Source organism: Myotis myotis, unplaced genomic scaffold (genome assembly GCF_014108235.1).
Source record: "Myotis myotis isolate mMyoMyo1 unplaced genomic scaffold, mMyoMyo1.p scaffold_m19_p_2, whole genome shotgun sequence".
NCBI lineage: Eukaryota > Metazoa > Chordata > Mammalia > Chiroptera > Vespertilionidae > Myotis > Myotis myotis.
Genome location: NW_023416324.1, coordinates 69,812,275 through 69,934,170, shown reverse-complemented (window position 1 = coordinate 69,934,170; position 121,896 = coordinate 69,812,275). Strand labels below are relative to the sequence as shown.

Below are 121,896 nucleotides of genomic sequence, written 5' to 3'. Positions count from 1 at the left end.
AATTAGATGCTATAAAGTCTAGTTGAAATATATATATATATATATATATATATATATATATATATATGCCTTAAGTACATTTAAATATCATAATTAAGTGTCTAGGCCACTTAGAGTAAACATGACTGTGTTTTTCCACAAAGAAATATTTTTATTTCATAGGGTCTACCTGGAAGGTACCTGCACCATTTTCAAGGCTGACTTAAACCTTTAAATACAGCGATTAAACTTGTTCTTGTGGTAATGTGTATATATAGGCTGCCTGGAGTTCTAAATATGAATTAAATAGAATGGCATATTTTGGATGCTTCAAAGCAAATCTCATAAAGTCCTTGTATGAAATGTATTCTGAGTTCTTTCTAGCTATTCCCTGAAAGAGACTGGAAACATCAAGGCCAGGCACTCCAAAAGCTGCCTGAAGTATAGCAGCCAACTCCGGTTGTGTTATGAAACCATCGTCATCAAGATCAAAAAGCTTAAAGGACATTCGCAGAATCTCGTCCGTGTTGGCAGGATTGCACAGGACAGTCAGCCCTATCACGTACTCTCTGAAGTCTATGCTGCCGTCGTTATTCCTGTCAAAGAGGGCAAACAGTTGTCTGAAGGGCTCTGAAATTGGGAGTTTTAAATAACTTGCAAATTCTTCAATTCCTATCTTCCCTCCTTTTGAGGCAACTGCGATTGCAGCATATTCATCCAAATGCTGATGAATACTATCCCAATCTAACTTCAACTTCCGGCTGATCTTTGTAAATTCCACCAAACCAGCTTCCATGGGTAGTTGAAGGTTGCCCGCGCTGATCATTAGTTTGCAGTCTTCGTACGTGTGGTCTGTCACGGGCACCCCCAGAGCATTGGCCATGTTGACCCGCACTGCATTGGCAAAAAGGATGGGGTCTTTTTTTTCCTGGACACTCGGGACGTACACAGGCATAAACTCCACTTCTACCCTGGTGAAGAGCTGGCTCAGGGTCAGCATACACACCTGGAAGGCTGTCAAGCCCTGCCAGGTCCAGGTCACCGTGTCCAGGCTATTTGGGTACCTGAGCAGCACTGGCTGCACAGGAACCCCTGGGGAGAAGGCCCCGAGCTTAAAAGTGATCAGACACGTGCGATTGGTACACACTCCCTCTGGGAAAATCATGACCTGTGGCCACGCCCCTTTGGAGGTCACTCGCTTCTGGATTTCATCCCGGGTAGTCTTCCTGGAGTTGGGGTCCTCTCGAGTCACAAGCACCGGCTGCGTTAACAACAGGAATTTCCCAGCCACTGGTATCCGTGCGTTTTCACTCGCAGAGACCACGGAGGGCAACCCCGCCACCACACAGGCGATGGCGTCGAAGAAAGTGGAGTGCGGTGCGGTCACCAAGAGGGGGGCCTCCTTTCGGGTTGCCTTTTTCCCTTTCACTTTCACCAGGAAGCCGGAGGCAAGGAAACACGTCTGAAACAAGAACTTGAGGGGGAGTTGCACCAGTTTTCTTCTCCAACTCTTGGCGGGCTTGCCTCCGCGAGCAGAGCGGCCTATGGTGCACAGCATGGTCACGGGCCAGAGGAAGACGAAGAGGATGGCCAGGCAGGACACCCGCACCACCACCAGCAGGGTCCCCAGGAGGAGGATGGAGGCCCAGCGCCACGCGTTGATGTGCGTGCGCTGCACGAAGGGGTTGGCCACCGCTGGCGGGTACAAGGACTTGCTCCTCAAGAGACGGCCGGCAGACTCCCACCCGTCCGCCTCCCGGTCCAAGGAGGAGGGCTGAGACATGGGGCTGACTCTTCAGGGGTCATAGGAGGCCCCGTCCACCCCCTAGTCCGAGGAGGAGCGCTGAGACATGGGGCCGACTTTTCGGTGGCCTTAGGAGGCCACCAGCTGGGACCTGGGTCGGTCCCCAGAGCGCACGCCTTCCCCCTCCTGCTCTTTCTGCTCACGCAGCATTAGAACCTAGAGGCAATTGTGTGTTAATAGGATATGATGTATTACCTTTGAAATCCGAAAAATTTTAAATGGTAAATGATGTAGTGGGAGGATTAGAGTCATATCAGCGGGATAATATTCTTTGCTTTTTTAAAAAATATATCTATTTTATTGATTTTTTACAGAGAGGAAGGGAGAGGGATAGAGAGCTAGAAACATCAATCAGCTGCCTTCTGCACAGCCTCTACTGGGGATGTGCCCACAACCAAGGTCCATGCCCTTGACTGGAACCGAACCTGGGACCCTTCAGTCCGCAGGCCGACGCTCTATCCACTGAGCCAAACCAGTCAGGGCTATTCTTTGCTTTTTGTAAACATCTTCATATATATATGTATATATTTAATAAATTATTTTCATATAACAATTGCTGACGTTTATATTAAGCACATAGTATATAGCTACTAGGGCTATATGAATTTAAATATATGAATCTTAATGACAATTTTTACTGTGAGATGCTTTGGCAACTGGTAAGTCAAATTCATTTTCTCTCCCTACAATTGATTTCTACAGAAACAGTACGATCTCTTTATGTTCAAGAGGTTTAACTGGTGGCACCCTTGAGCCTTTATCTTTTACAAACACTCTTCCACATCCATTGAAAATTAGACTATATCCATTATCAGAGGCCAGAATTAGCCATGGAACGTTTGATTCATACTCTTAATATTATTCCACATGAACCAATCAGCATTTCAGACAGACATAAGTAACAATGGCAAACCTTAAGATTACCTTTGTCAGTAACAAGTTTTCATTAAAATAAGTCAGGATTACTTCATTGCGCCAACCACAGTCAACATGCTCCTGTCTCCTCCCTTTATTGCTGTCTTTTGGGAATGATCAATGGGAAGCATAATCGAAGCTGGTGTGAACCAGGCTCTCTCTATACTTTGCAGCATTTGTAACGCTGGCAGCGCTATATCAAATATTCCTGTGTTCACTAATTGCTAAGTTGAATTCCTTTTCTTAGAATTAGAAGTCGAACTGAAGTTTTCTGAGATATGTTTCTATTTCTTGGAGCATACCAGGTTTGCTCCATGACCCTTCAATCTGCAGGCCAATGCTTTAACCACTGAGCCAAACCGGCTAGGGCAATATGACTCATCTTTCCTGTACATATGTGGACACCAGAGCCTGTTAAACAGAATGTGATCTGTGCAAAGATTATGGGTTTTACAACCAGATGGATCTAGTTCAGATCCTGGTTTCAACACTGTGGTCTTTGGCCAACCTCATTTTGACATCTGTAAATTGTTGATACTCCCTACCTGGAAATGTTGTTATGAGGCACAAGTATAATATATAGAGAAGAGTGGTTTTTTAAAAATTATTTTTTAAAATTTCTTTATTGATTAAGTTATTACATTACCCCCACACCCCCACTCATGCCCTCACCCCCCTGTTGTCAGTGTCCGTTGGTTAGGCCTATATGCTTGCATATAAGTCCTTTGGTTGATCTCTCCCCCTTACCCTCACCCTCCCCTACCTTCCCTTTGAGGTTTGGCGGTCTGATCGATGCTTCTCTGTCTCTGGATCTGTTTTTGTTTATCAGTTTATGTTGTTCATTAAATTCCATAAATGAGTGAGATCATGTGATATTAATCTTTCTCCAGCTGGCTTATTTCACTTAGCATAGTGCTCTCCAGTTCCATCCACGCTGTTGCAAATGGTAAGAACTTCTTTTTTACCACAATAGTATTCCATTGTGTAGATGTACCACAGTTTTTTAATCCACTTATCTGCTAATGGGCACTTAGGCTGTTTCCAAATCTTAGCTATGGTGAATTGTGCTGCTATGAACATAGAGGTGCATATATCCTTTCTGATTGGTGTTTCTGGTTTCTTGGGATATATTCCTAGAAGTGGGATCACTGGGTCAAATGGGAGTTCCATTTTTAGTTTTTTGAGGAAACTCCATACTGTTCTCCAAGAGTGGGCTTTTATTAGTAAATACAAGTTGTTAGGATACAATGATGAGAATTCTTCGGGACATTCCTCTGTCTTCTGTCACTATGAGAACGATGCTTAGGGAGGGAAACATTCCTTTCACCAAGGGAACACAAATGCAGTCTCTAAGGAGCCATGGCTTGGCAACATCAGTGGTTGTCTCCGTTGCCACGAAGAGCAACCCAAGAGAATGAGTAGTCCTAGCAGTGTGGCAGATATTTATTTATTAAGCAAGTATCTGAGTTCCTACAATGAGCCAGTCCCTTTTTCTAGATGCTGGATGTGTCAGTTAATAAAACAATAAAATGTCTCTGCCCTGGGGAGCTTAGATTTTAGTGCACTGAGGAAGATAGCATTCAATTCTTGTTGCCTGGAGAGGGGCAAATGGACACTTGGATACTTTTTCTAAATCCTTCACCAATTTAGCTAGAGAATTAAGGCAAATAATTTAATGGATATGCTTTCCTACTTTGCAATGTTTCATATATATATGTGTATATGAGAATCTTCATAGCATCTCTTGTAAACACCACTTTACGGCCTGTTTTAGGAGTGTATACTAGTATTCATCTAGTCATATTTGCCTTCAGACTAATAAATATACTATAAATAGAAGAAACTTGATAATAAAATTTTTTAATGGTTAAAAAATAGTTAAAAGAACTTTTGAACAAAATGAAAATTTATACCATTGCAGGTTTGTCTTTTAATATGGCTAATCTTTTTATTTATTTATTTGTTGTTGTTAATCCTCACCTGAGGACATTTTTTCCATTAATTTTTTTTTAGAAAGAAAATGGAAGGAATGGGAAGAGACAGAGAGAGAGAGAAACACTGATGCAAGAGAGAAACATCAACTGGTTGCCTCCCGCAGGTGCCCAAGCCAGGACTGGGGATCGAACCTGCAACCGAGATATGTAGACTTCACTGGAATCAAACCCAGGACCCTTCAGTCCGGAGGTTGATGCTCTAACTACTGAGCAAAACTGGCTAGGGCAATATGACTGAATATATATATCTATATATATCTATATCTATATCTCTATCTATCTATCTATCTATCTATCTATCTATCTATCTATCTATAAAGCACCATATGTTAACAGGGTAAAGAATGCAAGCAACTTGCTCTAGCTGGTTTCGCTCAGTGGATAGAGCATCTGCCTGTGGACTGAAGGGTCCTGGGTTCAATTCCAGTCAAGGGCACGTGCCCGGGTTGCAGGAGGCAGCCGATCAATGATTCTCTCTCATCATTGATATTTCTATCTCTCTCTCCCTCTCCCTTCCTCCCTGAAATCAATAAAAATATATTTTAAAAAAAGAAAAGGAATGCGAGAAACCAAAACTGAGCCACTTTCCCCAACTTTCTTTTTGTACAAGTGTGTGCATGTTAAGGCAGGTGATTTTCTGTGTAAAGCACAATAGAGGAAAATCAACATTATGTTACAAGTTCACACACATTCTCAGATTTTTTTCAGTAATATTTGTCAGGATATTTATTTATGATAAAGCATGTGAAAACAATGTTTTCCTAGTGAATCTCACAGAAGTTGATGAACAATTTAAGAAATATATTTAGAGATTTTATTACAGACCTCTCATAGCAGAATATAGAAAAGTCAATCTTTTTTTCTTGCTTCTTCTTTTAGAAATGTCCATATCAATGTGTTCACTATGTCAGGTTGTTCTTGCTGAAGCCAATGACTGGCTTCTGACAAAATAGTTAGCCTGAAATAGTTTTTAACATAAATCTTTGTGACTTCAGCCATTTCAACCTCCATAAATGCGTCTTTCTCTCCCCACAGTAGTAGTGTTGGAGTGGTCACCATGTGATGTTTGAGAGGCAGGCAGCTATAAAAACAAAACATGTGGGCTTGAGACTCATTTTAAAAGTTAATATAACTTTTTTTCATAATGTTCCTTTAGGCCACACATTCTTAAAGGGGGCTAATATCGCCACCAAAGGGGTGAAAATTGGTTCTTGGAAGAGTGAAAAAACATCTTACTCTACACATAAACTACAGATATACATGTAGTACATGAGCAGATATTAAAATTTCATGGGGTGGGGGCAATTAGGGAAAAATGTCTTCAAAGTCTCCTTAGGAAGGTGATGATGAAAAAAAATGGTTGAGAAACCCTGCTTTAGGCAATCTATACAATAAAGTATTTAAAAGGCTATTTAAGAAATACCCCAATAAAATTTTTAATTGGATGAGGCTAGCAAAATTTATAATGATACCTATAAATTATATACAAAATTCATTATTATGAGGAATAATTTGCTTTAAAAAGATACCAAAATTTCTGAATGGTGTGATGAAAGCTTTAAATAGTGCTTTTGTTTAAGTATATTTTAAATTGTTTGATAGATAAGCTAAAGCATTTTATGTGAAAATTGGAACTAGAAAGTCAGAAAATATAGGGTGTCTCCAAAAAAAGGCACTTTGAATAATTAAAGGCAGTGTTTATTAAAATACATTTCATTTTCAAAATTGAGCTATCAGCCCTTAAAGTGTGTATACATTTTTTGGGGACACCCTGTATATATGGACTTAGCCTTCATACTACATGACACTATATTTATGTGGCAAGAAGAATTTTTAAAAACAAAGTTTTATTGCATAGTTTCTTAAATACAGAAAAGTATAAAGAATAAACTCATGCACGATTCCATCATTAAAAGATAATCTTTGATCATTTTCTATGCATATATTTAAACCCATACTATAAACACAAGGCAATAAATATATACAGTATACATATTCAAATTTCATATTAAACTATAACTTAAGATCATTCTCATTTCATAAAGTTTTTCAAAAGTAATTGTAAAAGATACTATTTAATGGCATAATAACCCATAAATGACTTGACTATTTTCTTATAATTGAATATTTAGATCATAGCATCACTTTAAACATCCCCTTATTTTAAGTGATGATATTGTGAGCATTTTGTGCACAAATCTTTGTTGACATTTCAGATCATTTCTTTGGGTAGCCCTGAAAGAGGAATTCCTTAGGTAAAGAGTAAAAATACTTTTAAAGTTTTTGATACCTTCTGCGACACTGTTTTTCAGAAAGGTGTCATGGTATTAATTACACTCCTGCAGAGAAGAATGAGAAAGAACATCTAGCTACACACTCTCCAGCACTGACATATATTTTCACTACTTATCCAAAAGTTTGACTTGTGGTTACTTGGGGCTGGTAGATGCTGCTGGAATGTGCAGGATATAACATATGCCCACCAAGGACTTACCTTTTAACTCCCATGCAAGTGGCCTTCATTTGGTTGTAATGCTCCTAAAAATTCTTTGTGAATGGCTAACTAATAGAAAAATATATTCTATACTTAATTATTAATACATGAATTGCTATACAAACTTGCATGCCACTTAAATTCTAGAGCTCATAAAATATTCAAAGGTGAACCATTTTTTAATCTGCATATCTGAGCATGTTATAATTCAGTCAGTAAGCGAGGGGGAGTCTTAAAAAGCTATTAGTCAAAAAACAAAGAGAAACATAAATTCTTCACCAGATCGAATTAAAATTAAAAGGGAGGAGTTTCCAGAAAACTAAAAGAAACACATATTCTCTGGTCCTGAGAATTCAAAATGCTAAATTTCACATGAAATATAAGTTACATGTAAAACAAAGTAGGTATAGCTTGGTGACTGCAGTTAATAATATTATATTGCCTATTTGAAAGTGGCTAAGAGAGTAGATCTTAAACGTTCTCATCACAAGAAAACTAAATTTTATAATGATAAGTGGTGATAAAAAGTACTTATTGTGGTAATCATTTTGCAATATATAGAAATATCAAATCATTTTGTTGTATACCAAAAACTAATATAATGTTACATGTCACTTGAACCACAATAAAAATAAGTAATAAAATAAAACAAAGCAAAACATTAAATTTTTTTTAACAGAGTAGGTTTTAGTATGTTAAGCTAAAGAATTTATTGGGAAACACGATAAAAATTCCCGATTAAAAGTGATTCGAGTAAGTATAGAAACAATTTGAAAGACCTACAAATTGTAACAAGTAGTAACAATTATTGCTCCACACTGTTAATCATTTAACCTATAAAAACGTATTTAACATACTTATTCCAAGTCAATATCTGAATTTAACATGTTACTCCTCCAAAGTCTGAATAATCAGATGATTTGTAAGTATTAAGGCGGCAATTTTCCAGAGTTTTATATACTCTATCATTACTTTTGTATGTGAAAATATTTCATTACTTTGATTTAAAAAGATAATGTAGAAAATAATAACACTCACTACTCAGCTCAAGAAATAAAACATTGCCCTGGTCGGCATGGCTCAGTATTTGGGGCATTAGCCAGAGCACCGAAGGGTCATAAAGTTGATTCCCAGTCAAAGGCTGCCTCCGGCATATGCGTATGCAGGAGATAACTAATTGATGTGTCTCTCTCACATTGACATCTCTCTTCTTACCCCTCTCTCTCTCTTTCTCTCCCTCCCTTCCACTCTTTCTAAAACTCAATGGAAAAATTATCCTTGAGTGAGGATAACCAAAAAATCCTATATAATAAAAGCCTAATATGCTAAGTGTCTGGTCATCCGTTCAACCAATCAAAGCACAATATGCTAATGATATGCTAAGGCTGCTCAACCGCTCGCTATGACATGCACTGACAACCAGGGGGCAGACAGTCAATCGATTGAACAGTCACTATCATGTGCACTGACCACCAGGGGGCAGATGCACCAACTGGTTGGTTAGCTTGCTGCTGGAGTCCGGCTGATCAGGACTGAGTGAGACAGGCCGGACATGCCTTGGAGCCCTCCCATGGTCCCTCTCCAGCTGGCCAACCTCCTGCATCCCTCCCCGGCCCCGATCGTGCACTGGTGGGGTCCCTTGGCCTGGCCTGCGCCCTCTCGCAATCCGGGACCCCTCAGGGGATGTCGGAGAGTTGTTTTCAGCCTGATCCTGCAGGCCAGGCCAAGGGACCCCACTGGTGCATGAATTTGTGCACTGGGCCTCTAGTAATAAATAAAACACTGAAAATATAATTAGATCTTTCTGCTTACCTCTCCTTGATATTATTTCTTCACCTCACCCTAACGCAATGATTTTCAAAGTGTGGTCATGCCAATACCATCAGCATCAACTGTGAACTTGTCAGAAATGCCAATTTTTTTTTTTTTTTTTTTTTTTTACTATTTTTGATTTCAGAGAGGAAGGGAAAGGGAGAACATCAATGATGAGAATCATTGATCAGCTGCCTCCTGCATGCCCTCTACTAGGGACTGAGTCTGAAACCCTGGGCATGTGCCTTGACCAGGAATAGAGCCATGACCTCCTGATTCATAGGTCAACACTCAACTACTGAGCCACACTGACCGGCAGAAATGCCAGTTCTTGGGCCCCATCCCAGGTTGACTGAATCAGAAACTCTAAGAGTGGGTTTGAGCCATCCATGTTTTAATAAGCCCTCAAGGTGATTCTGATATAAACTAGACTAAGGAACCGCTGCCTTAGGAGTAAGGACTAGGTTGAATTTGGTTCTTACAATCCCCATGAATATTTTTAAACTCATATGTGTTAGGATAACTCTACCCCATTCCTCTGGTTCCTTAAGGAGAGATTTTACTTAACCCCTCCTGGATCTTTGCCCACTCTTGATTGGTGAGTGACAGTTGTTGGTTCTGGGTTTTGGGCTAGGTGGACCCATTCAAATAATAGGTCCTGAAGGTAAGAGATTTAATGTGCTCTGCAAACTTTCCTAAAGGCAAACTGCTCTAAAGTCTACACTGACAGTAGGGAGTTAGCAAGACCATTTCTGTTCTCATATAAAGTCATAGCATTCAAGCTATCCTTTGTTAGTAATGAAGGTGATATTTTGTTTTTCATCTACTGACTTGTGATTAATTTCTCAACTAGTTCAGATATTAGGCAGGAAAAGGGGGTCTTCTTGTCAGATCCCCCCAAATACAGTATATGTATTTCTGTAAACAATATATAGAGAGGTGTTTGGCATTTTAAAAACTTTATTAAATAGCATATTGCACATATCTTTCCACAACTTGCTTTTGTGCCTTAACATTATATTTTTAAGATTTATCCATTGATGATACATGCAGCTCTTCATTTTCACTCTTGTGTAAAATTCCATCATATGACTATACCACAACTGATCCATTCGCCCGTTAATGGACATTAAAAATTTTCCAATTATTTTGATAATTCAAATAATATTGAACTCATTCTTGTACATGTCCACTTGTGCACATGTGGAAGGGTTTCCTTACAGTACATCCCAGAAACAGAATGCTTCCTCAGAGAGTAGCAAGTCTTCAACTTTACTCGATATTGTCAAGTTGTTTTCCAAACTGATCAAATGCTTCACAAGCAGCATGTGAGAATTCTCTTCGCTCCACATCATTGCCAACTCTTGTTCTCAAAAGTTTAATTTTGTTTTTCAATCAAATGAGTGTGAAATACTCTTCATTTACTCGGTGTGGCAGAGACTGCTTCCCCAAACTTCTCCCCTTCCACTCCAGTGATAAAACCCCAATTTTTAGCTGTACAAAAGGCCACCCAGAGTAAAGACTGATTACATTCCTCAGGCTTCTTGCAGCGAGGATATTATGAGAAATAATGTGTGTAACTTCAGAGTTGTGCCCATTCCCCATCCCTGCCCACCCACTGCCACTTCTCTTTTCCCAGTTTATTTATTTATTTATTTTTTTAAAATATATTTTATTGATTTTTTACAGAGAGGAAGGGAGAGAGATAGAGTTAGAAACATCGATGAGAGAGAAACATCGATCAGCTGCCTCCTGCACATCTCCTACTGGGGATGTGCCCGCAACCCAGGTACATGCCCTTGACCGGAATCGAACCTGGGACCTTTCAGTCCGCAGGCCGACGCTCTATCCGCTGAGCCAAACCGGTTTCGGCTCTTTTCCCAGTTTATACTGACTAAAATGCAGATGTGGTGGAAAACCACGTTGGACCACACAAAGAAGGGCAACACTGTAGGAACAGCAGAAAAACAAGAAAGAAAGTGGGCAGATCTCTGACAAAAGAGTAACATAACTTTGATGATTTCATGGGACACAGCCACTATACCAGTCTAGACTTTCTCTGTGAGAGAAATAAATTCTCTTTTTATGTTACTTTAGATCTTTGTCACAAGCAGTAAAACTATGTTCTATATCTGACTGCTAGTAAGGTTGACCATCTTTCATGGTACTGACCAGTAGATTCCTCTTCTGTGAATTGACTTTTATCCTTTACCCATTTTTGGATTGGGCTTCCTTTCTCTTACTGATTTGGAGACGTCCTTTATAAACTTTAGATATTATTAATTCTGGTTTAATTATGTATTGGAAATAACTTCTCCCTCTCTGAGGCTGCTTCATCATTTTATGATATATTTTTATATATAGACTAGAGGCCCAGTGCACAAAAATTTGAGCACTTGGGGGTAGGAGGGTCCCTCAGCCCAGCCTGTGCCCTCTCGTAGTCTGGGACCCCCTTGGGGGTGACCACTTGCTGGCTTAGGCCTGCTCTCTGGGGGATTGGGCCTAAGCTGGCAATCAGACATCCCGCTGGCAGCCCGGCAACCCTCGGGGGATGCCCACTTGCCAGCAGGGAGCAGACCTAAGCTGCAGTCGGACATCCTTAGCGCTGCTGAGGAGGCGGGAGAGGCTCCCACCACCACTGCTGTACTGGCAGCCATCAGCCTGGCTTGTGGCTGAGCAGAGCTCCTTGCTCTGAGAGCACACTGACCACCAGAGGGCAGCTCCTGCATTGAGCGTCTGCCCCGTAGTGGTCAGTGTGTGTCATAGTGACCAGTCATTCCCAGTCTTTCTGCTGTTAGGGTCAGTTTGCATATTACCCTTTTATTATATAGGATAGAGGTCTGGTGCACGGGTGGGGGCCGGCTGGTTTGCCCTGAAGGGTGATCTGAATCAGGGTGGGGGTCCCGCTTGGGTGCCTGGCCAGCCTGGATGACGGGCTGATGGCTGTTTGCAGGTGGTCATACCCCCTTCAGGGTGGGAATCCCCACTGGGGTGCCTGGCCAGTCTGGGTGAGGGGCTGAGGGCCGTTTACAGGCTGGTGGGAGACTGAAGCTCCCAGCCTCTTTTTTTTTTTTATTCTGGGATTTATTTACCTTCTATAGCTGTCACTGGAGCTGAGAGCCGTCTCCAGCTCTGAGGCTGTGGCTGGCTGGAAGCAGATATCTGAGTTTGTTTAGCTTCTATAATTGAAACTCTGTTGCTATCACTGGCCGCTCTAAGCTCTGAGCCCACTGGCGGCTGAAAGCAGGTTTCTGGGTTTGTTTAGCTTCTATAATTGCAACATTGTTGCATCTGGAGCTCAGAGCTGGGCTGTGGCAGACGGGGAACCTTGGCTTCCTCCACCACTGGAGCAAGCAAGCCTCATATTTGCTTCAGCTGTGTGGCTGCCAGCCACCATCTTGGTTGGCAGTTAATTTGCATATCTCGCTGATTAGCCAATGGGAAGGGTAGCGAAGTTACGGTTAATTACCATGTTTCTCTATTATTAGATAGGATATTTTTAATTTTAATATTATCTAATTCACCAGTCTCCTTAATTTGAGATATTTGTGTCTTGTTAAAGAAATCTTGCCCTGGCCCTAACCGGTTTAGCTCAGTGGATAGAGCATCAGCCTGTGGACCGAAGGGTCCCAGGTTCGATTCCAGTCAAGGGCATGTACTTTGGTTGCAGGCACATCTCCAGTAGGGAGTGTGCAGGAGGCAGCTGATCGATGTTCCTCTCTCATCGATGTTTCTAACTCTCTATCCCTCCCCTCTTCCTTTCTCTCTATAAAAAATCAATAAAATATATTTTAAAAAAAACAACGAAATCTTGCCCTGGCTGGTTTGACTCAGTGGATAGGGCGTCAGCCTGCGGACTGAAGGATCCTGGGTTTGATTCCGGTCAAGGACACATCCCCAGTAGGGGGCATGCAGGAGGCAGCTAGTCAATGATTCTCTCTCATCATTTATGTTTCTAACTCCCTCTTCCTTCCTCTCTGAAATCAATTAAATTATATTTTAAAAAAATATCTTTCCCACCTAAGGTCATTAACGTTTTCTCTGATATTATCTTTTAGACATTCACAAGTTTTGCTTATCATATTCAGTTTTTTTGTGTGTTCCTAAGGTTTTTTTATTTGTTTGGTAAATGATATGGATCTAATTTCATTTTATGGATATCTGTATGAATATCCAATTATTTCAACAAAAGGTATTGACTCTTTTTACTACTGGTTTAAAATTCTCTCTGTTATACCAAGTCCCATAAATGTGGCTCCATTTTTGAGCTTTCTTTTCTTTGTTCCATTGGTCCAGTGGTCGGCAAACTCATTAGTCAACAGAGCAAATATCAACAGTACAACGATTGAAATTTCTTTTGAGAGCCAAATTTTTTAAACTTAAACTAGATAGGTAGGTACATTGTTATTAACTTAATTAGGGTACTCCTAAGCTGGCCTTTGCTAAAAAAGTCCTCAATCTGATTAAGGTACATTCGCTGAGGTCGACCCCTTCCAACTCTCCCATCCACACTCGTCTTGTATACTTGTTTCGTCTATCTCCGTTCCATTTCGTCTATCTCCTCTTCTGCGCATGGGCCACGAAGTTTCAATTGCACTGTACGTGCTCACCCGGACGTGGTATTTTGTGCAAGAGCCACACTCAAGGGGCCAAAGAGCCGCATGTGGCTCTCGAGCCGCAGTTTGCCGACCACTGCATTAGTCAGTTTGTCTATCCAGAGCCTACACAATATTGGATTTACTTTATAGCCTCATTATGTCTTAATATCTAATAGGGTTAGTTATCCTCCTATTTTCTTTGAAATTATCTTGAACATTTTTAGCTTATGCTTTCCGATACAATCAGCTTGTCAAGTTTCATGAAAGACTTTCTTAAGATTTTGATTGAAATTGCATTAAATTTATAGATTAATTTTGGGGAAATAAATAACTTTATGATATTGAAGTTTTTCACTCATGAACTAACAAACCAGGGCTAATTTTTAGTAGTTTACACCAGCAAGTCTGTATCAATTGTTAAAATATTAAAATATTTTTCTCTGCTGGTTAGTAAAATACCCATTTTCCTGAGCCTGCCTTCTTTACTGCTTCCAATAAATGTTGATAATTCATAAAGGTCATCTTTTGCTAGAGACATTACTAAGTATATAATATTTTTGTTGCTATGTAGGGTATCTATTTTAAAAATACATTTTCTAACTGTCTTTGGTTTATAAGATACTTTTTTTTTTATTAAACTTTTAACATGTATCAACTTTGCTGAACCATTTTTGTTCTAATAATTTTTCTGTATATTCTGATTGTTTTTCTAGATATATAACCACATTATCCACGAATTGCCATGGTTTTGTTTCTTCCTTTCCCAAGACGTACACTTTTTCAGATTTTTTTCTTATCCTATGTGCTGGGAAGTCAGTGGTGAATAGAAGCAGCTATAGCAGCCAAGTTTATCGTTAGTCTTTATTTATTTTTTTAAATATATTTTATTGATTTTTTACAGAGAGGAAGGGAGAGGAAGAGAGAGTTAGAAACATCGATGAGAGAGAAACATCGATCAGCTGCCTCCTGCACGCCCCCCCCCACTGGGGATGTGCCTGCAACCAAGGTACATGCCCTTGACCGGAATCAAACCTGGAACCTTTCAGTCCGCAGGCTGACGCTCTATCCACTGAGCCAAACCGGTTAGGGCCGTTAGACTTTATTTTTAAAGGGAATGCTTTTAGTGTTTCATCACAAAATGTATTTGCTATGGATCACTGGCACACAGAAGTTCCCTTCTGCATTCTTGTCATAATGGAACCATAATATGATTAACAGAAAGAGACTAACAGACACAGAGAGTATCATGTTTAATGGCAAAGGAAAAGAAAACTTACAGTTGGTTTTATAAGGCAGGAGATGACATGTTATTCTCTCAGAAAGAGGTAGGACTTCTCAGACCCCCCAAAGTTTCCCATGGGAATACAGCAATGGGCAGTACCATAAAGTATTTCTCCCTTTTATGGAGATTTTAAAATCTCCATTTTGTCCTCTTGTACTTGACTCCTGGAATATCTTTGTATGTGCCAACCAACTCTTCAAGTGCAAATAAACAGTGCAAAACACCTCCAATACTTCATTTTTTTCTTAGAAAATTGAGTAAAGCTAAGGTCAATTCCCAGAAATATGCCTTCAGGAGATTCAAGCTTACCTGACCTGTCTGAGCTCTACTCTTATAGCTTCTCTTTCTAGATTACTAAGAGCTGTTGCATGAATGTGTGTTGTATTTCATTAAATGTTTTTACTTAATTTATTCAGGTGATCATATTTTCCACTCCTGCATTAAATCTGTTAATATGGTGAATTAAATTAACCCTTTAATTTGTGAATGTGAATTAAATTAATGGATATTTGATGCTAAATTTGGTTTAATTTTTAATGCATGCTGGGTTCAGTTTGATAACATTTTATTTTGAATTTATGGATCTATGTTTGTAATTTAATTTGACCTATAATTGTCCTATCTTAAACAATCCTTGTCTTGTTTTGGTTTGAAAGTTATACCAGTCTGACAAAATGAGCTGAAGCATACACTTTCTTTTTACAATGTCTGAAAGAGTTCTTTTAAGAGTGGAATTTTCTGTGGTAGAACTTACCAGTAAAACCATCCAGGCCTATATGTGTGGCTGTGTATTTGTGTATGTGTGTGTTTTGTAGATAAATTTCTTTAAATCAAGAAACCAGTTTCTTTCATGGCTACATCTATTCAGGTTTTCTAATTCTTCTTGAGTCAGTTTTGGGTGTTATTTTTTTTAACTTCCCATTTTGTCAAAGTTCTCAAATTTGTTAACCCTAATTTATATTTTAATGTCTATTAAGTTTGTAGTTACGGCTAGCTTCTACCTCCTAATATTGTTTATTTGTAACATCTTTTTTTGTGTGTGTGTGACCCAGCTTGCCAAAAATTTATCTCTGTTAATGGTCTTTAAAGAATCTGCTTGCCCTAACCAGTTTGGCTCAGTGGAAAGAGCGTCAGCCTGCGGACTCAAGGGTCCCAGGTTCGATTCCGGTCAAGGGCATGTACCTTGGTTGCGGGCACATCCCCAGTAGGGAGTGTACAGGAGGCAGCTGATCGATGTTTCTCTCTCATCGATGTTTCTAACTCTCTATCCTTCTCCCTTCCTCTCTGTAAAAAATCAATAAAATATATTTTTAAAAAAAGAATCTGCTTTTTCTTTTATTTTCTCTACTGTATCTTTATTTTTAATTGTACTAATTTCCACTTTTTATCAAATTTAAAGCACTTTCCTTCTGATTTATTTTTGTTTATATGTTGCTTCTCTAACTTCTTGAGCTGAACTCTTAGCTGACTAATTTTCAGTCTTCTTTTCTAATGTAAACAAGAAAAGCCACAAATATGTTTCTTCCTAGATATTTTAAAACTACATTCTGCATGTTTTGATGTTATCATTTTCTAAGTTTTTAATGAGTTTTAAAGGTACTTTTATTAATTTCAGAGAGTGAAGGGGAGGGAAAAGAGATAGAAACATCAGTGAGAGAATCATTAATGGGCTGCCTACTCTATGCCCCCTACTGGGAATCAAGAGTGACCTCCTGGTTCATAGGTCGACGCTCAAACACTGAGCACACCGGCTGGGCTTTAATGATTTTCTTAATTTTGAAATGTCTTTTAAATTTTTGAATATATGGCCCTGGCTGGGTTTTCTCAGTGGATGGAGCATCAGCCTGCAGACTGCAGACTGCAAGGTCCAGGGCTCGATTCCCAGTCAGGGTACATGCCCAGGTTGTGGGCTCTATCACCAGGATGGGGGCCTGCAGGAGGCAGCCAGTCAATGATTCTCTCTCATCATTGATGTTTCTCTCTCTCCCTCTTTCTTCCACTCTAAAATCAATAAAATTATATATATTTTTAAATTTTCTGAATATGTTTAATTTTCTAAAAGTTTGTTATTTTCTAACTGCATTGTGTTCAGAGGACATAGTATGTGTGATTTGATCCTTTGGTATGGGTTAAGACTTGCTTTGTAGTCCAGTATTTAATCAATGTTTGTAAACATTCATTTGTGCTTAAATATATTGTGTATTTTCTAATTGTTGGGTGCAGGACTTTAGAATTGTTCACAGTTCAAAGATCTGACTGGATTGTTCAATTTTCTATATCCTTATAACCATTTTTTTTTTTCTGTTTGATTGATCAACTTCTGAGAGAGGTAGATTAAAATCTCCAATAGTAATTGTGGGTTTTCATTTTTCCCTGTAAGTTTGTCAGTTTTTGCTTTATTATATGATGCTTTGTTATAAGTTTACATGTATTCACTTTTTTTGCAGCCTAGGTCCTGTCGGTAGTCTGATTCCTAGTTCATTTTAGTTCTTTGGCTTCAAATTTTGAAAAGTCCTTTGACAAGACTATAGCCCTAGGGAGCCTTGGTGTGATAAACGGAGGAGACTTTCATGCCTGAGTATGCTGTCCTGTAGGCATTACATCTCGCAGAGCCCTGTTTTTATGATGTGCTCGATCTTGATTACCCTACACAAAGAATGGTCAGAGGGAGTCAGCTGACCTTTGAAAAAATCTGGTGTGACCTTCATCCAGTTAGATTCAACTTAGAACAACCTAGTAAAATTGTCTTCGCTTTTATATAAAAGTGTGAGTTTCTACCTTCACAGGCTTGCTTCCCCCACCCTCTCTCTACACTAATTAACAGGATTCTTCAGTGCTTACTCTAGGGAATGCAGGTCCTTCTAATGAACAAATAGTTAGTAAGAGAACCTCAGCAAGATGAAAATAATTTCCCTTCTTCTTGATAGCTGCTTAAAACATACTGTTTTGTATCACAAAGCTATCTCTGGTGAAGAGATAAATTGAGAACATTTTAAAACTATCATTCCTGTCCCCTGTCCAAAATTTAGACTGCATGAAAATGTATCATTCTACTTTCTCTTATAGTTATCTTTACAAATATTATTTCTAAAAAAACAAACAAAAAAACCCCCCATGGACTTCTGACAATGTTGCTATATCCTGTAAAATGGAACCAGTAGCCTCTGGAATGTCTGTCTGCCTTTCTAATCATTGCCTTGGTTGATAAATTATTACCTACAAGTACCTTTTAAATTAACATCTCTATTTGCCAAAGTTATATCTACTAGTATATCTACATGCAAGTCTTGTTAGTAAAAAAAGGTTTGGATTTACCCCTTCTCCTCTCATTCATATAATCTCATGACTCCCCTTGGATTCCACATTCAAAGAGCTTGAGAGATTTTGTTTTATTTATTTTTATTTTATATTTTTAATCTCTATTGTTGAAAGTATTATATATTTCCCCCATTGACCCCTTCTAGCCTGCCCCTGTCACCCCCCCCCCCCTTCTGCCTTCACCACCCTATTGTTTGTGGCTGTGGGTTATGCATATATGCATACAAGTTCTTTGGTTGATCACTTCCCACCCTCCCCACCTTCCCTCTGAGATTCTGCAATCTGTTCTATGCTTCTATGTCTCTGAGTCTGTTTTGTTCATCAATTTATTTTGTTCACTAGATTCCACATATGAGTGACATTATACAATATTGTCATTCTTTGATGAGAAATTTTATTTAAAATAACATCTACTATAACTTTTCCCCATACACTTACTTTCAACCTTTGTGTGTCTTTTTGTTTTAATTTTGACTAAATCCAATTGACATTTTGTTTTTTTAACTGGCAAGTTGGATATGTTAATACTAGAGGCTCAGTGCACGCAAATTTGTGCACTTGGGGTGGGGGGTGGGGGTCCCTCAGCCTGGCCTGTGCCCCTCTTGCAGTCCAGGACCCATCGGGGGATGTCCACCTGCTAGCCTAGGCCTGATCCCCTGGGGAGTGGGCCTAAGCTGGCAGACAGACATTCCTCTGGCAGCCTGGGAGCTCTCTGGGGATGTCCGACAGTCAGACATCCTTAGTGCTCCTTAGCGTTGCCATGGAGGTGGGAGAGGCTACCACCACCACCACCACCACCACCACCACCACTGCTGCACAGCCGTCAGTCCAGCCTGTGGCTGAGCAGAGCTCCCTCTGTGAGAATGCACTGACCACCAGCGGGCAGCTCCTACGTTGAGCATCTGTCCCATGGTGGTCAGCGCATGTCATAGCGACTGGTCATTCCTGGTTGTTCTGCCATTAGGGTCAATTTGCATATTACCCTTTTATTATATAGGATTTCTTGAGCATACTGAAATATTGAAATTGTTGTCAATTTGCGCTTTCTATTTACCCTGCTTTGCTTCCTTTTTCTCCTGTCTTGCCTTTTTAAAAAATTATAGTTTTCTAGCCCTAATGGCATTGCTCAATGATTAGAGCATTGGCCAGCACACCAGAGGGTCATGGGTTCAATTCCCAGTCAAGGGCCCATACCTGGGTTGTAGGTCCAATCCCCAGCTCTGTCAGGGTGCATTTGGGAGGCAACCAATCCATGTGTCTCTGTCACATGATGTTTCTCTCTCTCTCCTCCCCACCCCTCCATTCTACTCTCTCTAAAAATAAATGGGGGGAAAATGATAGTTTTCTTGTCCCCCTCTACTAATTTGAAAATAACACATTCTATTTCTATTATTTTATTTTTCTAGAAAAAGTTCTTAGCATATATATTATATATGAATGATTTCTAATTATCTATCATCTACCTATAATTCTATCCTCCGTGTCAAATATAAACTGTCTTTTCTATTTTCACTTCTTTATCTCTCTAAGCTACATTTTGGTTCTTTTTCAGCTCTTTCTGGTCTGTCTTAATATTACCTTATTCTTTTCTCACATTTTTTATTCTTTTATGTATTTAATGATTCGAACTTGCTTTTTAATCTGTCCTAGTATTTGAAATATTAGGAGTTCTGCCACATTAGATTCTAACTCATTAATGGTGGATTGGTATTTGTGGATTATGAACTCATCTTCAGGGACTTAATCTGTGGGAACAGTGTGAGTCTGAGTTGAGATGTATCCTCCTGAGAAACTTTTTGTTTGTTTCTGCCAGCCTTCCTAGGGAATATTATAACCTAAGACCACATGAAAAAGTATTTTTTCCTAAGAATTCCAATACTATGGAATGAGCATAAATTCAAGCCCCTAAACCTTTTCAAGGCAGGCTATAGTCCCCAATTCTCAATGGAAATTCTTTTTCTCCTATCTAGAGTCCAAACCCAAACAGACAAGCCCCCACCTTACCTTTTACTCTATACTTTCTCCTTGATAATACCTTCTGAAATGAAAGCTTCAGTTATCTCTGTCAGCAGCTCCAAGATTTTACATATCTTCATCCCAGATTCCCTCCTGAGCCCCAGACCCTAGTATCCAACTACCTATTTGAATATCTAAGACATCAACTCAAATTCAACAGTTTAAGATCAATAAAATTCATGACCTTCCCCTCAAAAGTAGTTCTCTTCTAGTGTCTTCTATTTCAGTGAATGGCCTGATTACTCATATAGTTGTTCATTCCACAAATCCAGGAGCCATCCTTGCCAGCTCCTCATCTCCCCACCCAAACTGTCATATGCCCCTGTCAATTTCACCAAATATCTCTTAAATCTACCCACTCTCCCAATCTCCACTGTTTTCAGAGTACTTCAAGCTACTGGTTCCCCACATTCATTCCTCTAATACACTCTCCACAAAGAGTGAATTTATCCAAATACAATTGGATTGTTTCTCTTTTTCTGCTTGAAACTCTTATTCACTGGCTTCACATTCATGGCTATCAAGTCCTTAATATGGTCTACTTGGCTTTGGGTGACCAATGCTGCCTACCTCAAAGACTCAGTCTCATTCCATTCTCTTCTCACTCCCACTTTCTATACTCCAGCCACATTGGCTCTCATTGTTACTTAGAACCACAACCCTCCATCTTCCCACACAGTTTTGGTACAAGCTGTTTCCTTTTTCTGGGAGGCTAATCCTCCTACCCTGAACTTGGTCTAGTCAGTACTTAACTCATCTTTTATTTATTTGTTCAAGCATCATTTCTTCAGTTCTCATCACTGTCTTTCAAAGTCTTTATGTTAGTTTATAACCATATATTCATTACTGTGAATATTTGCTTGATGGCTGTTTTCCCTACTTGGCTATAGGTTTTGTCAAATCAGGGACCTTATCTAGTTCTGTTCATTACTATACTCTGAGTTCTGGCATAGTCACAATATTCAGAGTGCTTAATAAATATTTCTTGAGTGAATAAATAATCATTAAAAATATAACTAAAATATACATCTATTCAAACAATCTAAAGGGAGAGATGAAGTGAATAGAGTTATGGATAAAACTAGTGACAACTATAGTGGGATCCATTATACTATTCTCTTTACTTTTCCAGGTTTTTGAAATTGTCCATAAAAAAAGATTATTCAACTTACTAAGTCATAATACTGTATTTGAATTTGATAAGTGGTGAACTTAATATTAAAAATAGATTATCAGCTCTTTAGGGAATGAAAATATTATTCAACCAAAAATATTATACTGACCTGAAGATATTTCGGTAATGGTTAATTGGGCCACTTAATGCTCCAGGCTGGGAAAAAACATAAATATAAGCTTCAAGGTCTTCCGTGGTTAATTGACATCCTTTTCCTCTAATGCCAGTGTGATGACTGGTAAACAGATGTTTCAAAGCCTAATTTAAGTGGAAAGAGAATAATTAAAACTTTTCTGTTACCTAATAATAAACTATGTTACCACTTGTGTAAAAAGGGGGAGACAAATATATAAATATTTGCTTATATTTTTAAAAAGAAAGAATAAAAAGATGAAACAAAAACTAATTAAAATGGTTTTCTATGTGAGCAGGAGGAAATAGAGATGTAAGTGAGACCTCTCTGAACATACCTTGTTTTAGAGTTTTGACTTGAAACCATATAAATATTTTATATCAAATGTTTTATATAAGTTAAGTAAAAACACTTGGATAAATGACTGATTCCAGATCTGGGGCAGACAATAAAAGAAACCTAGATCATTAAGAAAGCAAACTACCGCTGACTAAAGTGCTTCTGTCAAAAGGACACAGGAGCTGCCCTGGCCGGTGTGGCTCAGTATGTTGAGTGTTGTCCCATGCACCAAAAGGCTGCTGGATTGATTCCCAGTCAGGGCCCAAGTTTGTGTGCTTGATCTCCACTAGGGAGTGTGCAGGAGGCAGCTGATCAATGATTCTCTCTCATCATTGATGTTTCTAGCTCTCTCTCCCTCTCCCTTCCTCTCTGAAGTTAATAAAAATCAATTTAAAAAAAAAGAAAATTCTTCTTTATAGAAGAATTCCAGTTAATAAAAGCAGAAAGACTAATTGAATTAGAAAATCACCATTTTGCAAACCCTAATGAAATAATGGACCTAGGCAATGATGATCAAGTTATACTAAAATTATTTGGTGAAAAATTGCTTGGAAATTTTGGATAGGCTGACAACTTGTGAGCCCAGTGGTCAGTGTAAGCATTATTAAAACAGACAGCTAGACATTATGTACTTCCCTGATGTGATAACATTAGGAAATACACAACTATGCTTGCCAAATTAAATGTATAATCAAGCCTCTAGATCAGTCACATCTACAGATTAGGAAAAACAAGGGTTAGTAGAATAGGTTAAATAATACCATAATGAAGAAGTCAGCCAAATTAAAAATGTAGATCATTTCCTCAGGACAAATGACTAAATTTCTTTAATAATCATAAAAAAAATGTTGCCTGGCTGGTATGGCTCAATGGTTGAGCATCGACCTATGAATCAGGACGTCACAGTTTAATTCCTGATTAGGGCACAGGCTCAGGTTCCAGTCTTAATCTCCAGTATGAAGTGTGCTGGAGGCAGCCAATCAACAATTCCCTCTCATCATTGATGTTTTTATCTCTTTCTCTCCCTTCCTCTCTCTGAAATAAACTTTTTAAAAAAGTGTTTTAATTGTGTTAAACAACAGAAACCCAATGTGGACACCCTGGGAGGTTGGCATAGGGAAGCATAAGGCTCTGCCTCATGATGTGCAATTCTTTTCCACGACACTGGAGATAAGCCTGTCCCTTGAGTTTGTACCTACATATTCCTATGGCTTCTCAGAGTCCTACAGGTAATGACTGAGGAGACAAATCATTCAGGAAACATAAACATCTGGTATACTAAAATTTAAATCTTAAGTAACATCTTAAACAGTCTAATCTTCTGGGGGAAGGGTGGGGGGGGGGCGGTTATTTTGTTTAAAAAAAAAAACCCACAAAAACAAATAAGGAACTGCTATAATTTTAAAAGACATCACAACCAAATGCAATGTTTGGATCTTGTTTAGTTTCTGATCCAAACAAATGAAGTTGAGATAGTAAGGAAATTTAAATGGGTATTAAATGATATGACAAAATTGTTCATTTTGGTAGGTTTGTAAATGGCCTTGGGGTTATGTGGAAAAGACAAGTCATTATTATCAGAGATATATGCAGAAGTATTTTTCAGGTAAAATAATATTGTCTTTTTTTTTTTTAACCTCCCTAAATATCTACTACTATGTTGGACATACAAGAAGCATTCAATGCCCTTCTAAGAAATAGCTACTACATAGGACTCCTGGTGTCAGGGTACATGGTACACCAATAACTGCATGCTTATTGTGGTTCAGGGTTTTATTTATCTCCAAGGGCTTCCACTTATTCTGTCAAACTCTCTCACCTGGCATTTATATTCCCTCATCTCCCCCATGGGTTGTTCTCTAAAAAGAGGTATTTCTATAGGCTCTAGGCTCTCAAAAAACAAACAAACAAACAAAAAAACTGAACAGCAGCTAGGCACTCAAATATATAAACAGATTTTTAAAATAAGTAAGCTTATAAATGAAGCCTTAGAAGCATTTATTAAGTTTTAATATTTTGTCTATTTTTCTTTCTTAAGGATGGACTTTAACTTAAAATATTTTTTTGTTTTTGCATAGGAGGAAATGCCTAACACAGTGCCCACAATATAACAGATGTTCAATAAATGGTTATTTGAAACAAAGCAAAACAACACAAGCAGGACCAGTTCTTTTCTTTTTTTAATGCTTCAGTCTATCTTTATTTTTAACTTCCTAATTTTGTCATCTTCTTAGGGCACCAGTCTTTTTTTTTTTTTAATTGAGGTATAATTGTCTTATAACAGTAGTATTAGTTTCAGGTGTTCAACATAATGATTTGCTATTGTATACATTGCAAAATGACCACTGCAATTAGCACTGGTTAACATCTATCACTACATATGACTTACCTTGAAATCATTTATTGAGAACATAAATTCTGGGAACCATGGTATTTGGAAGAAGTAATAATAGCTGGATTTGAACAGCTGGGCAGGGTGTCGTAAAATATATTCTGAAATTAAAATGTCATATTAGACCTAATCCAAAAAATATAAATTAGTTACTAAAGAAAGAACTTATTTTTTAAGGCAATTTTACCTTTGAGATGATCCCATAAAAGCATCCAGAAATAAGGGTTTCTGTGTAATTTCTCTTTGGAGCAATTTCTATGTTCTTATATTTTATTATGGATATTTCTGGTATTTAGAAAAATGTATAGCACTTTAAATAAAGAAAGAACTTCCACTTTATGAAGTCTTGACTCAGAAAGGAACAGGAAACCCAAACACCACTGCCATTCTTTTAAGGTCATTATCAGTGACCTAGCACTTTTCCTAGGGATGCAGAGGGAGATCATTTCCTACTGTTTAAAAGATTTTCCTTATTGGTTGATTTGAATGCCTTATCCATTTGACCTCAACAGAAAAGAAAGTGTTTCCTATAAATTTACTCATGAATCCAGAAAATTCATTCATTCAATGAATATTTGAATATCTACTCTATTTGAGGGGATTTAGCAGTGAACAAGACGAAAGATGGCCAAAAAAACCGGTTTGGCTCAGTGGATAGAGCGTCGGCCTGCGGACTGAAAGGTTCCAGGTTCGATTCCGGTCAAGGGCATGTACCTGGGTTGCGGGCACGTCCCCAGTAGGAGATGTGCAGGAGGCAGCTGATCGATGTTTCTCTCTCATCGATGTTTCTAACTCTCTATCTCTCTCCCTTCCTCTCTGTAAAAAATCAATAAAATATATTTAAAAAAAAAAAAAAGACGAAAGATGTTCTCATTAACTTATACAATAAATAAGTAACGAATACTTAAAAGAACATTTTGATAGCAATAATACCATACAGAAAACAAAACAAGGTAATTTGATTAAGAATGATGGTTGGGTGGTGTAAAGGGACTAGTATATAGTAGAGCAGCGGTTCTCAACCTGTGGGTCGCGACCCCTTTGGGGGTCGAACGACCCTTTCACAGGGGTCGCCTAAGACCATCGGAAAACACACATATAATTACATATTGTTTTTGTGATTAATCACTATGCTTTAATTATGTTCAATTTGTAATCATGAAAATACATCCTGCATATCAGATATTTACATTATGATTCATAATAGTAGCAAAATTACAGTTATGAAGTAGCAACGAAAATAATTTTATGGTTGGGGGTCACCACAACATGAGGAACTGTATTAAAGGGTCGCGGCATTAGGAAGGTTGAGAACCACTAAGTAGAGGTTGCCAGAATAGGCTTCTCTGGGCTGAGTCCTGAATGGTACAAAGGAATCAGTCATGCAGAGATCTAGAAAGAGCATCCAGAAACAGAACATAGATCCTGCCTTTCTCAATTACAAATCTGTGTGAGACCAGATTTCTTCATATACTTCAATTCAAACAACATATTGAAACAGATTGAATGCAGAAGCAGATCTGAGAATACAGCTGCCTTTTAGTAAGCCAAAAATTAAAGAGGTTTGCAAATATGTAAAACAATGACCCTATTCTCACTAAAATTTTGTTTTGAAAGATGTAGTTAGTTTTCATTAAAATGTTTTTTATGTTAACATGTACTGGAGTTATTGTTTTTTAGATAATTTCACACATACATTTTTCAAAGTCTCATTTTAAATTTCCAGTACAGTGAACATTGATAGATATAACCCATCTAAACAAAAGCTCAATGGGTCTTTAATAACTTTTAAGATATAAAGGAATCCTGAGACCAAAATTTGAGAACTGCTGCTTTAAAAAATGTCATTGAAAAATGACTATCAGCCATTCCTGATAGTCAAAGCTGTCAGGCAAGAGGAGAACTTATTTCTAGGCTGTCAAGATCCATTCCCATCAAAGCAGTGTTATTGCATCTCCCCCTTTATCCCTCCCCAAGTTAGCAGTAAAATAATTTCTAAAAATAAAATTATGCAAGCAAACACGAAGCTACAGTTTCTTAGACTCTAAATATTAAATATTTAAAGCACATTGTCATGTACTAATATCATATTTTAGCCATTTAATTTTAAAAAATTGTTGATTTAAAAAAGAAAAAAATTATGTTAATCAAATTTTGCTGTTTTTAATCCAAAGTGTCAGTGGCAATAGTGAATTGTCATGTTGGCAATTCATAATGGAAATTTAAGCTCACCTGTAAATACATTTGGATGAGGGAAGTTAATAACAATAAGCTTCATCACCATTTCAGGATAACAGATGGCAATTAGCCAAGCAATCATGCCCCCCCAGTCGTGGCCAATAAGAACACATTTGCTATAACCTGTAATCAAGAAATACATGTTGATGTCATTGAAAAGAAACAGGTGGCTCATCATTAACTCACATAAAATAGGTTCACTTTTGAAACTAATCTTTCCACTATTCTACCCTAATTATTCATCCACTTTGTGCAGGTACTGAGTTTGGTATTTTCAAAACCTGTAGGTATGTCCGAATCATCTAGGTAACTTTTTAGAAAATTCAGGTGCTGCCCTAGCTGGTTTGGCTCAATGGGTAGAGTATCAGCCTGTGGGCTGAAGGGTCCCAGGTTCGATTCCAGCCAAGGGCACATGCCTGGGTTGCGGGCTCGAACCCCAGTAGGGGGCGTGCAGGAGGCAGCCAATCAATGATTCTCTGTCATCATTGATGTTTCTATCTCTCTCTCCCTTCCTCTCTAAAATCAATAAAATATATTTAAAAAAACACAACAAAAATGCTTGCATTTAAAAAAAAAAAAGAAAAGAAAAAAGAAAATTCAGGTGCCCAAGCTCCACTCTAGACTTAAAAATTCAGAATCTCTCCCAGGAATATAAATATATTTTAATCTGAAATAGTTTGGACACCATGATTAAGACTACATATAATTAGGTCATAAACAAGATTGAGTTATTTTTGAATGTTGGAGAATATCTAATTACAGTAAAAACCTAAATGTCCCACCTATGTCCAACTGGTAAATCTTTATTTCAAAGAAGCATCTATTTTCTCCCTAATTTCCCAAATGCAATGTTACAATGCAAAACAGTAAAACCTCACTAATTTGGGACTGTGAAGTCAAATTGAATTAGTGGAAAGTCTTAATTATAGTACTAAGCACATACAAGTTTCATTTCATGTAATCATTACGGTTATTTGAATTAGGTTAAAATACTGATTAGTAGTAATTCCTACAGAATTTCATTTGTATGGATGGATAAGGTTAATTTTTAATTTATTCCTACAGTACTTCAAATTAATTTTTTCAAGTAAGTATTTTTCATCATCACCTCACCACATACTAACACGCACGCACACACACACACAGAGAAACATCTTGTTTATATTATTGATTTGCCTAGAAAATTGCATATTTTCAAACTTAAGCCAGGTCTAAAACATGAATGAGATCTGGCTGTTGGAAATCTGTGTCTCTGAGCCTATTTTATTGTAATCAGACTAAATGGTAACACTGCATTTATACCCCCAGACTCATCCACCGTTTTCTCCTCCAAAAATACTGGCTGGGCCCTGGCCGGCTTGGCTCAGTGGACAGAGCGTCGGCCTGCGGACTGAAGGGTCCTGGGTTCGATTCCGGCCAAGGGCACATGCCCAGTTTGCAGGCTCGATCCCTAGTAGGAGGCGTGCAGGGGGCAGCCGATCAATGATTCTCTCTCTCATTGATGTTTCTTTCTCTCTCTCCTTCTCTCTTCCTCTCTGAAATCAATAAAAATATAGACAAAATAAAATAAAATGAAATTATTGGCCTGACCTATGGTCTCATTTGATTATTGTAGAAAGGGACTTTGATTTGATTTCATGGGTTTCTCACTTTATTGTCACCATTAACATGCTGATGGTAACAGGTGGGTTTTAGTCAAAAGGGATGCAATGGATTAGATTGATGTTAAAAAAAAATTTACTCTTCCCTGGTCCCCACTGCCATGGAAGGAGTGTACCTTGCTGCCCCGTTGATGTTAGGCTGGACTGTGCGATTTGCTTTGTTCCTGCGACAGGTGTATGACTTGACTGTGGGCTCAGCCACATGACTTGCTTTGGCCAATGGGCTGATAGCAGTGACCTGAAATATGTGTGTGCAGCTGAGCTCACCCTCTTACCGTTTCTGCCACTGCTAGGAAAAGAGCTTCCCCAGGTAGCCTCCCCTTTAGCTTGGGCTCCCGCCCAACTCACAGTGAGAAGCCATCCCAGCTGGACCTACATGTCAGCCTGAGGAAAAAACCCAGAGGTGTCCAGCCTACAGTTGATCTTCAGATTCATGAGCACAGGAACAAATGCGTATGGCAGTATGTCATTGAGTTTGGGGTGGTTGTTACACAAGAGTGCTGTGACACTAACCTATCAATACAAGTAAGATAATGCAAGTGCTTCCACATCTTGTAACATTTTTAAATGAATGTTTAAGTGTGGGTTCTGAAGACCAATTTTTTTAGTATAAGACTCAAATTGCCAACAATTAGTCCTGAAAATAATAAATAGTAACTTAACATTAGGTCTGTTTTTAAGAACAAATTTTGAAAGTAATTTTTGGCTAGTGGACTGAATAATTATTCCGGATGTGTTATGTTAAATTCCCTGTATAAGCATTTTGATCTGGAACCCCAAACCTTAGTAACAGGATACTAAGAAAAGAGCTTCCCCAGGTAGCAATCCTGTCAGATAACAACCCAGGTAGGTGAAAAAGGCATCCTCCCAAGGATTTAGGTTATCATGTCACAATTTCTTGAACCGTAGTCCTTTAAAAAGAATTAACACTATTTTTTTAAGTAACCCACCTAAGGAGTCTAAAATATCCTTTATATCTGTAATTAGACAGTCCAGTTTATAATTCTCTCGATGAATGGGAGCGTCTGTTTCTCCATAGCCTCTCAAATCCAGCGCCACAACTCGGTATTCACTTTTAAACTCTCTCATCTGGTAACGCCAAGAATACCTGAAAGATATAAGGAACATTAAATATACCACAGTGACTAATACAAATACGTACTAACATTATAGATTTTCTAAGTGGAAAACTATAAGAAACTCCTTATCTTGAGAAAGGCTGTAGAGCTCTGTATAAGCAGGAAAGAAGAGACCTGTCTGAGAAGGGAACACTGACATTCTTTATTAAAATTATTTTATTTTTTCACCAGCTCCCGTGGGGTGTAACAATGGGCCAGTATTTACAGGAACTACAAAATACCAGATATTAAAAGCAATGTAGTCATATCTGCACTTAAGAAATCAATTTTCTAAGCTTTCCTTAAATAGTATGTGCCACTATCAGGGAATATATATCTATAAATAATTCTGTTATTGCAGAACCATTTGATTCTCTAAAAAAGTGTATGAGATGGAAATTTATTTGCCTAACAAGTAGATTTTACTCATCTTATTCCACTGTCAGAGAGGGCTCAGTGTTTTTTAGTAACAACAGTTTACTTATGAATGAAAAAGTCTGAAGATTACAGATAGATTATGACTTAAAGAATCCAATAAAACGACTGGTTAAAATAAGCCTCTTCTTGCTAAAACACAATTCTTCTGTGGAGAAGATCCACACCATGAATACAAGCAAGCATGATATTAAAAACATTTAACAAGCCCTGACTGGTTTGGCTCAGTGAATAGAGTGTCGGCCTGTGGACTGAGGGGTCCCGGGTTCGATTCCTGTCAAGGGCATGTGCCTTGGTTGCAGGCCCGTCCCCAGTGGGGAGTGTGCAGGAGGCTGCTGATGGATGTTTCTCTCTCATCAATGCTTCTAACTCTCTATCTCTCTCCCTTCCTCTCTGTAAAAAACAAACAAACAAACAAACAAACAAAAAACCATTTAACAATCAAAATGGCACCGGCGCCGACCAATTAAAATGGCCATATTGCCATAGCCACGTCCCGAGGCCTCTGTTGGGCAGGTATTCCCTTTGTACTAGATCATGGAATGACAGAATTGATTTAAATACAGAGATGCATGAGATTTTGTTCTTCCAATAAGCAAAACCATTTTTTAAAATATATTTTATTGATTTTTTTTACAGAGAGGAAGGAAGAGGGATAGAGAGAAACATTGATCAGCTGCCTCCTGCACACCCCCTACTGGAGATGTGCCCACAACCAAGGTACATGCCCTTGACCGTAATCAAACCTAGGACCCTTCGAACCTGGGACCCTTCAGTCCGCAGGCCTATGCTCTTTCCACTGAGTCAAACCGGTTAGGGCCAAAATCATTTTGGATAACAACAACAAAAAAAGACACAAATTTTTCAAAGTAATTTACTATGTTATGGAACTCAGAATATGCATTAATAATTTGCATGCACATCTGTTCATGAAAACACAGTGTAAAATTATCTGACACAAGTCAAATGGGAGATTATTATCTGAAAAGATTTTTGGAGTACAAGAGGCAAGTGAGATTATAAACCAATAGTGAGAAAGGGACTGCAATGTGATATGATACAAAGCAGTAAGATCAATGAAGCAAATCAACCACTTTACATCAACAGATATTATCAGGAAGGGTATCAGACACATATTTGGAATTAGGAATCGATACAGAATCTTTGATTTATGATTTATGAAAATCTACAAAATCATTACCAATTAAGATGGATTTGAAAATGTTAATAAAAGTGTCTTTCTTAGCTAGGCCATAGTAATTGTTAATCTTTTCTTTTAAATATATTTTTATTGATTTCAGAGAGGAAGGGAGGGAGGGAGAGAGAGAGAGAGACAGAAACATCAATGATGAGAGAGAATCATTGATCGGCTGCCTCCTGCAAGTCCCATAATGGGGATCGAGCCAGCAACCTGGGCATGTGCCCTGGGAATTGAACCCATGAGCTTCTGTTTCATAGGTTGACACTCAACCACTGAGCCGTACCAGCTGGGCAATATTGTTAATCTTGCCTCTGGGTTGTAACAAACAAATGAAGCACTTTGTTTCCTTAAGATAATCTGTCAACACATATGATATTATTTTCTCATTAGCTTTACTTAAAATTTTAAATTATTTTTTATGTCTTTGTACCTCATCAATAAAGTTCTGCAGATTTAAGCTCTTAAATATTTAATCAATCACTTTTCCTGCCCATCCTTGCTAACATTATCTTAACTCTGGCCTCCACTGATGCAACAACCTACTGATGGATCTGTGTCCACATCGTTCCCTTCCATTCTTTCTTCTATGAAACCAATGTGCTGTAGCAAAACCACATACTCTCTCATGTAACTTCCCCACTTAAAATATTTTCTTGACACCTTACTACTCATAATGTGAAGCTCAAACTCCGTCTGGCAGACAAAACCTCCAAGATTTGACTATTACCAAATTTTCCAGCCTGATTACTTTATACCCTGTTGTCTGCTATATAATAAAAAGAGCTAGCATCTACATCATTCTCACCAAGGGCCCCGCACCTTTGGGTATACGGACTACACTCCAACCAACTGAGCCACACGGGCCAAGGCCCAATCTGCACATCTTACTCCCTTCACCGTTTTACCCAGCCACCCCCCCCATCCCCATAAAATGTGCATTAGTTTAATATATTAAGTATCTGTGTCTTCATTCAGAATTCACTTAATTAGAGGTTTCAAGGTAGAAATTTGATTCAAAATAATGTGTATAATCTCACAATATTTTACATTTAAAATTATATTAGATACTATGCAAACATAATACCTGCATTATCATATTAATAATTAAAATAGCCTTACAAATAAATTTAACCATTGCCATTATCAGTGAATGGAGTCAAACAATATCTTAAACATTTCTAAGAAATAGCACAACTGTTATTTTAATAAATTGCAAGAGAATAATTTTTAAATGTAATCTTCCTAGACTTCATAAATAGATGGCATAATTGATTTACACTTTAAACTGAAGAAGAAATCACATCAGTGATTCATATGATTAAAACAAAAACAACCCCTTTGATACAAGAATGAGACATATTACAAAACCAGTAACTCCTGGAAATATTGTAAATAAACAAAATAGCCAAAACCGGTTTGGCTCAGTGGATAGAGCGTCAGCCTGAGGACTGAAAGGTCCCAGGTTCGATTCCGGTCAAGGGCATGTACCAGGGTTGCGGGCACATCCCCAGTAGGAGATGTGCAGGAGGCAGCTGATCGATGTTTCTAACTCTCTATCTCTCTCCCTTCCTCTCTGTAAAAAATCAATAAAATATATTTTAAAAATAAATAAACAAAATAAACTATTTTCACCCACATTTTTTCCCCCCCTGGTAGCTTTTGGTAACAGCAGAGAGCTCTTTTTAAAAAACCTCTTTCCTAGTTATTACTCTTAATGTAAGGAGGGTTTCTGGTTTCCCAGCTAGCCATTTTCAGATGTAGACTATCCTTTCCCCTTCACAACAGAGGAAAGGCAGCCGTCATCAGCCTCTGTGCTCAGCTGTCCGTATGAAGAGCCTCATTTGCCTATGCACTTGAATAATGACAAATGCATTCCATACAGCTGGTGATGAAGACGACTCAAAGAAATTGCTGGCATCAACTCAGGATATTTTTTAAAATGATGAGGGAAGTAAGTGACTGAGCCAGAATCACTGCCCATGTTACTTTATACAGATTTGACTAATGCTTCAGACTTACATTTTATTGTGAGTCGATCATGTCAGGCACTCCACCAGCAGAACCTACATACACATGTTGATTTGCATGGGCTATTTACCACCCAATTGCCTCCAGATGAAAGAAAATAAAAATTTAACATGAAATTAACTTATGTTTGTTTATGCAGGTAAAGCCAGAGTGGAGAAAAATCTTTATGTGGGGAAAATCTTCTCAGGAAAAGGCATCCATAGACTTTTTGCTTTGGAAGAATGGTTTTTTGCCCTCCTCCATGCTTTTCTTCAACGCCTAGTGCACTAGCATCCTCAATGCATTTATTAATAAAGTCCCTGTATGTATGACACTCTGATAAGCAAAGTATTTAATGCTAAAAAAAAAAAAGTTAATTTGTAAGTTTACCAGAATTCTGGAAATCCATGAAGTAGCAGCATAAGTGGTTTGCCTCTTTCTCCAGCAGCAACATAATGAAATCTTAATCCAGATTCCTGCAGTAGAAAACATGAAGTTTCAGTGATGATTTGTGTTGTTAAAGCAGTATAGTATTTCCATTTCATTAAAAAAAAACAACTCACTTGCATTGTATTTAATATCAAGAAATAAAAATTCCATAGCCAGCCCTAACCGGTTTGGCTCAGTGGATAGAGCATCAGCCTGCAGACGGAAGGGTCCTGGGTTCGATTCCGGTCAAGGGCATGTACCTTGATTGCGGGCACATCCCCAGTAGGGAGTGTGCAGGAGGCAGCTGATCGATGTTTCTCTCATCGATGTTTCTAACTCTCTATCTCTCTCCCTTCCTCTCTGTAAAAAATCAATAAAATATATATATATATATTTTAAAAATTCCATAGCCAGTTTGGCTCAGTGGATAGAGCGTTGGCCTGCAGATTGAAGGGTCCCAGGTTCAATTCCGGTCAAGGGCATGTACCTTGGTTGCAAGTTGGATCCCAGGCCCTGGTTGGGGTGTGTGCAGCAGGCAACCAATCGATGTGTCCCTCTCACATCAATGTCTTTCTCTCTTGCTCTGTGTCTCCCGCTCCCATTCACTCTCTCTAAAAATCAGTGGGAAAATATTCTCAGGTCAGGATTAACAACACAAAACACCTTAAAAAAAAAAAGAATAAAATAAGTATTATTAATTTTCAAAGAGAAAAAAACTTTATGATTTATCAGTAGGATGAATTGACAGATTTACTTTGTCAACATTCCCTTTATAGCACCTTCCCTTCTTCTACTTACAAAGTCAATTGAAATATTATGAGCTTCTGAAACAATGTCACAATTTGTGACTTTCATTTTACTGCTGTGTCACATCTCATCTCATTCAAATTCTATAGGACCTGTAAATAATTCTGATTTGAATTTATATTCCTGCCATGTTTACCCCCTAGTCAAGTACTTTTCTCAGTTTGCCTGTCAAGAGCTATGCCATCAGTTATGTAATTCACACCTTCTTTTCTTATTTTTAGTTCTCTCCTTCCCACATTTTTATTTTAAGATGAGAGTTGCATGCTGCTTGCTCCTCATGTCATATCTGTGTATTTGTAATAGCAGAATACTCTGAATGCTCAAGGCTTCACTCTGCATGTGGGAGACAAGACCGCCCAGGGAAATAAAAAGCATGGGAATGAGACAGGAATACAGTGAATACAAAGCAAGCTGAAGAGAGAAAAGTGGAGAAAAAAAGCAAGGAAGAGAAACAAAAACTCATAAAGAAGTGAGGAAAGAAAGCAAGAGCCGAAAGCTGGGCACAGACTCTGGGTTTTATATCAGGTTACCCAAGTACGTGGGTTTTCAGATGTGAAACAATCTTAAAAGGCATCTAACCCAACCCCACCATTTTTGCAGATTTAGAAACTGAGGTCCAAAGATGTTAACACATATCATGACATGGTTAGGAGGAAGGCTCTGACAGGAACCTACCAGGACAATGTTCTCCCACTCCTTGGTCTGTGTCTCTGGGGAAACGCTTTAGATGGCCAGTGAGAAGAAAGGCATTCTGAGGCATTTCAGATGAGTTTACACTACTTTTTCTCCTCATGTGGAATGAAGGGAGTAAATCTGACTTTGCCCTCAACTGCAGAATGCCTTCCTAGGTCAGTAACTTCTTTTATTGGTGGTGCGTCTTGGAAGATACCATAATACTGTGGGCACTTGATTGGATTTAGTGAACAAATTACTGCACTTACCATGTGCCAGACACTGGTCTTTATTTATTTATTTATTTATTTTTTTAATCTTCACCCGAGGATATTTTCCCATTGATTTTTAGAGAGAGGGAAAGACAGAAACATCGATGTGAGAGACACATTAATTGGTTGCCTCTTGTTTGGGCCCTGGTCCTCTACCAGGGCCTGGTCAGGGAAGGAGCCTGCAACCAAGGTACATGCCCTTGACCGGGGTGGAACCTGGGACCCTTTGTTCCACAGCTGATGCTCTAGCCACTGAGCCAAACCAGCTAGGGCCAGACACTGGTCTTTTTGGTGGTTGTTGTTTCACAAATCTGAACTCTTTAATTATCATATCATGGGCTGAAGAAAGGTAAGAAAGGCATATCCCTTGGTCTTCTGGACTACAGCTGCTGGACAATCTAGCTCCTAATAGGAACCCTCCACTTGGTGACATAAATGTCCCCTCATTTGAAGCTAGTTTTGAAAGGCCTGTGAGTCAAACTGTAAGGTGCATCACCAAGGACACCACCTGGAGCCTCAGGAAATGGAACATCAGTGGCTGTGAGGGGCCCTGGGACAAGCGCGGACATTATGAGTCTGCATGCACGGTGGGCGCTTGCTTTTTATTCCACTCCTTTGGTCTCTAAGTTCATTAGTTGGCTTCCTTCTCTACAAACATGCACCATTTATTTATGATTTCATGCTGCTTAGGTCATCTGTGAATGTTCCATTCTGCTGATCTGAATAAACTCTTGATTTCCAATGACTTATTCTATTTACTCTTTTATTCTATCATCTGGGCAAGGACAGGCTCCTGAGACATGAGGGCGCCACCTGGAACAATTTCCTACAGCCGATCTGAGCTCTAAAGGGCAAAAAGGTGACGGGAGACAGCTTCCCCTTCCCACTTAACGTAGTCTCTCTCCTCCTCCTCTCTCTCCCGCTCCCTCCCTACCCCCCCCCCCCAACACACACACGCAAAAAACAGGGAATGTAAACACACGCAGTCCGACCCCTCTACGACCACACCTCGCCCCTCTTGCCTCCCTTTGGCACCTTGGTCGTCCCCGCCGCGCGCCCTGCGAGCCCCGAGACACTAGGGGACGCCGGGCCGGGGGTCAGGGAAGCAGCAGCCCCGAGCCCTCTGCTCTCCCGCATGCCACGTTCCCTCCCGACCCCGCCGGCCTTCACCTTGAGCCGCACGTAGCAGTGGGTACCCAGGGAGGGGTCGTTCAAGCACCGGGGCGGGTGCTCCCGCGCGCCCCGCCGGAAGGTCTGCGCGGGTCCCTGGCCGATGCTCCACAAAAGTTTGAGCAGGTAGATGGAGGCGCAGAGCCCGCAGTAGCCGTAGACCAGGGACCAGAAGAGCAGGGACCGGATCGTGAACATCAGGCGGGGCAGGCAATCCCGCAGCCTCGCCATCGCGCGGCGGGCGGCGGGGCCCTCCGTCCTAGGAGGCACCGGAGCGGCAGCGCGCACACCAGCCGCAGAGAAGCAGCGAGGCAGCGAGCGCCGCGGCGTCAGGCCCGCCCGCCCGCCCGTCCGCCCCGATCGCCGGCTCCGCGCGCACCTCCCCGAGGGCCCTGCAGCCGCGCCCGCCGACGTCCCGTGTCATAGCCTCGGGCTCCGCACTCCCGGTGCGCGCTCCGGCCCAGCGCTGAGAGGTCCGCCCAGAACAAGGCGCGGCTGCATTGCTAAACTGTGGGGAAGTGGTGGGACTCCCAGTCCTCCCAGGCACCGCGGAGGGAAGAGCCTCTCTTATTTTGACCAGTGTTCACATTTTCTCCCTGCCCACTTGGCTGTTGGAATTTCATTAGGCCTTTATCTGGACCATAGAATTAGGATCCAGACAGGGGCAGTAACTGGTTTTCATACTACTCAGCAGACATTATGACTTGATTCATTCCTAACACTTTTCTGAAGGTGCTGCTATTCTCCGAATAGTTCAGTCGATATGTACAGTCATGTCTGGAAACCCCTAGTTCAGTGGTTCTCAACCTTCCTAATGCCGCGACCCTTTAATACAGCTCCTCGTGTTGTGGTGACCCCCAACCACAAAATTATTTTCGTTGCTACTTCATAACTGTAATGTTGCTACTGTTATGAATCGTAATGTGAATATCTGATATGCAGGATGTATTTTCATTGTTCGCGACCAACAGGTTGAGAACCGCTGCTAGTCTGTTCTCTGTCCCTATAAGTTTTTCCTTTACAAGAATATTGTATAAATAGAACCATCTAGTATGTAACCTTTTGCTTTTGGCTTCTTACACTTAGCATAATGCGTCTGACACTCAACCGTGCTGTTATTGTTCCTTTTTTTATTGCTCAGTAGTGTTTCATTGAATGTACCGTATTGTTTATCCATTCCCCAGTTAAGGGACAGTTGCATTTCTTCCGGTTTTGGTGGCTATGAGTAAAGCCACTATAAGCATTCATGTAAAGTGGTTGTGTGTGTGTGTGTGAACATACATTTTCATTTAATTTGGTTAAATACTTATTAGAGTGGGATTGCTGGGCTAGGTGGCAAGGGTGCATTCAACTTTATGAGAAACTGACAAACTACAATTTTGAGTTTACATGGGCAGTGTGTGAGAGTGATGGTTAGGTCAGATTCCTGCAAGCACGGGGATTATAAAACAAAAAATCTTTTGAATTTTAGCCATACCAAGAAGTGTGTAGTGGTATCATTGAAATTTTAATTTGCATTTCCCTAATGATCAATGTTGAACATCTGTAGCACTTGTGTGCCACTCGAATACATTCTTCTTTGACCGTGTTTGTTACTGGTGGTAGGAAGTGCAGAGGGCAGAAGGTGTCCTAATTCAGCCTCACAGGCAGGCACTATGTCATTGGACATCAGGGCGGGACCTTCTTAATGATCCTTCCCCACCCCCAGTACCGCTGATAGTCTGCACCCCAGATGCATTGCCTTCCCCTGGCAGCAGTGGCTCTTCATCAGTGCCTTAAAGGTGATAGGGTTTGCTGTTCTCCTCCCAGAAACTTGAGGTGTGTATTCTTTCGTTGTTGTTGTTAATCCTCACCCGAGGATCTTTTCCCATTGATTTTTAGGGAGAGTGCAAGAGAGGGGAAAGACAGAAACATCACGTGAGAGAAACACATGGATTGGTTGCCCCTGCACCAGCCCGGATGCACGGGGGAGGAGCCTGCAACCGAGGTAGTGCAGGAATCACCTGGGACTGCTCTATCCACTGAGCCAAAGTGGCAAAGGCGAGGTTTGTATTCTTTAGGGAAGATAGGGCAGAAAGATTTGGGGGTGGGGGATGGGCTTTTTGCTTTTCTTATATCTGCTGCCATTGTCTTTTGGGCCTGCATCCAAAGGATGGCTTCCTCAGAACCCTCATCCTGCACCCCAAATCTCCCTTGTGAAGTACTGACGCCTGGATGCAGTCTATGGAGAAGAGCCTGAAAGTGTTTACAGATTTCTCTTGTGTTCCCAGGGGTTCTACATTCTCAGCTACTCAGCCTTTAGCAATTTGACACAACTTTTAGATGATTTTAAAAATATATATATTTTATTGATTTTTTTTTACAGAGAGGAAGGGAGAGGGATAGAGAGTTAGAAACATTGATGAGAGAGAAACATGGATCAGCTGCCTCCTGCACACCCCCCACCGGGTATGTGCCCGCAACCAAGGTACATGCCCTTGACCGGAATCGAACCTGGGACCTTTCAGTCCGCAGGCCAACGCTCTATCCACTGAGCCAAACCAGTTAGGGCTTTTAGATGATTTTTGTTACCAGATTATATAGAATTTGACATATCTGCTCAGGTAAGCCAGTACTTATGTCCTGCCTGTACTTTGATGTTTTTGTCTTTGCTTAGATTTCAGGTTATTTTGGTTACCCTGCAATCTCAGCCCTCAGATTATTATTTTTAAAGGAAGGCCTACACTTGCATGAATTTTGTGCATCGGGCCTCTAGTTAATAAATAATACAAGAGATATAAAAGCCTAAGCAACCGTCTGACTGTCTGGTAGCCATGACATACAATGACCATGAGGGGGCAGACGCTCAATGCAGAATCGAACCCGGGACCCTTCAGTCTGCAGGCTGACGCTCTATCCACTGAGCCAAACCAGCTAGGGCTAAGAAATGTTTTCATATATATATTTGCCATATGTATATCCTCTTTGGTAAAATTTTTGGGGTTTTGCCTATTTTTTAGTTTTATTACTATTGAGTTTTTAAAAAGTAATTTATTGATTTTAGAGAGATTAAGGCGGGGGGGGAATTGATTTTGTTGTTCCACTTATTTATGCACTCAACTTTTACAAATTGTTAAGGTACAACTCACCCTTCAAAGTGTAATTCAGTGATTTTTAACAGTCAATTATGGGAATTTGTTTCTTTATCTTCATATATTCTGAATATTAACATTTTGTGTTATAGTCTCTAATTGTCACTTGTCAATTTTTTTTTAAATTTTTTTTTATTTATTGCTTAAAGTATTACAAAGGGTATTACATATGTGTCCATTTTATACCCCCGCCCTAGACAGTCCCCTAGCCTCCCCTATCCCCCAGTGTCTTATGTCCATTGGTTATGCTTATATGCGACTTGTCAATTTTTTAATCCTATATAATAAAGAGGTAATATGCAAATTGACTGTCATGCCCTCGCACAAGATGGCCACCCCCATGTGGTCACAAGATGGCCGGCAGGGGAGGGCAGTTGTGGGCGATCAGGTCGGAGGGGAGGGCAGTTGGGGGGACCCTAACTGCCCTCCCCTGCGGGTCAGGTGCCCCCAACTGCCCTCCCCTGTCAGCCCGGTCACCCCTAACTGCCCTCCTATGCCAGCCTGGTTCCCCCCAAATGCCCTCCCCTGCAGGCCCAGTAGCCTCCAACTGCCCTCCCTTGCAGGCCTGGTCACCTCCAACTGACCTCCTTTGCAGGCCTGGTCACCCCCAACTGCCCCCCATGCAGGCCTGGTCCCCCCAAATGCCCTCCCCTGCAGGCATGGTCCCCCCCAACTGCCCTCCCTCCCCTGCAAGCCCAGTTGCCCCAAACTGCCCTCCCCTGCGGGCATGGTCTCCCCCCAACTGCCCTCCCCTGCCAGCCTGGTCACCCCTAACTGCCCTTCCCTGCTGGCCTGATCACCCACAACTGCCCTCCCCTGCCGGCCATCTTGTGACCACATGGGGGCGGCCATCTTACACAAGTGAGATGGTCAATTTGCATATTACCGCTTTATTATATAGGATTAACAAATTGACAAGTGACAATTAGAGACAATATAACACAAAATGTTAATATTCAGAATATATGAAGATGAAGAAACAAATTCCCATAATTGACTATACTAAAAATCACTGAATTACACTTTGAAGGGTGAGTTGTAGCTTAACAATTTTCAAATCCTGCCCCAGTGGATAGAGTGTTGGCCTGCAGACTGTAGGGTCTCTGGTTTGATTCCAGTCAAGGGCACATGCCCAGGTTGTCAGCTTGATCCCTAATACAAAGTGTGCAGAAGGCAGCCGATGAATGATACTCTCTGATCATTGATGTTTCTATCTCATCCCTTCCTCTATGAAATCAATAAAAATATATTTAAAAAATAGTAATTTTCAAATTCCTATAAAGAAAAAAATGTTTACATTATATATTGATGATGGGAGAGGTGGTATTGGTTAGAGGTCTGAGCACAATGGAGATATAATTGACTGCCTAGAGAGAGTGAATGGACCAAGGGAAATGTATGAAGATTTCTGGGCAGATGTAAGATTAACGAGTTTATGCTCATGAATTTTAAGCGAGATGAGTTATCATGGTTGCATGTCTTTCTCTAGCCAGTTAGATTCATGAGTGCAGAGCAGGCAGATTTAATAAGGATTTGAGTTTTGCCAAGTGACTGCCATAAACAAAGGAACAGTGGAATTGAGAGTGTATGCAAGGGAATGATCTATATATTTATATAAATAAAAATGTAAATGTTAGTTTGTTCAAAATCTTAAATCTCCGAAAGTGCTTCACCGATTGCTTTGAAATTTTGATACAATGTTGCATTCGAATACGCATGTGTTTTTATATACCTATACTATAGATGTCATACCTGTGACAGGTAAAAACATGCTTTTTTTTGAAAAGCAGCACCATCTGTTGGATGTAAAAGCAACACACGCTATACTGTCCTCATTCCTCACATTCCTATGATTCCAATGGATATGCCATTTCAATTTAAGAGATTGCGATTCCCAATTTGATTGGTGTTTGCAATCACCATCAACAAAGCTCAGGGCCAATCTTTAGAATTGTGCGGTTTAGATCTAGACACGGATTGTTTCTCATATGGACAATTATATGTTCCGTGTTCCAGAGTCGGCAAACCAGACAATCTCTATATCTGCACAATGGAACAACAAAAAATATTGTATACCCACAAGCATTGTGAAATTAAACATATTAGAAAAGTGCACTTTCTCTTTTCTTTCTTTTCCATTTAACCAGACTGAGCCACAGCAACGCATGGCCGGGTACAGCTAGTTACAAATAATGTACTACAAACTTTGGAAAAGGATAGATGAAGGCATCAAGAGAGAGCTACTGTGTAAAGGCACTAGGATTAATGTGCTGTAGGTCCTTGTGATGTCTAAGGATGACTGGAGTCATGGGAGTAAGCTAGAAAAAATAGGAGGTAGTGCAGTGATGGCGAACCTATGACACGCGTGTCAGAGGTGACACGTGAACTCACTTTTTGTTGATTTTTCTTTGTTAAATGGCATTTAAATATATAAAATAAATATCAAAAATATAAATCTTTGCTTTACTATGGTCGCAAATATCAAAAAATTTCTTTATGTGACATGGCACCAGAGTTAAGTTAGGGTTTTTCAAAACGCTGACACAACGAGCTCAAAAGGTTCGCCATCACTGAGGTAGTGAGGTAGGGTGCTTGAGACTAAGGAAGGATTTTAGTTATTGATATTGACAAAGGAGTAGCTATGATTGATTAATACTAAGATCATTAGCAGAAAGGTCAAGAATTTCAGAAGTGTTTAGAAAGTGACAATGAAACAGACTTAAACCTCTGGGGAACAAGGAGTGAATCTGGGATGGCAAATGACTATGGGTGGTATTATGGTCTTATGATCATGAAAAACGTAAAACTGGGGTATTTAGGAAAGAGGGAGAATGGTCTGCAGCTGGTACTCCAAATTTAAGAAAAACATTACTGAAAAAAACACACACAAAAAACAGGCAGTTAAATGAGAGTGTGCAGGAGAGAGCCAGGGTTCAGTTCGAGTGTGGCTCTCCAATTTAAAGGGCTTGCTCAACTATGTAAACTACTGGACCCCATCCCCAGATTTTCTGATTTAGTAAGTCTGAGAATTTGCATTTCTAAAACATTCCCCCACATGATGCTGAGACAGATGGCCTAAGGACTACATGTGCAGAACTAAAGAACAAAAAGAGGAAAGAAACAAAAGTTGTTTATAGAGGGAATGCTGTTGATGACTGATCACCAATACCAGAAAACACAATGAAAAAGTCTTAGAAGTTGGAGAGGAGAGATGAGGACTTAAACGGGTCCTCCTGAAACCAGGTTTTAGTTGAAGGCTAACAAATTGCATGCAATATTTCATGAAGTTAACAAAAGTAAACTCCATGTAAGAAGAGAAGTCAAACAATCTTTTACTGAATATCTCTCTATATAAAAACCTTATATGCTATAAAAAAGTGTCTGACCGAGCGGTTGACCGATTGGTCACTATGATGTGCACTGACCACCAGGGGGCAGATGTTCTGATCAGTAGGTTAGCTTGCTGCTGGGGTCTGGCCAATCAGGACTGGGAGAGATGGGGCCAGACATCCCCTGGACTCCTCCCATGGTCCCTCCTGCAGTCCCTCCCTGGCCACTGGCCCCACTTGGCTCTGATTGGGACCAGGTGAGATGGCCCTGATCACCAGCCAGGCGGAGGGACCCCACCTGTGCATGAATTTCATGCACCTGGCCTCTAGTAACGTTATAAACTGATATTTTTCTCTCCAAAACTGACTTCAACCACCTACCAAAAGTTTGTTGAGCACCTGCAATATGCCAGACTCCTTATAGACCAAGCAAAGGTTAAAGCTTAAATTGGTTAAACTAATTCCTGATACTCATATCACAGCTCTCTAAGTGCTGCTCCAAGTGTTTATTTAAAAACCTCAAGAAAGCCATTATCACCCTGGCTTGGTAGCTCAGTTGGTTAGAGCGTCATCCCAATACACCAAGGTTGTGGGTTCAATCCCCAGTCAGGGCACATAGAATAATCAATGAATGGGTGCATAAAGAAGTTGAACAACAAATCGATGTCTCTCTTTCAAATGAATAAATAAAAAAACACACCCATTATTCTTTAATATAAAAAGGTACGTTAAAGCTACACTTTCTTATTTTATCTATAGACAAAGATAATTGATCAGTTTTATTAATTAAAGACAGTTGAAAGATTGAGTGTGTGCATTTGACAGAAGTAAATTCTTATTTACTATTCTCGTTCTTTCTCTTCAAAATGGAAAATTTTCCCTGGCTGGGTAGCTCAGTTAGAGCACCATCCCTATACATCAAGGTTGGAAGGAAAATTTCCCAAATCTTAAAAGTATCACATAATCAATATTAAAAAGAACCATTAAAATACTGAAGTATAAAGGAAATAAAAGCAATACCTGTTATTCCATCATCTAGAGGTAACCACTATGTATTTCTCATGTATCTTTATATATCTACACACACACATATATATAGATATAGCTCATCTAGATGTCTATGATCTTTTAGGAAAATAACATAATGCATACTGTTAGTAGACAATACTAATTTCTTGGTTAAAAATATGCTTAGTTGAATAGGTATGATATTATTTTAATATTAGCATTTTAGCCACTAGTTAATCGTTTTTTAAATGGATGACAGTTTAGAAGTGTTTCCAAAAGATATATTATAAAAAAATGAACTCAAGAAACTTTTGTTTCTATCCATAATATATACACATTTTTAATTTCTACTTTAGATGGTATCAGAATAGTGCCTGAATTGTATAACACTTTAAGAGTCCAAAATCTTAAAATACATGGAGCTGATACACATGATTTGTACATAAATAGCAACTTGAGAATGAAAGAAAAATATTTTACAGATATAAAGAACTTACTACAATTAAGATTTACATATCCATTGCTATCACATATACAAGTTAAGAAATGCTGTATAAGTTCCTATAGAGACTTATATACATAATTAATACTCACTGTTAGTTATTTTGCCTCAAGTTTAACATCTTTCAAACCATAGGTAATCTTTTCCTTATACTAATTTCAATATAAATTTTGAATATATAACCAGCAGCAAATCTTATGTAACCTGACACTCAAAGAAACCAACTATTTGCTAGAGGTTCTAAATATTTTTGAAAGCAGACAAATACTTGTTTTAAAAGTTAAAAACAACAGGAACTATGTTTTAGATACACTTTTTATATATTCTTCATTTTTAAACAAACAGGGACTATCTCTTTTGGATTTTCATTGCTAAGACAAGGCCTATAATACAAAGCAAATAATTATTTAGAAAATGAATAACATCTGGGAATTTACTCAATTTTTAGGGATCCAATATTATAAAAGTTCCTGTAATGTCATTAAAAAATGAACATATACCTATCAAGAAATGTAGTGAAAATTGTTTAATCATTTTAGAGCAGTCAAAATACAACATTAATATTAGTGTTTTGATGTCTGAAAGCAATAATTTTGCCATATGCATCTTAATCTTCTATATCATTCATTTTAAGTTGATGGTTAATTCAAAAACTGAGTTTTAATCAAAGTTGTTTTCAAACATTGTCATAATGTCACGTTGAAGAGTCATATCAATGGTACCAGCCATCTATAAAAAAGAAGAGAAAACTTAAATGTTACTTAAAAACATGACTTTTTTACATCTATATAAACATGATTATGCATCATTTGGAACAGATCATACAATATGAATCCAACTTATTTAACATAATGATTTTGTATGTAATTTATTTCTGAATATATACTGTATAATTTTTGTTAAAATATTGTTTTTGCGATAAATAATTAAAACTTACAGGAACACTAAGAACAAGCTTAATCTTTCTATCCAAGAGAAAATTCTCAGTGTTGACAGAATGGGTATTAATAAGAACATGAACTGAGATTACATTATTTCATGTATCTCTGTAACCAATATAGTGCTGGGCACAGGCACATCAAATTATTTTCTGAATGAACCAATATCTTACATATGCAAGAGAACTACTGTATGCTACAGCTATGAATTTTCTTTGATTCTGCCACTTAATAACTATGTAACCTTAAGCAAATTATTTAAGCAAATTTATTTTATATGTAGATATTTATGAAGATCAAACCAGACTGCAGTTGTAATACCCAGTACAATTTTTATTAAATGCTAAGAAGCCATTAAAAATAAGCTAAAGTAAAGAAAAGGCTAATTAAGACAAAGGAAACATTTACATTTTGAAGCCGCCTCTAAATACCCCTGTGATTCAGGTTAGATATTCTCTGACCTCTGAAATGATACCAACTGTGAAAGCTCAAAACAAGTTTTTTGTTTGTTTGTTTCTTTTTAATCAGTAAACTGCAACAGCGGAGTGATAGCCAACGCTCTATCCACTGAGCCAAACCAGCTAGAGCATGATAATTTCTTACATCTTAAACCAGACTACTTTCTTAATGCCAGCTCTTAGGATGCCAAATATCTGCCCAGATCCAGATGGTCCCTCAAAGTGCTATTTTAATCCTCCAATATGAGAGTTGGATACATTGTCCTAGTCGAAATATCATGTGATACTCCTATAACTATCCAAACAGACTGCAAAATTCCAAGAATATTGTAATGAAACTTGTTTTTATTTAAAGACACTTTATTTCAGATTCTCTTCCATCCTGACTAAAAAATCTTCACTTGTGGAATAATTGATACGGAACTAGTTACTCTCTACACCAGTTAACAGATACCATGATTTAAATATGAACACTCTAATCTATATATATAAAAGCCTAAGTGACCAAATGACCAGATGACCGGTCGACTGGTCACTATGATGTGCACTGACCACCAGGAGATAGACGCTCAATGCACAGGATCAGGCTCCCTCCTGTCTGGATCAGGCCTGCAGGGATGGGGCCAAAACCGCTATCCGACATCCTCCAAGGGGTCCCGATTGCAAGAGGGCTAGGCCAGGCTGAGGGACCCCACCGGTGTGCGAATCTGGTGCACGAAAACTCTCTGCAGCTGACACCGTAATCTGGATATTCCTTTCTTATATACACTTCAACCATTCAAAATTAAGAAAAAAAACTTGGCCAAAGAAACTGGCATGCAATGAGCTTTGCTAGGGTTCAAGTCATTGCAAGTTTTTAGAGTATGGATCTGTCAACTAGCAACATAAGAGTTCAGGTTGCAAAGAGTGACAGTTATCAAGCTGTTAGATGTGGCTTTATTAGTCAAGTTTTGGTGGGTTCCAGGTTTATTCCAGCTCCAGGAAAGTGTGTAGGATATTAGAAATTATATCAGGTTACCTAGTTGGATTGTTAAGTGGTAAGTGGGTTGCTGAGAAATCACTTATGGGTGACTGAAATCAGGCCCTTGTGAGTATGAACAGGAAAATTCCTAGGTCACTAAAGGAAGACTTCTAGTAAAGTACTAATGAAATTTTAATAAAGAGCTCCTAAAAACCATAAAAAAACAGATAATATCAAACTTTGCTGTTTAAATTCATTAAAATTAAGTAAAATTTATTAGTCACATATGTGGCAGGTCACTATTATATTTAATAGGTAAATAACATTTCTATCATTTTAGAAAGTTCTTTAAGTCCACACTACTTTAAAGTAGACCCATCATGCATAACAACACTACTAAGTAAGTGATAAATCACTTTACCTATGTGCTAAATATTATCCTACATGCTGAGTACATATAAATTCATTTCATCTTCACAATAGGCATTATTCTTCTTCTTTATAGACAAGGAGTTTGAGGCACAGAGAGGTTAAATAGCTAGCCCAGACCCAAAAGTCTAGCAAATGGCATAATCAGTATTTGAACCCACATATTGTAGTAGCTCCAGAACCTGATCCTCTCTAAAGAGGTAACACTGTCATTAAAAAACTACCTCAAATACATGTTTGAACATGTGAAGACACTGCTCTGTTAAATCTTTGCTTTGTTAGTTAGATTTAGTAAACTAAAATTCACTTACTGCTTCTCTCCTCCTCCGCTCTTGCTCTCTCTCCCTTGCTAAATTACGGTCTTTGAGAAGCCCAAGTCTACTGTTCTCTTGAGCTTCCAATGACTGCTGATGTTCTTTTTGCTTGTCTCCAAGGCACTTGTTTGGCATCTTATTTGAAAAGGATTCTGGAGTGGAGCCAGGGTGCCTGAAAGGAATAGTAGAACTCAAATAGGTTTCAAATTCCTTGAAAGTTATTACAAAGTTATGCTATTAAATTACAAATATAAAGCAATGTTCTAGAAACCCCTCTTCATATATCATAACATTATTTTAAAGATTTATTTTTGAGCCCTAGCCAGTCTTGCTCAATGTTAGATTATCGGCCTGCAACTGATCTTCCATCCCTGGCCCAGCTGGGGCACGTGTGTGTCTTTCTCGCATTGATGTTTCTCTCTGTCTCTTCCCCTCCATTCCACTCTCTTAAAATCAATGGAAAAAATATCCTCAGGTGAGGATTAACAACAACAACAACAAAAAACAAACAAACAAAAGATGGGTTTTTTTTGGTGTCGAAGAGTGACAGGTCTTGAAACTGTGACAAAGGCTTACTACTATCTTCTTACACACAGACTGGAAACACTACTAAGACATTTCTGTTAAATTATGATATACTTATCATTTAGAAATATTAGTGTCTTTAGCAACTCAATGAATAACTTGATTATTTCTATACTTTTCAAAGCAAACTACTACTTATTAATAAAAAAATAAATTTACTCTCTTGCAATTATAATTTTCTCTATGTTCTACTAAAAATAGGTAAATCATAGCCACATAACAGAACAGAAATTTAATATATTCTAAATCTCTCAAGGCCTCCTTTAATCCAGTAAATTATAGACCTTTGATTTTCTTGAAATACTTTGGGTTCCTTTGTATTCTGTTCCAGATGTTTCCGTATTAGTTCCTGTGTTCGAGCTTTTACTTCCTTCTCTATAGCTGCTTTTCTAAACTGGTTGAAGAGCTCATCTGAGGATTTCCGTATACCTGAAGTTTTTACTGGTTTGCCTAAACTTTTCCAAGAGTCAGCATTCTTGATTTTTATATCCTAAAAAAAAATATCTGATTCAGTCTATGTCTACAGATATCATCCAAATTTTGGAAGGGAAACAATGCTTTTTGATATGGTAATAGATAAAGGCTTAATGTAATTTTATAAAAGGTTACTACAGTCAGAAAAGATATAAAAACAGATAAGGTAAATTCAATTATTCATCTAAGACCAAATTAAAACAACATGAATGACAAGGATTTCAATGTACTGTGTAAAACATGTACTAAGGGTATGACAATCCACAAAAAATATAGCAATAAATAAACCAGTCACTGTAATAATAATATTTATCATCCTATAGGGAAAATAAAGCAAGTATACACATGATTGATAAGAGACAAAGTCAGATGATACCATAAGAATGGCATAGGTTGGGGTACATGGGGAAGAAGGCAACCAATTGATGTTTCTCTCTCAAGTATGTCCTTGGGTGAGGATTTAAAAAAACAACAAAAATCCAGGATACCTGGCAAATATTAGCATTATAGAATTTACAAATAAATACAATCATAAGAACTAAGGGTGGGGAAAGGTTGTTGCTCACAAGTAACTTTTTTCTTAATAGGAAAAAATTAGGTTTAGAGATCAAAAATCTCATTCAAGTTAATTAGGACCATTACCATATTAAAATTTAAAGCCCTTTAATATTGTGAGAAAAAAATAACATTACTCTTACCTTCTGCACAGAAGCTTGACATTCAGACTCGACCACCATTGTGTCATCACCAGACTGATGCATCACAGTTAGGCCATTCAAGTGATTTTCAGAACCACCTAGACGCACACATTTTTAAAATAGTATAATCAAGACAGTTCATCTTACTTGTCCAGAATGTCTTTTTCCCTCTCTCTGGTTCAGAAACTATGAAAACAAAATGACTAATTTTTTGATGCTTCTCAACTTTCCTGGGACTCATTATACTGTAAAATAAACATTTTTCACTTGAAATTTACCACCTCTATTTCTGTCCCCTTCCCCCTCCCCCCCTTTTTTTTTGTCAGCATAAAATAAATCTGACATTGTGGTTCACCCACCAAAATCTATTTTATCTGTCCCAAAACTATAGCAGTCCTCCAGTGTGTAGGTTGACCTCAGCTCCATTAGAACAAACCAATCATGGTAATCCTACCCACATGGATCATTTAAGAAAGAGAAGGCATAAGCCAATGTAGGGCTTCTAGGGAAAGATGCATTCTGGTGGCCAAGTTGAGAACAAAGAAAACTCAAAGAATGGAAGAAATAAAACACCAGACACCTGTAGTAGCTAGTGAGAGGATGGGAATAGCAAAAGGTTGGTTTGACTCAAGATGAAGAGAACTATGCAATCCTGTTAATTATTAAGCTTTCCTACAAATATGCCATTTATTGTGGATGAAGACAAATGCAGAAAGAGCTTGCACCTTTGTTAAGCCATGCCTAAACAACTGACCTATAATGTGAACTACTGGTTTTGTATGGTAACAAAAATCCTTATTGTTTACCCCAGTTTGAGCTGAGTTTTTTGTCATTTCTGACCAAGAGCATCTGGATTCATGAAACTTAATTGGGTCACTTCTGTTTCAATTCTCTCTAGTTATAGTCTACAGGTCCTAACAAGTGACAAAAGGACAGGGGGGACAAATGAAAACTGTATCACCTTTGTTCACCAACTCAAGTTCACAAATTTCTGGCCACTTGCATATGTAGTAATTTACATTTAAGCTCTACTACCTATCAATCCCTTGACTGATCCTCTGGCTAAATCACACTAGTTGAAGTTGAGGCTTGAAGAAGAGAGGAACATTAAGGGATAGGAAGTGAGCATAGGAGGGTGAAACAAAACACTATCAATAGATGTATGAATGAACAAAATTAAAAGTGTATATTCCTATACTAGAGGCCCGATGCACGAAATTTGTGCACTCGGGGGGGGGGGGAGGAGTCCCTCAGACCGGCCTGCACCCTCTTGCAGTCTGGTAGCCCTTGGGGGATGTCCGACTGATGGGAGAAGCAGGCCTAAGCTGTCACTCAGACATCCTTAGTGCTGCTGAGAGGCGGGAGAAGCTCCTGCCACTGCCGCTGCACTTGCCAGCTGTGAGCCCAGCTTATGACTGAGCAGCACTCCCCCTGTGGGAGCACACTGACCACCAGGGGGCAGCTCCTACATTGAGCACCTGCTCCCTGTGGTCAGTGCGCATCATAGTGACCAGTCATTTGCAGTTTGGTCGATTTGCATATTAGCCTTTTATTATATAGGATGGCCCAATGTACCTACGCTTTCTCAGTTCGACAATGAATGGAAAAACAGGGAGGAAAGCTTTAAGTACAGAACTATATCCCTTCTCTGCTTGGGGCCAAATATTATTTAGGAAGTATAAAGAGTATATATATGAAGTAAATTCCAAATGACTCTCAGTTTGCTAACTCTGAGTAAGTGGTGGCAATGCCCTTATCAATAATTAAAGAGGAAAGATTTAAATGTGGAGGTTAAAAAGGGGAAATTTAGTTTTGAAATGCTGTTTGACATGTTTATGCTATGTTTAAGGGTAGTTGTTCAGTAGAGTTATATAAATACTAGTGGCCTGATGCACAAAATTTGTGCACATTAAAAGGGGATTAATTAGAGGAAGTACTTTAATATTACTATTTACCCTTTATAATAGAAGTGTCAGAGATGAAAGAAAATTAGTAAAATGTATATGAAAATCTTTCTCCTTTCAGAGTCTGGGGTGCACCACGAGACCCAGAGTCAAGTCCCTGCCCACCCACATGCGCCTTGAAATTGTGCAAGACCCAGACCCGGCTGGCCCCACCCCCATTGGGCTAGATCTAGATTTGGCCGGTCCCATCCTTATCAAGTTCTGCCATGCGGGGTCGCAGCCTCAGATCCCCCATCAAGCCCCACCAGGCAGGGGGCATGGCCTGATGTCCCCTATCAAGCCCCACTGGGCGGGGGTCATGGTCTGAGTTTCCCTGTCAAGCCCCACAGGGTTGGGTGTGTGGGGGTGACGCAGCCTCAGGTCCCTGGTGATTGCTTGTTAAGGATCGTTACAGGAACTTGGCCTCTGCTGTGGGTGTAACTATCTTGTGTCATGGAAACCCTGTCTCCACTGTGGGCACCACCATCTTTGTGATGGAGTGATAGTCAATTTGCATATTCCCTCTTTATCATATAGGATACCCAGGACTTGGATGCTTGAGTTGTAAAAGTGAGACTAGAAGTCATAGACACCAAGATGATCACTCAGGAAGGATGTACAGATCATTGCACACTTGAGCAAATGGAAGTCGGCTTCAAGCCTACTGGTATGACAGGGGATCACTAGCTTATGAAGCCTATACTTTGGAACATGGCTAAAAAGCTCTGCAGTAAAGTAAAATGATAAGAGGCTTGAGGATATAACTCAGATTATTATCAACAGTTAAAGCAACAGCCCAGCTGCTCTCCTCTGATCTCTATGCCCCATTCCTCCAACTGATCTACATAATATTGGCAGATTAATTACCTTGAAGCACACCCTGTTGCTCAAAAAAACCTTCATTGACTACCCACTGACTACACCATTGCAATCATGTCCAAAGTCTTTAGATATCAAGGTTCTTTATTATCTGAACCAGGTTTACATTTCCAAATTTATTTCCTTGTATTTCTGTTTATCCAGTCAAAGCTTTAACCACATCTAATGACTGGCTTCCTAAATCCACTTCATTCATGCTGTTTCCACCATACAAAATGCCTTCCAATCCTAGATATACATAGAAAAATCTTACATTTTCTCCAGTATCCAGCTCAAATGATATTTATTTATCCTGTAAAATACATATCTACCAAAGAGATCAGGTTATTCTGCCTTACCACCTCCTTAAATTTCATTTTTGATTCTTTTAGGGCATAATATTTTTTTTTAGTTTATATTCCAGTTGTTTGTTTTTGCTACTAGATGGCAAACTCTTTGATGTACCTTTTCATTTGCCATACAAATCTACACTGATGACAGCATAAGTTTTGCTTTTTAAAAAATTCTTAATAAAATTGAGAGGTTTGTAAGCTGGGAAAGGTTAAGTTATAAGGATACGGTAGTAATTCTTTATGACTAAAAATGTCAACTTATTTTAAGGAAAAAAATTAGACAACTTTCAGTTCATGTAGAGATAATGGCAAAGGTTTTTTTTTTTTTTTAAAAAAAAAGCTGATGACACTGAAAATTCAATTTTAAAAATATTTTGCTTACTCTAATATTTTGTCATGTGTTTTTCATTTTAAGTAAGAAAACTTTGGTAATGTTTTTCTTACTTTCATTGTTTAAATTAGAGCTGTAACCCCAATTTTTTTCTATCGAGATTCAACTCCAGAAAAGTAAAATTCTATATATATTTTATAGCTTTTATATATTTACAGTTTCTCTTGAACACAGTGCCACCTACAGTTGACAAATGAAATCCATGTTGCTTCTGAAAAATGAGTAAGTGTAGCAGGACAGCCAGCCAGCCACTCTAACATCACCCAAACTTTCCCTTTACAGATCATGTTATAATCGCCATGTAAACAGAAATTGAAGTAATACAATAATAGATTCCAACTGAAGACTTAGATACATAAAACCTACTTTTTCATAGATAAGATTTAAAAAAAAACACCACCATCTTGACTTTCCTCTTTCTAATTGTTTTTCATTCTCTTTATTTTTCTTCAAGGCTATCCCTATCATTCTTCTATTAACTTACTATAATGAAAACAGCAACTTTTCCCTTCTGACCAGCCTTTAAACATGTTCAAATCCCTGACTAAAAACTCAAAACAAAACAACTCCCAGTCTTAGAAAAAAACACCTTAGTGTCAAAGTCACAGGTATCTTTCCTCCCTATTTGTTTTTTTGTTTGTTTGTTTTGTTTTTACAAAATAAGAGACTCACATCTAGCACTGGTATTCAAGACGATCATGACCTAGAACCACTACACCTTCAATAATTCTCCTGAGTATCTTGAAAATCCTTTTTCAGAAAATAATAGTTTACACTCTGGATCTTTTGTTTTCTTTTTCCTGGGATGCCCTACAGTGTTGCCTTAGATATTTTCTCTCTTGATCTCTACAGAATAGTGGGGAGCTTTTACTGGAAGCAATAAAGGTGTATCAAACTTCACTGTTTCCTCCTAATCTATGCTGCACAAAAACAGCTTAGAAATTTCTTCTGCTTTGGAAGGCCAAGTGGAAACCCAGGAGCAGCCTAGAGGGAAGGAGCCATGCATAAGGAATATCCACACCTGCCTCTAGTCTTGCCCCGGAAACATTAGTCTCAAGGTTTACTCCCTAGACTGTGCTCATCACTATCAGAGAATATCCTTTGTGCCACACATCCCTAGGAGAACAATTCTGAGACTGGCAATGCCTCCATTTCTGACAACCTATAAGGCATTTATGAAGTCAAATGAATCTAACCATATAAAGTTAGCTAATTTAGAAGACGTTTGTAGTAAATACAAACCATCATTAGGCAAGTATTTCTAGCCCAAGTTGCCTTAGCTGTAAACTATTTATATAATTCCATTTCTTTCTATGAAATTTCTAAATATCTTTTCCTCATTCAGTCTTACCTTTCCAACCCATGTAGGCATGGGCATCATGGAAAAGAAAAGCAGTATCTCCTAAGTATGCTCAGAACTTGGTAGTATGGGCTCTGACAGTGATGGGTTTTTTTTATATAGCAAACATGCCAGTGTATATAATGTATATGAAAGTAAGTAGCATGTGAAGTGTACATATAATTTTTCATTCAAATGTAAAGAGTGCCGCCCTGACCGGTTTGGCTCAGTGGATAGAGCGTTGGCCTGCGGACTCAAGGGTCCCAGGTTCGATTCCGGTCAAGGGCATGTACCTTGGTTGTGGGCACATCCCTGGCAGGGGGATGTGTAGGAGGCAGCTGATCGATGTTTCTCTCTCAATGTTTCTAACTCTCTATCCCTCTCTCTTCCTCTCTGTAAAAAAAACCCCAATAAAATATATACATAAAAAAGTGTAAAGATGCCTTTGGGTATGAAGCAGATAATTTCTAACACTGTGTTTCAGTGATTATTTCTAACCTGAAATGTACTAGTTATGATTTTCAGTATCTCAGATGCATAGCAAGCAAGATGACCTTAGCAATTTTTTGAAATATATATTTTTATTGATTTCAGATAGGGAGAGGGAGAGCTAGAAACATCAATGAAAATCATTGTTCAGTTGCCTCATGCATGCCCCCTACTGGGGATCGAGTCCACAACCCAGGCATATGACTTTGACCAAATTGAACCTGGGACCCTTCAGTCCACAGGCTGACGCTCTATTCACTGAGTCAAACAGGCTAGCAGTGGTCGGCAAACTCATTAGTCAACAGAGCCAAATATCAACAGTACAACGATTAAAATTTCTTTTGAGAGCCAAATTTTTTAAACTTAAACTATATAGGTAGGTGCATTGCTATTAACTTACTTAGGGTACTCTTAAGCTTAGGAAGAGCCACACACAAGGGGCCAAAAGAGCCACATGTGGCTCGCGAGCGGCAGTTTGCCGACCACGGGTAGGGTGACCTTAGCATTTTCATATACAGATTTAGAAGTCAGTTTCTCATTTGCAGTCATTTACTTGCTAATTTCTTACCTGAGGGAGGCAGGATTTGTAAAGGTGAAATGTTTTTCACACTCGGTTTATGTTCTAATTCTTGATGATTAATTGCTAACTGGTGGTGATCTGGTGCGGTTCCACTTGAATGTGTAGTCTGATGAAAAAGGGCAATAGTACTGGAGGTTGTATCTTGCATAGAAGATTGTATCTGTTAAGACAAAGTTAAATAAAATTACCTTTCAGGGTTTTAACCACACACAAAATATAACTAAGAATATAGAAACATGAGGAAAGAATATAATTGAACACTATCTTTGAATATGAAATTATTTAAGTCACACAAATTCATAAGGTATAATTATTCCTATCTTACAAATGAGAAAACCTAGGTTTAGAAAGATTAAATATCTTTGCCATCATATACATAGCTTATACTAAGTAGTTAGTCAAAGCCTAAAATCATAATTACTAGTCCCATAGACTTACATGCATATTATCAAACAGTGCTACTTATTTTTAAGTGCTTTCCTGTGATCTACTGAAAATAAAAACTTAGCCTTTATATCAAATCGAGAGACAAATCCTCTTTTGCCCCTTTTTCTTTACTGAATTACAGACATAAAGGGAGAGGTGGTTAAAATCACATGATGGTTGACCCATACGACTATCAACAAATTCTGATTCAGTACTCAGTTAAAAAGCTGTATTATAATAGCTAACACTTAGTGATTATGCTGTGAAAGGCACTAGGCAAAGCCCTTATTCCACCTACTGTGTGCATATGGGAAGACCAAGGCTGCTCTCTATATTTCGACTCACAAGACTAAGCCAAAAATTCTATAAATTTGTTCTACTTATTTGTTTGACTTATATAATAGTTATATTTTATTAGAAAAATGTAGCCTAATACTTTCTATTCAATCTTCTTTCGTAAGAAACCTTTGAACACCTGACAAACTGAATATAGTGACAAGTCTTCATGTAAATCAAACAACCAATTGCAAAGAAAGCTACTACTATCTAGTGAGTTATAACATATATAATTTTAAAATTCTAAAGTAAAAATGGAGAATTAACTTACCTTTATTTTCTCTTTAGAAGGAGATCCATTCTGTTTCACTTCAGTAAATTTAGGTAACATTTCTACAAAAGAAATGTTTGCAAGCTTAAAATTACTTCGAAATTACAATTATTTTCATATTAGAAATAAAATGGTGAAATGCCTTAAGTCCAACCTCCTAAATCAAGAGGTTCTTATACTCTCCAGGATTTTGCCCTCTTTGAATCCATCAAAATTTCTAAAGGCATACTTGCTTTTAAAAGGGACACTTCTTTCCCACATAATGGAATACATATCCACTCACAAATTTCAATTTGTATTATTTAAGCAAAAAAGAACAGTTACTTCACAGTTAGGAGATCAAATCAGTGATATTTTAAAAAAGGAATAAGTCACAAAAGAGAGCTTTTAATTAAAGAAGCAGTACCAATTATACTAAAATCATCATTTACCAAGTAGCTACTAAGAGTTTAATTAAAATAAGAATTTACTATAAGGCAAGGGTATGTTATTTATCTGAAAGGATACAGTATTTTATTAAAAGCGAAGCTATTTGATTTCATGATAAAGTCTGCTCTGCTTGCTAAGCATTATAATAAAGGTCCCATCTGATTAGTACTCTAGTTACATCTAACTATTTGTCAGCCTCAACTATATGGCACCAAAGGGGTTTTATAATAATTCATTTAACTTTACAAATACCTTTACAGCTGACACTGGCAGTAGAGTAGGTATAAAAAGAGATCTCTGACATGGTGCTCATAGGTTCCTCTTTCTTTATTTAAAACTAGAAGCCCAGTGCACAGATTTGTGCACAGGTGGAGTCCTTCGGGCTGGCCTGCGGACATCCCCCAAGGGGTCCTGGATTAAGAGAGGGTGCAGACCAGGCCGAGGTACCCCACTGGTGCACGACCGATCAGGGCCAGGGAGGGACCATGGGAGGGCTCCAGGGCGTGTCCAGCCTGTCTTGCCCAGTCCTGATTGGCCAGACCCCAGCAGCAAGCTAACCTATTGGTCGGAGCGCCTGCCCCTCTGGTGGTCAGTGCACATCATAGCAACTGGTTGGAGGGACAATTAGCATATTAGGCATATATATATATATATATGTATTCTGGTGCTATTTTCCCCAATTGCAAGTGTAGGTCAGTGTGGTAAAGCTCCAAACTATAGTTAGTGCCTTCACCCCTCTCTCCAGGCCAGCTTGTATGAGCAAGTAATCATTATTTGCTTTAGGCTCCAGGACACCAGGGCTGGTCAACACCAAATCTTATTCAAACTGAATACATTTTAATTTTTTTTTATCCTCACCCAAGGATATTTTTCCATTGATTTTTAGAGAGAGTAAAGAGAGGGAAAGACAAAGAGAAACATTGACAACGTGAGAGACACATCAGTTGGTTGCCTCCTGCTTGAGCCCCAACCAGGGTCCGGGCCAGGGAGGAGCCTGCAACCGAGGTACATGCCCTTGAGCAGAATCGAACCTGGGACCCTTCAGTTCACAGGATGAGGCTCTATCCACTGAGCCAAACCAGCTAGGGCTACATTTTAATTTTAATAATTACCTTCTGCCTCCTGAGATGTCATCAGTTTCCATTGGATATGTTACTGTTCTTTCCTTTTCTAAAATGTTTGTTGCTTGACATTGTTAAAATTGCTAAATGCCACTCAATAGTGTGTTTTTAACCCTTAGTTATTGAAATAAAGTTTATTGAATGAACCACAATTAAGTACAAAATAGGGTAAAATTTTAAAGAAATATGAACTTAAAATTAGCAATTGCCTATATAAAAAGATATATTAGTTAATAAACTCTCTTAGGGGAATAACATGTACTCACAGCATATGTTAGAAAAGTGTCGTGTAAATGAGTAATACCTATAATGGTTGATAGTCTGCTTTAAAAGTTCAGTGGACAAAGGAATATTCTCAGGGAAGTTCACTGTTTTTATGTCTGAAAAGCTGAAAGGCCTTCTCTTTGAGTGATGGGTACATTCTCTTTTGTTCTCCAAAAGCATAATCATCCAGGCTGATCTGGCATCACTGACATTAGTGGCTGTGTCATTGTTGAAAGCCTGAGGCCAGCAATAGATGTTAATATATTAAAAGCCAAGCATATTTTGAAAGAGTGTGGTGGGCCCTTGAAGTGTGGACACTGTGAATACTCCAGGCAGCTGAGCAAAATCCGCAAAGAAAACAAAAATGGCTTTATTTTTTACATAATCTGTAAAAGGCCAATGGTGCTGCTCAAGCGAATCAAAATGATTATAGGTGACTTATGATGCAGGGATGTTGTGAGTGTGGGTGTATAAGCAAGCAAAATCTTTCTCTTTCCAAGAAGATATCTCTATGTTCACTTAACACGAGACCTCCAATTTCCTCAACTTGCAATCCAATTGGGAAGGTTCTCTTTTCCCATGTGTCCCCAGACATAGGCAAGGCCTGAAGGATAGTGATGCAGGCAGGGTGGCCTGTGGCCGGTGTGTGGTTGCTGTTTATAGTTCTGAAGTACTTTCTGTGTTTGAGTTGGCAAAAAATGTGCTTTAATTTAAAGGATTCAAGTATTTTCAATTATATGAACCCTATCAATGTCATTCTACTAAATATCATTTAAGTGTTGGGGGTTAGGTGGGAGGAGAAAGGAAGAAGATAGACTACACAGACCACAGATATAGATGCAGGTAGCTTTTACATTTTGTGGAGAAATTATGGTTTCACCTTTGAACAAAACCAGACTTCATTAATATAATTATAATATATGCAATCTATACATCTGTCTTAATTGTTCAAATATGTACCTGCCCTACATTATTCTATGATATAAACTCTTAAGTATAATAAAAATATGACATACCATGTTAGTACTCTGCTAAACTCTAAGAGTTCCAACAAGGTTTGCAACCAGGGGAGCAGCTGGCAGCAGCAGCAGCTCATCCTAGGCTTCTCCCCATCTCCGCACATCCTGTATCCAAGGGCCCTTCCTTTGCCTCACTTCCCTGAGCTTCAATAAACTTACTTTTACTTTAAAGTAATCAAAGCTACCTAATATAGTATGTCTTTAAGTCTTACAGACTATAGATAGATGAAAATAATAGCCTATACTCAGCATTTTGCTTCTCATTCTACTCTCGAATCATTGACCGCAGTGGAGTGGCAGTGAGCCTACCAGGCGGCAGCAAGTGCAGTAGTGGCGCAGCGCACTACTGCCTCAGCTTTGCACACTACTACATCCCTTAGGGGATGTTGGACTGCCGGTTTCCGCCTGATCCCTCAGGCCAGGCCGAGGGACCCCACTGGTGCATGACTTCATGTACTGGGCCTCTAGTATTGTAATAGAGATGCCAACTCATAATACAGGATAGCCATAAGAACCTTGAGTCTGATGTACAAATTTGTAAGAAATTGTGACTTGACTAAGAAAACTGCATAAAATCAAATTGCTATAAAAATCCAGGACAGGTATTAAAAAACAGATTAATAAAAAATTCATAAAGATCAATATTTCTATCAGAAAATATATTTTACAGATTTCAGAAAAGTTTCCTCTAATAAAATTTTGAAGAAATGAAATTATATTCATATATCCTATCACGAATAATCAAAAGGCCTTCTTACCTAGAGTGCAGGGAAGCAAGATATTCAGTTATAATAAATTTTAAAGCCACACAATCTTGGCATGCTCTCCCTCTTGGGAGCACACCTGTGCCTTTCCCTCAGACACATTACCTCTGCCTTTCCCTCTCTTAAGCTCCAAGGGCCCTTCTTTTGCTTCTGAAATTTGTTTCCTGAGCCTGCCCAGTCCACCTGGCTCACTTCTACTACCTATCTAACTTTCTATATAAACTTTCTCTTATAATTTGGGAAAAAAAGCTACAAAATCTTATATGTATTTTCAGTTAATTTTTATGCATGTTAACGAAGTTTTTGCTCATATGCCTCGTTTTCAAAAATTATATTTTTTCAGTGAATAGACCTATTTCCTCCCACCTTTAAACTCAGACTTGGGATTTGTTTACTCCCTGAAAATGTCATGTGCATAATTAAGAATGGTAGATGAGTAACTTATTTTTACAATAGTTATTGTCATTGATAACTAATGATTACTTTTCATAATTTACAATCCATTTATATATTTTTATTGTTCTCAGGAGAAGTAAAAATGTTCTTAGCTTACACACTAGAAATTAGGAGTCTTACAGTGTTTTAATGGGCACAACTGAAGTTAATATGTAGGACAAAAGGTCCTACTGCTTTCATTTACTAATTTATTAAACAAAAATATAATTATTTTTCAATGAAGTATACAGTCTGAATATTCATAAAATATAAATTTCAAAGGTAAATAATAACTCATACTATCATGTTAAAAGACAAACTGGCCCTAACCGGTTTGGCTCAGTGGATAGAGCGTTAGCCTGTGGACTGAAAGGTCCCAGGTTCGATTCCAGTCAAGGGCATGCACCTTGGCTGTGGACACATCCCCAGTAGGGGGTGTGCAGGAGGCAGCTGATCAATGTTTCTCTCTCATCGATGTTTCTAACTCTCTATCCCTCTCCCTTCCTCTCTGTAAAAAATCAATAAAATATATTTTTTAAAAAAGGACAAACTGTCCTTTGTGTCACAAACCTATATACTATTATAATGTGGAATGAAGTATAAAACTTCTGCTACTTTAAATATATAGTTTTAATTTTATATACATAATTTTAATTGATTTTAGAGAGAGGAAAGGAGGGGGGAGAGAAACATTGATTGGTTTCCCCCTGTTTGCACCCCCATAGGGAATCAAACTCACAACCTGGTTGGTTATATGCCATAACTGGAAATTGAACCTGCCACCTTTCAGTGTATGGAAAAATGCTCCAAAATCCAACTGAGGCACACTAGCCAGGGCTGCTAATTGGATTTTTTAAATAATGATTTTTTAAAATAGTTCCTGCTTTTTGAAAATGATGACATTAAACAATAATGTCATAAAATAAAAATTTTAAAATTAGAATTCTGAGGCCAAGTTATTCTGCAAGAAAGTTTGAAAAACATAATATTATACCAGAGGGAATAGGGGTTGAGAAGATAGTAAGGGGTAAAAGGAGTCAAATATATAGTGATGAAAGAAGATTTGACTTTGAGTGGTAGGCACACAATTTAATATACAGATGATGAATCATAGAATTGTACACTTGAATGTATATAATTTTATTAACTAGTCACCCCAATAAACTTTAAAATATATAACACCCAGCTTGTGTGGCTTAGCTGTTGAATGTCAACCCATGAACCAGAAGGTCACGGTTCAATTCCCCATCAGGGAACATGCTCAGGTTTCAGGCTCAATCCCCATCACGAGGCATGTAGGAGGCAGGCGATCAATGATTCTCTCTCATCATTGATGTTTCTATCTCTCTCCTCTCTCTAAAATCATAAAAATATAATATATATGTTATATACATGCATATAAAAACAATGGCAACAGAAAAAACAACATTTTAAGAAAACATAATGGATGAAAAATATTTTCTTTCCTTCATGGAATATTTTGGAAGATTCTATCAGAAACTGATAATTAAAATTAAAATTGAGGTACTCTGTTAAAGCACTCTGTATATAGTACTTTTCCTCTATTACACAAGGAATTTACGGAAAAGAAGTCAATATGTAATTAGATAATTCAAACTAACAGTTCCAATATGAGTTCTATCCTACAAATAAAAGACAAAGTGCTCTAACTTATTAGGCCAAAAATGCTTTATTAAATGGAATTACAAATGCTATAACAATTTAAGACTCTAAATGCAACTTAAGAGTTTTCCCAGCATTGTTTTATGCTTAAAAGTAAAATAATATATAAGAGCCCTAAATTAATTTTTTTCTGGTATGACAAATTCCAACAAAATTATAAGTTCTGTTTATTCTAACAAAAATATTTAACACTGTGTACTTTAGAAATGTAAAAACAAAATACAGCAATCAGCACCACATAAATACTAACTAAACAGAAGCAAAAGTGAAAACAGAATGCAGTGCACACCAGCAAATCCTTACTGCCAGACTGAAATAAGAAGGATATTCTAATAGTTTGTAGGAATACCTGATGTGCCAATATTCTATGTTGGACGTTTGTTTTTTGTTTTTTTAAAAAGATCTGAATTTCATGACAAACAAACATCTCATTTTAAAATAAAGCAAAATTTTAGGCACCAAAGTGTTCTATATTCTGAATTTGCCTTTTGGTGAACAATGATGAATGCTACTACCACTTCGTTCCTTGGGGCAGAGGTTACTTGTCAGCTACATAACCATCAGTGAAAGTGCACGAAGAAAACAGGAATGAGTTAAGATTGATACAGCTGACAATAAACTGTACAAGGTAATGTGTGGTACTTTAGCATAAGTGAGAGTCTGAATTTAAAGAATAATTTTTTTATAAATGAAGGATCATCTTCTATGGTGAAGACAATGTAGAAGTGAAAAAACCTGTTTTACAGTTTCTAGGATGACTGGTTTCTTAATTCAAAATGATTATTTGAATCAGAATATATTGTCACAATAGGACATGCTTTGCAACATTAGAGTGATCTGATATGAAAAATGTCCTCAATCTTTTATCTTAGAAACAGAAGACCAGCATTTTGTTATTTGATAGTTTCTGGTATTAAGATTTGATCTGGTCTTAATGTACTAAGAGGCTATCCCACCTTTAGTAAAACTATTTTCAATATTACATACATATAATATGAAGTTTATTTTACACAGTACCTCTTAAAGAAAATAGTGATATCATCAAATATGGGATTAAATAAGTGTGGCATCCAAGCCATACTTTCTGGTAAGTAACAAACATTTAAAAAATTTTCCCACAACCAGAGGTGCGCTTAAGGGGATAGCTAACCTGATTCGGAATCACTGCTGTCTGAAGTAACTGAATCACTGCTACCACTTTCAGACTCTGACGAACTGCTGCTGCTGTCACTCAATCGGGAACCAATTCCAACAGCAGCTGTGGATGATGGCGTTTTCTCAGCTACAAAACAGGGAAACACATTGAAATGCCAGTAGGTGTCCCCATAAAATGTATACACACTTTAATAACTAATAGCTCAATTTTGAAAATGAAATGTATTTTAATAAACACTGCCTATATAATTATTCAAAGTGTGTATATACATTTTTTGGGGAAACCCCATAGTCACAGGAACATTTGAAAATGACCACCTACATTTTGTTTGGCATTTTCTGGAATTTAACTGATTATTGACATCTAATAATCGCTTTTCCAGCTGCTGTTTCTTCTGTGCATGAAATTCTTCATTTGACTTCATTATTTTCTTACCTGTGTGATTTAGGACAAAAGTAAAAGAGTGGGCAAACTTAAAAGTAGTGAACATCAGAATGATATCTACTCATATATAGAAATTAGAGGCCTGGTGCACGAAAATTCATGTACTGGGAGGGGTCCCTCAGCCCGGCCTGCAAGCTCTCACAGTCCAGGAGCCCTCAGGGGATGTCCTACTGACAGCTTAGGCCCACTCCCCACGGCTGATCAGGGAAAGGCACCACCCCCATCACCCTCCCGCTGCTGCTGCCTCTGGCCTCCCCCAGCAGGAGGTGACCTGGCGATCAGGGGAAGGTGATGCCCCCATCATGCCTCTGCTGCTGCCACTGCCAGCCGTGTGGCTGCCTGAGCCTTGGCCCTTGCAGCCACCGCGGTTTTCCTGAGCCTTGGCCCAGCCCTCGTTGCCTGAGTCTCAGGCCCTGGGCAGCGGCAGCCACCATCCTTGGCTTGCCTGAGCCTCGGGCTGGCCCTGGGCAGTGGCAGCCGCCATCTACAGCTTGCCTGAGCCTCAGGCAGCTTTGTCTGGAAGGACACAGCGTCAAGTCCCCACCCACCCACGTGCCTCGCTGAGCACGTAGCTGTGGCTGCGGCACACACAGCCTCCTGCTGATAGGTCATTATGGCATGATGGTGTGATGAGTATTAGCATATTAGGTCTTTATTATATAGGATACCTACCATGAGGTTTTAGTGGTCTTTTTCTTAGACATGCAGAAACATATTTTTCTAGCTCTCTTAGTGTTGTTGTTTTCAGTGTTTCAAAGTCTATCTCTATATCCTCATGGTTAGAATTTCTCAGTGAAGGTTCTCTTGAATGTATTATATGAAGGACTTTTCCAAGTTTATCTCCAGGGAGTTTGTTTATATCCAAACTTAACCGCCTTTTCTCATCATGGCTCATAGGTTTAGCATTATCTTCATCCTCAGATTCCAGAGCCAACACTGGTTGTTGCCTCTTCTTTGGCTCACTGCAACAAAAATTAAATTTAGTCAAATCTATTTTACAAAATATGAAAGCCTAAGTGACTGTTATGACTGAATGACTGGTAGACTAGTTGCTATGATGCTCACTGACCACCAGGGTGCAGGAGCTGCCCCCTGGTGATCAGTGTGCTCCCACAGCCAACCTCCTGCGGTCCCTCCCCCCAGTCGGCTGGCCCTGATCTGCCCCGATAGAGGCCAGCTGGCCAACCTCCCACAGCACCCCCCCCACCCCCCCAGCAAGCCAGCCAACCTCCCGCAGTCCCTCTCCTTGTCTCTCCCCCTAGAAGGCAGGCCCCAATCGGCCTGGCCCTGATCGGGACTGGGCAAGATGGCCCTGATCAGCCCTGATCACCAGTGAGGCCTAGGGACCCCACCGGTGCACGAATTCTTGCACTGGGACTCCAGTTTTACATAATATTCTTTTAATAAAGCATCATAAAATATTCTTACTTGCTCTTAGATTTCTCCTTTATTTTCATTTGCTTAAACTTCTTTCTTGGATTTTCATCTGTGTTATTAACCTTTCCTTTTTTCTTTTCCTGTTTAGATTTGCCTTTTTTTTTTAGCTTATGGCGTGGTACTTGGGATAGAACTTGGAGTTGCTCACGAACAGCTCTAATCTGATAAAGGAAAAATTAGATAATAATTAAATAATTAAAGACACTGGAATAAAATGATGCACTCAAAAGTCAAGAGTATCCTTCACATTATATTTTAGATTCATTTAATATAACTTTTCTCTTGAGTTCGAATTTCATTTTATGAATTCATTATATTGAAGGGTATATATTAAATTACAAACACTAACTATCATGTGCTCACCCCATAGCTTAAATATTCATCTAAACGAGACCTAGAATAATTAGCATTTCAGGTAGTCATAAGTTTTTAATAATTGATTTTTCAGGATTTAGCTTAGAGCAGCTTAACATTTTATCATAAAAAGGTAGCAAATATTAAAGATATCATCCATAAAATATCTCTGATTATGATATATAAATCATTTCAAAGCAAATTAGCTCATTGTGGTTAAAAATATAAATAGCCCTGGCCATTTTGGCTAACTGGATAGTGTCGACCTTCAGACTGAAGGTTCCTGGGTTTGATTCCTAGTCAGGGCACATGCCTGGGTTGTGGGCTCAATCCCCAGTAAGGGGCTATATAGGAGGTAGCCGATCAATGGCTCTCATCATCTCTCTCTCTCTCTCTCCCCATTTCTGAAATCAATAAAAATATATTTTAAAAAGTAAAATAAAATAAAAATATAAATAACAAGATTTTAAGATGTAGATATTTTAGTAGGAAAGAATATTAAACATTATAAACGTGTCAATAGGTAAATAGAGCCACAGTTGCTAAGTGACGTAGATATAACAGCTTTTAATCTACACAAAGGATTTTATAATAGACTAGAGGCCTGGTGCATGAAATTCATGCACTTGGGGTGAGTCCCTCAGCACAGCCTGCACCCTCTCGCAGTCCGGGAGCCCTCGGGGAATGTCAGACTGATGGCTTAGGCCCTTGGAAAGCCAGCCTAAACCAGCAGTTGGACATCCTTAGTGCTGCCGTGGAGGCGGGAGAGGCTCCCGCAACCGCTGCTGTGCTTGCCAGTTGTGAGCCCAGCTCAAGGCTTCTGGCTGAGCAGTGCTCCCCCTGTGGGATCACACTGACCACCAAGGGGTAGCTCCTGCATTGAGCGTCTGCCTCCTGATAGATAGTGCATGTCATAGCGACCAGTCATCTCACTCTTAGGTTGATTTACATATTAGCCTTTTATTATATAGGACTAGAGGCCTGGTGCACGAATTCATGCACTGGTGGGGGGTCCCTTGGCCTAGTCGGCAATTGGGGCCGATTGGGGCTGGCGAGCCTGGGCAGGGCTGCGGGAGGGCTCCAGGGCATGTCTAGCCCGTCTCGCCCAGTCCCCCAGCAGCAAGCTAACTTACCGATTGGAATGCCTGCCCCCTCGGGGTCAGTGTGTGTCATAGTGACTGGTAGAACGATCAAAGAATGGTCGAATGAGCGGTCAGACATTTAGCATATTACGCTTTTAGTATATAGGATCAGCAGCAACAGCTCATATAAATACAAAAACTTGTATCAATACACTTAGCTACCTGCTTCTTAAGGTTTGCAATACACTCATCTTCAGAATCATTAGAAGAGTTATCTTCAGAGGAAGTTTCAGTACTGCTTTCTCTACCAAGGGACTTTGTGGTATCTGTTTTGATATTATATACAGGCTTACTCTCAACAGGCTCATCTGGGATCTTTGCAAAATGCATTTCAAAAACATCCTAAAATAGAAAATCAGACTGTTAAGCTTTTCTGTATTTTTTATTTAATGCAGCACTGTCCCCTTTTAACAAAAGCTACATTTTGGTGTCATATTTTTATAACAGTTCTGGTTTTCCTTGTGGTCATCATTTTGTAATATATAAACTTATCAGGTCATTATGTGTAAAACTTAAAACATATACAGTGTTACATGCCAATTATATCTCTATAAAACTAGATAACAATTACCAGAAGAAGAAATATAAGACTCATGCTTACCCTCCAGCCAACCATAGCAACTTTTCTCACTTTTTTCAGGTAACGCAGACCAAGTAATATTGGGAATCTTCTTTCACAGATCTCCTGCCCTGTGGTTGGCAGTCTACTACCTTCCAATAGTTCAGCCTCAAAAGTCCTTAGGTCTTTCCTTTAGTGGGACATGGGCTCCAGTCAACCCTATCTGAGATATCTACTGTCCCCGTTTCACTAATATTTTCCCTAATATCCTCTATATGGTGGGCACTTTGTTAAAAGATTTGCTACTAAAGGATGCTATACCTCAAGAAACAAACCATCCCACCAATTTAAAAATTGTATTTTACTACTTGGGTGTTATTCTTTATCTCTTGAGTTATGGTTCTAAAATTTCTAAACTATATTCAGAGGAAATTCACTTTCAGAGCACAGGTAACAACTTACCTGGAGCATTCTTGCCATTGTCACTATTTCATGATCTGGAGGATTGTATCTGTAGCAATTCATGAACATTAATCTAACATCTGCAGCAAATTCATATGCATCCTTATATTCTTGGTTGTCCATTTTTCTCTAATTAAATGAAAAATTACAGGATTCACAAACATAGCCAATAATTATTTGACCACCTATATTGCAAACCTTTCTTATCTTAGAGATAAGAAAGGAGGGCATTCCAAGTAAAAAAAAAAGAAAAGGAAAGAATAGGAATAAAATCACAACAGCAGGAAAACAAGATGTTTTCAGATAATCTTGGATAGACAAGTTTGAACATAGAAAAGCAGTGAAAAGGGCACCTACATCTAAGATGTATATTACAATTGTCCTAGGAATGAAGACATTTAAAAATGAACAGAAAAGAAATTATCAGCAAGGGTTACATTTTTAGGTAGCTGCATATTAAGTATATAGAACAGTGGTTCTCAACCTGTGGGTCGCGACCCCTTTGGGGGTCGAACGAACTTTTCACAGGGGTTGCACAACCCTTTCACAGGGGTCGCCTAAGACCATCAGAAAACACATATATAATTACATATTGTTTTGTGATTAATCACTATGCTTTAATTATGTTCAATTTGTAACAATGAAAATATATCCTGCATATCAGATATTTACATTATGATTCATAACAGTAGCAAAATTACAGTTATGAAGTAGCAACGAAAATAATTTTATGGTTGGGGGGTCACCACAACATGAGGAACTGTATTAAAGGGTGGTAGCATTAGGAAAGTTAAGAACCATTGATATAGAAGAATGAGGATGTAGAGTAGCCAGTTAGGCAGACACTATAAAATAAAAACTACCAACAGACAAGTAAATCCTTTAGACAGCTGGGCAAAACGTGTGTATTAATGAACAATTCATAAACAAATACAAAAGGCCAATAAACAAATGTAACATGCCAGACCTCATTTGTAATTGAAGAAATGCAAAACAAAAGCATGAAACAATTTTCTACCCATCAGATCACTGGAGATTTGAATGTCCTCTGATTGGGATCAGGGAATTTAACTCCCTACCTTTTGGTGTACAGGATGACTATAGCCAACTGAGCCCTAGTGTCTGAAGCTAAAAAATTACTAAAAAAAAAAGAATAAAGACAAAATATAGACACCTAAGACCTCATGGAAGAGCCACACGTTTGCACTTTTGTGAAAAGGAAAAAAAACAGAGGAAAAAGTAAGATGAAAAAATGATGGTAAACACAAAATTTAGTAACAGGTTAATAAACTTAAAATTGATGATACAATAAAATAAAACTGTGTGTTAAATAAAAACCAAACTTCCAGACCAGTGATTTTGCAGCCAATGTTTGGTGGCACACTGGTGTGCCACAAGAATTTTTAAAACATACAATACCCAATTACTTATCAGGGGCACTGACCTCCTTTCCTTTAGATTGTCAAGTTAAAAAATGACAACAGCTAACAGAAGAATAGCCATTGGTGTGAATGAATAAAACTCATACCTATTTTTCTTTTGTGAGACTGGCAAAAAATATAGGGCTTTTTTTGTGAGCTACAGAATTTTAGTAATTAGTTTGTGTGTGCCATGAGATGAAAAAGGTTAAAAATCTCTGTTCCAGACAATAAATAAGGAGTACAATGAGTACAATTTACCAGGAAGATAGATAACAATTCTGTAAATGCTATAGTTGTATTCTTTTAGTAATTTCCCTTAAAATTAACATACATAATTAAATTTTGCCAATAATTTAAAGCTTCAAAATCAGCAAGAAAACGCCATGCAGAAAGGGTTATAAACTACATAAAAATGTTTTGCATTAGAATTATGAATTAAAAATATTTTTCATTTGTGAGATTGGCAAAAAATATAGGGCATTTTTTGGTGGCTCAGTTGGTTAGAGCATTGTTCTGTACACTGAAAGGTATATGCTGATCAGGGCACATACCTAAGTTTTGGATTCAGTCCCTAGTTGGGACATACTCATAGGAATCAGCCAATCAATTTTTTTATCCTCTCTCTCTCTCTTTCTCTCTCTCTCTAAAATAAACATATCCTCAGGTGAGAAAAAAAATTATTGAATATATAATGATAATGTTCACAATATAGTAAATAAAAATTCAGGGTACAGTTATATACTGTAACTCAAATATTATAGGAAAGAACCATAGATATGCTTGATTAGAAGAAAATAAAAAAATATACTGTTAAATGTTCCCATGATTCGCACCAGGTGGTGGGACTACTAATGATTTAAATTTTCTTCTTTATCATTTTCTGAATTTAAAATTTCTTTCCAAGGACACAATCACTTTTATAATCAGGAAAAATAGTCCCTCCTATTAAGACATTTACCTTGATAGTTCCAAGATCCATTGGATTTTTCACAATGTCATAGTAGTTATGGAGTCCCAATGCATTAACATCAACAGGATTATAAAAGGGCCATGCGTATGAAAAGTGCTTCTTTGCAAACAGTTCTTTCAGAATCTCACTACAGTGCCTTAATGGTTCAGTTACTTTAACTTTATATTGTTGCTGAGAATTCGGCAAAACATTCTTCCCCCCACTTTCTTTTACAGGTAGCATTTTGCCTGTTTTTTTTTCTGGAAGTGCTGGGGAAGGTTCACCACTTGCTTTAACTACTGAAGTTGTAGGAGTTGTTGTATCTGCTTTCCTCTTTACACCCTTTGTAACCTAAGACAAAACAATTCAACAATAAAACTATAAGGTGACATTCAGAGCAACAATTTTCTTAAAAAAACAAAGGAAAGCATTATTAGCACCAAGTCTTCCACATATTACATATTAGTAAAAGTTATTTTCACTTTTATAGACAAAGTAAGTGATTTACATATTTTTCTTCCCACCCTGAAAGAATTCTCTTGTGTAAACCTTTGAGACCAATGAAAGATAGAAAAAAAGTCAGTTATACAAAAAGTTTTTGAATGCCTGAAATCAGCTAGAGTGTATGAATTTTAAAAGAAAGTTATTGACCCACCAAATTGTGAGTAAATAAGTTACATCACACACACATATAAAAGAAACTGCAAAGATTCTAAACCAGTTCAAATCCTACCTAAGAAATCTCCAGAGGAGAAACCAAGATGGCGGCGTAGGTAAAGACCGGAGATTGCTGCCTCGCACAACCACTTCAAAAATACAACTAAAAGACGGAACGGACATCATCCAGAACCAAAGGAAGGCTGGCTGAGTGGAAATTCTACAACTAGAAGGAAAGAGAACAGCATACCAAGACTCAGAGGAGGTGCGGTGCGGAAGTAAAATAGAGGTACAGAGGTGCATGCGGAGAGGGTTGGTGGCTGAGGACATGGTTGTCTTTTTCAATTGGGAGGGAGTCTCAAGCTCTGAGCTCCAGTTCCGGGCGAGTTTCTGGGGACCCAGACTCATATGAGAGAAACTGGACTGTCTGGCATCGGTCAGAACTCGAGGGCAGCTTTCTCTCGAAGGTTCTTGCAGCGATTGCCGGGACACTGAGAAGCAGGGCCTCTGAGGGCAGGACTGAGAGCAGCCATAACTGCTTGCTCTGCCCTGTTGATCCCCTGGTACCCCGCCCTGCCCAAGACACTGAGGCTTTTGCATATGAAAGGCCTGGCCCTTTGCAATCTGATAATTACCTAACAAACTGCAGCTGGCCCAAGGCCCCCCGGGCAACTTGCATTCATTCACAGCTGAGCTCCTTCTGAGCAGCCTCAGGCAGAGGCTAGATTAGCACCTCCTGAAAGATCCAGGAGCTAGTGTGCCTGGTGGTCAGAGTGCCTGGTGGACCATCCAGATTGCAGCTCCTCAGATTCATAAAGGACACACTTGGGGGGCAGACTCAGTGAGCACCAAAGCCCCACTGAAGCAAGTCTTGCCCCAGAAGGGTGCCTCCAGTACAGAAGTTCTCCCACTGCAGACACAGCTGATTCTCACAGCCAACTGGCCTGGAGGTCAATCCCTCCCAGTGTTACCTACAACAATCAAGGCTTAACTACAACAAGACTGTGCACACAGCCCACAAGGGGGTGCACCAAGAGTGTCTACCTCAGGTAATTGGGGAGGCTGAGCCACTGGGCCCTATAGGACACCTAGTACAGAAAGCCAGTCTATCAACACAGCAAAGCATAAAAAAATGCACAACGAATCAGGACATAAATGACAGAAATGGAGGAAAGCAAACTACTAGATATAGAGTTCAAAACCACACTTTTAAGGTTTTTCAAGAATTTTCTAGAAACCGCTGATAAACTTAATGAGACCCTCAAGAAATCTAATGAGACCCTCAATGTTGTGATAAAGGACCAACTAGAAATTAAGCATACACTGACTGAAATAAAGAATATTATACAGACTCCCAACAGCAGACTAGAGGATCGCAAGAATCAAGTCAAAGATTTGAAATACGAAGAAGCATAAAATACCCAACCGGAAAAGCAAAATGAAAAAAGAATCCAAAACTATGAAGATAGTATAAGGAGCCTCTGGGACAGCTTCAAGCATACCAACATCCGAATTATAGGGGTGCCAGAAGAAGAGAGAGGGCAAGATATTGAAAACCTATTTGAAGAAATAATGACAGAAAACTTCCCCTACCTGGTGAAAGAAATAGACTTACAAGTCCAGGAAGCGCAGAGAACCCCAAACAAAAGGAATCCAAAGAGGACCACACCAAGACACATCATCATTAAAATGCCAAGAGCAAAAGACAAAGAGAGACTCTTAAAAGCAGCAAGAGAAAGAAACTCAGTTACCTACAAGGGAATACCCATACGACTGTCAGCTGATTTCTCAACAGAAACTTTGCAGACCAGAAGGGATTGGCAAGAAATATTCAAAGTGATGAATAGCAAGAACCTGCAACCAAGATTACTTTATCCAGCAAAGCTATCATTCAGAATTGAAGGTCAGATAAAGAGCTTCACAGATAAGGAAAAGCTAAAGGAGTTCATCACCACCAAACCAGTATTATATGAAATGCTGAAAGGTATCCTTTAAGAAGAGGAAGAAGAAGAAAGTGGTAAAGATACAAACTATGAACAACAAATACACATCTATCAACAAGTAAATCTAAAAATCTAGTGAATAAATAATCTGATGAACAGAATAAACTGGTGATTATAATAGAATCAGGGGCATAGAAAGGGAGTGGACTGACTATTCTTGGAGGGGAAAAGGGTGTGGGGGATGCAGGAAGAAACTGAACAAAAATCGTGCACCTATGGATTAGGACAGTGGGGGGGGGGGCGGTGAGGGCAGAAGGTGGGGGGGAAACGGGTGGAGGGGAGCTATGGGGGGAAAAAGAGGAACAACTGTAATAATCTGAATAATAAAGATTTAATTAAAAAAAAAATTTAAAAAAAAAGAAAGAAATCTCCAAAATTTGGTTCACATATAAGTTTCTGTTCATAAATGTATACAGACCACTGTAAGATTGACCACTATAAACTAAAGGCCAATTTTCATATTAACTTTTTTAAAGTATAGACATCTCAACAATCAAACTTACACTCAACTATTTTAAAGCTGCAGTAAACTTGCCTGGGCCACTGTTTGTGAGGTGGAGTTGGGTGGAGCACCTTGTGCCATATTTAAAGGAGAAGTAGATGATTCAGGAAATACAGAGGGACTCACTTGTGGCTTAAATACATTTTCTGATCCTTTAGGAGACTGTTTTTCTTTAACTGAAGAAACTGCTACATTCTGTTGAGTGCCTGGTAAAGTGTGAACGAATATTTGAGTAAAATACAAAGCTAAGATATTTTCCTTAGTATTTTACATTAATCTATTTAATTCAACTTTTTAGCAATTTAAACATGGCACATTCCCACTCCTCCTTTAAACCCTCCCACACACACCTGTTGAATATTGTTAGGCCAATTTAAATTTAGCAAAGACTTCAAAACCTGTTGTTAATGGTAGGCTTATCAATTTTACTCAAAAAGATGTGTAACATAAACTCAGACTAACAGTCAGGTGGTAGTAAACATAAGCAAAACATTCAGACATCTTGGACACACACACACACACACACACGGACACACACACTCATATATATGAAAGAGAAAGAGAACATAAACTTCTGGCTTACCTTTCTTTATTCTTTCCTTACCACCCACAACTTGCTCTTCTTTTGGCATCTGTAATAATTTCTGTTTAAATAAATTCTCTAGAGCTTGTGCCATAAGAACAATGTCATCTCCAGGCTACAAAAGATATAAAATATGCCATAACGTTACACAGTATGGTCACTGTACCAAGTACTTCTTAATCGTACTTAAATCCATTGTTTTGTGTTTTTTTTAATATAATGGTATATTAATCCAATGGTTTTCAAGAAGATATTACAAATATTAGTACCAAGTTTCTATAAATCAGGCTATCTTAGAGAAGGTAGTAACATAGCACTTTTCATCTATCACTTCTAAATTAAGTTTAGAAAGAAGTGTAGCAGCTCATATTTTAGATTCTAACATCCTACCCCTTTAACTTCTAAAAAAGACCCAAGATGCCTTCTGAGCAGAGTTACAACTCAACCAATCCCACTAATATGAAAAGTATTAGAAATTAAAATTTCTACCTCACAAATAGGTTACAAAACTTATTCATGGCTATGCAAATTACTTGACTATGCAAATTCAGTTTTCAGTTAACTAAACAATAAAATGACATTATTGAACTCAATTTTTAAATTGTAACTACTTTGCTTTGCTTTACTTCACTATTGAGGGGAGGGGAAAAAAAAACACCTCAATTAAATTACAAAGCAAAAGTCTAAAGCCGAGAACACTTATTTCTAAGTTAGGGAGCTCAGGAGAATTAGTGAACTTTATTTTTAAAGTAGAGGCCTGGTGCATGAAAATTCACCGGGGGTCCCTCAGCCCGGCCTGCCCCCTCTCACAGTCCAGGAGCCCTCAGGAGCGGGAGGTGACCCCGTGACCAGAGGAAGGCGATGCCCCATCACACCTCTGCTGCCGCCACTGCCGGCAGCACAAGCCTCGGCTGGCCCCGGTTACCTGAACCTCAGGAGAATTACTGAACTTTATTTTTTAATGTTAATTTAACAATATGGAATTGTTAAATTAAAAGGAGGTTGCCAATGGTACTTTGAGAGTATCAGTGGTTCTGAATTTAAAAAAATGATATTGGCTAATAGTCTTAAATCTTTTAAACATATAAAATGGCACTGATAATTACCTTGGGAAGCAAATAAAAACCTCTGTTACCTTTCTGTGTCACTAGTGATTCTGAATAAATGGGACATAAGTTTAAAATGATTAGATATCACAGAAGAGTTAGGAATCCAATTTCATGGGTGAAATGTGAAGATTATGTTCAAAATGACCACATATATTATCAACAGGCTAATGCATTAACAGATGCAAATACTACTACTGGTATATAACAGAGAATGTGTCTGATCTTAAATTTGTCATGAAGTTTGTAACTTGTTTAGCTTCTTAGGTTATGGCCAGGGATTCACAACGTGAAAATGTAAACAAGATTAGTATATAATGAGATTTATCATCTTATAACTAAAATGGCAGAAGTGCATTGGAGAATATTTTGAAATAATACTTTACCCACAGAAGCCAGCTATCATTGGTATTTCATTTTTAAAAGCATAATAAGTCATTATAGGTATTCAGGAAAAAATATAGCAAATAGATTGAACAAATATTGATAGGTGAAAATTAGGAAAACTAGTAAAAATAATCATTATCCTTAAAAATACGTAAAATACCCCAAATCAAGACGATATTTGAAATCAGTTCACTTGTTTATACACATCTCCTATATGTAACAGCATAGAATTAGCAAGCATAAGGCTTACAGACCTTGTTGTATAAATAACAATTCGAGAACATTGTTCTGAAGTCTTCTATGCATCCTGAAGCCTCCACATAATACTTATTTTCCAAGCGCTTCTTAATTGTACTTAAATCCATTGGGTTTTTGATAATGGTATAATAATCCTATAGTTTTCAAAAAGACATTAAAAATGTTAGTATTAATGAATGAACTACAATTGGCACACAAAGAAATTTAAGGAATGCCATAACCTGGAAACCAAAACCATCAGTTATAAAAAATAAATCTGATTGCCATGGCATTATTTTTCAAAATGGAAAAAAAAAATCATTAAAAATAACAAACACAAGAATGTAAAAGTAGAATCATACTGGAGAATAAAAAGGGCATGAAGAAAAATAAATTAGTGTTTATTGACTCTGAGAGATCCAGAGTATAATCCCAGTTCCATGACTTACTTTTATTTTACACACTAGAGGCCCAGGGTATGACATTTGTGCACTGGAAGGGGGTGTCCCTCAGCCTGGGCTACACCCTCTCGTAATTCCGGGACCCCTTCGGGGATGTCTGACTGCCAGCTTAGGCCGGCTCCCCCTGAGGGGGGGGGGGGTCCTTAGGGCTGTGTCAGAAGCGAGGGAGGCTCCCGCCACCACCCTTGCGCTAGCCAGCTGTGAGCCTGGCTTCTGGTTGAGCAGCATTCCCCCTGTGGGAGAGCACTGACCACCAGGGGCAGCTCCTGCAGTGAGCCTCTGACCCGTGGTGGTCAGTGGGAATCATGGTGACCGGTTGTTCTGCCATTCAGTTGATTTGCATATTAGTCTTTTATTATATAGGACTAGGGGCCCGGTCCACGAAATTCGTGCACTGGGTTGGGGGGGGGCGGTGTCCCTCAGCCCAGCCTGCCCCCTCTCACATACTGGGAGCCCTCAGGCGTTGACCCCCATCACCCTCCAATCGCAGGATCGGCCCCTTGCCCAGGCCTGACGCCTCTGGCAGGGGACCCTCATTTCCCCCCATCACTGGTTCTGCCCCCAGCCCAGGCCTGGGCAGGGGACCCCCAGACCCCTCCGATTGCTGGCTCTGCCCCTTGCCCAGGCCTGATGCCTCAGCCAGAGGCGTAGACCCCCATCACCCTCCAATCGCCTGATCGGCCCCTTGCCCAGGCCTGACGCCTCTGCCAGAGGTGTCAGGCTTGGACAGGGGATCCCCATCTCCCCCCGATCACTGGCCCTGACCCCTGCACGGGCCTGAGGCCTCTGGCCCAGGAATCATGCCTGGGCAGGGGACCCCCATCTCCCTCTGATCGCTTGCTCCACCCCCCGCCCAAGCCTGACGCCTCTGACCCAGGCTTCAGGCCTGGGAAAGGGGACCATCATATCCCCCCAATCCCCGGCTCCGCCCCCCACCCAGGCCTGATGCCTCGGCCAGAGGAGTTGACCCTCATCACCCTCTGATCACCAATCACTGGATCGGCCCCTTGACCAGGCCTGAGGCCTCCGGCAGAGGTGTCAGGCCTGGGCAGGGGACCCCCAGGTCCCCGCGGTTGCAGGCTCCGCCCCTGCCCAGGCCTAACGCCTCTGGCCTAGGCATCCGGCCCGGGCAGCGGGGACCCACAGCTGCAGCGGCCCGCGATCGTGGGCTCCGCTTTAGGCCCAGGCAAGGGACCCCTAGCTCCTGGGACTGCCAGCTTCGACCGTGCCCAGCTCCCATCGCTAGCTCCTCCCCTACTTCCTGCTATCACTGGCCAGGGCGGAAAAGGCACCTGATTCTCCGATCATGGCTGGGGGGCACGGCAAAGGCGGCTTCTTCCTGCTTTCCCTTTCGCCTCCCTGCATTGTGCCTACATATGCAAATTAGCCGCCATCTTGTTGGCAGTTAACTGCCAATCTTAGTTGGCACTTAATTTGCATATAGCCCTGATTAGCCAATGAAAAGGGTAGTGTCGTACGCCAATTACCATTTTTCTCTTTTATTAGTGTAGATTACTTAGCCATTCTGTTATAAGATGGCTAAAAATTCCTAACGTAAAACCTAAAGTTGAATTCTATTTGTGATGCAACAATCTGCCAGGAACTGTCAAGAGCAACATTCATGACAACCACATTAAAAAGTCAAGTGACGCCCTAGCTGTTTTGGCTTAGTGGATAGAGCATCAGCCTGCTCTATTGGTCCCCAGTTCAATTCCAGTAAAGGGCACATATCTCAGTTGCAGGCAACCAATCAATAATTTTCCCTCACATCAATGTTTCTCTCTGTCTCTCCCCTGCCCCTCCCTACCACTCTCTCTAAAAATCAATAGAAAAATATCTTTGGATGAGAAGTAACAAAATAAAAGTCAAGTGACATAAGCTATGACAAGAAAGCATGTACACAAACTGTTAAAACAATAATTTCAATACTGAGAAAAATGAGCTTTGTTGTTTAGGAAAAAATACTCATTGGGGTATTCTTTAGTGGTGCTGAGTAAATCAGGTGCTTATTAAATATCTATCTATATATAAAGTGTCCCCTTGGAATTTCAACTGGGAGAAGTTCGATCACTCGCTATGACATGCGCTGACCACCAGGGGGTGATGCAGAACATGGCAGGTAATGGGGGGTGGGGGGGTGCTGAGGGAAGGAGGAGACGGGGAGGTGGGGAACCTGAGTGGCCCTGATTGCTGGCCAGGCCTAGGGATGGGCCTCTGGTATTTTATAATATTAAAGACTAGTTTATTTGTTTTAGAGATTTACAGTTTTGTTTTAAAAAAAAGTAATATAATTAATTATAAGACACTAGGGGCCCGGTGCACGAAATTCGTGCACTGGGTGTGTGTGTGTGGGGGGGGGGGGTGGCCCTCAGCCCAGCCTGCCCCCTCTCACATACTGGGAGCCCTCAGGCGTTGACCCCCATCACCCTCCAATCGCAGGATTGGCCCCTTGCCCAGATCTGACGCCTCTGACAGAGGCGTCAGGCCTGGGCAGGGGACCCTCATTTCCCCCCATCACTGGTTCTGCCCCCAGCCCAGGCCTGATGCCTCTGGCCCAGGCATCAGGCCTGGGCAGGGGACCCCCAGATCCCTCCGATTGCTGGCTCTGCCCCTTGCTCAGGCCTGACGCCTCCGCCAGAGGTGTCAGGCTTGGACAGGGGACCCCCATCTCCCCCCGATCACTGGCTCTGACCCCGCCCAGGCCTGAGGCCTCTGGCCCAGGAATCATGCCTGGGCAGGGGACCCCCATCTCCCTCTGATCGCTTGCTCCACCCCCCGCCCAAGCCTGACGCCTCTGACCCAGGCTTCAGGCCTGGGCAAGGGGACCATCATATCCCCCCAATCCCCGGCTCCGCCCCCCACCCAGGCCTGATGCCTCGGCCAGAGGAGTTGACCCTCATCACCCTCTGATCACCAATCACCGGATCGGCCCCTTGACCAGGCCTGAGGCCTCCGGCAGAGGTGTCAGGCCTGGGCAGGGGACCCCCAGGTCCCCGCCGTTGCAGGCTCCGCCCCTGCCCAGGCCTGACACCTCTGGCCTAGGCGTCCGGCCCGGGCAGCGGGGACCCACAGCTGCAGCGGCCCCACGATCGTGGGCTTCGCTTTAGGCCCAGGCAAGGGACCCCTAGTTCCTGGGACTGCCAGCTTCGACCGTGCCCAGCTCCCATCGCTGGCTCCTCCCCTACTTCCTGCTATCACTGGCCAGGGTGGCAAAGGCGCCTGATTCTCTGATCATGGCTGGGGGGCAGGGAAAAGGCGGCCCCAGGGCCGCCTTTCCCTGCCCCCCAGCTCTTCGCTCCCCCCTGGGTTTCCGATCACTGTCAGTGGCAGGGGGCTTCTTCCTGCTTTCCCTTTCGCCTCCCTGCATTGTGCCTACATATGCAAATTAGCCGCCATCTTGTTGGCAGTTAACTGCCAATCTTAGTTGGCAGTTAACTGCCAATCTTAGTTGGCAGTTAACTGCCAATCTTAGTTGGCAGTTAACTGCCAATCTTAGTTGGCAGTTAATTTGCATATAGCCCTGATTAGCCAATGAAAAGGGTAGTGTCGTACGCCAATTACCATTTTTCTCTTTTATTAGTGTAGATACTTACGGGCAATTGTAGTTTCACAGCATCCACAGGCTGCAGAAAAGGCCAGGAAAAACTATGCTTCCATAAAGCCTTCAAGACAACTTTTTGTAGATACTGCAGTTGATTTGTCAATCTCCCATTTTTCTTAGTATTTATATACTCTGGTGGTGGAGGGTTAATAATAGCTATTTGTCTACTTGGCAGAGACATTCTTAATTGCTTCAAATTCTGATATTCTAATGTCTACAAATACATGTTCTGAAAAACAAAACAAAACTGAGTTATTTTCAAATGGTTCTATAGGAACTGAAAGTATTATTTAAGAATAACAGAAAATAAACAAATGGGACTACATCAAAATAAAAATCTTCTGTACAGCAAAAGAAACCATCAACAAAACAAGAAAGCCTACCATATGGGAGAACATATTTAGCAATGATATATTTGATAAAGGGTTAATATCCAATATATATAGGGAACTCATGCAACCTAACAGACAATCCAATTAAAAAATGGGCTAAGGACCTAAATAGTCACTTTTCCAAAGTGAACATACAGATGGCCAAGAGACATGGAAAAAATGATCAAGTCACTGATCAACAGAGACATGCAAATTAAAACAATGAGGAATCACCTCACACCTGTCAAAATGGCTATCATCAACAAATGATAAGTGCTGGTGAGGATGTGGAGAAAAGGGAACCCTAGCAGTACCCTGCTGGTGGGAATGTGAGACTGGTGCAACCATTACAGAAAACAGTATAGAGTTTCCTTAAAAAATTAACGACGAAATTGCCATTTGACCCAGTGATCCTACTTCTAGGAATATATCCAAAGAAACCCAAAGCACCAATCAGAAAGAATGTATGCACCCCTGTCATAGCAGCACAACTTACAATAGCTAAGATCCGGAAACAGCCCAAGAGCCCGTCAGTAGATGAGTGGATAAAAAAGCTGTGGTACATTTATACCAAGGAATACTAGCAGCAGTGAAAAAAAAGAATATCTTGAGATAGCATGGAGGGACCTGGAGAGTATCATGCTAAGTAAAATAAGTCAGGCAGAGAAAGACAAGTATCACATGTTCTTACTCATATGTGGAATCTGAGTAACAAAATAAACTGATGAACGGAGTGGATCCAGAGACATGGAAACATGGAACAGAGTGCAGAATCTTGGAGGGAAGGAGAGGGTGGTGGGTGGGTGGGAGGGAGGTAATCAACCAAGGATCTTATATGCATATATGCATGGCCCATGGATGCAGACAATGGGGCAGTGAGGGCCTGGGGGGGGGATAGGGGAGGGCTGGAGGGGGTCAGATGGGGGGGTGGCGGGATGGGACATATGCAATACTTTCAACAATAAAGATTTAAAATATAAAAATGAAATGGTTCTATAGGACTGAAAGTATATTCAAGAGTAACGGCTATTGTACTTTAACGCACATAATGCTTTTTAAAAACCAAATGACAAATGAATCCATTTTTAAACAAATACAAACCTTGTTCTATATAAGTACTAGAAGTTGTTTCATTATGTATGTATGCCTTAGTTTTGGATGATTTAGGTTATTTCAATCTTGCACAGTATTTCTGTTTCTCTAAGACACAAATTGATGTCTTAGCAGGAAAAGTCTGTAAGTTTCTGGAAAAATAAAATAGCAGGTGAAGTTAAAAATAATATTCATATATAGTTATTCTACAATTATTAGTTCAATGAAGGGGAAATCGCAAAAATAAAGGATTTTCTGGCTAATTAAATAAAATGATTTCTTTTAAAACAATTAGAAAAACATGTTAAAATGCTATTCAGTGCATATTGCTACACCTAAAATAAAAGTTTAAAACTTCATGAGTATATCAGAAAGACAGTATCTAATGTAACTAGTAAGCATTGTTACTTTACAGCTCAGAGAACAAAGGTATTACACCAAGTATGTTAGCAAAATGATAAGTATGATTATCAAATAAAGTGTTTATTAGGATAATGCTCTCAAGCTTCAACTATATTGTAGCTATGTTAAAATGTTCCATTTTATAAAGTTCAATAACATTCCACTGTATGTTTGTACCATAGTTTGTTTATCCTTTCATTGATGGACACTTTGGCCCACCTCTTGCCCATTAAGAAGTGTTGTGAATATGGGTGCATATTTCTTCAGGACCTGCTTTTAGAAATGTTACTGGAATTTCTACATCATATGGTAATTCTATTTTTAATTTTTTTGAGGAATTGCAAAGCGTTTTCCTTAAGTGGCAGCATCATCTTACATTCCCAACATTCAACAGGGTTCCAGTTCCTCCTCACCTGAACATCATGTTCTTTTCTGGATTTTTTGTTTAAGAGTAGCCATCCTAATGGATGGGAGCTTTGTCAATCACTTTAAAAGTAGCACTGCCCCGGCCCCAACCTTGGGAGGTGGGACTTGGAAATTAGTTTCGTTTACTTGATTTTTAAACTACTTTGGTGTTTCTGCCCTGGCTGGAGTGGCTCAGTTGGTTGGTGTGTCATCCTGTACACCGAGAGGTCTCAGGTTTGATCCCTAGTCAGGGTGTGTAAGAGAGGCAATTGGATGTCTCTCTCTCCCCCCTCCCCCCTCTCTAAAGTTTCTTGGTGTCTCTGATGTGTAGCCAGGATTAAGTACTACTACATTAACTTGGAGGTGATTACCAATCTTATAATTTATTTCATCTTATGACTTTTCATATATATATATATCTTTAAGAACAAAGGAGATGATATTCTAAAATATCACAACTGAAAATGGCTCTTGCTCAGCTGGTGTGCCTCACTGGTTGAGCAATGGCCTGTCATGATTTCGATTCCCAGTCAGGGCACATGCCTCGGTTGGGGCTTGATCCCCATTCGGGAGGGGGGGCATGCAGGAGGCAGCTGATCAATAATTTTCCCTCATGATTGATGTTTCTCTCTCTCCCTTCCTCTCTAAAATCAATAAAAAGATTTTTTAAAAAAGGAAAATGGTTCTTATCCTCGCTTTTCAATTATTTAAAGCTAGACTACCTTTGGAGTGTCCTAATTACAAAGATAACCACTATGACTTCTATCATCATAGTTGACTGTTTTAAAACTTTCTAGATTTGCTGTGCATTATATTGTGCCTGGCGTCCTTTCATCAATGTTGTATTTGTGAGATTTAGCCACACGTTTACCTATGTTGTTTGCTCATTTTCATTGCTGTATGGTATTCTACTACAGAATCATCATTCATCCATTCCTGTTGGGACCTTTGTGTTGTTTCCAAATAATTGATTATGACAATTACTGCTGTTGTGAACATGCATGTCATATATATGTGCAACATTATGTCGTGTATTAACCCAAAAGTAAAATAGTTGAATCACAGATTATGTGTATGTTCAACTAAAGAGAAATTGCTCAAAATTAAGACATAATAACCAAACTCAAGTTATTCTATATTAAATATTTGCAATAAGCTACTAAATATATTTTGGAGACTAGGGAAATTTAGGGAATTGTTCATTTTGATAGGTATGAGAATGATATGGTGATTAGGTAGGGAAAATGTTTAAATGTATGCTCAAAAACTTGGTGTGAATAGTCACACCTGTATAGTATGTGCTAAATGGTTTTTGCGGAAAACCCTATACAGACAAGCAAAGATGGCTATATATATATTTCCCTGTATGTTAAAATTTTTTAATAATAAAATGCACTATGATGAAGGGCTACAGATGAATTGGCCAAAAACAACAGCTGATAATTATCAGTGGGCAAAAGAACAGCTAATATTGGTAATCTGATCTTTTCAAAGTAAATGCTGTGCATTGCTTGGCTAGAAGTTCTGGTTTCTAATGTGAGGTAAGCTCTCTGTTTAGCAACAGAGGACTATAAATTGGTCCCTTTATAAAATATTTGCAATTATCCCAGTCTTACTGTTCAAAGTATTTTAAGTTTCTGTTTACTCACAAAATTTTTTGAAAAGAACTTATGTGTGCCCAGTTGGTTTGACTTAGTGGTTGAACTTTGACCTATGAACCGGTTGATTCCCAGTCAAGGCACTTGCCTGGATTTCGGGCTCCACCCCCCAGTGGGAGGCATGCAGGAGGCAGCTGATTGGTGATTTTCTCACATCGTTCATGTTTCTCTCCCTCTCCCTTTCTGTCTCTAAAATAAATAATAATATTGATGATACTTGGCAAATTTCTGTGTTAGCTGCCAATTTCACTTTTTAAAACTGTCTCTAAAGCCTTAATTATTTTTATTAACAGGAAACAAAATGCCAACATAATGCCCCAGCAACACAAACCAAGAGATTTTCACCTTATCTTGACATAATGGTGGGTCATGTTCACTTGCAAGATCTTAGAAATAACATCATTCATTTTAGTTTGGTTATCTCTAAAATGACTTATATTCCAGCATGCTGAAGTATGGAGTAACAAATATGCTGGCTAGTATGTATAACCCATCACTATCTTGTTCGTATGAAAGTCCACTGTTGTTTCTAATGTTTATGGTGAGTTGTCATTTTATTGTTACTGCTGCTTTCAAAGCAGTTTTTTGCCCATTGATTACAACAATGTTTCCTTTTCCATTCTTGTTCCCCAGCCAACTGGACTCTCTCCTTACTATTAGGAATTTCCTATGTATTTTTTAGAAATCACATGGCGTTTTTTTTTTACAGAACAAGAGTGCTGATCATTACCAGAACCTAATTCATCTTAGACAAATGCCTCCCCAACCCCCTCAGCAAAGAAATGTTCTATGGTAGCCACCCTTCCCTTTAATGGCTGCATAATGTCACATGGATGTGGACATATGGATATTACATGCAACAATGCAATGAATATTCTCATATGTACATTAATGAATATACATGCCACTACCTATTACATATATATATTTGGGGGAGGGCTGGCCTATTTCTATTAACAATTTCTGGGCCAATTTTTTAAATTTTGCTAGATGTTCAATTATTCTCCTGATGTTATTCCAACTTCTAGTTCTACCAACAATGTACAAGAGTAAAGTTTCAAACTTCTAAGAAAAAGAGTCTTTGGGGTGGTTGTGAATATTTCAAAGTCATTTCTGACAAATACACATAGATCAAAGATTTCTTGAAATGCATACATTAGCAAAAATTGTTTCCAAAATGTTCCTAGAAACATGAAAGTTCACCTCTAATTCAAGGTTTCCTCCTTTCAAAAACACCAGGAGCAACCAATTTCTTGTGTTTTCCAAGAAAAAAAGTTAAATTCCTCAATTATTACTACCTCAATGGTGCAGGTATTAAATTGTGTTGCCCAATATGCACACTGAAGCTTCAAGGAATCAAGCTGATAAAAAAAATAATTTAAACCCTGATGGGTTTGGCTCAGTGGATAGAGCGTCGGCCTGAGACTGAAGGGTCCCAGGTTCGATTCTGGTCAAGGGCATGTACCTTGGTTGCCGGCACAACCCCAGTGGGTGGGTGGGTGTGCGTGTGCGTGTGTGCAGGAGGCAGCTGATTGATGTTTCTCTCTCATTGATGTTTCTAACTCTCTATCCCTCTCCCTCCCTCTCTGTAAAAAAAATCAATAAAATATATTTTTAAAAAAATTTAAGTTAATATATCTTGAGCCAGGAAGGCTCAATTTTATATAGTTGCATGTTTTGAGGCTTTGAACAGAGCTTGTTTAAAACTATTTTCCATCCATTTCAACAAATGGCAGAGAGTAAGTTATTCTGCTGTGTGGTGGCTCTTTTGGTGGGACATCATAGTAGATCTTACACATGCAGGAAGGAAGCAGTACAGCATAGAACTAAAGAATTTGGCTTTTTGAATATCAGATGGTTTCGGGCTCAGTAAGGTTAAAAAAAAAGTAATGAGCTCAAACACTAAATCCTGCATCATCAAATGAGCTGCCTCCAATTCAAGGGAGACACGTTTCTTCAAAATAAAATCAGGGCTCTGGCCAGGTAGGCTCAGTTGGTTAGTGTCGTCCCCCTAAGCCAGTGGTTCTCAACCTGTGGGTCGTGACTCCTTTGGCGGTCAAACCACCCTTTCACAGGGTCGCCTAAGACCATCCTGCATATCAGATATTTACATTACAATTCATAACAGTAGCAACATTACAGTTATGAAGTAGCAACGAAAATAATTTTATGGTTGGGTCACAACATGAGCAACTGTATTTAATGGGCCAGAAGGTTGAGAACCACTTCGGCCTAAGCCAAGATTGGGGGTTCAATCCCTAGTCAGGGCACATGCAAAAAGCAACCAATGAATGCATATATAAATGGAGCAACAAATCAATCTCTCTCTCAAATCAATTTAAAAAACAATAAATAAAGCACTGGCTGGTTTTGCTCAGTGGATAGAGTGTCAGTCTGCGGACTGAAGGGTCCCAGGTTCAATTCCAGCCAAGGGCACATGCTCCAGTTTCCAGCTTGATCCCCAAAGGGGGGCATGCAGGAAGCAGCCAATCGATGATTCTCTCTCATTATTAATGTTTCTTTCTATCTCTCCCTCTCCCTTCCTCTCTGAAATCAATAAGAATATATTTAAAAAATAAAATATAAATGAGGCTTCAATGAAAGTCAAACAGGTAATCTAGAAAATGTATCTTCTGCACAATAATCCAGTCTTCTCATCTGCTGCTCCCTGCAAGCTAATGAGTCCTGTCTAGAACTGCTCTTGGTACTCTAGATAATGACCCCCTTCTGAAGTCCCTGCTCCCTCTCGACTGGATCTTCAAGATTTCTATCCTAACTTACCCTCCCATATAAACTTTCTCAAGTATCCCTAAAATTCTTCTCTTGATCCTATTGTCTCCTCGTAGCCCCAGTCTTCTTTCTTTTGTACCTCACCTCAGAACATCCTTAAAAATGGCCTTGTTTTTACCCCCCACTTCACAATCAACTTTTCCCCACCATTTCTCTAAAACTCCCTCCCTTACATTTAGGTTAACACCATACTTAGTTGTTAAGTCCAATGGGTTCTTTTTGAACTCTATCTCATTTAACCTCTCAACTACATCTGCCACTAGACTATTGTGACCCTCTTAAAACTCTTCTCTAGTTTCCAGGATACATTTTCCCCCAGATTCTATTTGTTAAATATTTATAAAGCACCTACAATGAGGCCAAACACTGAGCTAGAAATTGGGGATACAGTCTCTTTACAGACACTTATGCTATGCTAGAGAAAAGAATGATGCTAAAACAACAACAACCCCCCCCCACCACCACCACCAACAAAACAAAACCCAGCCCCAGCTGGTTTGGCTCAGTGGCTAGAGTATCTGCCTGTGGACCAAAGGGTCCCAGGTTCAATTCCAGTCCAGAGCATGTACCTCGATTGCAGGATCCTCCCCAGCTCAGGGCTCGTCAATGTGTTTCTCTCACATCAATACTTCTCTGTCTCTCTCTCTGTAAAAATCAATGAAAAAATATCCTCGGGTGAGGATTAAAAACAAAATAGAGGGCCAGGGTGGAATTCCAGATCTTATTTGCTCATAATCTTATTTGGCTAATCCACTAATCTCCCCCGCTTTGTACCCTATTTATACTCCATCTACAAACTCCCCGGATATGGTCTAAAATATCTCTACACAAATGACTGACTCTAAATGTACATATTGTGAATACTTCTTGTGGCCTGGCCAGAGGTGGCTGAGTGTTGACCTATGAACTAGGTTACTGGTCAGGGTATATGCCCGGTGTTGCAGGCTCAATCCCCAACGTGGGGCGGGCAGGAGGCATTGATGTATCTCTCCGTCTCCCTTCCTCTCTGAAATCAATAAAAAAATATTTTCTCCGTCTCCCAAACCATTGGTTTTGTTCACTCGTCACTTCCCACCTGAACTAATGCAATGGTTTGGTTTTTGTTCACACCTCACCTTAATTCCTAACACAGGCTAGCACTTTGAGATCAGGCTCACCACCGTTTCTGAGTTAAGCTTGCCTACGGCTTAATGATAGTGGAACGAATAAATGAATCAAGGACAGGAATTTCCCCGTCCCAGATGCTGATCTCCATAATAAACGCCACAAAAATGCCAGCTTACAGCCAGAGCTCCGGACTCTCTCCTGCGTTCCCTAAACGTCAGCGATCCGCACCAGCCGCGGTCCACCGATCCAGCCATCCCAGCGTGTTTTTCCTGATGGAGAGGAGGCGGACCCCCGACTCCTCGCCCGACCTCCCGCCCATCCCAACCTTACAAAAAAGCCCCCAAACCCAACCGAACCACAGCAACAAAAACATATCCCATTTAATAGGGTCTATTGGTCAACGAGCTTGCACTAGATGAGGCCTAAGGAAGCCAACTGGCAGCTCACCTGGGCTACGGCCGGCACCGGCCTGGCCTCCCCAACCGCCTAGCGGCCGGTCGCCCGGTGCCGATGGGGGAGGGGACGCGAGGCAAAAACGGTTACTGCCCACCCGGGGGGGTCCCAGCGCAGCGGGGGTCCCAGGACTGTGCTCCCCGCAGAAGCTCTTACGTCTTGTAAGAAGGATCTTGTCTGATCGTCCCCTGGAGGTTGCACAGGATAAAATGGTGCAGGCAGCGGTTCTCCTCGGCTCTCCTCCAACCGTCGCCGCCAGCTCTCCCCCGGATGGCGGCTGTTAGCGGCTGCGGCAGGCGCCCTTATAGGAGCCCTCCCGCGCGCGGCCCGCCCATTGGCTCTCGCGCACCACGTGGGCGGGAGAAGTGTGCCAGAGGTCGGAGCGCTGCCCGCCTGAGAGCAGCCTGGAGGTCCTCACGCCCAGAGCACGTGGTGGCTGAGCGCTTCCTGCCAGCCAGGCACAGGCCAGAGAGCCGGAGGGGTAGGAGCAGGAGCGCCGCCCGGGAGGCATTTACTGTAAAACGGCAGCCCTGTGGGGTTATTTGGGAAGTTCCCGAGTTTGGGCTTGCGGCGTTTTCATCATTTGCACACGTTTCTCCAGCCGAGAGCTTAATATGAGGTAGCCGCCGGGGATTCACTGGGTTTTATTTTTTTCTTCAAGTGCATTTTTATTTGTATTTGACAACAGCTTCAAGTAGTTCATTGAGTTTTAAGTGGCACTTAAGAGCTGTTTCCCAACAGCTGCCGGAGGAGAGTGATTTAGTGACCACCTCCTCATAATTTGTGGATGTGTATTAGAAGGCTGTATTTTGCACAGCAGTCGCCTTTTGGGTCCTATTGCAGCGATTCTAAAGTCTTAATATATTGATTCCTAGATGGGGAAGGGAGGACAAAAACAGCTGAGGAGCTGCCAGATAAGCTGTCAAAACCAATCAACCTCATTCCCTGAAGCTCAAATCTGGGGGTCATCGCAGACCTTGGCATATCCTAATTCGGTCTTTTTATGTGAGTGGAGGTCCTTCGGGACCAAGGGCTCACCAAAAAGCAATACACTAGAGGTCACTTAAAGAAAAGGACTTGCAGGCATGTTTACATTAGTAAGGCTCTTCTTATTCAAAACACTGAAAATGGCTGACTTTAGTAAAAAAAAAAAAAAGATTAGAAAGCCTTTATTTCCAAGTAACTCAACGATGAATAAATTTAAACAAATACACCCCACGGAAGAGTCAATAATTGTGTCAAATTTGTTTAGATTTAGTATTTGAGATCTTGTTGTTGTTTAAAATCTTACTATGCAGGGAAAAGAAAGGACTTAGGGTGTGCGGTAAGTACAAATCTAGGTGTGGCCCACATATAATGAAAGGTCTAAGGGAAGTCAAAGAAAGTGAAAGCCAGCGATTAATGCAAGTGCAAATTTCTTTAAACAAGTTTTAGGCTCTCCTCCTAAGAACCAATGGCAGGGAGAAGTGCACGCTCCACGGAGAAGTCTGAGAGATCTTTTTAAAAGGCAAATATCATTATTAACAATTTTTAAATGGTTCAATTACTTTTCATTAGTTTTAAGATAAAGATCAAAACCCTTGAGATAGCCCTAACTGGTTTGGCTCAGTGGATAGAGCGTCGGCCTGCGGACTGAAGGATCCCAGGTTCGATTCCGGTCAAGGGCATGTACCTTGGTTGCGGGCACATCCCCAGTAGGAGGTGTGCAGGAGGCAGCTGATCGATGTTTCTCTCTCATCGATGTTTCTCACTCTCTATCTCTCTTCCTCTCTGTAAAAAATCAATAAAATATTAAAAATAAATAAAATATAAAATTTAAAAAAAAACCCTTGAGATAAACTAGAAGATCCTAGATGATTTATCTACCGTCAGTTCCCACCACCCCTTCAGCCACACTGACTGTTAGCTCATCCCAGTGCGCTGTGTTCTCTCGTGGCTTTTATAACAGGCTCTTCTCTCTTCCCTTCCATCCCACACGCAGGTGTCAGCCTAAAGCCATTCCCTCATGGAGGTCTCCATTAGATTAGGTCTTCCTGGTAAGAACTTTCATTATGACCTAATTAGGTAGCACTTATTATGATTGTAATGATATAGCCAGGGGTATATTTAACATCTCTTTTCCTTGAATACCAAGGAGTGATCTTGGTATTCAATTCATGTCACTCCACTCCTCAGAACTTTTCAGTGGCTCCCCTTTTCCTTCATAGTAAAATCCAGTGTCCTTGCAATGGTCTTCAAGGCTCTACATCATTTGCTCCTCCTACCCCCACCCCTCTGCCCCCCTATCGTATTTGATCTTACTGCCTGCTATTCATCCAGTGCACTGCACTCAGCCAAACCTGCCTCCTTGCTGATCCCAGAACACTTTCTAGCTGTGCCTCTGCCGGAGCCTTCTCATTAGCTGTTCCCTTTGCCTGGAAGGCTTTTGCCCCAGAGTGGAATGGCTCATTCCCTCATTTTCTTCAGATCTTGCTTTAAACATCACCTTCTCAATGAGATCTTTCATAGTTAGCTTACCTAAATTAAACAGATACACGCATACGTGCATTTCTTATTTCCATTTCTGCTTTACTTTTCTCCTTCGTTCTAATAACTAACATACTATATGTTTGCATTTATCTTATTTATTGTCTCCTTACCCTACTAGATTGTAAGCTCCATATGGATTTTTACCAGTTCTGTTCAGGATGTATCCCAAGTATCTAAAACAGTGCCTGGCATATAGCAGTTACTCAATAATTATTTGATGAATGAATTATTTAATACATATTTGGGTTATTCTGCTGTCAGGAAGGTATACACTTATGACCATAGAATAGGAAAAAAGACAGTTGGAACAAAGAACTGGCACAGCCTATGTTTATACATATGCCATCATAGGTAAGTTTACCTGGGAAGACCTGCTTAGTGAGACAGATATCAAGAATAACTAAATTTTGGGTAAGATGCTAAAAAGTATTACAAATATGACTTTGAGAGAATAGTACTAGTGACAGGCAGGATGTTCCATAATTATTTGAAGAAACCAGGCATATTAGTTGACAAAGCATGAAAAAAGGTTTTGAGTCAAGTAACACATACACTACACTTTAAAGGACATAATTTATAGTCCGTCTTATTTCCTTCCTATTCAATTTCATGGTTTCAAAATTTGACCTCTGATTTGCATTTGATGTCAATATTTTTTTAAAATATATTTTATTGATTTTTTACAGAGAGGAAGAGAGAGGGATAGAGAGTTAGAAACATCAATGAGAGAGAAACATCAATCAGCTGCCTCCTGCACACCCCCTAACTGGGGATGTGCCTGCAACCAAGGTACATGACCTTGACCAAAATCGAACCTGGGACCCTTGAGTCTGCAGGCTGACCCTCTGTCCACTGAGCCAAACCGGTTAGGGTCGTCAATATTTTTATTAGCAGCTTTTCCAGTTCTTTTTTTTGTTTGTTTTTTAATTTGTATTGATTGCAGTTTTTCTCTCTCTCCCTTCTTCTCTCTAAAAATCAATGAAAAACATATCCTTGGGTAAAGAAAAAAGAGAAAATGAACTTAAATGAATTTTTAAATTATTTTGACATTGAGTCCGGTTTGGCTCAGTGGATAGAGCGTCCAAAGGGTCCTGGGTTGGATTACCGTCAAGGGCACATACCTTGGTTGCAGGCTCCTCCCTGGCCTGGGCCCTGGTCAGCGCTCGTGCCCTGGTTGGGGCTTGTGCAGGAGGCAGCCAATCAGATGTGTTCCTCTCCAGTGATGTTTCTCTCTGTCTTTCCCTCTCTCTTCCACTGGCACTAAAAAAAAGGAAAAAAAAAATCAATGGATTAACAACAACCAAAAGGAGGGTTCTGCAAAAAGGTCCATCTCTGGACCATATTCACTCACTTTCTATTCTTCTGCTTCTAGTCTTTTCCTTTAGTTCATTAAATAAACAAAACTACTTAAATAAGGTAACTGATAAAATAAAGTCAGGCTTGCCCTAACTGGTTTGGCTCAGTGAATAGAGCGTTGGCCTGTGGACTGAAGGGTCCCAGGTTTGATTCCGGTCAAGGGCATGTACCTTGGTTGCAGGCACATCCTCAGTAGGGGGTGTGCAGGAGGCTGCTGATAAATGTTTCTCTCTTATTGATGTTTCTAACTCACTCTCCCTCTCCTCTCTGTAAAAAAAAATCCATAAAATATATAAAAAAAATAAAGTCAGGCTTTACATGTATACTCAATTCAATGCAGCATCAAACCTAGGTTGAAATTGGTGCAGATCAATGGTTCAACTTGCAGAAAACATTTTACCAGTGACTTGAGATATTTCACAGACAACAGCATTAAATATCAGGGAATCATGTTGTCATACAGTTTTTTCTGTTTTGTTATCTTTCAATTTCTCTTATTAAACCCCAAAGAATATCTCAGTTTGGTGCTGATTTTGAGACAGGCCTGTAAGCCAGGACAAACGGGAATAGGGAAACTGAGACCAGATAGTTACACAGCAGTTTGCAACCCTCTGGAAAAACCAGAATGCCAAGCAGTTGCAGCCATCTAGTAAATCCTATCTTCCCTAAACCAGGAACATTTAAGAGTAAATGGTTTATGCTAAGGGAAATAAGCCAGTCAGGGAAAGGCAAGTATCACATGATCTTACTTATATGTGGAATCTAATGAACAAAATAAACTGATGAACAAAATAGAACCAGAGACATTGAAGCATGCATGTAACAGACTGATGTATTTCAGAGGGAGAGGTGGGAGGAGGGCCGGAAGAAATTAACCGAAGGACTTAAATGCATATATGCATAACCCATGGACACAGACAATGGGCGGAGAAGGCCTGGGGAGGTTGAGGAAGCAAGGGGAGGTGCTCAAAGGGAGAAGAAAAGGGGACATTTGTAATACTTTCAACAATAGAGATAAACTTTAAAAAAAGAGTGCATGGTTAGCACTTTTCCTCCCTAACCAGAAGGTAAATAGCTTAAATCAACCTACTCAGGGGGACAGATAGCAGAAATCCAATCAGTGCCATTTGCCAACCACACCCGAGGACAAATGAAATTACGAGAATAAATCTCATTTTGGTTTCAGCATAAAGCTGATGAATGATGTATTGAAATCCTCCCCTAAGACCTCCCTTAAACCCCCAGCCTCTCCCTCCCAGGACCAAGCCCCCCTTTGCCCCGCACTTTCCCTGATTCTTCTCCCACAGGGATGCATCTCCTGAACTCTAAGAGGCCCCCCTACAAGGCTTACAACCAGGGCAGCAATGAGCAGCAGCAGTTCATCCCAGTTCAACTCCCTGAACATGTCCCCAAGCCCCCCTCCCCTTCTCTCTGACTTTTTAGAGAGCCAAAAAAGAGCAGTCTAGGCTCATTTCCCCAGCCCTTCCTTGTTTCACTGTCCCCAGCTTTAATAAACATCCTCTAAAATTCACCTGGACTCATACTGTGAAATTTTTTCTGCACTAAATCAAGAACTCAGACTACCAGCTGGCCCTAGGGCCGTGGTCGGCAAACTGCGGCTCGAGAGTCACATGCGGCTCTTTGGCCCCTTGAGTGTGGCTCTTCCCAAGCCTTAGGAGTACCCTAATTAAGTTAATAACAATGTACCTACCTATAGAGTTTAAGTTTAAGAAATTTGGCTCTCAAAAGAAATTTCAATCGTTGTACTGTTGATATTTGGCTCTGTTGACTAATGAGTTTGCCGACCACTGTCCTAGGGGAACCCCTTTAGGGCCAGGTCCTTTTCACTAACAACAGTTATGTCTTGAACACAAGGCTCAGGAAACAGCATTTAAGGGGTACCCTGGAGAATTCTGATGTAGAGATCCATAGACAACACTTTTGGAAACGCCGGCCTAGACCAATTCAAAATTGTGATCAACTACCCCATTAGGGAAAAAAAAAAAAGTTAGTGTACACCCACAATATGTAATGAGTGATATGGGAAAAGCAATGCATTTACACATATTTGCTATTTAAAAAAATATTGTTTAACACTTTGTGATATGACAATTTACAGACCTAGTTCAGTTTTTTTTTTGTTTTTTTTTTTTTAATATATTTTATTGATTTTTCACAGAGAGGAAAGGAAAGGGATAGAGAGTTAGAAGCATCGATGAGAGAGAAACATCGATCAGCTGCCTCCTGCACACCTCCTACCGGGGATGTGCCCGCAACCAAGTTACATGCCCTTGGCTGGAATCGAACCTGGGACCTTTCAGTCCGCAGGCCAATGCTCTATCCACTGAGCCAAACCAGTTAGGGCGACCTAGTTCAGTTTATTTTGTTACTTGGTTTTAATGAAGTCCTAGCTAATAAAGATATCTCATCGTGGTACACAGATTCCAATGGAATTACACTATTGCTTCATATTTAGGACATCTTGATACTCATTTGGTAATTCAACCCACCAATTTTGCAAAGTTTTTGTTAAAATCTGGCTAGTAACTTCAAAACCCATTGAAATTTCTAAACAAATGATCAAGTATGTCTCCAAGTCTTTTTTAGCTTCTATCTGCCTTATTATTATTTATAATTCTACAATACATCACCTGTATATTATATTTGTGTTCATCACCCAGCTTTATTATTATTACCACTATTGGTTTTAGAGAGAGAGAATGGGAAAGGCAGAGGAAGGGAAAAGGAGAGAGGAACGTGGATGTTAGAGAGAAACATCAATTGGCTGCCTCCTGCACGTGCTCTGACTGGGGATCGAGCCCACCACCTGGGTATGTGCCCTGACAGGGAACTGAAGCCAAGACCCTTTTGGTCCAATGGATGATGCTCCAACCAGCCCCACTGGCCCGGGCTTATTTTTAATATGTCTTATTTGCAGGAAGCTTTTAAAGTCAAACTAGATACAATACTATGTGGTTTTTCTGACACGAACAACCAATTCTTCAACTGCAACTGGATTTCCCATAATTTAATAAATTCTGACACTGACGGCGGGGAGTTAACACAGACCCCACAGATTAAGGGCTCGGTCCCACGAGTCTGCCACTAATAGATGCCAGCTGCACATGGAGTGCTTAGGCGACCCACACTTCTGCCTGGCAGACTACAAATTTGGGGGTTCCCAAGACCCCCTCCTCGGGTTCTTAACTTGCTGCAACAATTCACACAACGCAGAGAAACACTGTACTTACCTTACAAGGTTCATGGTAAAGGATGAGACTCAGGAACAGCCACGTGGAAGTGGGCAGAGGCCCGGGGGCCCAGAGCTGCCAGGCCCTCTCCCGTCCAACACCATCTCAGCACCTCCACGTGTTCACCACCCAGGAAGCATTCTGATTCTCTCCTCCTCTAGAAGTTTTTAAGGAATTTAATCTCTGGACCCCCCGCCCCTCCCTGGAGGTCGGGGTGGAGTTGAAAGTTCCAAACCTCTCATCAAGTGTTTAGTCTTTCTGATGACAAGCTCCCATTCTGAGCCTATCAAGGGGCTCACTCTGGTTCACTGTATTGGCGTAATCTCAGGTGTGGTTGCAAGGGGGCTTTTGAATAACAAAAGCCACACCTATCACCCTCATCGCTCAGGAAATTCCAAGCGTTTTAAGGAAGCTCTGCTAGGAACAGGAAGAAGACCAAATATTTAAATTTGTATTATATCACAAGATACTCTAAATGGCTCTTAATCAGGCTCCACATAAATGGAACCTGCGATGTGCTTAAAATGAACACTTGAGTCTGGGTGCCACTGTTAGCTTCCACTTACCACCAAAACGCTCACTGCATCAGTTAGTTCTCCAATCTCGAAGAACAGAATCCACCCTCGCTAATCTAAACAGTAAAAGGGCTTCTGAAAGGAGTTCAGGGAGCTGACCGAGTTATTGAGAAATTTAGAGAAACAGACTCAGAAGAGAGTAGATTTTAAAAGCTTTCTTCAAAAGAAAAAAAAAAATTTGTAACCAGGTGAGGGAATGGATCTTAACTAAACTAACTACGGTAATCATTTTGCAGTATATAGAACATATCAACCCATTATGTGATACACCTTAAACCTGGGCAACGTTATCTGTCAATTATGTCTTAATAAACCTGCAAGAAAATAAAAACAAAACCAATTTCTTTCTAGAACAAAAGTGACAGGTACACCTTTGGCAGGAAAAAAGGTCCCCACCCCTGGCGTAGGAGCAACAGGAGAGCCTGGGCTGGGCTGCCTTAGCTCTCTGGGAAGTCAGGGAAAGGGGGCCTTGCCTGGGGCTGCCCATGGCTCCCCTGGTTGCAAGTCCCATGGGCCCCTTAGAGTTTAGGAGAGGCATGCCTGTGGGGGAAGAAGAGGGGAAAGGAGATGGGGAGGGGGGGGGGAAGGGGAGGGGGAGTAACAGCTGGGTCCTTTGTCTTGAGGCCTTAATCCCTCCCTTGCAGGGAGAAATCTTAGGGGAGGTCTCAGGGGAGGGTTTTAGCAGAATATGCATCAGTTTTCTAGGTGTGCTCCTTCGGTTGTGGTCTCCACTGATTGGTCAGTGTTAGGGCAGGGGCTTGTCAGTCATCTTAGCTGATCCTGGTGTCACCCCCTGGTTTTGCTGCTTTTCTGGGTCGGGAGCTGAAATACAACTTAGGCCTAGATGTTATCTCTAGGGAGGGGACCTTCTGTATCTGCCAGTTTGGACACCACCTGCCTCAGTTTCCCCATTCCACTTGTCCTGGCTTACTGGCCTGTCTCACTACCAGACCAGCATTAGATTCGATAGGTTGTGGGCTCAGTTCCACTTCAGATGCCAGTCGCAAGCCCAGGTTTTTACTTGTGCTTTTGACCAACTGGCTATAAATCAGAGCTTCTCACACACCCTCTTCAGGTTCCATTAATTTGCTAGAGTGATTCACATTTCTATGTGCTTGCCTTTCCTGGTTTATTATAAAAAGGTATGATAAAGGATGCAGGTGAACATTGGATGACAGATGCATAGGGTCAGGGCTGAGGTAATGTGAAAGATCAGACAGAGGCCGAAAACCAGGACTACAGGATTTATTAGAGGAGAAGGACCTGCCTGTCTCGCAAGGGGAGGATAGCAGCACGTGCAGGGGTGGGCACGTCTTTTGAGGGGTGGAATGGGAAGGGGTGGGGGCTTAGCGTACTCGGTGCACACTGATTGGTAGCTTACTGTATGGTCCGTATAGGACAAGGGCTTAGAGTATTTGGCAGGTGTGGATTGGTGGTCCAGTGTATAGTCCATATAAGGTACCTGGCTAGTCACTCAGGTATTTCCGGGCTGCAGGTTATGTCATACTCTGCCCACCAGTTGGGGGAAGGGAGGATCTATCAGAATGGGCTCCAGCTTTCATGCCTCCAGCCACACCTCTCTCCCAGCACCTCCAGGTGTTCACCAGCCAGGAAGTTACCTGAACATTGGGGATTTTCATGGAGTCTTTGTCCATAGGCATGATTGATCATTAACTCCATTTTAAGACCCTTTTCCTTCTCAGGAGAATGGGGGGAGGGAGCGGGGGCGGGAAACACGTGTTGAAAATTCCAAACTTCTAAGCGTGGCTTGGTTTTCCAGTGATCAGTCCTCATCCAGGAGCCTCAGTAGAACAAAGACATTCCTATCACCCAGGAAATTACAAGGGTTTCAGGAGCCTTGGATGGGGAATGAGGGTTAAAGAATAATTTTAGAACAAAAGATGCACCTAGAGCTCTTATCACTTAGGTCCTAAGGAGATTACAAGGGTTGCAGGAGCTTTGTTCCAGGGAGTGGAGGCAGAAACCAGTTTCCCCCATGTCACACCTATTGAATTCTTCCCACCTTACTAAACATCTAGCTCCTAGGCCTGCATCCCGTCTTCTAACCAAGAGGTTCCATTCCAACCTGGTTAATAAAGTTAAGAATTCCATAGGCTCAGGGTCATTTTCCTGGTGGTGATAGGCAAAAGCAATGGGCTAAAAGTCAGGAGCCCTTGTTTTTGGTTCAGCTCTGTCACTAACCAGTGGACATTTGATTGATTTAATTTTTCTCTTTTGTAAAACAAGAGCTCTGACTTTAACCATCTCTAACTTTACTCCCAGCTTTTTTCTTTCTAAATTGAGTATAATTGACATATAACATTATATTAGTTTTAGTTGTACACATAATGATTCAATATTTGTTTTTTTAATGTTTTTATTGATTTTTAGAGAGAGAGGAAGGGAGAGGGATAGAGAGATAGAAACATCGATGAGAGAGGAACATCATCAATCCGCTGCCTCCTTGTGCTCCCTATTGGAGATCTGGCCCACAATTTGGGCATGTGCCCTGACCAGGAATCCAACTGCCACCTCTTGGTTCCTAGGTCAACCTTCAACCACTGAGCCACAATGGCCGGGCTGTTTTGTTTTTTATTGATTTTTTTTTTCTTTTTAGAGAGAGAGTAGGGGGTGAGGGAGAAAGAGAGAGAGATCAATTTGTTGTTCCACTTATTTGTGCATTCACTGGTTGATTCTTGTATGTGCCCTGACAGGGGACCAAACCCACAACCTTGGAGTATCAGGATAATGCTCCAACCAACTGACCTACCTGGCCAGGGCCATGATTCAATATTTGTATGATTCAATATATTGCAAAATGATCACCACAATAAGTCTAGTTATCATCTGTCACCTTGCATAGTTACATTTTTTTCCTCTTGTGGTGAATTCCTTCTAGTTCTCAAATTCTGTGAGTCTATAACCTCGGGCATAGCATTTTGATTTTCTTAGATTTTGTCCTAGACCCAACCCAGGCCACCTCTCTTGCCCTTGCCCTGTTTTCCTGCCTCAGTTCCTGATGGACGGGTGTCCTTCCGTGGCTCCTGCATTAGCACAACCCCTTCTCCTAAATGCTATGTGGCCTTTCCTTCACAATTTATATTGTTATCTTTTGTGCGCATGTGTTTTATCTCCGCAGATGTATTTTCAGGTTAGAGCCTTGTAAAACGTACGGACTGCTTCTGGTAACCTGGACGTTTAGTAAATATTAGTTTCTTCATTGAAGAGTGCCTTGAGAATTTATGCACCATTGTTATGAAAGTTTTTTTAAAAAATAAAAAAAAACACACAATGTTGAGTAAAAATAGCTTTGGCTTGCCTGACTTAACTTGTTTCAGTGTAAAGACGCTATGCAGTCTTCCTCTATAATCCTTCCTGTGAGTTCCTTTCAAAGAGCTGTTTCCATAAATCTTCTGAAAATTTACATTCTTACGGGAACTATTTCTCCCCAGGCATTCCATTAAACTTGTCTGTCAGGTTATTTGGTATTTTATCTTGTTCGTCAGAGAGTTACTCGGAATTGTTAGATCATTCCACTACTCAAAACCTGCCAGTGCCTTCCCTTCTCTCACTGAGAGATCCTAAGGTCAAGTGTAAGTTTCTAACCCTGACTTGTACTGACCTGGTACCCCCACCGCCTTTCTGACCTTGCCAGCCCTTTCCTTTCTGCTCCAGTGACCTCTTTGCTGTTCCCTTGGCCTGAACTACTCTTGCCCCCCAAATGTCAGCATGCTTTGCCCCTTCACTTCAGGTCTTTTATTGAGAGGCCTTCCCTGACAACCCTGTCTGCGGTGGAACTCACACCACCTTGCCAGTCACTCTTAATTATCCCTAGGCTTTGTTGCTCTTCACAGAATCATCAACTAACATATTTCATACTTATTCATAGATTGCCCTTCTCCCCCGCTGCTGCTAGTTTTTCTGCTGCATTAGTGATATAATATTGATAGAGTCAGTAAAGATTAATAAGAAGCTGGATAGATTGAGAGAATTGGTTCAAAGTTCTAAAAATATTGTTTCACTTCATTGATTTTAATACCAGGAGCAGTTAAAGATGACTTCTTTGTGTGGCCACTAGGTGGCAGGAAATGCACACATACTTCGCAAATGGGAGCGTTTACCTGTAGTTCGCCTTCAGTTTGCAGGAGGCAACTGGTCAATGTTGCCCTCTCACATTGATGTTTCTCTCTCTCCCTCTCTTTCTAAAAATCAATTAAAAATCTCTTAAAAAATCATTTTGAGCTTAAAACACAAGAACCAAACCAAACTCAAACCATAAAAGCTTTCCACCGCCCCCACCCCCACCCCCCACCCCCCCTTGACGGCCTTTGGATTTGGGATGGATCCTGAAATGCATCACCTTTTGGATCTCCTCAAACTTCAAAATATGTTTACGGGGGAAAATGGTTTAAATTAGGAAGCTTGCAGCAGACAGTGCCAGTGGGCAGCAGTGTGGCTAGTTATGTGACAACACACATTTCTGCCTCTTGCATGGTTGAGTGCCTTAGGCGTGTTCTGTGTGAAAAACCAGGGTGTGTGATTCCCACTAGTACTAATAGGAACTGCACTGAGCCCTGGATGGTTTTGGAAGAAGTGGGATAGCAGAAATGGGATAGCAGAAAAATCACCTACATGTAAAAATATCATTTAAATCCATTAAATATTGTTTATAGGTTTTCTAAGTTTACGAGAAGCAACCATTGGTGCACTTTTAGTGCAGGATTTTATTGGCAGAAACGTGATTTTTAAAAGCTTACTTCATTAATTGTCCTTGCTGTAGTGCCTGCGGCATATTAGAAATAACTTAGGTTTTGAGGCTAAAATCTGGGGTGTGCTCCTAATTTAGCTCCTCACTGGTTGTACAACCTTCAGCACATGATGTAACCCCTCAGAACCTCACGTTTCCTCTGTGTAAAATTGGTATAATAGAATCTGATTAACAGAATAGGTATGAGAATGAAATGAGTTAATAGTTATGAAAACAGATATGAAGTAAAATCCCTGTATGTAAGGTGATTGTTATTATTCCAGAGGCAGGGGACAGGGTGGTTTTTTTAAGTTGGAGGACCTGGGTTTTGTCATCACCCACTGTTGACCTTGTGTTACTTTGTTCAAATTGCTGAACCTCAGTTTTCTTGCTGGGACGAAAAAAAAAAAAAAAAGAACTAACCAGCAACTCATTTATTGAGTATTTTCTAAGTGCCAGAGACTTAATTCTTAATATCTAAATTCTTTATATAACAACTAACTTAATCTCTATACCCATTTCTGAAATGGATTTGTTAAAATTGATTGATTATTAAAAGCAATATGGTCTAAGCACTTTATTTTTTAAATATATATTTTCATTGATTTCAGAGAGGAAGGGAGAAGGCAGAAATATCAACGATGAGAGAGAATCATGGATCGGCTGCCTCCTGCACGTCCCACACTGGGGATCAAACCCACAGCCTGGGCATGTGCCCTGACTGAGAATCGAACTGGAACCTTCTGGTTCATAGGTTGATGCTCAACCACTGAGCCATGCCAGCCAGGCATAAGCACTTTATTTTAGACATGAAAACTAAAACTCCAGAAGAAAATAAACTCCAGAGGTGAGGTAAAGTGCTTGAAGTCATATACTAGTTGTGGGCAGAACTGAGACTAGAAATAGCCAGTGGCTAGTTTCCAGGATATTTCAATGTCTCCATTCCTATCAAGGTCAATTCAAAGCAGTGTGAAACAGAGGGTTGCTCTTATACCTTCTGGCCCAGTTGGAGGCGGAAGTGAGGCTCACCTGAGGCAGTGACGTTGTGGTACACAGCAGCTCAGGAGAGAGCAGAGGGGAAAGAATAATGTAGGTGGAGTGATGACCGAGGGCTTCCTGCAGGAGGAGAGATGTGAACTGGGCATAGAAAAGCAGCTAAGGAGTGCTAAGCAAAGAGGGAGGATAGACATTCCACAGGGAGAAAACGGCATAAGTCAAAGAGGGGAGGAAGATAACGAGACGGAATTTGCAGGAGCCAAAGCTTCCTGTCGAGGAGAAGTGGCATATGAGGCAGGATAGGTGGTGGGTGGGGACTAGAGGCCAGGGAGGGTTTCTTCTTACTTCCATAGTCAATGGGAACCATTGATTAATTAAGTCAATCATCTGTTTAATAAAGGTGTATGGGGCATCTACACTGTGCTGTGCTCACCTGGGCACTGGGGGTTTTGTCCCTACTTTCAGGCAGGTTCAATCTAGTGTGGAGAACCCAGCAGGTGTAGCTCAGTGGCTGAGCATCGACCTATGAACCAGGAGGTCACGGTTTGATTCCCAGTCAGGGCACATGTTGGTTTGTGGGCTAGATCCTTGGTGGGGGGCTTTCAGGAGGCAGACCATCAATGATTCTCTCTCATCATTGATGTTCCCATCTCTCTCCCTCTCTCTTCCTCTCTAAAATAAATTTTAAAAAAAGATTGAAAAAAAGTCTATTATGAGGAGCTGGGTGATGACTGGTAAATGAATCCCACATTGAGAAATGCTTTGACAGTCATGGACAGGGTGCTATGTTAGAGAGTCGCAGAGAATGCATTCTCACACAGGTCAGCCAGGGGCAACTTCTCTGAACAATCAGTAGGAGGTCCATGTGGCTAGAGCACTGTTAGCGTGAGGGGCTGGAGGGAAGGCTGGGGAAGGGAGCTGGGGCTGGAGAACACCGGAATGTGTTCTATGTGCAAAGGAACTTCTAAGTGCACTGGAGGTTTTTAAGCAGGTAAATGATTTGGCCTGTTTTTTTAATATACATAATTAATTGATTAAAGCCACTCTTCTTGGCTTCACTACAGGGAATGAACTATAGTGGAAGCAGGGAGACCACTGCTGGTAGGGGCCAAGGCAGAACTGCTCAAGAGAGACAAAGGCAACTTGAATCGGGATCAGAGCAATGAAGCATTAGCATCTTCATAGCAACGAATGTGGGGGGCTTGGCTGAGAGAGACAGTTGAAAGGTAACTTCTCCAGGGCTTATGGGTGGGTTGGCTATGAGGAGTAACAGAGACTTTAGTGAATTGAAGGACGGCCCCAAAGGCTACGTCCATGTCTTAATCCCCGGAGCCTGAGAATGTGACCTTATTTGGAAAAAAATGTCTTTGCAGATGTAATCAAGTTAAGGATCTCCAAATGACATCATCCTGGACTGTCCACATAAGCCCTACCTTCTATGACAAGTGTCCTCATGAGGGACACAGAGGAGAGAAAAGTGGGGAAGGCCATGTGAAGACGGTTGCAGAGACTGAGGTGATGCAGCTCACGGGACCCCTGGAGCCAACAGAAGAGGGACAGACAAGGAAGGATTCTCCCCTGGAGCCTCCGGGGAGCGCAGCCCGTCGGACACCTGGCCCCCAGGACAATGAGGAAACAAATGCTGTTGTTTGAAGCCACCAAGTTTGTGGTGATACGTTATGGCAGCCACAGGGAACTACTACAAAGAGGGGGGAGTCTGGGATGACCCCTAGGTTTCTGGCATATGGTGTTGCCATTTACTGCACCGGGGAAGTCTGGGTTTGGGTGGTGCTGGTGCTAGGACTAAGAGTTAGAGTTTGCCCTGGCCAGTTGCTCAGTGGCTAGAGCTTCAGCCTGAAGACCAAAGGGTCTTGGGTGTGATTCCTAATCAAGGGCTTGTGCCTGTTGCAGGTTCAATCCCCGGCCCCAGTTGGGGTGCGTGCGGGAGGCAACCAATCGTCTCTCTCTCTCTCTCTCTCTCTCTCTCTCTCTCTCTCTCTCTCTCTCCTGCCCTCTTTTCCTTCCACTCTCTCTAGAAATTAATGGAAAAAATATCCTTGGGTGAAGATTTAAAAAAAAAAAAAGAGTTAAAGTTTGGACATGCTCAGTTTGAAATGCTTGTGAGAAGTCTAAGCGGAGAAGGTGGGTAAGCAGCTGGATGGAGCAGTCCGGAGCTCAGAGGAGGGTCAGGGGAAAAGAGATAAATCCGGAATTGCCAGCATACAGGCTACATTTAAACCAGAGAAGTCGATGCAACCTCCTAGGAAGAGGGTGTAGTGTGGAGCTGGGGAAGGCCTGCGAACAGTGGCCTGTGCTTTTCAGCCCGTTTGTGGGAAACCGTCAATTCTTTACCTTCTGTTTTCTTCTTGCTCTTACCTCTGGTGCCCACATGTTGTAAGAGAGGAAGTTATAAAAGAGCGTAGCTAACTTAAGGTAGTGTAATTTCAGGGCAAAGCGGTGTGATTCTGCCTGCCCAAATACTTTCTCCATCCGTTGTCTAATGCTTGGCCTGCCATGATTAGAGACTCATTTCTTCAGGCATTAAAACCTACATATTGTACCTTTGCACGACGTTGCAGAAGTGAGGAGGGAACCAACCAGGTTTGCTAAAGTAATTGTGATAGAAATGTATTAGCCTCAGGGGCTACTGGGGTGGTCCATGCTATCATAGTACAGTGTAATAACATAAAATAAAACCTACACATTCTTTGGTAGAAGTCATCCATAACTTTTCCTTCACATCTTAGTGAGAATTTGTGTATCAGATACTTTCCGCAGAGCAGGTTATGATGCCTGGGTGACAGGAGTGTGGGAGAACAAAGCATGAAGTTTGGGCCATGCAGTGGGTGGCTGAGTAGAAAAGGGCAATCATGAGGATGTGGGGACCCTGAAGCCGGGCCATGTCTGCCCTACCGCTTTGCATGTGGGGGAAAGCCTGCTATAGAAAGGCTCCCCCCTTCCTGGCCGTAGTCTGAAAACTCAGTACCAAACGCCCTCCCTCACCCCTGGTGCCCGCTGGGGGATCTCAGCTGACATGTCCTTCTTCAGAATGAGAAGAAAAGTGAAAGAAACATCAGTGACATGCAACAGGCAGCTTCACAGTATTCAAGAGGAAACCAATTGCATGGACCTTGCAGCATTTTAAGGGCTATTCTGGAGTTTCTGCTTTTCTAAAGTGATGGGTACTTTCACTGGATGCTACCTCGAGTCTTCATCGCTACCATCATAAGCCCTACTGGGACTCCTGGCCAGGCACCCTGAGTCCCCTCTACCTGCTCCCAGACCATTCTACTCATTCTGCTATCTGAGTGAGGATTTCAAAATGCAAACATGCTTCTTGCCTTTCAGTGTCCCCCTGCTGCTCCTTGGATAGGACACTATAAAGCTCACAGGGATGTAAAGTACAGTACGGGGAATCTAGTCAACACTTATGGTGTCAGTAGGTATTAGACTTATTGAGGGTATTACTTCATAAGTTTTAAAAATGTCTACCACTATGTCAAAATTAATATAACATGGAATGTCAACTGAATTGAAAAATTAAAACTATAGCTCTTCCCCAAAGCAGCCATAAGTGACCTCTGAAAATGGTTCACTATTCACGTGACCCAGAAAAACCCACAAAATCTTGCAAATCAAGAGGTTCAAATCTTCGTGTTCACTTTAAGAACACTCGTGAAACTGCCCCGGCCGTCAAGGGGATGCCTATTCGAAAAGTCACCACCATCTGAAGGATGTAACTTTACAGAAGCAGTGCGTGCCATTCCATCGTTACAATGGTGGAGTTGGTAGGTGTGTTCAGGCCAAACAGTAGGGTTGGTGGTCCAGAAGAGTGCTGAATTTTTGCTGCACATACTTAAAAATGCAGAGAGCAATGCTGAACTTAAGTGTGGGGAAGCAGGAGACTTGATTGGAAAGTCTGTAAGGAGGAATCTCTGAAAGGTCAGGGGCTTCTAGCAGGACCTTGCCGAAGGCGGCAGACGCTGCCTTGACTTTTCCAAACAAGTCTAAGCCCCTGGGTGTTTTACTGGAATCTTTATGTTTACTTATTAGATGTCTTTGCTTAAAGGACACTGCAGACACATGTGACTTCTCAAAGATCCTTATCCTACTGATAGTATCTAATAATTTTAGTTCAAGCTGTTATTACAATAAAAGCCCAAGGAGGCAGGCAAATGGGGCTGTTTTGGTTCCTATAGCCAAGCAGCCCCTTAGCTCTCTCTTTCACAGAAATGTGTGTCATCCATCACTCAGGGTCTGCTGGTCAGCCCCAGCACTTAAGGGTTTAGATGTAGACTCTCTGGTCATTGAGCACATCCAGGTGAACAAAGCTCCCAAGATGCAGCATGGAACTTACAGAGCTCATGGGCGGGTTACCCCATACAGGAGCTCTCCCCACCACACTGAGAGGATCCTTCCTGAGAAAGAGCTGATTGTTCATAAAACAGAAGAGGAAGCTGCACAGAAGAAAAAGGTATCTCAGAAGAAACTGAAGAAACAAAAATTTATGGTCAGGAGTAAATTCAGCATAAAATAAATACTGATAAAAGTAAAAAATAAATAAATAAAGCTTTTCTTTAGCTAACCATTGCCTATATTTCTGGCTTTATTTCATCCCCAATACTTGCTTGCTTTGCTCTCAGAGATCTAGATGCATGACATGCATTCAGTTTCTCCAGCTCCACAGTCCTCTCTTGCTGCTCCCTGAGTTGGATTGCTCTCGCTGCCCCCAGCCCCCCACTCCCTCACTCCTTCTCTGCATCCTCCCCCCATCCCCAGTAAACAGAATCACACACTTCATTAGGACACTGTCCTGACTTCTCCCCCGCCCCCTGTATCAAATCCTCTTCCTATTTTCAGCCTTATGGCACTGTATACCTTTTCTGCCTAGTCCTAATGGTAGTTGTAAATGCACACACACACACACACACACACACACACACACACACATATTTAAGTAGAATTATTTGACTGATGTTTCTCCTTACCAGACTTTACTTTTTATGAGGGCAGGTATCTTGTTCATGGTGGCATCTCTAACTAGCATCCTGCTGCCCTTAGCCTGTCATTGAATATTGGCTGAATAGATAAAATGAATGGACATATATTGCCACTAATTGTTGGTTACTCAATGAATTCTAAGAATTCTCAGGATGGGTCACTTCTATGTGGCTCTTTAGGTTTTGAAAAGCAGTTAGTAATAATATGGAGCCTGATTCTCCCCTCCTGGAGAGCACTCACTCCTGGGGCACAGTAAGGAGAATAGTGTTACCTATCAGTTTCCACGTGTGAGCATCAATTTCCACCCCAAATAAAAGGAGAGAAATGCTTGCAGGCCCAGGAGAAATGCTGTTGATTTTGTGCTAGCAACTGGATTTCTCCGTGGCTGTCATTTATGAATGAAGGGAAAGCCCAGTGAAGGTGATTGATGTCACCGCAGCCCTCACAGAGCCACCTCCCACCGCTCACTCACACCTAATAATGTGCTCTGGTTATTTGCGAATGTGTTTGGCCTTCCTGAAATAAAAGAGAAGATGATATTAAACGAAATCACTTTAAATAAAAAGGAGAACACAGGGGCCAAGCATGATAAAATGACCACAAAACATTAAGGAAAAGATCAGTGACAGGTCTCAAATGTAGTTCAAACGGCGTTTCTTTTGAATGTTAAACCTCCAGCCCACGGCCCTCATCCTCAGAGCGATGAAAATATGGTGGACATGTGTACATTTTCTTTCTCATGGCTTGTGCTTAATTATCCATGAAGAAAAAAAAAATTCACGAAATGTTTCATGTTCTTCTCTTTTAACTGCCAAAACAGGAACTTCTGAGGCTTTGACAGAATTGGTTATGATCCCTTTGAAAGTTTTATTAACGCAGAGTATGTTTTTAATCTTTTGTATGTTGATCACTAAAATGTATTTTCTATGATTCATTCATTCTTGCCTCTATCGCATTTTAAGTAAACAAGGAGTTAGTGACTTTGGCCTTGTAAAATATATTGGGCTTTTTTTTTTTTTTTTAGATGCAGAGTGGTGATGATTAATGAACAAACTGAATATTAAATCAGAGGATTCTTCTCTATCTAGGACAGAAAGGAAGTCTTGAGACCCTTTGAGAGATTAGTATCTACATTCATTTTAATGTAAACATCAGAGACATTCCACTCTGAGCATATTTCTTTCCTCTAAAAAATTCTGTATATAGATGTTGTATTTTCTGGGCATCTGTGGATGTCAAAATATAAATAAATGAAAGTGCTTACTTTTTTGCCTCTATTGATATTTTGAGTCAACAGTTGAAAGTTGAAGTAAGAAGTGCTGTTTTTTTTATTTGTAGAGTAGTTTTAAAAATAAAAGCATGCATCAGAAAATACTGAATGCTTGCTAGTTAATCTATTATCATAATTGTCTTTGTTATTCATATTTTTCAAAGTTTCATAACCCTTATTGTTTGAGATCTATTTAAAGTGCTTGGAGCATAACTGCTTTATCAGTAGTTGCCTGAACAGAAAAATAAGGTGTCTTGTCTTCTAGATGAATCTGTGAGAAGAATTTATTTAAAACAAAATAGAATTCTTGGGTTAAGTATCAAAATAGACATAACTAAGGTAGTTTTAATACAATGCCCAAACAAGAAGGTACTTTCATAAACACAAAGGTCAAGATATGTGAAATAAGATAATACCACCTTTTAAAAAAATTTAAAAATTTGATTTCAGAGAGAAAGGGAGAGGGAGAGATAGAAACATCAATGATGAGAGAGAATCATTGATCAGCCACCTCCTGCACGTTCCCACTGGGGATTGAGCTCATAACCTGGGCATGTGCCCTGACTGGGAATTGAACCATGACCTCCTGGTTCATAGGTCGATGCTCAACCACTGAGCCACCGTGGCCAGACACCATCTTTTTAAACTAAAAGTTTATTTTTATTTTTATTTTTATTTATTTTAAAAAAAAATATATTTTATTGATTTTCTACAGAGAGGAAGGGAGAGGGACAGAGAGCCAGAAACATTGATGAGAGAGAAACACCAATCAGCTGCCTCCTGCACACTCCCCACTGGGTATGTGCCTGCAACCAAGGCACATGCCCCTGGCCAGAATCGAACCCGGGACCGTTCAGTCCGCAGGCCGACGCTCTATCCACTGAGCCAAACCGGTCAGGGCTAAAAGTTTATTTTTAATTAGTTATATTGACCTTGTAGAGTCAAAGCCTCAGATCTTTCTTTCTTTCTTATTGTTAAAATTGCATTAGAATTTATACACACATAAGTTTATGAAAACAAAACAAATAGTATTTGACCAGGTTTTAGCTGTGTTAGACTAGATCCACAGACCACTGAGGGATTAAAGAGAATGCCAAGATATGGAAAGTTAACAACTTCTAAACATCAGGTGATCTGAAATAGGTGACAGCATTTCCTAAAGACCCATTTTCCATCATTCTTTTATTCACCAATTGAGCAAGTGTTTAAGTGCCTCCCATAACCAGGCACTATTCAAAGTGTTGATACATAAGTGAACTAAAGAGATCAAAAGAAGCTTCTATTCTAGTTGGTGGAAGTGAGATGCTTAACATTTAACCACATATTTTCCTTAATCAAGAATAAGCCATATGCTATTAAAATAATCTCTAAATCATCAGCAAAGATTGAGCTTCAAGAATACCTATGGAATTAATATTGTACCACAAGATATTATTTTTCTTAATTTAAAGAAGTATGAAAGTTCATTCTGTTAGCTCACTTGACTTTTACCCTATAAGTAGTTACTTTCTCTATGATTAAATTTGTATACACCTCCTTAGAAAACTATGCTTTCCTTTGTATTTTACGAAGGAGAGCCAAAAAGTATTAGGCTACCAGCTAGTTGGTGGCAGAACTGGTAATAGATCTTAGTGTTTTATCTGCACCCCCTGTTCTTATTAGTCACTTTATTTTATTTAAATACTAGAGGCCCAGTGCACAAAATTCATGCACTTGGGGGTGGAGGGAGTCCCTCAGCCAGGCCTGTGCTCTCTTGCAGTCCAGGAAACCTTGGGGGATGTCCAACTGCCGTGGAGGTGAGAGAGGCTCCCACCAATGCCACTGTGCTTGCTAGCCATGAGCCCAGCTTCTGGCCGAGTGGTGCTCCCCCTGTGGGAGCGCACTGACCAGGGGGAAGCTCCTGCATTGAGCATCTGCCCCCTGGTGGTCAGTGTGCGTCATAGTGATTGGTTGTTCTGCCGTTTGGTTAATTTGCATATTAGCCTTTTATTATATAGGATATGTATTTTTTATTGTTGACAGTATTACAGATCAGTAAGGGACAGTATTATTACATTTATACCCAATATAGGTAAATTGGAGTAGTACCGGTTAGGTACTGAAACTTTCATGATAACTTTAGTAACTATTTTGAGAACATTAGAAGAAAATTAGATTTTTATAAAGTAGCTCTAGTTACTTACCATGTATAATAGGGCATACAATGCCCATTCTCCTTTAAAAGGGTTATAGAGATACACCAAAAAAAGTATTGATATTTAGTTCACTAGTTGCAAAAGAGTCCATAATTATAATATTTCATTTCTAGGATGCCAGTTTATTACATATTAATTAGTTCATGTTTAAATGTGATGCCTTCCAGATGAGATTTTTTATACAATATCCTGGTGATTTAGAAAGACACTCTAGTATTATCATGTTTCAAAATTAGGATGTGTCACTCTTGGAAAGAGATCTCCAGATGGCTCATCTCATTCTTTTTTGTGTCTCCATTACAAAGGGTGAATTGACTTTTTCCCCAACTTCTTCTCCATATTATGTGGCTTTTCCCTATTTGGGGGTGGGTTACCCCACATACTAAGTTCAGAGAGTTTACATATATATGTCATGGATTTTTTTTAAGTTGTATTATGGAGCTTATATAAATATTTTCCTTTTTTTCTTCCCTGATCATAAACTTGCCCTCACTCCTGGATTTGGAACATAACCAAGCTGGAAGATGAGATCATGTTTGCAGAGCACAATGAGGTCTCAGCAAGAATCTTCTAATTTGAGACCCATCAATATTTTATGCACTCATAGGCTAAAATGCTGAAAAATAAAATCAGGAGTTTAAAAGTTATTTTCAGCATTGGGACTAAATAAAGGAGACAGGGTTTTCCTTTTTGTATTTTTTTATATTCAAAATAACTTATTTTTCCTTGCAAATGTAATTCTGTTTTACTTAGAAAAATTGACTCAATTTGCTAGTGCAAATAATGCTATTGTTTTATTTTACTTTATCTTCACATTATGTATAATGTTAACTCTTTTGTTCTTATTTTGAAGTTGACAAAATTTTAGACTACTATTTGCTAATTGCCTGATTTGCATTTTTTAAAAAATCCTCACTGAGGATATTTTTTCCATTGCTTTTTGGAGAATGTGGAAGGAAAAGTGGGAGAAAGAGAGAGAGAAACATCAATGTGAGAGAGACACATTGATTGGTTGCCTCCCACACTCACCCGCCCTGGGGATGGGGATTGAACCTGCAACCCAGGTACATGCCCTTGACTGGGAATTGAACCCAAGACCCTTCGGTGTACAGGCCAATGCTCTAACCATTGAATAACACTAACCAGGACTGATTTGTATTTTTAATATAGAGAGATATTTCCTTGTTTCATTTTTATAGTATTGTAATTACTGGTCTTATTTGCGTATTCAATATTGAGAAAGAATTTTCCTTTTTTTCATGTAATTACACACATACTATACTGCTTAAGATGGAGAACAGATGAGGATAACTATACTCTTTTTGCAAATTTTTACCACATGTGGAGTTTACCATGAAGAATAAGCAGAGTAAAGAATGCCCGACCCAATGCCCCTTTGAAACATTTTTATGTGGTTCCATGAAATAGTGCATATTTTAATAGATGCCATGACATGGCAGCCATGCTGAGGTCTTTGTTTTCAGACAATCCCACTCAAAGTATCTGCTATGGGCATCTATTGGTTTTACCTGCTCACTCTGCCATCTTCCTTTGTCCGGAGTCAGATTTTGATTTTCTTTTGGGAATCGTCTTTCCCTAGGCGTGTTGTTCTAATGAGATGACTACAGTGCCCCGCCTCCTCTGACCTAATAAGAATCCTCCCTATAATTTGTTTCTCTAAGATTTATAGCTGTGAGGAGCGAGAGGCGCTCCCTTTCTCTGGGCTCTCAAGCTAAACCACATAAGCCTGAAGCTTATGGTCCCAACCCCAGGCTTCATGGAAGGTCTCTGATAATGATGCCAACACACGGAGGGAACCAGGGCTCTGGCAATATTTAGCACCATCTGAAGCTAGTTCAACCCTTAAAGTTCCCAGTCATTGGAGCCAATACATTATCTTTTGGTTAAGCTAATATGAGTTGCATTCCTATGATTTTCAACCTAAAGAGCTTTGGATATTGCTTTCCACCTAGATGTGAGAATGATAAACTCGGTGCAAGCAAAAATAACTTGTCAACAGTTCTGAGTAATAGAGAAATCTAATCAAAATCTATTTTGGATAAGCAGTAAGTTTTTGTTGGTTTGGAATCCTAAATTTAGAAAGCTCAAATAACTAGCATTTTCCTGTACCCTAGAGACAACTGTTAAATAAACTAACTGATCCCAAGGATTATTTAAAGATGTAATTCCAGGTTATGTCAGTGTCATTATAGATTCAACTTAATCACCCACATTTTCAACATTAATGGGATTATTGTACGGGAATTGATGCCAAGAGAAATGATCTCAAGGCTCTGTGCTAATAATAGCTTTAACATATTGGCACATTCCATGTACCAGAAAGTGTGCAAAGCCTGTCATTACTTTACATTTAATTCTCACAAAAACCCTAAAAAGCAGGTGTTATTATTCCCCTTTTACAGATAAGGAATCTTAGAGAGGTTCAGCAATGTGCTCAAGTTCACACAGCTGGCAAATAGTAGAACCAAAATCTAAGCCCAGGTCTTTCTAATTTAATAGCCCAGGCTTTTAACCACTGCTCTTTCTTTAAGTTTCCCATGTTCATAAAAGTCTGTTCAATTATTTATTTTTTTCATCATATTTTGGAGATATATTTAGCTCATAGTAGATATAATATACCTATATTTATGTAGATATAGATATAATAAATATAGTATAAATAACATAGTAAATATCTTATGAACTTATAAATATACACTGAGTGGCCATATTATTATGACCACCCCATCAGTACAGTGAAGTGAATTAGTTATGCAAATAATAATAATAATAAAACATTGCGAGTATTTGCTTAGGAAGTTTTCAATATTCAGTATTTTTGGAAGTGTCAATGAAGTACTGATGGGGTGGTCATAATAATCTGGCCAGTCATAATAATCTGGCCACTCAGTGTATAAGCATACATAAACATTCATATATATATATATATATATATATATATATATAATGTATAACTATTTTATAACTACTATGAGTTAGATATAAGAATTTCTAATTCACATGGCAATCTTATTTTAAAACTCTAGCCGAAACCGGTTTGGCTCAGTGGATAGAGCGTCGGCCTGTGGACTGAAGGGTCCCAGGTTCGATTCCGGTCAAGGGCATGTACCTGGGTTGTGGGCACATCCCCAGTAGGAGATGTGCAGGAGGCAGCCGATCGATGTTTCTCTCTCATCAATGTTTCTAACTCTCTATCTCTCTCCCTTCCTCTCTGTAAAAAATCAATAAAATATATAAAAAAATTAAAAAAAATAAAACTCTTATGGCTAAATCAGAATTTGTCATCAAAAATTCAATATCTGCATTTTATTTATTTTTTTAAAAATATACTCTTTTTTTTTTATTGATTTCAGAGAGGAAAGGAGAGATAGGAAACATCAATGATGAGAATCATTGATTGGCTGCCTCCAGCATGCCCTCTACTGGGGGTGAAGCCCACAACCCAGGCATATGCCCTTGACCGGAATCCAACCCGGGACCCTTCAGTCCGCAGGCCAACGCTCTATCCACTGAGCCAAACCAGCTAGGGCTGCATTTTATTTTTTTCTTGATTTTAAAATGATGGTCAGATGCCATAAAGTAGGCAGCAATGCCTTCACTGTATCAGTGTTGTTAGCCCGAGAGCCTCTTCCACCCTTGTCAAGGGGAGTGCTAGCCTTCTCTCCTTTCAGACAACACTCAATATCTGCATTTAAAGGTTTTCTCTTACGATAGAAAGTGGCCTGGGCTGGCATTAAAAAAAAAAGAAAAAAGGGAAAAAAAGCTCTAGCTGGTTTGCTCAGTGGATAGAGCATCGGCCTGGGGACTGAAGGGTCCCAGGTTCTATTCCCGACAAGGGCATGTACCTTGGTTGTGGGCACATCCCCAGTGGGGAGTGGGCAGGAGGCAGCTGATCCATGTTTCTCTTTCATTGAGGTTTCTAACTCTCTATCCCTCTCCCTTCCTCTCTGTAAAAAATCAATAAAATATATTTTTTTAAAAAGTTAAACAACCAATCCAGCAGACTGCTAGCAGAACCTGAGTTTGCTGCTTTCCCCCCAAATGCACAAACACTTGGTGGTTTGGGGAGGCTTGGAAGGCATCTCAGCGGATCTAATGAGACCTGAGCCCCGCAGCGGGAGGAAGGGAGTGGAGAGTCACATTGGCCGGATCCACGGCTCCTCCTTCCTAAGCCAGGGCTCTTGTGCGGATGTGTGCTCCTGGCTCCCATCATCTGAATGTGTGCAGTGCCCTGTTTTCATGTTGACTTTTCACAGCTGGTGATGCATGCTTGCTTTAACTTTCCACAGAGGGACTGCTTCCAAAATCTAATTAATTGAGTCTTTATTTGAGGGGGGAGGGGAGTGTTCTGTCTATTTACAGACCCCAAGAAGATGTGAAAAAAAAAATTTTCAAAACTAAGCTAATTCAAATAGTCCTATGTTTTCTAATGTCTCCAAAATGTATTCAGGATACTTCATGGGTATTACATTCTAAAACAGGGTTTTGGGGTTTAAAAGTTTGGAAAATGAGGGGCTTAAGAGTTAAACCTGGGATCTTTTACTCTAGAACGTCTCAAAAATTTTATTTACGAAGTTAATAAAGAGTGAAAAGAGTTAGGGATTTGTTGTTGTTGTTGTTGTTAATCCTCACTCAAGGTAATTTTTCCACTGATTTTCAGAGAGAGAGTGGAAGGAGGGGGAGAGATAGAGAAACATCTATGTGAGTCAATCGGTTGCCTTCCACATGAGCCTGGCAGGGCCAGGGATTGCAGCCGAGGTACATGCCCTTGACAGGAATGGAACCCGGGACCCTTCAAGAGTTGGCTAGGGCAAGAGTTGGGGAGCAGTGGTTCTCAACCTTCTGGCCCTTTAAATACAGTTCCTCATGTTGTGATCCAACCATAAAATTATTTTCGTTGCTACTTCATAACTGTAATGTTGCTACTGTTATGAATCATAATGTAAATATCTGATATGCAGGATGGTCTTAGGCGACCCCTGTGAAAGGGTCGTTCGACCGCCAAAAGCATCGCGACCCACAGGTTGAGAACCGCTGGAATAGAGAGTACCTTGCTTTAAGTTTCAGTTAACCACTTCTGAAGTATAGGGGAGGGCAAAAGTAGGTTTACAGTTGTAAGTATGAGAAAGTTTATCCTTGTATTATAATTTATTAATTGTTGTATTATTTATCTTATCATTATTACTATTATTGTTTTGTATCCATACTAATGATTTATCTTTTAGGCAATAATGGCTGGTAATTTAACCTACTTTTTCCCACCCCTGTATCTATCTTTGGGCAGATTGTTTGCATCTCAGTTTTTCAATAATAAGCTTTAGCTCACAAGGATGTTGGGAAGATTAAGTAAAAAAGCCTGATTGCTAGTACTTTGTAAGTTTTAAAGCACTAACATTATTATAAATTAATAGGCACTCTTAATATTGATAGAAAAATTTCCCAGAAATTCCTTGATATCAGGGGACATATACCATTCATTCTGATATGTTTATTTTAATAAAATTCCAAGAACAGTTGAAAAAGTTGACTTAATGTCTTTAAATGTTATAATGCAGTATGCAATAGTGTTCGTAATGTTTAAATGTGCAATGCTATTATTTAAACAAATAACTGAGTAAAAATATTTAAATCCTTATCATTTTGCTCATATAAAAGATTAAGCAGTTGCAAAAATAATTAACTTGTATTATCTTGATTTGGGGATGTAGTAAAGGAAATATTTGTTGAGGAAATACCTAATGAAATGCATTGCTTAAATTAAATAATAAGTCATATTTCTTATCCTATATCAGAATTTTCCAAACTATTTGGTAGAACATTTGTTCTATGAATATTACATTCTAAGAAAGGGTTCTGGGTTAAAAAGTTTGGAAAATGTGGGGTTTAAAATGTGGGATCTTTTACTCCATAATGTCTCAAAAACTTTACTATGCTAATGTTACTATGCCAATATTAAATATTAGATGTTACTTATTTAATGTTAAATATATTGACATTAATGTAATGTACAGCAGGTCCTCGAATAACATCATTTTGTTCAAAGTTGTTTTGTTTTAACATGGATAAAATACCCTAGAAACTTAACCCTATATCAATTACCCTATAGTAAATTGGTTTCCTTATATACCAGTGACGGCGAACCTTTTGAGCTCGGCATGTCAGCATTTTGAAAAACCCTAGCTTAACTCTGGTGCCGTGTCACATGTAGAAATTTTTTGATATTTGCAACCATAATAAAACAAAGACTTATATTTTTGATATTTATTTTATATATTTAAATGCCATTTAACAAAGAAAAATCAACCAAAAAAATGAGTTCGTATGTCACCTGTGACACTCGTGTCATAGGTTCGCCATCACTGTTATATATATAGCTTTGCTGCAATTCCAAGAACCTATTGACCACATTAATTGCAAATTTACTGTATTAATTAATATTCATGTTAATACATTAATATATTTTTCCCAATTCCGTTGGTCCAAGGAAGCAATTCTTGGCACACTAGTATGAAAATGCTGCCCTGTATCATAAAAGCCATGATACTTTTGCCAGCTGCTTTCCTTAAGACAGGAACTTTCATTTCTCTTGAGTTTGCTGTGAAGCCCACCTCTTTCACCATAAGCATCACTGGGAAAATATCCAGGGAGTAAGGTGAGTAGCAGTTTTAGCATTTGTTACTTAGTATTTGTATAACTATATGATAATTCAGCTTTACTGTAACCCCAACTATTTTCCAAACAGAGAGCATTAATAATGGACCACCGAGTCTACTTTGCAAGGGTGTCAACAGAGAAGAGGAAATCAAGAATACATGTTGCAAGGTAAAATGGTCAAGTTGGAGTTTCTTATAGGGGGTACTTTTCTGTTTTGTTTGATAAGAAAAAGCTAGGTCCTGCATTAGGAAATTGCAGTTGGCATATTTTGAGTTCTCATTACTAGAGATTGTAAATGGTACTGTCACTAAAATGAAGATAGCTTAGAAATGGCCCATTTAATAGCTAAAAGATTAGATTTAAATAATTAAGCTTAATATAAATGGAGGATGATTTTTTTAGGACGAGTATATTTCAGAATCTTAAAAGCAAAAACAGCGACAACAGGTATCTGCACCCCAAATTGAAGTCAATAGCAAAAACAGAGTTAAAGCAGGTTCCTTGACATTTTTGGAATCCTTATCTGTTACTTTTTTAGCTGAAAACTCGGGGTTGCTACAACTGCACTCAGTTAATGATCTTTGTTTCATTTGTAGTCAAAACCAGGACATGACATCAGAGGGAGGGAGGGAAGCCTTGTCTATAGGCCTTTGACAGTGAGTCCCCGCTAAAAGTGACATTGGTTAAAACAGCATTAGAGGCATTTGTTTTGAATCTGAAAGTGAAATAATCATAATGTGATTAGTAGAAAGAAGCAATAACTACATTTTTCAACTTCTTTACTGTGTAGTTTTATCTTTAGCAGAGCACTATTTCTGAATTCCCCCTCTGAAATTACCTCTTACCCTACTCTTTTCATTTATTTATCCAGGAGGAATTTATTGAGCACTGTTTGGGTTGAACACTGAAGATATTTGTTTTGCTATTATATCTAAGAGGCATATTTTTGTTTGCATTAAGAGTAATTAAAACAGCTTATCCCCTCTGATGGACAAAAATGAAAAACTATTTTAAGATACTAGTTTAAATATTAGCTAGCTATATGTCAAAGTTTAGTATGATTGCTTTTTGATAACTGTTTTTAAATTGTATTTTAAGATTTGCTTTGTCTAGGAACTGCACATGTAACTGAAAGCTGAGTGATTAACAAACATACAAAGCCATGTTTGACTATGAGGAGTCAAGGTAAAGCAAATCACTCTTCAGATTTCAAAACCTGCAAAGTCAGACAGTATCAACTGTTGGTGAGGGTGTGGACAAGTAGATGGCTCATTCCATCAGAGGGAATCTAAATGAATTAGCTTCCTCCCCCTATGACATACACATTAATAATACCTGTAAAATTTTAATCGTTTATGCCCTTCAACCCAATAATTCCACTGCTAGTCATACTTCGTAGATTACAGAAATTGTTACAGATGTGAACTAGGAAGGAGACAGGTACAAGAATCTCTTGGTCATTGAAACATTGTTTGTAATAATAGAAAGTAGAAGCAATTTTCTTTAAGGGAACTGATAAATTTAAAATGGTATATTAGCCTGGCCAGTGTGACTCAGTGGCTGAGCATCAACCCATGAACTAAGAGGTCACCGGTTCGATTCCTAGTCAGGGCACATGCCAAGGGTAGCAAGCTTGATCCCCAGTGTGGGGCATGCAGAAAGCAGCTGATTAATCATGTTCATCAATGATGTTTCTATCTCTCTATCCCTCTCCCTCGCTCTCTCTCTCTTTAAAAAAATAAATAAATAAACATTTTTAAAATGGTAGATTAATATTGTGAAATATTATCTAGCAGCTAAGAGAAGTGAACTAACTTCAACATATACAACACTGATGGATTTAAAAATTATAGTGTTGAATGAAAAAGCAAGTTAAAAATTATGTGCTATTTATGTAACATTTTAAAATGAACATATACATTCATATTATAAAGCATTACTGCATATACATATGCATATGTATATACAAATACACACATTCACACATATATGTATATGTAAAAGTATAACGAACACACTAAGGATTTACACCAAATCCATGAAAGTGGTTACATCTGAAGAGACTGAGAGGGAGTTGTGAAGGTCGAGGGGACTTTAATTTTATTTGTAATATTTTATTTCTCATATAGAAAGACAATTTGTCAAAATATCAACAATGATCAATTCTGGGAGTTGACACATGGGTGTCATTGCATTTTTCTGTACTTTAAAAATTTCCTGTAAACAAGATCTGTACTTTTTTTTTTTTTTTTTTTTTTAGATCAGCATTCTACTTCGTGCCTCGGTTTGGTAAATTGTGCCTTTCCAGCCCACACAATAGTAATAAATGGGTCTTGGAACAAAACATGCATAATCCTCTGCCTCGCTGCACAGGCACATTCTCACCACGCCAGCTAAAAATAACGGAAAACTGAGAGTATTATTGGACAGAGGGCCCTGCAGTTGACCTTCAGGACTTTTGGATTGCCCATTCAGTTAATCTTGTCACAATCATGTAATTATGAGGTTGGTTTGAGCTTAATGAACCCAATATTGTATATACAAGGATAATACCCTGTAACCGGAACTGTGCCACATCAAAGCCTTGGGACATGATGCCTTTCTAGTGTTTCTGCATGAGGTTTTTCTAAAGATAAAAAATCCTTTTAAAATATGCTTTTCAGGCATATCACCCTTTACTTTTCTTTTTTGTTATTGTTAATCCTCACCTGGATATTTTTCCATTGCTTTTCAGAGAGAGTAGAAGGGAGGGAAGGAGGAAGAGAGAGAAACGTTGATGTGAGAGACATTGACTGGTTGCCTCCTGCACAAGCTCCAACTTGGGGTAGGGTGGGGGTGGATAGGGAACCTGCAACTGAGGTACGTGTCCTTGTCCAGGAATCCAACTGGCGCCCCTTTGGTGTGCAGACCAGTGCTCTAACCATGTAGCCACACAGGCCAGGCTTTTTTTTTTTTAAAGAATAGTTTATTTTAACATGAAAGCCTACCCTCCAGAAGGCACCCCGGCCAGGGATTGAGCTAAAAAAAAAAAAAAAAAAATGTTCCTTTCTCTGATCGGAAATAGAACCGGCAATCTATTTTGGTGCATGGGACAATGCCCAACCAACTGAGCCACACTGGCCAGGGCCATATCACCCCTTTCAACAGATATATCTCTTACCCAAGTCAAACTGTATATTCCCAAAGTATGCTGACGCTGCATGTCCACCACATAAATACCCAAATGCCATACCATACCCCAGCAGGCCACAGCATGACAGTGAGATGCCTATAGAAGCAGTGGAGCTGAAGCATTCTATTGAAAGGACCATTATATCCTCCTCTGAAAGAGACTCTCAAAGCTGAAATACCAGTTAGTAAAAAATACAGGAAAGAGAAATGCAACCAGGCAAGGCTACAAGTGCACTTAAGCAACACTCAAAATTCCAGCTGAGTTTAACTTGAAGTTATTATTTTTTTTTTTAAGTCAAATATCTGAAGAACCTGTTTGGGAGCTTCAGTCTGTCTTTTTTTTTTGTTTTTTTTTTTTTTTTTGTTAGTAAGTTAAAGATACATACCACTTAGCTCTCTGGGGGAAAAAATGTTGAAAGAGATTTCTATCCAGCAGAATGAAATCTGAGACTATCCCAGGTCAAATGCAAAGTTATAGTTCAGCATTTCCAGTGAAGTTTTCTTCCCTCCAAACTTACTTTGTTCTTTGAAAATTTTCAGGCCTCGGGAAAAGTTGAAAGAATACCAGTGAAGTTTTTAAGATATTTGGTACAATGAAAGACTGGAAAATAATTCATGTGAGGGAAAAATACCTATACAATTTACATGCTTATTTTCATAAATGTGCACAACCCTACAACTGTACACGCTTAAGGAAAAGCAGGAGAAAATATTGTAAAGAGAAAGGAGAAGAAAAAACAATGAGGAACAAAAAGCCATCCAGAATGCATAAAACCCTATTAAGCTTTCGTTTTTTAAACAGGGCCTGAACAATTAGTTTGCTTGGTTTTTAAACACAGCTGAAGTTGTTTTAACGTTCTATAGAGAAAACCGAAGGGGATGCTAGTGGGACTGTGTAGTGCAGGGGACCAGAGGCAAAGGAGGAATGTGTTGTTCTTTCCCAAAGGGAAAAGGTGAGTGGGAAGGGAGGAAACTTTAAGTTAATGCACCTTTCCTTCCTTTCCCTCACACTTGGGAAATAGCAAAATCCCTTTAAGGTCTATTTCTTTCTCCTTTAATATCAGTTCCATTAGCATTTCAAGATGACCAGCATTTTCCAGCAATGATATTAGGAACGTGGATATGATTTTTATCCCAATCAACATAGTACAAAGTAAGAGTGATATCTGGGACATTGCACATTGTTTCCACTGTGAGTGGCACCTGACTCTTCCCTTTCAGTTCACTTTAGCAAATAGGCTTACGTACTCTGGTCTGGGAGCTTGGTTTAGTGGTAACAGTTCTGGCTGAGATAGAGAAGCCTCTTCCTCATGCTAGAACCTCTGGCTTCCAGGTCAAGCTTCATTCCGGCTGTTTATACTTGCTTCCTCTCTGGACAAATTGGTGCCGATTCTTCTAGGTCAGGTGTATTCTGCTGCCTCCCAAGTCCTGGCCTTCATAACACCCAAAGCCCTGGGGTTAGTCTCTTTTTGAGCCTCTACAGGAGCATCTCTCTCAGTGGTTGTTACAAAATGTCACTATTCTTTTCAGTCTTTCAACTGTAGGTCTCTATCTCTGGAATAAAACCACCTATTAATTCAATGTTTATTGGATACTGTTAGATGTAAGACATTCTGTTAAGAGCTGGGAATACAATCCTATATAATAAAATCGACCAAACGGCAGAACGGCTGGTCGCTATGATGTGCACTGACCACCAGGGGGCAGACGCTTAATTCAGCGCTGCTCATCCAGAAGCCGTGGTGAGCACAGTGGTGGTGGCAGGAGTCTAAGGATGTCCGACTGAGGGCGTAGGCCCGCTCTCCCTAGGGAGCGGGCCTATGCCATCAGTTGGACATCCCCCAAGGGTTCCCAGACTGCGAGAGGGCGCCTCCTCCCCCATGCACGAATCTGGTGCACCAGGCCTCTAGTGTTGAATAAGATAGCCATGGTCCCTGCCCTCATTGTGCTTGTAGTCTAATGTGAACTCACACAGGAAGCCTGCTCTAAGGAGGGGCCAGGTTTTATTCACTAATGTGAAGTGTACATAGAAAGTACTGAATAACCACGTGTGCACGCATATGTGTTCATTGGTGGGAAGAAAGATTAGAAGTAGGGAGACTAGAGCTATCACAATTGTATAGGTGAAAAAATTGTAAGGTTAGAGATTATGCTATTTTTCTGCAATGGAAATAGAAGTGGTTATTGGAAGGCAGAGCAAACAGGACTGGCTGATGGATTCGTTATGGGGTGTGAGAGACATAAAGGAAGCAATGAAGACCCATAGGTTTTGACCTGAGCCACTGGATGAGTGGTGGAGATATTTACTGAGATGAGGAAAGGGAAGGTGTATGTGAGGGAAGCAGGAGTTCAGTTTTTGACATCTAACATTTGGTTTTCTTATTGAAGAAATCGAGTGGAGATATCAACTAAATACATGAGTTTGGCGTTCAGAGGAGAGGTCTGGGATGGAGATAAAGTTTTGAGGATCAGCAATGTGTAGATACATTTAAAGAGATGGGTCTGGATGACAATACCTTGAGAGAGAGTCGCAGTAGAGAAGAGAACCAAAGACCCTGCCCTGGGTTAAGCCAACATTTAGATCCTGGGAGCAGGAAGTGAAG

At 39.9% G+C, this 121,896-nt stretch overlaps 3 protein-coding genes, 2 non-coding genes and 2 pseudogenes across 5 annotated transcripts; 3 read left to right on the top strand and 4 right to left on the bottom strand.

The window, feature by feature from the left end:
• Positions 1-223: 223 nt before the first annotated feature.
• On the bottom strand, positions 224-1,933 carry LOC118675464 (lysophosphatidylcholine acyltransferase 2B-like). Its single transcript, XM_036348297.1, is given in 2 exon segments — positions 224-1,732; positions 1,802-1,933. Coding segments are annotated over 2 exon segments (1,641 nt in total).
• A 3,476-nt stretch (positions 1,934-5,409) lies between these two features.
• On the bottom strand, positions 5,410-36,729 carry EPHX4 (epoxide hydrolase 4). Its single transcript, XM_036351576.1, has 7 exons — positions 36,261-36,729; positions 33,301-33,386; positions 29,100-29,257; positions 26,483-26,611; positions 24,248-24,351; positions 21,496-21,644; positions 5,410-5,773 (listed from the first exon to the last, which is right to left on the bottom strand). The coding sequence occupies exons 1-7, from the start codon at positions 36,489-36,491 to the stop codon at positions 5,542-5,544; spliced, it is 1,089 nt and encodes a 362-aa protein (XP_036207469.1). The 5' UTR covers positions 36,492-36,729; the 3' UTR covers positions 5,410-5,541.
• Positions 22,945-23,124, top strand: LOC118677917 (annotated as a pseudogene).
• Positions 36,730-44,890: 8,161 nt separating the features above from the next.
• BRDT (bromodomain testis associated) lies at positions 44,891-79,436 on the bottom strand. The gene is made up of 17 exons (XM_036351372.1): positions 79,242-79,436; positions 75,205-75,342; positions 73,458-73,572; positions 72,908-73,080; positions 69,722-70,063; positions 67,343-67,471; positions 66,484-66,663; positions 64,817-64,986; positions 64,061-64,350; positions 63,266-63,379; positions 62,939-63,070; positions 56,074-56,135; positions 55,029-55,200; positions 49,088-49,185; positions 48,200-48,405; positions 47,328-47,502; positions 44,891-44,959 (listed from the first exon to the last, which is right to left on the bottom strand). The coding sequence occupies exons 1-17, from the start codon at positions 79,428-79,430 to the stop codon at positions 44,891-44,893; spliced, it is 2,754 nt and encodes a 917-aa protein (XP_036207265.1). The 5' UTR covers positions 79,431-79,436.
• A 24,085-nt stretch (positions 79,437-103,521) lies between these two features.
• Positions 103,522-103,659, top strand: LOC118677936. Its single transcript, XR_004974641.1, has one exon. It is a non-coding gene; the product is annotated as a small nucleolar RNA SNORA66 (small nucleolar RNA).
• Positions 103,660-104,568: 909 nt separating this feature from the next.
• On the top strand, positions 104,569-107,027 carry LOC118675555 (annotated as a pseudogene).
• A 5,994-nt stretch (positions 107,028-113,021) lies between these two features.
• LOC118678056 lies at positions 113,022-113,146 on the bottom strand. Its single transcript, XR_004974730.1, has one exon. It is a non-coding gene; the product is annotated as a U6atac minor spliceosomal RNA (small nuclear RNA).
• Positions 113,147-121,896: the final 8,750 nt, after the last annotated feature.

Bases quoted from the DNA above. Each gene is read 5' to 3' on its own strand.
- EPHX4 (XM_036351576.1), bottom strand. From the start codon at position 36,491: ATGGCGAGGCTGCGGGATTGCCTGCCCCGCCTGATGTTCACGATCCGG. The intron at 29,258-33,300 runs GTAAACTTACAA...TATATCTTTCAG, and splicing joins CATGGATTTCCAGAATTCTG to GTATTCTTGGCGTTACCAGA. The intron at 26,612-29,099 runs GTGGGTTACTTA...TCTTGATTACAG, and splicing joins GGATATTTTAGACTCCTTAG to GTTATAGCAAATGTGTTCTT.
- BRDT (XM_036351372.1), bottom strand. From the start codon at position 79,430: ATGTCTCTGCCAAGTAGACAAATAGCTATTATTAACCCTCCACCACCA. The intron at 64,987-66,483 runs GTAGCTAAGTGT...TTCCTTTATCAG, and splicing joins TTGCAAACCTTAAGAAGCAG to ATTAGAGCTGTTCGTGAGCA. The intron at 56,136-62,938 runs GTTAGCTATCCC...TTTCTTTTGTAG, and splicing joins CAGCAGTGATTCCGAATCAG to AAATGTTACCTAAATTTACT.